The sequence below is a fragment of the Camellia sinensis genome, chromosome 4, assembly GCF_055761805.1.
Source record: "Camellia sinensis isolate YWXY chromosome 4, ASM5576180v1, whole genome shotgun sequence".
Lineage (NCBI taxonomy): Eukaryota > Viridiplantae > Streptophyta > Magnoliopsida > Ericales > Theaceae > Camellia > Camellia sinensis.
Window position 1 is genome coordinate 204,912,301 of NC_138964.1, and position 144,179 is coordinate 205,056,479.

Genomic DNA, 144,179 nt, shown 5'->3' on the forward strand with positions numbered 1-144,179 from the left:
CCAGTTTATTGCTTTGACATTTCTTTTCAAGTTTTATGATATAAAAGCAACTTTGATTCAATTGAGAGAGTTGGAGAATGTACTTGTGTTGAAATCAATGGAATAAAAGTTGTGAGCACTAAAAATTTTCCTTTTGGTCTCAAAATGGTCTAAGTAGTAAATGGTAAAATTTTAAACAAAATCAACTTTTAGTAAAACTTTTCAAAACTATTTTCGAGAATAATCACTATTTGACATGCACGGAATCAATCCTCAAGATGTACAACCCCAAATCAAAAGATTATACTGCCTACAATTGCATTCATCATACCAGCCCTTCTGCCAAACTGAAGATCACACAACCAAACTAACAAATAATGAAGATGGCCTCATCAAAAATGAATGAATAGGACAGTTGAGTTGGAGATGGTTACGGCCGAACTTCAAGATGACGTTGCGTACATATCCCAAAGATGGGAATCAGGTCTTACGTAGTTCAATTCAGGTTCACTCGAGTATTAACTCTCTCCTTTTGAGCTCTAACTTTTGTCAAAGTCTCCTTTTAGGGTTTTCAGCCTTGTGAGCTCAATTTTTCTTTACTTCTAATTTTTCATGCTCTAATTTTTGCCTAGGTCGCCCTTTTGGGTTTTTAGCCTAGCGAGCCTCTCAAGGGTATTATTTCTTTAACTTGTCTATATTAATCGGCTATGAAAACTCCAAGCCATCTAGGTCCATAAGGATGATCGCCCCTCCTGACCAGATAGATTTGATGATGTAAGGACCAGTCCAATTGGGTCTGAAGTTGTCCCAAGGGTCATGGATGGGAGCATGGTTGTCCTTAAGCACCATGTCTCATTCTTTGAGATTTCTGGACTTGACCATCTTGTTAAAAGCCCTTGCAATTATACGCTGATAGCCTTGGACATGATACAATGCCCTTAGTCTTCTCTCATCAAACAACATTAACTCCTCAAATCTACTCTGCTGCTAGTCTGCCTTCGCTATTTGACACTTGGCCATAACTCGTAGCGACGTCACTTTAATTTAAATTGACAAAATAGCATCCATCCCATAAACGAGAGAATAGAGGGTTACCCCTGTAGATGTTCGGATTAAGGTTCAATAGCGCCAGAGCGTGAATGGCAGTTATCAGGCCATTCTCTATATGTTTCCACCATCTTCCACAAGATATTCTTGATATTCTTATTAGCGGCCTCAACAGCTCCATTAGTCTGTGGTCTATATGTCGATGACTTATGAAAAGTCACGTTGTATTTGTTAAGAAGATCCACCATCTCTTTCTTGAAATGTGAGCTGTTATTTGATATAATCTCATTTGGAACCCCATATCAGCAGATGATGTTGTTTCTGATAAAGTTGGCCGCATGGGACACCTTCAGCATGACATAGGATTGAGCTTCCACCCACTTCGTAAAATAGTCAATCGCCACCAGAATGAACTCATGTCCATTTGAGCCTTCTGGCGAGACTGCACCAATAACGTCAATTCTCCAAACTAAGAAAGGCCATGGCGAAGTCATATTGTAGAGCTTAGACGGTGGTATGCTCATGCGATTGGCATAGATCTGGCATTTGTGGCATTGCCGTACAAAACCAATACAAATCCTCCTCCATGTTTGACCAGTAATAACCTTGTGTAGACACCCCATTTTTGACCGTCCTCAAGACTTGGACGTCATCGTTTGAACACTCGATGATCATCCATGTTCATGTTCGTTTTGAGTTCCTGAGGTCTCGGCTGTGCGCCTTGCCTTGGAGCCTCTCAACTTGTCTGTTTTGTGCTTGGTTATGGACCAAGGGCTTGTAGCTTTGCTTCTGGGGGAAGAAGGTGACCTCTCGGCCAGCCTTAGAACCCATCGACCATCAGTGGTGGCTGGTTGACTGCACTGCTGGCCAGTCGGCCACTAATGGTGGCCGGCTGCCATTTTTCTGCTTTTTCAGATATTTTATGTACCAGTTGTGCCAGCAGTTGAACATTGAAGCCATCCCTTCATACACGTGTATGGAGGGATGGAAACAAGCTTTTAGCTTGTCAAGGAAGCTTTGGCTTGCATTTTCTATATAAGGGGAGGTCCCTCCCCCTTTAGAGGGGTTCAAAATTTTGAAAGAGCAAAATCTTACTCTCTCTCTAGAATTCTCTCTCTCTCTCTCTATATATATATATATATATTGTGCTTAAAAGTGTATTTTCTTCACATATTTGCACTAGAACACCTAGTCAAACACCATTACCTTGTTGCTGAGGTACTTGAGGGTCTTATTTGGGTTGTTGAAGGTTGATTTTTGGCTCAGAAGTTGCTGTCTTGCTGCTATTCTTCAAGGGTAAGCTTTTTCCCATTTTAAGCTTGTTTTTGTATACAAGTTTAGGCCACCTTTGCATCCTGTTTTGGCCTAGTTGCCAACTACAAAAACCTCTATTTTTAAGTGTTAAAACTGTTGGTTTGAGTCCTTGTTGGAGTTAGGGGTGGTCCACCCTCTTTCATTGCTTATTTGCTAAGTTCTTCGCCATCCTTTAAAGCCTTTAAAACAATCTTTTCTTGGCCTTAAAACCACTGAATTCTAGAGGAATTTTAGTGGTGGAAAGGTGGTTTTGAGGTCCAAAATAAGAGGGGGTGGTCCCCCATTTTCATCTCTTGTTTACATGTGTTGATGGCCTACAAAGTGAGCATGCTTTTCTACCCTTTTAAAGCTTGGTTTAAGCATGTTTTTGCCGCTAATTTTCCATGTTATAACTCTATTTTTGGCTAGTTTGGTCACCTCTCGCACGCTTCTTACACTTGTAGTGTAATCTTGTTTAAAAGCCTTGAATGCCTAAAGGGTTAGTCCATCATTCTAGCATGTATTAGCTCTATCTCAGCATGTTTTTACTAATGTTTTAGTATGCTTTAACTCTGCTTTGAGTGGCCTTGGTCCTTTGAGGCTTGCCTTGTATGGTTATAGTGTAAAGGGCCTTGACTTGCTTTGAGTTTTGAGGCCTTTAACATGTTGTGTATGTGATGAGTGCATGTTTTGGCCATTTAGCATGTAATTTCAGTGTGTATAGTGTAGTCACACTCTCACATGTTCCACTCTTTCAATGCTTTTGAGAGTTGTGTCTTATGCCATGCTCGTGAGCCAATTCGTATACATGTTTGTCTAAGCTTTTGGGCTTCAATTCCATCATATTTAGGCCATTGTTTTGGCATGATTGAGCTCTGTTCAGAGCTGGTTTGATCATTTGAGCATTGTATTGCATGTCTCTAGTGATGTGTCATTCACTAGTTTCATTGTATTTGGCCTTTAGCATGTTATACATGAAGTGTTTACATGGTGTTTGCATTGCTTGTGTTTGGAACACAAGAAATGTGAGACGTTTCATACTTGAAGTGATGAAACGTGTCATATTTCTTAGTTGTCGTCCCTGTTGATCGCACATGATAGGGTGGAGGCCTTTCGAGTCTTATGTGCGCATTTACTAAGCTTGTACAAGCTTGGTCCTTTGGCTACCATGCATAAAAAATGCTTGGTTGGTAGCTTGAGAGCCAAGTGTCACACTCCTTTGAGCTTGAGACATGATAAAGAGGGTGGCAGTACACACATTTCCTTGCAAATACACTGCCATGCCTCTGTTTGCTCTCTGTTGCAGCAGAAAGAGGAAATGCAGGGAATCAGTGGCCGACCGGCCACAAGTGCTAGCCGACCGACCACCATTCTTGGCCGATGATCACCAACCATGGCCAACTGGCCATTAGTGTGTTCTTGAGATCAAACAGAAGCAATCTGGAGGTTGACACAATTTTTAGAGGTTCAAAGATGTGCAAACATGGGCATTTAGAGGCAAAGTAGTGGATTTTCAAGGCGAAGCCAACCGAGCATGCATATCCTTCTTGCTTCCTGAGGCCATTCATCTAAATTGTTTAGCTACTTAGTTCAGTAGCTTAATTGTTTTGTAATTAATTAGTTAAGTGTGTAATTAATTAATTCGGTTTGTAATTAATTAGCTTAGTGTAGCTAGTTATTCAATTTGGTTTTGTAATAATTAATTAGCTAGAATAGTTAATTAGTTGATTTGTAGTAAGGAGCTTAGCTTATTTATTCGGACCCTTCTTCGCGAGGGCGCAATGTTGTAATAAGCATGCGTATGTGTGTGCATGTCTTCCAACCCCACTTCTTTCTCCCTTGTACTTATCATCTTTCGATGGTTAGTTTAGCGCATATTTTGATTAGCATCCTCATGCTTGCATGCGTGCATCATTCATTTGTATTGCATGCACCGGGCTTGGCGCATCATTCAAACTGCATTATATTTCAATATACTTACCTGAATACGTGTTTCAAAGCATGTTGTCAAGTGTTGCATTCATATGCCATCTTAGATACCCGAGCCTATTTAGTTGCATTATTGCATGTGTTGCATTAGGCATTGCTAGCATAGTTAGGATCATGCATTGATTTCTAACTAGTTTTCTATTTTGGCTCGGAGTACACTGTAAGTGTTTACGCTTTAGCATCCTTGCATGAGTGTAAGTGTTGCCATGATAGCATGCTTGCCATGAGGCTATTTGCTTAAATGCTTAACTGCTTGAATGCCTATGGGTGGAGGCTTGATTGCCTGAATTGGAACAACTTGACTATTGTGAGTTTTAAGCCCACTTTGCGAAGTGGCAAAATCATATTTTCAAGCCCACTTGAGGATGGCAAATCCGCCCTTTAGCCTACTTGCGAGTAGCACTTTCAAACCATTTTTGAAAACAAACATGAGTTGTTTTGTTCTAATTCTCATGATGGAGTCTATACTTGTATGCTGTGCGCATCACATAGTAAGTTAGCTAATAAACTGAATAAGAACACATGTGTTTATCAAACAACATATCATGCTTAGTAGAGGTCGATCTTTTGATCGAGCGAGCGGGGGTGCTCACTTCAGGACATTCCCCTCTCGTACCCAAGTTCCCGAGCCGAGGTAACTTTGATGATGACGAACACGTGGCCTTTGGCACGAGTCAGGGTTTCCTAAATTTCCCAAAATAAAATATTTAGGTGGTGACTCTGTAATCTGGCAAAACAGTCCATGTTTGGCGTTTTGTATTCAAAATCAATTTTTAAAAACGATTTGCCAGATTTGGACTCTTTGGTGATTTATCAGTCTCACACTGCACTTTGTGATATTAGATTCAGAATCGTGACAGGAGTTCAAACTATAGTAAGACCAAATTCGCGCCCTCTCTTAAAGGAGGGGGCGCGCAAAGAAAGTCAGGCCTACACCTTGTCTAAGAATCTTCCGAGCTAGCATCACACCGTTCATGTGTGCTCCACACTCTCCTCGGTGGATAGCCTCCATAAGGCGCTTCGATTCCTCCTTCTCCACTCACAGCTTTTGCATTCCTATATGGCCTATTTTGTCGAGCTTACCCCTGCAGATGATATATTGGACGGACTGACTTTGAGTTTTGTCAAAGAGGGGTAACTGTAGACATCCCAATTTTGACCGCTCGTAAGACTTAGCCGCTTTATTCCAAACACCCGATGAGGAAAGTTACACTGTGCAATCTGTTGAATTCTCAGCGAAGAAATTTGGATTCAAGCTCTAATCCCAAACCTTGCACCCCATTTTGGCCAAACTATTTTAAATCAAAACCCTCTTTCAAAATATTTGTCCAAATGCTTCTACGATGTTTCGATGCTCGCATTTCATTTAAAACTGCACTTGTTGGTAAACCTAGCAAGGACAAAGTGGAAATAAATGAAAAGGAGGTGAACTCTTTGAAAACAAAAAAACCTTTAAAACATCTTGGTTAAAGGTTTGGAGTTAAAAAAAATTGGAGGAAAGGGAAGAAAACTAGTTGGGGAGAAGTTGGGTATAAAGCCGTTAAGAGAAAATTGAGTTGCCTTCATTAAATCAGGCTTATCTCTTTCTACACTTAGACTTTAGCTGTGAACCACCACCATTGGAAAGAGGACTTCTGGGGCCTCATTTTAGACTCAAGAATCTCCTAAAACCGAGTCTAGATGAGGGAGATATGGCTGTTTGAAATTAGGCATAAATTCGATAAGGTCAAAATTGAGAAACTTTCACTAAAATAGGAATATCTCTTAGAACACTTAGAATTTAGATGTGAGGCTACTCCATTAGAAAGAGGACTTCTGGGGCTTCATTTAGAATCAAGAATCACCTGAAATGGAGTCCAGATAATGGAGATATGCCTGTTTGAAGTCAGGCCTGAATGCAGATTCTGAAGTCCAATCAGACCTCACCGAGGTCATGCTGCCCCTTTTGACTTTTCAAAGCTGTCCAAATGTGCTAATATTTTGAGGAGCAGCAGCTCAAGGCCTATAAATACAAGGCTCAAAGTGATGTTTTAGAAGAGACCAAAAAACATTATCAAGAGTTAAGAAAACAATATCAAATTAGAATTATCATATATCAAAGAGAAATATCAAGTTAGAAATATCAACAAAGAGAAATATCAAGGTGTTAGGCAATATCCAAGAGTTGAAACCATCTTTGTTGTTCCTTGTTCTTCCATCCATCCATACCACACAAGAGCTTGAACTTGGATCTTGATTTGAGAATTGAAATCATACTCAAACTTGAGGGTGCTTTGGAATCAAGTTTGATTTACAACAAGAACACTTCTCCACAAGAGGTCAAGCCTCCTTACTTTCATTTCAATCTTTGTTCATCTTTTTCTTGTGTTTTCATATTACTTTGGTACTATTTTGGGACTGTTTTAAGGGTTGAAACTTGTGATTAAAAGCTATCCAAAGGTGGAGGGGTTAATGACCCTTCTCTGAACCTTATTCCAAGCTTGAATCCTTGTGTTCCCACTTGTTTTCGCTAATTTTTCCCACTGTTTTGGGGCTGATTTGGGACTGTTTTGGGGCTGTTTTTTTAACATCTAAACTATGTGATTTGAAGTTGTAAAAGTGGATGGGTTAGCTACCCTTCCTTCAACTTGTTTACTAACTTGATCCTATTCAATTTTGCTCGCTTTCTATAGCTTAATTTCAACACTATTGTATGCTATTAGGGGGCTGTTTAATTTATTTCAATAATTTATGTTTTAAATATCAAGTTTGTTTGTACTAACCAATTAATCAACTTCGCATAATCATCTCTGCAACCTCCCTCCATTCTTTGCTTATTTCGATTAAAAAGTTGTGAAAAATTAAGATTGTGGTTCAAGTATAAGAAAGGAACTCTTCCATGCTTAATGGTTTAATCTCTTTGGAGGTTCATTACCAAAGGTATAAAACGCTCTATGCTTAATGGTTTAATCTCTTTGGAGATTCACTACCAAAGGCATAAAACGTTTTATGCTTAGGAGGTTCATTACCAAAGGTATAAAACGTTCTATGCTTAATGGTTTAATCTCTTTGGAGATTCACTACCAAAGGCATAAAACGTTTCATGCTTAGGAGGTTCATTACCAAAGGTATAAAACGTTCTATTCTTAATGGTTTAATCTCTTTGGAGATTCACTATCAAAGGCATAAAACGTTTCATGCTTAGGAGGTTCATTACCAAAAGTATACAACGTTCTATGCTTACTGATTTAATCTCTAAGGGGATTTACTACCAAAGGCATAAAACGCTCTATACTCAACGGTTTAAATTCGTTGGAGGTTCACTACCCCAAATTTATACATGTTCTTATACTAAAGCACACTCTTTTATTTTTCATTTCTCTTTATTCATTAGTGTGTTTACTTTTAAGGGACTAATTGACCCTTGGAAATCACCAAGGAAAGTGTCATTATCACTTATTATCAAGTTTGGATTTCAAGTCATTATCACTCAAGTTTGGGTTTTTCTAAGTCATTATCACTCTTTTGAGTTTGACTAGTCCCTGTTGCACATCTTTAGTTTGACTTGAAATCCCTTATCGCTTGTAAATAAGTGTGACTCTTCCTTTGTAATTTCCCTCGAAGAAAATAAGATTTGTTTCTCAGGTTAAGTTGATGCTTGTTTCTCTTTATTGCATTTTGGACTTAGTGGACGTAAATATCACTTTTGCACAAACAAGAGAAAAGATAAAGAAATGGAAAGGTAATAAAAAAGACTGATAAAATTGGTTAAAATTGGATTACAACCAACATAAAGAACCAATATGATTAATTGAATTCGGTCGGACGTTATACCAAGTTTATTGTGTCAAGGCTTGTTTTACATCAATTCATGATTTTGATGAACCTTGAAGTGTCTCTACTTCCCTTCTTGAATTCACTTCATGATAGGAGGGAGGGGTGGTTGTTTATTCATTGCATTTATTGATCATTGTCCAAATTGTGTTCGAGATCATCAAGCAATCAACTTGCTAATTGATGGTTTTGGAGATGATTTCAACCCTCTCTTGAGTATTTTTATGATAGAGAAGCGTAAAAAAAAAAAAAGACAAACATGGCTAGGAATACCCTGTCTGCACTGTTTCACCTTAGGTACAAAAAAAAAAAAAAAAAAAAAGATTTCCACAAGAAAACAAAGTATTGGATTTATTTGGGGCTTGATTGAGTCACGTTTTAGGGTCGGCAAGGCTCCAATAAATTGCAAAACAATACACTTTTGGTCAAAAGCAGTAACTAGGGGTGAAATAGAACAAATCCTAGCAAGGCAGACAGAATAATTCCTGAGGAACATGGAGCAATTATTGCATATTATTATTGTAATAAATTAGACAGCCCATTTCATTTATTATTCATTCGGATTTGTAACAATTATTTATTCAGACATTTGGACATTCAGACCCTCCTTCGCGAGGACAAATATGTAATAAGTTGTATGTCTTCCAACCCCCATTCTTTCTCCCTTTTATTTTCACAGCTTACGATGGTTAGATTAGGGACATCATGTTTAATTAGCATTTTCCATGATTTGCACCCATTCGTTTACATGCATAAAAGTTCGGCTCATCATATTATTCAAATGTCAAATTCAAACTCCTTACTTGCCTACATGCACTATCACATGCCATACTAGTAGCCGAACCTTAATTGCACGTTGCATGTGTTGCATTAGTCATTAAATTAGGATCATGCATTTTTTTTTTCTTCTAACTATTTGCTTTCTTTTTGGACTCGCCTTCGGACATTAAGGTAAGCACTTTTGCTTTAGCATATTGCATAAGTGTGAATGCTGTCATATCAAACATACCACCATGAGGCTAACTGCCTATTTGATATACCTGTTTGAATGCCTGTGGATGAAGGCTAACCACTTGAATTGGGATAGTTTGATTCATGTATATATGAGATCACCACTTTCAGTGATACATATTCAAAACATTTTTTTTTAAAACAAACATGAAATCAAACGTTCCAACTTTTCATGAAATTAGTCTATACTTGTATGTTACATGTAGAACAAGAGCATATACTGTACATAAAAATCACATCATGATTAGTAGAGGCCGATCTTTGATCGGGTGAGTGGGGTGTTCAATTATTGACCTTCCCTTCTCATACCTAAGTTCCCGAACCAAGACACTTTGGTAACGACGGACTAATGGCCTTTGGAACGAGTCATGGGTTTCCTAAATTTCACAAAAATAAATATTTAGGTGGCGACTTTGAAATCTGGCAAAGTAGTCCATTTTTGTCATTTGATTTAAACATCGATTTTTCAAAAGAAATTGCCGGATTTGGACTCTTTTTGTGTTTCCACTGTTTCACATTACACTTGTAAAATCAGAATCAGAACCAACACAAGTGGAGTCCGAACTGTAAAGGCTATTCATTCTTCCGAAAGGAAGCGCAAAAAGTCGAGCAGATTTTCTAAAAGAGACGAGCAGACATGTTGCAGAGAATGATAGTGGCAAGATAGAGGGCAAAGGAAGGTTAGTGGTCCAAAACCCTTCACTGTCTTTGTGGCAAGATGGAGGGCAAAGGCAGCCATAATGACGAGTAGACCTTCTGAAAGAGAACAAGTTAGGTTAATGGTCCAAAACCTTGAGCCAGACATGTTACAGAGAATGATAATGGCACCGTTGTCCACATTTTGTTCCTTACATGAGTTAGGGGTTCAAATTGAGAGCGCTTTCAAAAAGGGCATCATCCACAGAACAAGTGAACCTGCAAAAAAGCCATTCACTTGGAGTACCAATGCTAGTACTAGCGCTATTCCATGGCCCACAGATGTCAATACCACTGCTACCTCATTGGCCAAGATGGTCAATCCCTTTACTGCTGCCACAAACTCACAAACCACACAAAATAGTCAACCTTGGAACCAAAGACCTTTTAACCCCCCTCCATATGAGTCCAACCCATGCCCTCAAGGTGTTGATGGACAAGGGGCATCTCATGCCTCTTGATCCTCGCCCGCTCCTAGACCCACTGCCAGCTAGACACGACCCAACCCAATATTATACTTTCCACCAACAACATGGCCATTTTACAGATTTACACTATCGTCTACATCATGAGATTCAGAATCTCATTGACAACAAAGTCATCGCCCCTCCTAAACCAAATGTGACAACTAGCCCACTTCTTACACATAACCAAGTTCCTCCCCTCGAAAATATTAACCACATCCAAACACTACCACCTACCTTCAACCTAAGCACATATATTACCTCGTCCCACCTACCGAAACCGGAGGTGGTTATTCCAGAAGGCACGGATATGTGCATGTCGGATCTAACCCTACAAATTCAACCCAAAAAGGTTATGGTAGGAACAGAGAAAGAGGAGAGTGCGCTAAAGACAAGGTTATCTGATGCTTGTGTCACAGAAAAGGTGTTTCGCTTACAGAGGAGTATGACCCCAGTTTATACATTGTGGCCATTGATCAACTAAAACCAGTGGTCTTATTGCCGAATGTTCTCAGTGTCAATGCTATCGGGGAAGGCTAGTTAGGGCAACATCAGAACGATTGGCCTGAACAAAGCCTAAATGACTTGGCTGAACTGGAAGAGGATCTAGTTCAGATAGAAGAAGACCTAGCCAACCTCTACTTCTTTGAAGAAGAGGAAACAAGCAGTGTCCAGATAGTCTGGTTGGATTCAAGTCAGCCGGAAACAAACAACAGTTGGTTTGGTGACGAAGAGCTGAATGAGGTGGAACAAACAAAAGGGGTCAGCGAGGAAAAAGACGAGACCACGTCTAGTACAGAACAAGTGCTGGAACAATTCCAACAGGAGACAAAGAAAGAAATTCAAAGGAAGAGGGCCTTGCCAGAAACCAAAACCATAGTTGGAAAGGAAAGGTATGTTGCTGAGGGGCGTGATGTGAACATGCTACAAGTAGAGTCTGATAAAAGCCTGGCCATGACTGTCGGAGAGTGGTGGGAGGATAATGATCTGAGTCATGCATACACGGACAAAGGGTGGAAATCTAATAACCCCGACGATACGTGGTATACTGACGAAATCAATCACATGACCCAGAGTGGTCGGTACTTCAAACCTGCGGCTTTAGATCAACCAGAATCCTCTAACAAAGAGGTTGATAACACCAGAGAGAAGGACTGTGAAGATAACCTGGTTTTGAAACATCTCAAGAAGATTCAGGCAGATATCTCAATTTGGGGATTGATAATGGCTTCCCGGGAGCATAGGCAAGCATTGCTAGAGGCAATGAATCACACCAAACTGCCTATCGACACTATTACTGATCAACTGGTGTCGTTCGTCACATTCGCAATGTTACGCCAGTGATATCTTTCACGGATAAAGAACTGCCACCTGAGGGTGGCAACCACAACCGGCCCTTTTATGTAACTCTGGAGAGCCGAAAGAAGTGGATTCTAGTAGTGTTAGTAGATACTGGATCGACGATCAATGTGTGTCCGGCATGGACTGCTTATGCCATAGGTTTGAGGCCTGTTGACTTCACACCCACAACTTAAGCCGTCCGAGCTTATGACAATACAAGCCGGGATGTCATGGGAACATTCAAGAGCCATATCTTGATTAGCCCGTCCGAACATGAGGTAGAATTCCATGCAATGGATGTTCCGACTACCTTCAATCTAATGTTGGGAAGGCCTTGGCTGTATCAGATAAAAGTTGTGTCATCAATAGTCCATTAGTTGGTGAAATACCCCTTCAAAGGTGGGATTGCTACGGTGTACGGTAATTCGTCGATCCACCCTCCCCAGGGAACTGCCACACTAGTGTTGGAAATCATACACGGGGAAGAAGATGTATTCCTCTCTGGCTTGTCACTAATAGAAGCCCGGGTAGTCCAATCTATCATGGCAGAAGCTGACGGAATCTATGTGAGTGCTCAGTCCATCTACATGATGAACAAACAGGGGCATATGCCTGGATCAGGACTAGGCAAGAGCGGCAGGCAAGGAGGCGCTGTTACCAAGGAGCTAATTCACAACCCCCACGCTTTTGGGCTAGGATACAAACTTACTATTGAGGATTGGCAAAGGAAGTGGGCTGAGTTGAGAGGAAGAATTAAAGCAAAGAAGGATGGAAAACAATATGAGTTAGTTCACAAACCAATACGGGGAACCTTGAATGGACGCTTTGTTCGCCAAGGGGAAGATTTCCTCTTTTATGGACTTCCAGAGCCTTGGTTTGACCAGGAGATGAAGATAATCTATCTTGAGTTTGAGATCTTCTTCGGGCACCAGTTATCTGAAGAGGAAGATGAGCAGATGGACCTGAGTACTAATACAGGTCAAGGCAGGACTGTAACTGTAAACATTGAAGAAGAAGAGCTGTTGGGAAAAACATTTACTGACCTACTAGCAAATTTTACTGTCGGAACAGAGTCTGACAACTTAGGGGATAGTTTTATTATCTCAATGATCAGGGATAAACTAGAAATGGATTTGTCTAAACTTATTATGGATGCATCTCAAGCTCCATACCTAATCTGGAAATTTGGAAAGGGCATCATCAGCAGTTCTGAGTCGGATAATAAGTTCGAATCTGATTCCATCGAGTCTGTAGAGTCGGAGTCAGATTCGAGTTCTTATGAGTCCGGTACTTCCGAGAGTGGTAACCCGGATGCCAAAGTTCTATCAAAGTTTTCTTTTAGTTTTTCTTTTGAGTCAACTGTAACTGAGGACCTAGACTTTACTAATGGGAATGTCGTAGAGTTTGCTTACTCCTCTGTGCCTTTAGTTTGTTGCACTGATCTTGATTTTCAAAATTTTGACTTAAACAAAGAGGAAGAAATTCATTAGGCATTGAAAAATTTGGTTGAGGAAGAGGAGGAGAGACGTGTTAAGCCCTGCACAGATGAAATCACTGCAATTAATGTGGGTACTGAGGAAGATCCCCATTTGGTCCAGATCGGATCCACATTGTCTTCGGAGGAACGTGAGCGTTTAATCGCTTTATTCAAAGATTTCAAAGATGTTTTCGTGTGGTCCTACGAAGACATGCCTGGAATAGATCCAGAGATTGTACAGTACCGGATCCCTCTTAATTCTGAGGCCCGACCAGTCAAACAGAAACTGCGTAGAGTTCGCCCAGATTGGGCATTAAAGATAAAAGAGGAGGTCAGCAAACAGATTGACACAGGTTTTTTAATGGTATCTGAATACTCGACTTGGTTGGTGTAGACACCCCATTTTTGACCGCCCTTAAGACTTGGGCACTACTGATTGCTTATTTGATGGTGTAGGCTATGCTATGCAAAGGTTCGATTTCTTTGGCAAGGAGAGTGTCAAATCCAAACCTCACACCCCATTTTTGGACCAAAAAGGCTTTAGACCTTAAAACCCTCTCTTTCAAAACATTTTTTGAAAAAAAGTTTCTATGATGTTCCTAGGCTTGCGTTTTGTTAAATGTTGTGCTTTTTAGTAAACTGAGCAAGGACAAAGTGACAATGAATGAAAGAGAAGTGAGCTCATTGAAAAAATCTTTAAAACATCTTGTTTAGAGGTTTGGAGCTGAAGAAAATTGGAGGAGAGAGAAGAAACCAAGTTAAGGAAGAAGATAGGCATGAACTGTTAAGAGAGAGTCGAGCTGCCCTCTCTAAATTAGGCTTATCCTTTTGTACACTTGAATTTCAGCTATGAGGCCACCATTGTTGGAAAGTGGACTTTCGGGGCTTCATTTTTCACTCAAGAATCTCCTAAAACCAAGTCCAGACAAGGGAGATATGGCTGGTTGAAGTTAGGCATCAATCCGGTTGGACTGAAACTGAGCAGTCTTCACTAAAAGAGGGATATCTCTTAGAACACATGGAATTTTGATGTGAGGCTTCCACCATTGGAAATATTACTTCTAGGGATTCAAATCAGACAAAAGAATGACCTGAAAAGGAGTCCATATGAAAGAGATATGCCCATTTGAGGTTTGACCTGCAGAGCAGATTTTTGCTGTCGGCCAGAAAAGTAGCCGGTCGGGCACTTGAGGTGGCTGGCCGGCCAGGAAAGGTAGCCGACCGGCCACTTATGTCCAAAACTCAGATATTTTGCATATTTTTTTCCCTCCAGCTGTTCTACATAACCTCCAGTTGTCCCAATTCAAATATTTCGACCAAGGCTTGCATTTTTGCTATATATGGAGCCATATCTCTCATTTTGGATGGTTAGCAATTTTGGGAGCCTCTCTCTCTAAAAAATCCTCTCTCTCTAGAAAATTTGTGAGCAAAATCCTCCCTCTCTTTCTAGATTTCTCTCTCTCTCTTGCCCTTTTGTGCATAGAAGTAGAGATACACAACTAGTTTGCCAAGGCATCCTTAACCAAAATTGCTTGTCTTTGGGCTGAGATTCTATGGGACTTTGTTTGAGCTCCAAAAGGTGGTTTTAGCTTTATTTGGTGCATCATTTGTTCCTAGAGTGCTCTTTGCTTCAAAGGTATAATACTTTCCTTCTTTAAGCTTGCTTTGAAAACTTGTTTTGCCATATTTTCAAACTGTTTTTGAACTGGTTTTCAACTGAAAAAACTCTATTTTTCAGTCCTTAAAATGGTGGTTTAAAGCCATTTTGTGCTAAGGGGTTGTATCCCCCTTCTTGTTGCCTAATTGTTAAGCTTTTTGCATCATCTCTTAGCATGTAAAAGTCAAACCTTTTGGGCCATTAAACCACTGAAATTCAGAGTTATTTTAGTGGTAAAAAGTGTGTTGTGAAGTCCAAAAATAGAGGGGATGGCCTCCCCTCCTTGTCTCCCTATGCCATGCCTAGTTAGCATTACAAAGCAGCATGTTTTTGTGGCTTGTGTTGACTTAATTCAAGCATGTTTTAGGCTCTAATTTAACATGTTTTAACTCTATTTTGGCTAGTTGGGTCACTTGTTGCTTGCATCTTGCACTTGTAGTGTAATTTTGCTTACTAGCCTAGCATGCCTAATGAGTTAGCCCATCATTCTAGCATGTTTTAGCTTGACTCCAGCACATTTTTGCTAATGTTTTAACATGCTTTACCTCTGTTTTGAGTGGTCTTGGGCATATGTGCTTTGCTTTGTATAGCTATAATGTGAATGGCCTTTACTAGCTTTGTGATTTAAGACTTATAGCATGCTTTGCATGGGTTGTTTGCATGCCATAGAATCATTTAGCATGTAATTTCAGAGCATATATCAATGTTACACTCTCATATATTCCACTCTTTCATTGCTTTTGAGAGTTGTGCTTTATGCCTTTCTTACGAGCCAACATGCGAACATGTTTTTCTTGCCACTTGTGCTTCAATTTCAACATGTTTTAGCTACTGATTTGGCATGCTTTAGCTCTGTTTTGAGTTGGTTTGATCATATGAGGCTTTCTTTGTATGCTTGTAGTGCAATTGTGCTAAATTGCCTAGCATGTGCTATGGTTTTGGCCTCTTAATATAGCTATTCTTAGCTTCTTTCAGGCATGTTTTAGAACTCTATTTAGGGTGTTTTAGGACTGTTGGTCCCTTCTGAGCTTTGTATTGCATGCCTCTAGTGTTGTGTCCTTCACTAGTTTCAATGCTTTGGCCCCTAATATGTTGTGCATGTGTTGCTTGCATGTTGTAGCACTACTTGTCATGCCATTTCAGCACTGAAATTTCTGCCACCTCCCTCATTTCTTCATTTTTGATTTGCTTTGAGGGTTTGTTTGGCCTTAAGTTTGTGTTTAAGCATGAGGTAGGGTTTGTGCTCAAATGGCTTTAACCTTCTTTTGAGGGTTCCTCCTAGTCAAAGGCATAATCCCTCTCATGTCCTAAACCACCCTTTTGGTTGACCCCTCTCATTAGATGACTTTCACATTGGACAAATCAATTAATGAATGGCTTGGTAATGTAAAATGTGTAAACAAGAAATGGACCAAGTAAAACATGAACAAGATAAGCATTCGTGTTGCATTGCATGTGTTTGGATCGAACGATAATCCAAACACAAGAGATGTGGCATGTTTCATACTCAAAGTGATGAATCATGTCACATTTCTTGGTCGCCGTCACCCTTGATCATGCATGATAGGGTGGAGGCACTTTGAGTCTTATGGGCGCATTCACTAAGCTTGTACAAGCTTGGCGTTTGGGCTATCATGCATTGAGGTACTTGGTTGGTGGCTTGAAAGACGGGCACCACACTCCTTTAATCTTGAGAAATGATGAGGAGTGCGGTAGTACACACATTTCCTTGCAGATACAATGTTGTGCCTCCGTTGTTCTCTATTGCAGCAAAAACAACATTTTGGAAAAGTAGGTGGCCGACCGGCCACTTGAGGTAGCCGACCGACCACTCTCACTAACCGGCCGGCCAGTTGAGGTGGCCGGCAACCACTTTTTGTGGCTGACCGGCCACCAGTCCATTTTTGTGTAGAAATGATCATATTTTGGAGCAAAAATAGTGTGGAGGTTGGTTCAATGTTCAGGAACCATGCAAGTGCAAACAGAGGCAATTGATGGCAAAGAAATGGATTTCCGAGCGGACGCCAACCGAGCATGCATATTTCCTTCGCCCACAAGGCCATTTTATCGTTTTAATAATTAGTTGTAGCTAATTATTTGATTCAAGTGTTGTAATATTTTAATTAGCGTAGCTACTTATTCAATTTCATGTGTTGTAATAATTAATTAGCTAAGTTAGTTAATTAGTTAGTTTGATTAGCTTAGCTTGTTCATTCGGACCCTCCTTCGCGAGGGCGTATTGTTGTAATAAGCGTGCGTGTGTGTGTGCATGTCTTCCAACCTCTCCCTTTTACTTAACCGCTTTTGATGGTTAGTTTTAGGGCATTTTTCAATTAGCATACCTTATGCTTTGCATGTTTGCATCATTCATTTGTATTGCAGGCACCAAGCTCGGCGCATCATTCAAACTGCATCATATTTCAATACTTCTTTGAATACATGTATCAAGTTGTTGCATTCATATGCCAGCTTAGATAGCCGAGCCTATTTAGTTGCATTGTTGCATGTGTTGCATTAGGCATCTTGTATAGTTAGGATCATGCATTATTTCTAACTAACTTTTGTTTTGGCTTGGAGTACACTGTAAGTGTTACGCTTTAGCATACTTGCATGAGTGTGAGTGTTACCATGATAACATGCTTGCTATGAGGCTATTTGCTTAAGTGCTTAACTACATGAATGCCTGTGGGTGAAGGCTTTGTTGCTTGAATTGGAACAATTCGATATATGTGAGTTTTAAGCCCACTTTGCGAAGTGGCAAAATCATATTTTCAAGCCCTCTTGAGGGTGCCAAATCCACGCTTTAGCCTACTTGCGAGTAGCACTTTCAAACCATTTTTGAAAACAAACATGAGTTGTTTTGTTCCAATTCTCGTGATCAAGTCTATACTTGTATGCTGTGCGCGTCACATAGTAAGATTAGCTAATAACCGGAATAAGAACACATGTGTCTATAAAACAACATATCATGTTAGTAGAGGCCGATCCTTTGATCGGGCGAGCGGGGGTGCTCATTTTAGGACCTTCCCCTCTCGTACCCAAGTTCCCGAGCCGAGGCAACTTTGGTGATGATGGACACGTGGCCTTTGGCACGAGTCAGGGTTTCCTAAATTTCTCGAAAATAAAATATTTAGGTGGCCGCTTTGTAATCTGGCAAAGCAGTCCATGTTTGGCGCTTTTTGATTCAAAATCAATTTTCCAAAATGATTTGTTGGATTGGACTCTTTGGTGTTTATCAGTCTCACATTGCACTTTGTGAGATTAGATTTAGAACCGTGACAGAAGTCCGAACTATAGTAAGACCAATTCGCGCCCTCTCCGAAAGGGGGGGCGCGCGAAGAAAGTCGGGTCTACAATTGGCTAATATCGTTCCGGTTCCAAAGAAGGACGGCAGAATTAGGGTCTGTGTCGACTTCCGGGATCTAAATAGAGCAAGTTCGAAAGATGATTTTCCATTGCCACACATCGATGAACTGGTAGACTTCATAGCTGGCCATGCTTTGCTTTCATTCATGGATGTGTTTTCCGGGTATAATCAGATTTCGATGGCATCGGAGGACAGAGAGAAAACTACTTTCACCACGCCGTGGGGTATCTACTGTTATAGAGTTATGCCTTTTGGACTGAAAAATGTTGGGGCTATATATTAGCAGGCCGCAACCACCATTTTGCACGACATGATCCACAAGGAGGTTGAGGTGTATGTGGACGATATGATTGTTAAGTCTAAAGAGTGAGGAGGTCACTACACTGCACTGGAAAAATTCTTTGAGCAGATCAAGGAGTATAGACTGAGGTTAAACCCATATGTAGACACCCCATTTTTGACCGCCCTTAAAACTTGGACGCCACTGATGGTTTACTTGGTGGTGAAAGTTGTGCAGTGCAAGGGTTCGATTTCTTCAACAAAGAGAGAGTCAAATTCCAACTTCATACCCTTTTTGGACTAAAATGATCTTGATCAAAAGATTTTGAGACCTTGAAACCCTCTCTTTCAAAATATTTTTGAAAATTCTTCTGCGATGTTTCGACGCTCGCATTTTGTTAAATGTCGCGCTTTTCGGTAAACCGAGCAAGGACAAAGTGGAAATGAATGAAGGAGAGATGAAATCTTTTGAAAAATCTTTCAAAACACCTTATTTAGGGGTTTGGAGTTGAAGAAAAGAGGAGAGGAGAGAAGAAAACAAGTTGGAGAAGCAGTGTGGCATGAATCCAGGTAGGATCGAAACTGAGCAGTCTTCACTCAAATGAGCATAACTTGCTGCACCGTTGGAATTTTGAGGTGAGGTTTTCACCATTGGAAAGAAGACTTCCAGGGCTATAATTTAGGCTCAATAATGACCTGAAAAGATGTCCAGTGAAGGAGATATCTCCGGTTGAAATCGGGCCCAAAAAATAGATTTTTCTGTCCAACCAGAGGTGGGAGTTTATGACCATGAATGGGATTTTTGGGCCATGTGCCGGCCAGGAATGGCCAATGCCGCCGCCCCCCTTCCATCCAAGGGAGTGTGCTACCGGCCAACAATGGTAAAGTGCCGGCCAATAGTGGTACAGTGTTGGCCACAGATGGCAGAAAGTAATTTTGGACCGATATTTTGCTCCAGCTGTCTCTCTTGAGATATTTTCGACCAAATGCTCCATTTTTGCTATATAATGAAGCCAAATATCTCATATTCAAGGGTTAGAACATTTTGAGAACAATTGAAGAAGAAGTTTGAGAGCCTCTCTCTCTTCAATATTCTCTCTAGATTTCACTCTCTCTTGGGCATTTATGCTTGAAGGCTTGCATACAATCATCTTTAACCTATCAACCCTTAACAAGAGTTGTTGATCATTGGGCTGGGGTTGCTAGAAGGTCTTCTTGGAGCTCATCAAGGAGGTTTTGACTTGGTTTTGTGCGTCAAAGTGTGCTTCCCTCAAAGAGGTAAAAATTTCACCTTTTAAGCTTGTCTTTCACACTTGCTTCACCATCCTTTTTCCATTGTTTTGGACTATTTGGGGCTAGTTTTGAACCATAAAAAACTCTGATTTTTGAGGTTCTAAAATGATGGTTTAAGCCTTGTTTGGCTAGGGGGTTGTCTCTCCCTTTTGCTCCTTGGCTTGTAAAGCCTTTTGAGCTATCTTTTAAAGCTTTTGAAACCATATCGTTTTGGCCATTTAACAACTAAATTCCAGAGGAATTTCAGTGGTGGAAAGGTGGTTTTGAGGTCCCAAATAGGAGGGGGTGGTCGCTTCTCCTTGTGTCTTGTTTGCTTGTCTTGATGGCCTACCAAATGAGCATGTGTTTCTACTTCTTTATGGCTTTGTTCAAGCATATTTTTGTGACTTTTTAGACCTTCCATAACTCTATTTTTGGCTTGTTTGATCATTGGTTGCTTGCTCTTTACACTTGTAGTGTAATCTTGCTCCCTAGCTTTGCATGCTTGTTGTTTTAGCCCATCATTCTAGCTTATTTTGGCTATACTCCAGCATGATTTTTCTCATGATTTTGAATGCTTTAACTCTTTTAGATGTGGTCTTGGCCATGTAAGGCTTGCTTAGTATGGTTGTAGTGTAAAGGCCCTTGACTAGCCTTGTGTTTTGAGTCCCATAGCATGCCTTGCTTGGGTTGTTTGCATGATATGGCATCATTTAATATGTAATTTCAGAGCATATTACTCTGTCACATACCCACACATATCACTCTTTAAGTGCTTTTGAGAGTTGAGCCTTTTTGCCTTGTTGGTGAGCCAATACACGAGCATATCTTTCTTACCATCTATGCTACGAGTCTAGCATATTTTTGCTACTATTTCAACCTACCTTAGGTCTATTTTGAATGGTCAAGGTCATTTGAGCATTGCTTAATATGGTTGTAGTGTAAAGGGCCTTGACTAGCTTTGAGTTTTGAGGCCTTTAACATGTTATGCATGTGATGTTTGCATGGCATGGCATGGCACTATTTAGCATGTAATTTCAATGCATATAGTGTAGTTACACTCTCATATACTTCACCTCTTCATAGATTTTGAGGGTTGCGTATTATGCCTTGCTTATGACCAACATGTGTGCATGTTCCTCTAGCATTTTGAGCTTCATTTCCAGCATGTTTGGGCCATTGTTTTGGCATGATTAAGCCCTGTCCAGAGCTGGTTTGGTTGTTTATGCTTGATATTACATGCCTTTAGTGTAATGCTTGTCACTAGTTTCAATGTCTTTGGCCCTTAACATGTTGTGCATGCGTTGCTTGCATGGTTTAGTGTCTTTAGCATCTTATTTCAGCAATGAAATGTTTGCCATATCGCTCCATTCTTCACTTGTTGCTTTTCTTTGAAAGTGGTCTTAGGCCGCTTGTTGGCTTGAGCATGGAATTGAGGCTCTCATGCCTAATGGTTTTAACTTTCTCTTGAGGGCTTCTACTAGCCAAAAGCATGAGGCTTCTTTCATGCTCAAGGTGCTTGTGACTGAGGCCATCTTTCCCATTAGAGGACTTTCACATTTGGACTTAACCGATTAAAGAATGGTTGGTAATGTTAAAATGTGTAAACAAAATCAATCAAGTAAAACATGTCAAGATAAGCATGTTGCATGTGTGCATTGCATTGTGTTTAGCTGGACGTTATGTTGAACACAAGGTGGATTGGTCCACTTCATACTCGAAGTGATGAAAGTGAGCCAATCTCCTTTGTCTCCGTTGCCTTTGATCATCCATGATGAGGTAGTGGATTTAGAGTCCTTTTTGCATTGCATTTATCGAATTTGTACAAATTGGACCCTTGGTCATCATGCATTAAGATGCTTGATTGATGGTTTTGGATCCAATAGTGCCTCTCCCTTGATGTTTTGAAATGATATGGAGTGGCACAATACACACATGCCCTAGGGAGACCCTCTCTTTCCTCTGTTTTGTGCTCTGTTGCAGAATGGTATCACAGCACACCAGTGGCCGGCAGTGCCACATTGATGGCCGGCACCCTTACATCCTTGGCCGGTAGTAGCTCCTCATGGCCGGGCAAGCCACTGGTGCACTCCCCAGCATGGATTTGGTAAGTCTCAGCAGAGAGTTCTTGAAGACACCCTACAAACAGAGCCTCTAAAGAGCAAACCAGAGAGCTTTTCGGGCGAAAACCGAGCATGCATCTTCTGCTTCTTCAAACAGAGTCGAGGCAACATAGTTTTAAAGCTTGCAAAGTTCTGTAGCTTGCTTTTCGTGCACCTTTCGAATACTACTAGCCCTACAATTCGAAATGATGTGGTTTTGAATCTGATTTCACAAAGTGCAATGTGAAACAGCGAAAACTCAAAAGAGTCCAAATCCGACAATTCTTTTTGGAAAATCGATGTTTGAATCAATGCCAAAAATAAATTGCTTTGCTAGATTACAGAGTCGTCACCTAAATATTTTTGAAAAATTTAGGAAACCCGAGACTCGTGCCAACGGCCACTTATCAGTCATCCCTAAAGTGTCTTGGCTCGGGAACTTAGGTACGAGAGGGGAAGGTCATGAATTGAGCACCTCACTTGCCCGATCAAAGATCGACATCTACTAATCATGATGTGTTTTTTATTTACATTATATGCTCTTGCTCTGGTTTTATTAGACTAACATTTACTATGTGGCACACATAAGTATAGACTAATTTGTGAAGATTAGAACACTTTGATTTCATGTTTATTTGAAAATTGTTTTTTGATATTCATCACTTGAAAATATGAGTTTGTACATTAATCAATTTGTCCTAATTTTGGCAATTAGCCTCCATCTATAAGCATTCAAATAGGTATATCGTCTAAGCATTTAGCCTCATGGAAAACATGCTCGACATGGCAACAATCAGAAGCAATGCAAGATGCTAAAACTAAAAATTGCTCACCTAGTACTCCGAGCCAAAACAAAGAAAAATAATTAGAAAATATGCATGCTCCTAACTAATGCAATATGACTAATGCGACACATACAAGTATGCAATTAATAGGCTTGGCTATGAACATGACATATGATTCCATTCAAGACATGTGATGAATCGCGTATTCAAGTAATGAATTTGAACATTGACATTGGGTTAGCATGCAAGACAATGGAACACCTTTTAGACCGCTCTTTTGAACAACAAGCAAACTAATCAAAGCTTGAATTAATTAAACAACCTAGGACAGCCGTAAAACAACCTTTAATAGGCAAAAAATAGTAGCTCAAAGTGCATGAAAAGAGCCTAAAAAGCTAAACAACAAGCAAAGACAAAAAGGCTAGTAAGCAAGAACAAGGAGGGGTGGTTAACCCCTTCACTTTTGAAACCTCAAAGCATGATTTTTAGCCTCTTTTAAACTCTGAAAATTAATTTGGAAAGAAAGAAATAAAAGGTGTAAACAAGGGTTTGAGCTATAGGTGAAGGTGTAAGAAAGAGTGTTAACTCTCTCTACCCTTTGGTAACTATCCAAACCCAGGCTTAGACACTTGAAAGAGAATCAAAACAATACAAAAATACAAGAACTTGATAGTAAATGATAGAAATGAAAGCAAGAGAGAAAATAGTAAGCTTATACCTCTTGAAAAAGGTAAGCTCTTTGTTTGTGAATCAAACAAAGTCTAAACACACTCTCAAGCTTGAATTGTGATGCTCAAGGCTCAACCAAGGTTCCAAGGCTAAGGTGTGAAGGTGTATATGGTGTATGGATATAGGTTCATGGTGGTAAGCTTGCTCAAAGGTTGCTTGTACAAGAAGAAGGAGCTCTCAAGAAGGTGTATAAGCTTTTTAGAAATTCTTCAACCCTCAAAGCAGAGATACAACTTCGTTTTTATAGAATTTGAGCAAGAGGAGTCATAAATATCTTCAAAAATAGACAGCTGGCGAGCTCCCGCCTAGAATAGTGTTTCTCACTACTAAGGCACGGCCAACCATCAATAGCCACGGCCGGCTCCTAATGAGACATGGCCAAGCCTCAAAGTGATCCCATGCCTCTTTACTTCAGACTCAGCACAGGGTGACACAATGTGTAAAAATGGATTTCTGGGGTACAAACTAGTGGAAATATGGCATATTTGGGATTGTTTCAGAGCTTAAACATAGCCCCTTCGTTGAGACCTCAAACAACGCACAACACCATTTTTATTATTAATTGTACTGGGCAAAGCGCTTGAGCCTTGCGGGCGGTCAAAAATGGGTTGTCTACAAGTTCTCATTCAAAAGGTCCAGATCTTCGGTTACAGACTCTAAAGAAAAGTTGAATTAAGACCTAGACAGGACTTTGGTATCCGGGTTGTCACCCCCGAAAATACCAGACTCAGACCTCCTGGACTGACTTAAATCTGATTCCAACTCTACAGACTCAGTGGAATCAGATTCTGGCTCATCACCCTATTCAGAACTAGAAAGAAAGCTTTCCGCCAATTGCCAAGTAAGACGTGGTGCCCTCGATACGTCCAAAATTCTAGAGGTTAGGTCCATACCCGGTTCTTCCCTGATCATGGAGACAGTAAAGTTATCCCCCAAGTTCTCTAGGTTGGCCGCAGGATCTGTTAGGAGATTAGCCAATGCCGCTATATCAACCTCGTTGTTGTCTAAGTCATCTTTTATGCTCTGGCTAACTTTGATGCTTGGTTCAGCCCTTTCCTCATCACTGTCCTATAACTGATGGTCAAAGAAGATCTCAAACCCAAGGACACGCTCGTTTGAGGAATTTACCTAAGGCTAAGGAAAAATCGTAAAAAGGGAAATCCTCACCCTCTCGAACAAAACGGCCATTCAATATCCCCCGAATTGGCCTGTGGACAAGCTCATATTGCTTTTCAGCTCTCTTGGCCTTAGCTCTGCCTCTTATTTCTTTCCCCTTTCTAATCCAGTCCTCTCTGGTGGGCACATAGCCCAGTCCAAAGGCATGTGGGTTGTGTACCACCTCCGCTAATGCTGCAACACCTTTTGGACCGCTCTTTCCAAGCCCCATTCCTGAAACGTGCCGCAGTTTGTTCATAAAGTATATGGATTGGGCACTGACATACATGCCTTCATCTGCGGCCAGAGTGGTCTACACTACTCGGGGCTTCCGCCAAAGTGAATCCCAAGAGGAATACATCTTCATTGCCATGGTTGATCTCTAGCACTGGCATAGTCACCTCCGAAGGTGGATGGATGGATGAGTTCCCAAAAACAATTGCTACCCCTCCCTCACGAGGATACTTCAACATCTGATGGAGGGTGGATGAGACAGCCTTCATGTGACGTAACTAAGGCCTCCCTAATAGCATATTAAAGGTAGCTGGCACATCCAGGACGTGAAATTTGATCTCTTGCTCTGATGGGCCTACTTGAACCTGCACTTTCACTATACCTATGACCTCTCTACTTGTATTGTCATATGCCCGTATCACCTGGGTTATCGGAACAAAGTCCACCAGTTTAAGGCCAATCGCATAAGCAGCACGGGAAGGACAAACATTAATGGCAGAACCGGTATCTACCAACACCACTGGTACCCATTTCTCCCTGCATTCCATAGAAATGTATAATGGTTGTCGTGAGCCGATCCTTCTGGCAGCAACTCTTTGTCAAAGAAAGTGAGCATTGGCTTGGCACCACCTGGAAAGACCAGGCCCAAAAGTTGCTTGGCATAGTATCAATGGACAATTTAACCCTATCCATTGCCTACAATACTGCCTGCCGGTGCACCCGTGAAGCCATAAGGAGTCCCCAAATAGAGATATCAGCTTGGATTTTCTTGAGCTGCTTTAGCACTGACTCCTCTTCTAGTTGCTTCTCTTTTTATTTCTCGGCCTCCTTGTCCTTTCCAGATGCCTCTGCTTGATTCAGGTGTGGCGGTTTAAAATACTGTCCACTGCGGGTAAGCTGGTCTATCTCCCTCGCATACCATGTATTATCCGGAATGCAGTCTCCCTAATCTTCGTCGATATGGTCCAAACACAAATCATTGTCATCCCACCACTCCCTGTTAGCTGCCGACAAGCAGTTGTCAGGCTCCACTTGAATCATTTTCACATCATAAGTGTCCCCCATAGGATGCCACGCAATTATGGTTTTCTTATTGTCTTCATTTCTTTCTCTTACAAACTGCCTCAGTGCAACTTCCTGTTCAGTCTCTGTAGTGTTCATAACACCCATTTCTTGGGTTGGGTTTCCCACACATGCGCCTTCCGGCATTTTTCCTTTCTCATTAGCCTTTCCGGCCACTATAGCTACCTCTGCTTCTTTTCCCTCTGGTTTTATCCTAATTTCTTATTCCTTGTCTGGCTCATCACTTAGCCATTCGGTGTTATTAGTTGATCCGTTCAGGTCAAACCACCCAATCTGTATATCTCCCGAATCATGCTCATCAAAGAACTGCAAGTTGTCCAAATCCTCTTCGAGGTCTGCCAAATCATCCAACCCTTGGCTCGGGCCATCCTCCTTGACCACATTGATGTCTGTCGAGATCGGTAGCACCAATTCAGGCTTTGTTTGACTAGTTGGCACGACATAAGACCTTGGGTCATACACCCTCTTCAATAAGTCCCCAGGACACTACCATAACAGACTAGTACCTTCCTTCGAGGTCGTCCTTCCTCCCATTGCAGGTATCATCACCACAAGCTTGGGTTGAGGTTTGGACATGTCCATCATGCGAAGATCTGTGCCCTCAGGAATGAACAACATTGGTTTCGGTAGGTGAAAGGGGGTAATATATACGCTGGGGCCATAAGAGGTGGCCATTTTATAGATAAGGTTAAGGTTTCAAGGAGACTTGATTATAGGCTGGGAGTGGATTTGTGGTTACATTTGGTTTTTGGGGTGGAGTGATCACCTTGTTGTCAATGAGATCCTGAATCTCATGATGCAAACAGAAGCACTGGTCGGTATCATGACCGTGCTATTGGTGAAACGCACAGTATTTTGCGGGGTTATGTTTATGTGGAAGATGGTCAGGAAGAGGGTGAGGTTCTAAGGGTTTTAGGTGCCCTTTTTTGACTAGCACCTGGATGGCTTTGGATAGGGTCATGTATAGTTGGCTAAAAGTCCTACACTGAGTTCGGGTTGGGTTGGATGATGTTTGTGGGCCTACATTGGCAAAGGGGTCAGCAGTTTTTGTGGTGGTGACAATTCTTACATCCGATGGCCTTGCACCTATTTTCCCACTAGCAACATTAGTACTGCGAACAAACGGCCTTTTGGCCAGCTCCTTATCCTTAGTAATAAGTCCCTGTTTCATGGCATCTTCGATTTGCATTGCCATTTCATGAAGTTCTGTAAACGTAAATAATGGGAGCACAATCATTTTCTGTAATAGCTTGTCATGTAGATTCCGAACGACCATTCTGATCTGGTCCTTCTCGGAAGGCCTCGTGGTCATCATTGAGGCTTTAGTTCTCCATCTTATCACAAATTCAAAGAAACCCTCCTTTGGCTCTTGACGTGTTGCCACGAGATCATGAGTTATGACCTCAATCAACGTATTGTAAGAGTACTGAGCAATGAAGGCTTCGGCCATCTCCTCCCAATTTTGTTTGACGAAATCTTCCAACTTAGCATACCAAATGGCCTCTATACCCGACATGGTGTGACCAAAGAGAGACAACTTATGTAGTCTAGTTAAGCCCATCAACCGCAAGATATTTGAAAATAGCCGCAAGTGAACCATCGGATCCGCAGAACCGTCAAAACGATCAATGTACGACATTTTAAAGCGATCCGACAATGTAACTACAGAATCAGTGTATCCATCCTCTATGTCTGGGATGGAGTTAACCCCTTGCACTCTTTTGAACAATTTCTTCAGTTTGTTGTTCTTCAGTGCAGTTGGGTCAACCTCGAACTCAAACGGAGTCTTGGTCTGATAAATGGAGGCTTTGGAAGCTTGTGCTGGGATTGGCTCTGTTTGGACTGGAAAAATCAGATTACCCTGGTTTTGTGAATCTTGAGCATTGGCAATATTAGCAGTGGCACTGGGCACAGGAATAACCGTGGTGGGTGCATGGGATGTGGATGCCACAATCGGCTGTGGTTGCTATTGTTGTAATCTAGTTATCACCTTGGCTTAACGAGCCGCAACTTTGGCCTAGTGAGCCGCATCATGCTGTAGTGCTTCCACTATTTGCTACAGTTGGAGTATTAATTCCTCCATATTGGCTGGGGGATACTGTGCCATTAGAATAGGTGACTGGTTTTGAATCAGACCGAAAATGGATGATTGCTCTTGAACCGGATTGACCATAGGTGAGCTGAGAGGTGATTGCGGTAAGAATTAGATGGCGAACTCTATTTGGTTCTCCTCCATCTTGTAATCGGTGAGAGTGAGGTAAACACATGTTGTCCCTGAACAAGATCCGCAGCCTTGCAAAGTCTTTCGACTTAGATCCAGAGTACTTGAGGGATATCCGAACTTTCTGAAGCTATGGTTTAATCTACCTAGCAAAAGAAATAAAGTAAAAGAGCAGCAATCAGAAACTGCATATCACCTCAGCTACGAGTTTTATCAACACAGACATGATCAAAGCTGTAGGACTATACTCTACATTGTATTCCGCCACAAAACAGATACCAACCTTGCAACTGATATGCACATTCCTGTACAGTTTTACTGTAAAGCACATACCAGCTAAGAGAGAGCCAAAACACCCATATGAGGAGGTAGGGTTACCCTGTCCTAGTTTTATCATGAACTAGGATTCACTATTTCAATCAAGCGGTTTCACGCAATCCTGCATTCAAGTGAGCATCCTGTCCTAGTTTGGAACAATCTCTATGGCTTCACTATATGCAGCTAGGCCAAATGTTCAAAGGGATACCTCAACAAGACTACCTGATTTACCTTTCACACCTAACACTAAGAAGTGAAAGGAGGATCAAACGGTACAACAGTAATCCTGATCCAAGGGTTGTGTTCCCAACATGGCAGAGCCCACGACCGGTCAGCCTTTTGGTAAGCTTTTGGGCAAGCCTCTAACAAATCGTCCAGGAATAGCAGATGGCAAACACAGTGACTTAAGCGCACCAATGGAAATGTAATGCAAAGAACATATAAAGCTAGATAAAATTTCACATCATGAAGTTCGAGTCAAGTTCTCTAAATTCCCTAGCAGAGTCACCAGAAACTGTAGCTTATTTTTCGTGCTCCTTTTTTATTCTGATTTCACAAGTGCAATGTGAAATAGATAAACACAAATGAGTCCAAATCCGACAAATCTTTTGGAAAATAGATTTTGAATCAAAAATGCCAAAAAAAGGACTACTTTTCCAGATTACAGTGTCGCCACCTAAATATTTTTTGGAAATTTAGTAGATGAGCACTCCTAACGCGTTGCACGTGAGAGGAGGAAAGATTAGTGTGAATGAGCAGGCGCACTTGTCATTTTTATCCGAGAACTCCTAACGCATCGCACATGAGAGGAGGAAAGATTGGTGTGAACGAACAGGCGCACCTGCTGTTTTTAACCAAGCATTCCTAACGCGTCGCACGCGAGAGGAGGAAAGATTGGTGCGAACGAACAAGCTCACCTGCAGTTTTTAATCGAGCACTCCTAACGCGTCGCACGCGAGAGGAGGAAAGATTGGTGTGAACGAACAGGCACACCTGCCGTTTTTAACCGAGATAAACAATCCTAATGCGCCTCACACGAGATGAGGAAATTGGATTAATGAAAGAGCAAACAAATCCAAGAAAGCCTCGGAGAATGTAATGTAGTTCATGGGGATAACTCAATACAATGCATAAACATGAATTAGTGAAGTGACAAAGTAGTAAACACGAATTCTACACAAAGAGACGTAAAATCAAAACGACCAAAGCAACGTAGTAAAGTGAAAGCCAATTTGCCCATGTGTTGAAAATGGGCTTTTGAATATGACACACCACCTTTCAATTTGATTGTAAAATGGATGATAATTTTACTGTGGTACGAATGATTTTATCTGGAACGCCTATGAATGAACCATCCATACAATATCATATGTTTACAGAATAACAGAACAAATTAAGATTCAGGCAAAACAATTTATAAACTAATGGAGCAATTTAAACAAATTAAAAGTCTTAAACAAAACAAATCACATTATGAGTTTAAACAAATTAAATCAAGAATCAAATAAATCAAATTAAGCATTCACACAATAAAACAAAATAGAATGAACAAAATCTCTCTCTTTTCCTTTCCTTCTCCTTTTTATATTTTATTTTTCTTCACTCACTTTTTTATTTTAATATTTCCCTTTGTTATTTGTTTTTTCCCTCTTTGTTTTTCTTTTTTCTGCTTGTTTTTGATATATTTTTTTCAAATTAAAACTCCATAATACAAGAAATAAAAAGAACAAAATTTGACTGACTCATACCGAGAACCAGTCGAGCCTCGATGAAGCACAGTCGAGCTTCAATACAGCCGACCGGGCCTCGATAGCGGGACAGGGGCAGATCGGTCATTCCGTGAGCCACGTTTGTTTTAAGCAAACTCAAACCTCATTTTCTCACACCCTCTCATCCGAAACTCCATCTCCCCTCTCTCTAACCTTTCTCTCTCTCTAGATTTCCCCTCTCCTTAAGTTACCCAACAATCCTGACAAAATTTTCCTTAAAAACCTTTTAATCCTTTATATTTTGAACCGAACAAAACTTGATTTGGTGGAGTTTTGAGTTTTTTTTTTATTCCTCTCACATTTTCCCATACTTTCCTTCTTTCCCCTTTTGATTTTCCACAACCTCTTTATTTTCTCTCTCCTAGGGTTTGGATTTTGGGGTTTTTACTCACTTTCACTCATCCCTTCACATTTTTTTTCACTTTTTATTCACTTTCTCTCCATGGCTAGTGATGAGGTTCCCATCCCAGACCCTGCCATTGGTATTGGGGCCATCTTAGGTGCAGATATGGAGGCCGAGGATGTTCCCCCATTGCCTTTCCTCATCGACAGGCCATTTGATGCGACCACCTACTGACCACGTACACATGATTTGGCCCCAGACGATATTTTGAGATTTGAGGGCCTCACCCCAGGGATAGATAAGGACATCTCGCTTTGAGATCCTGCGGAAGCACTTGTCCACCAATGCCTCCACAGTAAGCAACTTTTCCTTTGTTTTGTACATATATTGAATCTCATAAGTAGACCATTCATTAATGCTACATACACTCCCTATTTACAAGTGATAGCTAGGAGGATTGGTGGCTATGGATCCATATCGGACCCCTGGTGCTGGCATGAGAGGCATCCTACAGAGGTCCGCACACTGGTTGATGCTGCTAGCTTTGGGCCCTTTTGTTCAAGGCTCGTACAGATGAGAGCTGAGTCACTGCTATATGGGGCCCTAGTAGAGAGATAGTGGGACACTACGGACTCGTTCCACTTCTCATCGATCGAGGAGCTGACTCTGACCCCATATGACTTCTCGATGCTCACTAGCCTACGGGTTGAGGTTGGCCGCCTGATCCCATGTGATCCTGATCTGACGCAGTGGAAAACCGCACATCGTTAGCTCCTCAGGGTGATCCCAGACACCACCAGTCACAGAATGGTGAGGCATAGTTGGTTCTTTGATCACTTCTCTAATTTTTAGCACGCTACTCTAGATGAGGTCGCCCAATACACCTGTGGCTTCCTAATGTATCTCCACGGTACTACCTTGTTTGTGAATAGGGAAAATATCATGGGGTTATATCTTCTGGGAGCACTGGTGCACCTGCCACAGGTGACAGAGCATGACTGGGTTGGCGCCGTCCTGGCTACCTTGTACTGCTACATGAGCTTCGTATCTCGCCGAAAAGCGGATTCACTCGGCAGCTACTGGAGCGTTTGGGTGGTACACCTCATATTTACTTTTTCTATTCAGCTTTACATTCTGTTCAATTTTGCATTTCCTGCTCATCTTTGCTTTGCATTCCTTGTCTACTCATCTGCTTATCTGCTCTGTTCATAAACTACTTATCTACTTTATCTTTGTCTTTTGGCTTGTAGGTATGGGTTTACACATATTTCACCTCTCTGGCTCTGGTTCTAGTGAGGTCAATTGCGTTGTCAATACCCCGCTCTCGGTACTACAACTGCCAATTTGAGCGATGTCGCCGAGTAGACCAAGACTTCCCTTACTTTCGCCGTTTCTTCGACACCATCACTGCTGATCAGGTAACAAAGTACTAATCTTTAACTTTCAAACTACTGTTTTCATATTGTTGTTATTCTCATACTATAGTATTTCCATACTACATTATTTTCGTTGCACTGTTTCCATACTGCACTACTATTCTTATACTGTTGTTTCTATATTGTGTTTCCATACTACTTAGATCCTTGACATCTGGCATCTGCTTCCACAAGTTGACTGGCACCCCCGACGGGTATCCCTCAGGCAGCGAGAGCGACCTATGTTGCTGCATGACACGCCTCTACCATGCAGATTCTATTTGAGGGCCCCTTTGGCCGAGCTTATTACCTGGGGAAGAAGTTCATCCGCCAGATACAAGGGGTAGCGGATTCGGACATTCCACATCCTGTTCCTCCCGGTATGAGGGTAGTGGACGATCTTCATGACGGTCCTCAGATCGACTTCCTGATGTTGGGAGAGGATGGTGATTGGCATCATGAGCCCGGTGACTTAACCACTTTCTTGCAGACTCGGGTGATGGCGCCTCTTACCCATGGCATGGCCCATGCTATTCTAGAGGTTGCTGCTACTGTTGCTAGAGGTGCTCCCACCGCCACTCCCACTCCTAGGTTTCTTGTAATTCCGACAGAGGTTCTATACATGTGGCCAGACGGGATGATTGAGCAGATCCCTCTTGAGAACATTAAAAAGAGGGATTGAAGATTGGTGTTTGTTCCTGGTGTAGAGCAAGTACACACTTCTTCCTGTTTCTGCCCATTGTGTTACTTTATGTTTTCACTGTCCTTTGTTATTTCTGTCCACTGTTTTTAGATCCTCTTCGTTTTGCAAGTACCCAGGGCATATGATGATGACCTCCTCTGGACGATTGATTGACTGCTTCTGACAGTGCGAACGAGACAGACTGCTCTGACCATTCACGGGATTGAGGTTTGCTTTCCCCCTAGTTTACAGTCATTATAGTCTTGCTCATAACCTTATTGGCCTCTTTTAATATCTATACTCTCTCTCTCTCTCTCTCTCTCTCTCTCTCTCTCTCTCTCATTTTAGCTTGAGCCAGCACCAGTTGCACCTGCAGGATCTCCTCTAGCTAGGAGACGAAGATGGGACCCAGTGAGGGACAGAGGAAGAGCTGACCTGGGGAGAGGCAGAGTGTTCAATTTAGTAGCCCTAGTGATGACAGTGATGCACATCCTTCACAGCCGAGGAGGAAAAGAGCAAGGATGGGTTGCTGATGATGATGATGATTTTTTGTTTTTGTTTTTGTTTTGCTTTGTAGTTAAAGACTAGCTTCAGATAGACCCTTTTGTTTTAAGGATTTTCTTTTGTTTTGCTACTTCGTAAAACAATGATCGGGGTTGGACTTGTTAGTTTATAAAAGAAATTTTTTTGAATTATCTCCTTGCACAATATACGATGAATGGCATGTGATGAATGGTGTATCCGTTGTATGGTAACTTCGCATAAGACTTAAAATGCCGAATATTTGTTCTTGCATTCATTCTTGAGTCAGATAGCAACCCACAATTGGACAAAATGTAAAATGCAACTTGACAACAGGAAAACAAAATGAAAACAACTTGAAAATACTAAAAAATATTTTGTACAAACAAAACAAGACTTAAAACAGAATCGTGGTATACTTGGACAAAGGCCAGCCTTTTTTTAAATTGCACTGATCTGGGCCCTCATTTAGACCCGGTCGGGCCCAAATAGGCACGGCCGGGTGTAGACACCCCATTTCTGACCGTCCTCAAGACTTGGACGTCATCGTTTGAACACTCGGTGATCATCCATGCTCGTGTTCGTTTTGAGTTCCCAAAGGTCTCGGCTGCGCGCCTTGCCTTAGGACCTCTCAACTTCTTTGTTCTGTGCTTGGCTGTGGACCAATGACATGTGGTTTTGCTTCTAAGGGAAGAGAGTGGCTTGTTGGCCATCCCTTCAACCCATCGGCCAAGGCATGATGCCATCGGCCAAAAGTGATGGCCAATTGGCACTCTTTTTGGTCGATTGACCATATTTTTTAGCCGAGACCTTTCCATCTGCTTTTCGCAGATATTTTCTGCCAGCTGTGACAGCTGGTGGGCACAATTCTCATCTTCCATACACGTGTATGGAGGGATTGCATTTAAGACTCAAGCTTGTTGAACAAGCTTGAGAATTGAAATTCTATAAGAAGGGAGCCCCCCCTCCCTTTCCAGAGGTTCTGAAAATTGCATATAGAAGTTCTATATATCTCTCTATATATTTTACCTCTCTCTCTCCCTTTGCTCTTGTTTATGCCCAAAAGTGTGATTTCTTCATACTATTGCACACAAACACCTAGCAATACACCATCCTTTTGTTGTTGAGGTACTAGGGAGTTGGTTTTGGAGTTCTTGGAGTGGTTTAAGCTCAGAAAAGTTGTTGGAGTAGTGTTCTTGAAGGTGTTCTTCAAGGGTGAGCCACTAACCTTTTAATCCCCTATTCTTGCTAAAGCTTTTAGACCTACTTGCATATTGTTTTAAGCTTAACTCTAAACTGCAAAAAGTTCTAATTTTGTGTACTTGAGTTGATTGTTTAAGGTCACTTTTTGGTTGGGGGTTGTCTACCCCCTCTTAGGCCTTGTTTGGCCTAGTTTTGTGCCTTCCCTTTTAAGCTTTGGAACCATCTTATTTTGACCTTCTCACCACTGAAATCCAGAGGATTTTCGGTGGTGGAGAAGCGCTTTTGGAGTCTTGGATAGGAGGGGGACACCCCCCTCTCCTTGTGTCTTGATTGCTAGTATAAATGGCTCATATTGGTAGCATATTTGCTTAGCTTGTTTTTGCTTCATTTCAGTAAGTATTTGGTGTTATTTTTCCATGCCATACCTCTGTCCAAGGTTGGTCTGATAGCCTCTTACATGTATCATGCACTTGTCATGCAATCCTCTTATTTGTCGTAACATGCATCTTGCATTTGGACCATCATTCTTGCATATTTTGGCTCAACTCAAAGAAGCTTTTAGTCATATTTTACCATGCTCTAGCTCTGATTTGCATTTTCTTGGTCATGCATGCATTGTTTTGTATAGCCATGGTTCAATCTAGCTTGTTAGCTTTGAGTGTCCAAGTCATTAGCATGCATTACGACCACTTTCATGATTCGGCATCATTTCATATGTGATTTCAGTCCATATAGGGTGGTCATACACTTGCACTTGTCACTTCTATAATGATTTAAAGAGTTGATGTTTTATGCCTCATGAATGGATCATTGTGCATGCCTCCATGCTTAGGCCTTTGGGATGCCATCTCAATGGGTTTTTAGGCTTATTTTGACATGCCATAACTTTTTTTTTCATTGGTTAAGTCATGCCATGTTTGGTTGTAATAGGTGTAGTGTAACACTCCTTTATAGCCTTACATGCCTCTTGCCTTTCAGACTTTTGTTCTAGCTTGTGTTGGCTAGGTTGAAGCTTGTTTTTGGTCTTGTATTGACCTGCCTTGGGACTGTTTTGGGTGCCCTTGGTCCTTTGGGGCTTGCCTTGCATGGCCATGGTTTAAGTCCTTTTTGCTAGCTTCAAGTTTTGAGCCTCTTGCATGCCATACTTGTATAGTTTGGATGGTTTGGCACCATTCCATGCATGATTTCAGAGCTTATAATGCTTGTCACATGTCTACACTTTTCACTCTTTAGGTGCTCTTAAGAGTCTGTATCTTCATGCCTCGTTTGTGAACCAAAGCGTATGCATGTTTGTATATGCTATTGTCTTCATTTTCATTGCATCTTGGCCACTGATTTGGGCATGGTTGAGGTCTGCCTATTTTGGCTTAAGTCCATCTTTGCATGTTGTCGCATGCTCGCTAGTTTCCATGTTGTTGCATGTTAGTCCATCTTTGCATACCATGCATGTTTGTATGTTTAGGTTACATTTTGCATGCTTGCTAGTTTGCATTTTGTCACATGCTTGTTTAGGTTGCATTGTATTTGGCATGCTTGTTACCTTAGCCTTGTGTGCATGTTTGAGTCATATTGCATTTGGCATGCTTATGTTGTATTGCATAGCTTTTCCATGTTGCATGCATTGCATTATGTTTGGTTTAGGGTGTAAAACTTAACACGAGGATCGAGGAACGTTCTTGTACTTGAAGTGATGAAATGTGCCTCAATCCTCGGTCACTGACACTTTTGATCGAACATGATAGAGTGTGAGGCATTCATGTGTTTTTATGCATTCAGTCCATATTGATTTGTGCAGTTCGGCCTCTTTGGCCATCATACATCGAAATGCGTGATTGATGGCTCGAGAGTCGAGCACTACACTCCTTAGAGTTCCAAACATGATAAGGGGTGTAGTTGCACAACATTACCTTGCAAATGGATTGCCATGCCCTTGTTTGTCCTCTACTGCAGCAAAAGGAGCAATCTGCAGGAAAAGATGGCCAATCGGCTATCTTCATTGCTGATCGGCTAACAATATTTGGCCGATGAACTAAAAGGTGGTCGATGACCCTTTTTACTTGGCTGATGGCCTCTCAGCATGTCCATTAGGTGATTTAGAAGCATCACAGAGATTTTCACAGTTTTCAGAGGTGCAAAATAGGGCAAACAGAGGCAATATGAAGCATGGCAACGGATTTTCGAGCGAAACCCACCGAGCATGCATGTGTCCCTCTTCTTGAGGCCGTTTTAACTGTTTTGTAACTTAATTAATTTGTTTAATTAGTTAAGAGTTTTGTAATAATTAATTAGCTAGGGTAGTTGATTAATTAGTTGGTTTGTATTATTTATTCAGACCCTCCGTCGAGAGGGTGAATTTTGTAATAAGTGTGCGTGCGTGTGTGAATGTCTTCCAACCCCACGTCTTTCTCCCTTTTACTTACCTGCTTTCAATGGTTAGTTTTAGGTCATGTTTCAATTAACAATCTTATGCTCGCATGTTTGCATCCATTCATTTGTATTGCATGCACCGGGCTCGGCGCATCATAATAACTGCATTGTATTTCAATTCCTACTTGAATACATGAATATCAAGTTGCATTTCATATGCTATTTTAGAATAGCCGAGCCTATTTCTAGTTACATTTTGCATATGATGCATTAGCCATCTTAACATAGCTAGGATCATGCATTGATTACTAACTAGCTATTGTTTTGGCTCGGAGTACTAGGAAAGCTTTTATGCTTTAGCATCTTGCATGAGTGAGTGTTAACATGATAGCATGCTTGCCATGAGGCTAACTGCTTAACATGATAGCATGCTTGCCATGAGGCTAACTGCTTATGTGTTAAACTGCCTGAATGCTTGTGGGTGAAGGTTGGATTACTTGAATTGGAACAATTCGTCGAAATGTGAGTTTTAAGCCCACTTGAGAGTGGCAAAATCATGTTTTCTAAGCCCACTCGAGGGTGGCAAATCCACGTCTTAGCCTACTTGCGAGTTGCACCTTTAAACCATTTTCAAACAAATAAACATGAGATGTTTTGTTCCAACTTAGGCGATCTAGTCTATACTTGTGTGTTGTACGCATCACATAGTAATTCTAGCTAATAATCAGAATAAGAACGCATGTGTTTTCAAAAATAAGATATCATGTTAGTAAAGGCTGATCTTTGATCGGGCGAGCGGGGGTACTCATTGCATGACCTTCCCCTCTCGTACCCAATTTCCGGAGCCGAGGCAACTTTGGTGATGACGGACACGTGGCCTTAGGCACGAGTCAGGGTTTCCTAAATTTTCCAAAACAAAAACATTTAGGTGGCGACTCTGTATCTGGCAAAGCAGTCCATGTTTGGCACTTATTTGTAAAAATCAATTTTCCAAAATGATTTACCGGATTTGGACTCTTTGGTGATTTATCGGTCTTGCATTGCACTTTGTAAGATTAGATTCAAAACCATGACATTTGAGTCCGAATTGTAGTATGCTAATGAACAAAACAGATTTCGTGCCATTCTCCGCGTAGAGAAGGGATGTTCGGGCACGTCTACAGTTTCTGGCGACTCTGCTGGGGATTTAGAGAACTTGACTCAAACTCATAATATCTTATTTTGATTACACTTATGTGTTTCTTTGTATTGCATGTGCATTGGTGCACCTAGGACACCGTGTTTGCCGTATGTTATTCCTGAACAGTTTGCCGGAGGCTTGCTTCGAGAAACGTGCCATAAGGCTGACCGGTTACGGGCTTTGCCATGACGGTTACACAAACCTCAGTTTTTACCGGTGCACCCTTTTTGACCATTCAACCTAGCGCATATCGAAAACTGTAGTGACTATTCCAAGCTAGGACAGGTTGCTTACTCGATTGTAGGTTGTTTGAAACCACTATGTGCGTAGTGAAACCCTAGCTCCTGACAATAGGACAGGGAAACCCTACCCCAACATAGGGGTGTTTTGGCTCTCACTTGCTTGTTATGTGCTTTTAGAGTGCGTCTCTACAGGAATGCATGTATCAGTTTGCAAGTCTGGGTATCAGGCCTGCGGGCATCAGATTCGAAGAATCAGTATTTGGGAATTAGTTTTACCTACGGGTATCAGATTCAGATTTGGGGTAGTGATTCGGGAACAGTGATACGTGGTTAAGAACAGTTCATTCAGCTTGTGTTTACCAACTGTGTGTTGTCTTTATTTAAGCTGTTATGCTGTCCATTTTTCTGTTCATTGTTTCCTTGTTATGCTTTATTTATCATTTTGCAAGGTAGTTTAGCATCATTGCATCCAACCATGAAGATATTCCCCGAGCACTCTGGGTTAGAGGCCGTAGACTTAATCGATCTAGGGATCTGATAGACAAACAAGCAGTATTCCTTTCTTTACCCCCGGTTACCAGACGGAGGTCAAAAAGGCGCAGTGTATCGGTACAGCGGTCGCCAGATTAGTGGTCTACCCTACCAGTGAACAGTCAGGCTGAGGTTTCAGTTTCTACTACATGGATAGATATACCGGTTATTCAGCTAGATCAGCACAATATGGCAGGTATAGAGGAGATGATGCGTCAGCTCTAAGAGAGTATGAATACCATGCATCAGGATGCTGCCCGTCAAGCAGAATTTGACGCACGCCAGGCCGAGGTTATGGCACAACAAGCAGAGTTGATTGCTAGACTGCAGCAAGCCGGAGCATCTGCTTCGCACCCAGCTCCTCCCCCACCAAGAGTTCCAATACTCGGGGAGTCTGCTAACGTCCAGGACAATACGGATGATCCAACGGGGCCGGCTCTGCCCCCGATCCTACCCTAGCTATCCAAAGCACCTACCAACCTACTAGATTATCCCTTTGAGTTTGAGGTGGACCCCACGACACTAAAAGTGAGCAAGCTTGAAAAGCTGTTCAAGAAGTCCCGGGGTGTGAAATCCATTCCGAAGATTGAGGATGGGTATACTGACTCGGTCGTGACTTTGCCAGATCGGTTTAAAATGCCGCACATAGATCGTTTCAACGGGTCTGGAGATCCTATGGTGCATTTGCGATTGTTTTCGGATATACTAAGGCCGATGGGCCTCTCCAGATTACAGAACCTTTCCTTGTTTGGGCGGACCCTGTCGGGTGTAGCAGCTATTTGGTAGGCAAAACTAGAAGACTCTGTTAAGAGGAATTGGGAGGAGATGGCTGAGGCCTTTGTAGCTCAAAACTCGTACAATACACAGATCGAGGTCACAACTCATGATCTCGAGACAACTAGGTAAGAGCCGAAGGAGAGCTTCTCCGATTTTGTGACCTAGTGGAGGGCCAAGGCCTCGATGATGACCATCAGGCTTGTTGACAAGGATCAGATATGGATGGTTGTGCGCAACCTCCAGCCCAAGCTTATGCAGAAGATGATCGTTCTCCCCCTCCTTACCTTTGCAAATCTACATGAGATAGGGGTGCAGATCGTGGACGCTATAAAACAGGGGCTCATTGATCATGAGAGAGAGCAGCCCAAGAGGGCATTCAACTGCAGTACGAATGCAGGCACAAGCAGTGCTGCAGTTTCCAGAGCTTCAGATGTGAGTATGGTCGCCACCACTACCACCCCAAGAACCCTTTCAGCTACACCATTCACCGGTGCGTCCAGAAGTGGCTCGCAAACAACCAAATTCGCACCCCGAGGCCAGAGAGCCTTTACCCTATTGTATATGTTTTCATCCAAAGCTTTGGGGTTTTTGATCAGGAAAGGGCACTTGAAGCCCCTAGAGCCGCAGACCTTACTAAGTAATCTCCCACCAACCCATAACCCGGCGAAGTATCGCGCCTTTCACAAACAGCATGGTCATGACACCGACCAATGCTTTAGATTGCGACATGAGATTCAGTATCTCATTGACAATAAGGTGATCGTGCCTCCAGAGAAACCGAATGTCACAACCAACCCTCTCCTACCACATAACCAATCTCCACCTCCCAAACGCATCAATCTAATCCAAACCGGGGTTGTGTCATACGACCCTAGCATATATATCACCCCTTCTCACTTACCCAAGCTGGAGGTGTTCATTCCTAACAGCACTGACTTGTGCATGTTGGACATCTCCCAAACCCAACCTGAAATAGTGGTGGTTGCTATCGAAGATAGAAGTGGGTCGGCTGTGGAGGCAGATGAGAATGATTATACAGAGCCTGAGGGGTCTACGAGCTTCATGTACAACCCGAGCGGTTACATTACATCAGCGGGCCAGGCTAAGCCGAATGTGGAATTGCTAGTGGGGGCAGAAATTTGTGTAGTACGGGAGGATGGACCTAATCGGAGGATGGACCTAATCAGGGGCTGGATGACTAGCGGATCTGGAAGAAGACATTGCAAACCTTCGGTTTTTCAATGAACAAGACTCACGTGACTGTCAACTGGTTTGGTCTGGAAGGGTCAGCGGAGTCTACAGGGTGGCTTGACGACTAGCCGGATGTTGTTGAACAACCTCAGCTAGAGTAGGGTCCATTAGAGACGGGGACATCAGCTGTGGCCGGAATGGCCGGTAATCAGGATGCATCGCGGGAGAGCGCCGGTGTTAAGAATTTCGCTCGGGATTCGGGCATTTTGAATACAAGAGATGTTGAACAGCAAGCTGCGCTGAAGCAGTCTGAGCGGAAAAGGATCAAAGATTCTGAGAGAGCCAGAAAGGCAAAAGCCCCTGTGGGGACAGAACGTGCTGTGTGCATAAGAATGGAACGTGCTGCGAGCACAGGAACACAAGGTGTTGTGGGCACAGGAATAGTTGTAACGGAGCCTGACAGGTGTCTGTCGGTTGCCGATGGCATGTGATGGGAAGATGAAGACCTATGTCTTGGCCACATAGATGAAGACTAGGGGAATAACCGGCCGGATGATACCTGGTATATTGTCGAAGTAGACCACATGACTAGGAGTGGGCGTTATTTCAAGCCCCCACATTTAGTTCAACCAGAGGCATCCGGAAAGGACAAGGAGGTAGAGAAGCAAAAAGACAAGTTACTCGAAAAGGAGGCTGTGTGGAGACAGTTGAAGAAGATACAAGCAGACATCTCCATCTGGGGATTGCTTATGGCCTCAAGAGTGCATAGACAAGCTGTCCTTTCTGCAATGGACAAGGCCAAACTTTCAATAGACACCACGCCTGAGCACCTGGTAGGACTAGTCTTTCCGGGAGGAGCTTCACCGATGTTGACCTTTTCTGACAAGGAACTGCTGCCTTCGGGTGCAAACCATGACAAACCTCTTTACATCTCTGTCGAGTGTAGAGAAAAATGGATACCGGTAGTTCTTGTCGACACGGGATCCGCCTTCAATGTGTGTCCGTCGAGGACGGCATATGCAATCGGGTTGAAGCCCGCAGATTTTTTGCCAACTGCCCAGGTGATAAGGGCCTACGACAATACAAGCAGAGAAGTGATGGGGACCGTGAAGATTCAGACACAGGTTGGTCCAGGACAACATGAAATTGACTTTCATGTCTTGGACGTTCCCGCAACCTTTAATCTACTCCTAGGGCGGTCGTGGCAGCACCAGGTGAAGGCGGTCTCTTCCACCCTGCACCAAATGTTGAAATACCCCCATGGGAAAGGAGTGGCTATTGTTTTTAGGAATTCGTCAATCTATCCGCTGCTAGAGGTGTCTACACCAGTTTTGGAAATTGAGCATGGCACGGAGGATGTGTTCCTGTGAGGATTTACCCTAGTTGAGGCCCGAGTTGTACAGAACATTTTGGCTGTTGATGAGGGGTTGTATGTCAACGCACAGTCTTTGTGCCTCATGAACAAGCTTCAGCATATCCCTGGGATGGGACTAGGAAAAAGTGGCCGGAAAGGCATTACAACATCGGCCGAAGTGCCGCACAACCCACATACCTTTAGCTTAGGCTATCTGCCTACCAAAGAGGACTGGGTGAGGAAGGGAAAAGAAATGGCCGGGAGGGCCAGAGCAAAGCAGGCCGGGAGGCATTTTGATTTGATGCATCGGCCTATTCAGGGCACCCTGAACGGACGGTTCGTCCGGGAAGGGGAAGACTTTCCATTTTACGGCTTTCCATAGCCATGGCTAAATGCAGAGAAGCGGCGCCTGTCGGGTTTTGAGATCTTCTTCGACTTACAGTTGTCCAGGGATGATATTGCCAAAGAGCAGACAGACCCATCAGTTGAGGTTGAGTAGTGTAAGGAAGTGGATTCCAAGAGCACCGAGATTGAAATGCGGGTAGCACTAGCTTGTCTACTTTCAGATCCTCCGATCGTACATGAGTGCTTGGGGGATGACCTCTCAGTGTCTATGATTGGGAATGAAACGGCTGCGAGCCCATCTGCAAACATTCTGGACGCGTCCATTGTACCCTCCCTCGTCTAGCAGTACAAGGAGGGATTCTTATCGAGCAGCACCGGGTCAGGTAGTGAGCCAAAATCTGATTCCACCGAGTCTGTAGAGTCAGAATTAGGTTCCAACTCATCTAAGTCTGAGTCCGGTATTCTTGGGGGTGACAACCCGGATGCCACAGTCCTGCCTAGGTCATCTTTTTCTTTTTCCTTTGAGTCTGTTGTAATAGAGAAATCAGGCAACATGGAAGTGATTAATGAGAATGGAATGGCTGTGGCCTTTGAATATTTTTCTGTGCCCTTGATTTATTGCATTAATTCAGACTTTCAAAATTTTGATGAAAACGACAAGGAAGAAACTCCTTCGATTTTGAAATAATTGCTAGATCAAGAGCAGGAGAGGTTTGTAAAACCACTGGTTGATGAAATCACCTAAATTGATGTTGGTACTGAGAAGGACCTGCGGCTGGTCCAGATCGGGTCCACGTTGTCTTCAGAGGAGCGCGAGCGCTTAGTCGATTTATTAAAAGATTTCAAAGATGTTCTCACGTGGTCCTACGAAGACATGCCAGGAATCGATCCTAAGATTGTACAGCACCGGATCCCTCTTGACCCAGAGGCCTGACCTGCTAAGCAGAAGCTCAGAAGGATCCGCCCGGACTGGGCTCTCAACATCAAAGAAGAGGTCACCAAGCTAATTGACGCAGGGTTCCTGCTGGTATCTAAATACCCAACTTGGTTGGCCAACATAGTTCCAGTACCGAAAAAGGACTGCAGAATTTGGGTATGTGTGGACTTCAGGGATTTCAACAAAGCCAGTCCGAAGGACGCCTTTCCTCTGCCGCATATCGACGAATTAGTGGATTTTATTGCTGGGCACGCATTGCTCTCATTCATGGATGGCTTTTTAGGCTACAATCAGATATTGATGGCACCCAAAGACTGGGAGAAGACTATTTTTACCACCACGTGGGGAACCTATTGTTATAGGGTGATGTCGTTTGGGATGAAGAATGCTGGGGCTACATATCAACCGGTTGCGACCACAATTTTACATGATATGATCCATAAGGAGGTTGAGGTGTACGCGGACGGCATGATTGTCAAGTCCAAGGAAAGAGAGGGCCACTACACTGCCTTGCAGAAATTCTTTCAACGGATTAGGGAATATCGGTTGTGGCTGAATCCTCAGAAGTGTACGTTTGGTGTTACGGCAGGGAAAATGTTGGGGTTCTTAATTACACAGAGAGGTATCGAGGTCGACCCTTCCAAAATCAAGGCCATCTTAGAAATGCCATCACCGAGGACTAAAAAGGAGGTGCGAGGCTTTCTGGGTAAAGTGCAATTCATAAAACGATTTATTGCGAAATTAATCTTTACTTGTGAACCACTCTTTGGCCTCCTGAAGAAAGGAAAGAAATTCCAATGGGACGGCCGATGTCAAGTTACTTTTGAACAGATCAAGCAATATTTATAGAACCTACCCGTGTTGTCACCATCTGAGCCTTTTTTGGTTCCCACTTCAAGAAGGAAGTGATCAACTTGTTGGAGAAATACAATGTGGCTTTTCACAAGTCATCTACATATCGGCCACAAACCAACGGAGCTGTTGAGGCCGCCAACAAGAACATCAAGCATATTCTACAGAAGATGGTCGAAACCTACCGGGACTGGCCAAATAAGCTGTCGTTTGCTCTGTGGGGCTACCAGACTTCAATTCAAACTTCTACTGGGGCGACCCCATATTCCTTGGTCTGTGGGATGAAGGCCATTCTACCTATCAAAATTGAGGTTCCGTCATTACGAGTACTGGCTGAGTGTCAGATAGTTGAGGTAGATTGGTAGCAAAGCAGGTTCGAAGAACTCATGCTCTTTGATGAAAGAAGGCTGAAAGCACTGTACCATGTTTAGGGTTATCAACGACTAATTGCTAGGGCTTTCAACAAGATGGTTAAGTCTAGGAACTTGAAAGAAGGAGATTTGGTGCTCAAAGACATCTGAGCTCCCATCCACAACCCTAGGGGCAAGTTCAAACCCAATTGGACTGGCCCTTACATCATCAAGTCTGTCTGGTTGGGTGGAGCTATCGTTCTGATGGACCTATATGGCCTAGAGTTCTCCTAACCGATCAACATGGACAAGTTGAAGAAATATTTTCCCTGAGTGGCTCACTAGGCCGAAAACCCAAAAGGGCGACTTAGGCAAAAGTTAGAGCATAAAAAAAATTAAAATGATAAAAACTGAGCTCGCAAGGTTGAAAACCCAGAAAGGGCGACCTTGGCAAAAGTTAGAGCGCAAAAGGAGAGTGTTAATACACGAGTGAATCCAAGCCGAACTACGTAAGGCTTGATTCCCATCTTTGGGATACGTAGGCAACTTCATCCTAAAATCCAGCCATAAACACTTCCCCGATCAACTTTGTCCGTGTGATCATTGTTGGTCATCTTTGTCTATTCTGCATTCAAGAGCTCGGTTGTGATCTCCAGATGCAGTGCTACTCAGACTAGGGGCAACTTTTCAATGATAGATCTCGGGCGTGTCCAGTTGTGATCCGTATCAAAAATGGCTTTGAAAAGTTATAATAAAAGTTGATTTTGCTCAAATTAATCTTTTTACGACTTAGACCATTTTTGGACCAAACGGAAAATTTTCAGTACCCACAACCTTCAATTACTTTGATTTTAATACAGAGTTCTCCTACTCTTGAATACAAATTGAAGTTGCTTTTATTACATTGATAAATAAAACTTGAAAGTTCTGATTAAAGCAAATAAATCTGGGGCATAGTCAGGTGTTCCTGCATCCTCTCCCCGAGCTTGTGGAAGCCTCTGATGCCAAAGTGGGCCCGATCTGCTCCTCCTCATCAAGCCAAGCTGTGCACTCATCAGAGAGGGTGCAACTAAAAATGGGAGCAGGGGCCAGAAGCTCTCTCATCCTCTATGTTGTGGCATACCGAGCTAGCTATGCGCCTCGGACCGAAAATACAACGGGGTACTTAATCCCCTCTTCTGGGCAAGTCTGATCATATCTGAATTGGCGTCGGAATCGGAATGGAAAGTAAAAGAGACAGTGTGTCAGGCCAATCAACTGAATCTCGGGCTGGCGGGTCATGCTGCAGGTCATTGTCGATAAATTGAGCCAGGGGCTGTGCCAAGTAATGTCGAGAGCAGACAAATTGCACATCTAGTTGCATCACCATCCCTCATCAGGGGCATCGACTAGACGTCGTCGAAAGAAATATCTGCGAGCTGAATATGCTGTGCATGAGTCCACCACTCTCAACTTGTCCGTCAACCATATCTGGGGGGGATGAAAACGAGAGATTAAAGAATAGAGAGGTGTATGTTGAGAGAAAAAGGTTTTGAGAGAAAAATTGAGCCTGAAGGTCGAGTGATGTGAGAAATATATATGAGATAGGGTCGGAAACATTACCTGCAGCAGTAGTGGACTCCCCGCGAATCTAGTCGTCTCTCGGCGATGAAAAGCATCCAAACCCATCAATGTCTTGGCTAGTGTCATGGCGATGCAGTTTTTGCTCTCTTTTAAGCCCTCGGTGACTTCAATCAAACGAGTGCTAAACCCACCGGAGCCTGGGGCAAACAAGAAATGAGACAGCATGCACAAGCAAAGCGAATGTGGCCGATAGCCCTACCAATGATGATCACTGCGATCACCGGCATCAGAAAATCGACAAACCAAGCTCGGAATGTCCAGCTCTCTGTCATGAATCAGTGACCAAGCATCGTATAAGGTAAGGCCACACATCCATCCTAAGTCTTGGACGTGGCCGAACTGGAACTGAGGCAAAATTTCTTCATCGCACTCGAATTTCATTAAGCGGGACACATCTCTTGTTCGCCAAAGCTAAAGACGCATGTCACCAAATTCCAAAACCTTGCCGTGGTATGAAGGAACAAAAAACGTAGCGGGGTGCGACTCAACGTGAATACTGCATTTATGCCGAAGCCCCGGAAATTCAACTTTTCCGAGCCATCCAAGTTTGCAATCCAATTTGTGAGATTTTGGACAAGAAACTCTTCCATTTGGTGCAAAAACTGAGCTGAAGTGGAGAAAACTACGAAGCTGAAGCTTTTGTAGAAGATAAGGTGTTGAGTGGAAGACAGGTGTCAGCATTCTGGAGGTGCTTGCCATTTTTGGCCGATTGCCCAAAAAGAGTGCCAACCGACCATCTTTTTTGACCGATCAGCTAGCAAAATGTTGGCCGATGGCCATTTATTGTGGCCGATGGCCTCTTAATTCGGCCGATGGCCTTTCCTCTTGTTCTCTAAGCTGTATATATGTTGAATATGCTGAGAACTTGTGATTGGTACCACTTCCAATGCCTTCTGGTGATGATTTTGCGAAGGCACACCTTTGTTACTGCAATTTGTTTATCAAGTTGTTGTACTTTTGCTTATCGAGTTGTATTTTGCATTCTTTAAGTCATTGTTTCTCTTATCGAGTTGTATTTACATTTGGTTAGTTTGTCAAGTCCTTTGTTTTGCTTATCGAGTTGTTTTTGTTGTTAGCTGGTTCACTACCTGATTAATGCAATTTGAGTGTTTAGTTTTCAAAAAAAAAGTTCAATCTCAATTACATTGATTATGTAAATTGATGCGATGTGATACGATGCATAGAATGTACAAATGCAACACTTTTTGAACAAAACAGCTGTTTCATTTCATCATATCATCTTTTGCAAAAGTACATAGTTTTGAACAAAATAAAACCTGCCTGAGGCAGTACAATATGCAAAACTACCAGTAAAAAGAAAAATAAAGCAAAAAAGAAAAGAAAAAGTAGCAAAATGTCTGGATCAGTGTTGGTCCCCTCAAGCACGGGAGTCTGTCCTCGTCTTCTTCCTAGACGAAGGTCCAGGATCGTCACCGCCAGCTCTGCCCTTTGAACCCGCGTCCGAGCCATCTCCAGTCTCGTCTTGAGACGACTTCGCCTCTGCATCGGACTCGTCATCGTCTGGGATAGGTGTTCGCGAACTACTCCCAGAGTGAGTGCGTCCGGCTCTGCTACAGTGGCGTACTGTAATCCCTCGCCTTGCTCTCCCCACTCCTCAAGCAGGTGCAGCTGGTCCGGCTGGAGCACCTCCTGCAGTCGGTATCTGGAATGGGGCCTGAAAAAAACAGTTGGCAAATGCATCAGTTATACTACGCGAAGTCGAGTATGAATATTGAATGCGGTGTATGAATGCTGTGAGCAGCATATGAGTATAGTGTATGAAGGCCGTGGCCAGTGTGTGATTACAGTGTATCAGTGTCGTGAATACTGTGTGTCAAGTACCGTATTGACAATGTGGTATATCAGGTCAGTATGGAACAGATGTGCAGGGTTTTGAAACTGAGGTTGAAAGAACTCACCGGGATACCGTAGATGGTTAATAGGTCAATACTCCTCTGAAGCATTCCCATCACTGAAGCTGTCAGCTCCAAAGACTGTCCAGTGTACTCCATCGAAGCATGCAAAAGTGTTGAAGTCATTACTATTCTGTGGAATATCAAATGAAATGAAATGACTGTACAGAATGAAAAGTATGGTACATACCAGGTTCGAGCCGCGAACTCCGATGAGCTCATGATCAGCCGGAGGAGGAGCAACGGGTATTTGATAGGTCTCCCCACCCTATCCTCGGCATGTCATGGTAGTGGGCAGCTCGGGCCACTCCACTCCACTCCACGTCCCCTCCGGGACCCACTCCGGTCACGGGCCTGAGTCGCCCTTCGTGCTCCTGCTCCCCCTACTGGCACTGTAGGCCTCTCCCTCTCATCTCGGTGAATACTGGCTAGAGGCCGCATGAGATGTGTCTAAATAAAGTCAGTGTAGTCACCCACCTCTCTGAAGAAGTCAGAATCCCAACCGATCGTGTAATCAATCATCTCCTACGGGGTGTATCTCACGGTGTGCCTCATATGCGAAGGAGGTGGCGTCGGGACTACCTATTCTGGTAAGCTGAGGGTCTGCCGCAAGAAGCGCTCCCCCAGGTACCAAGCCCGACAGACTGGTCGCTCTAGCAGGACCCTGAACCGGGTAGTCTCTTGAGCACCCGCATACTGCTCCCGAACTGTGTTAGGCAACGAAGCCCAGGGCTGCCAAGTGATCTGCAAATGATATACAGTTGGTTATCTGTTATTAAAACTACAATACAAAGCGAAGCTCAAATAAACTATGATGTTTGACATACCTCAGCTACAGTGATGGTATCGAAGTATCTGCGGAAGAACAAGAAGGACTCCCACGACCTTCGCTCGCAGCTCACATTGAATCGGTGCGAAAATGGAACGGCTAGAGGCATCTCCACCTCTGGCTCTGGAGCAAGCCTAGGAAAGTAGGCATACACCCACAACTACAGAATGTAACAGGGTAAGAATGAGTATGGTTATCAGTAACGCAGTACATAAATAAAGCAGAAATCGAAATCATGTGCAGTGTGGACAGAATATTGTACAGTATGTGCAATGTATTGTGCAGTATGTGCAGTGTACAGCCAGTGTAAAGCAGATTACGTGTGTGCAGTGTGTGTGGTGTACAGATAGTGTAAAGCAGAACTCTGAAACAGAAAGAGAAAATATACCTCCCAGGGTCACCAGTAGCCTCCGAGCAAATGTCTGTTGCGGCGAGACGATGAGCTCATGTATCTGTAAAGTGTGGCCAAGCCTGCGCCACCCCAGTCATAGCGGCGGATCTACGTCACGTCTACCAATGCACTCAGTAGATAAAGGGCAACAGTGTTCACCCGGTCGGCGAAAAGGATGGTCCCCAGCAAAAACATAATGAAGCCTCGAGCATACTGCTCCACCTCCTCACGGGTCATGGGCGCCTGCACTCTAAAATGGTTCTCGAACCAAGAATACCTCACAAACCCTGGCCAGGAGAGAGGTGGCCGAGCGCCGAGCAAGAACATCTGGGCAGTGTCCTACTCATCCATATCAACGTTAAAGGGAATAGGATCACTCCCCACTCCGATGCTGGTGAGCATGGAGAAGTCAAAGGGAGTCATCATCATCTCCCCCACTGCAGAAAGGTGGAAGGAATCGGTGGTTTCCCACCACCTCTCCACCAGCGCGCCAAGAAGGGGTCTATTCGTAGTGAGGCGCGAGAGTCCCATGCAGAAGACGCCGAAGCCAGCCTGATCAACGATATGGTGGACCGCATCGGGCAGCTCCATATACCAACCTCGGGCAATGGTGTTCCCATACCCCCTGAAGGCATGGGAATCTCCATGTGTTCAAAGATAAACAAGTGCGAAGCAGTGTTAGAAATATAGTTTTTGAATGCGTTCAGAATTGATGAAAATGCAGTGTGTGTGCATGTGTTCAAGTTTAAACAGATATCTTGTGTGGGTGTGCTTACGGTGAACTAAGCATATGATGTATCAATGTGTTTATGGTGACCAGTTAAAGAACAGTGTCGGCTATCGAAGGCATTTGATCTACATTGCAGAAAGTAAAAGAGGGGAAGAGTATACCTCAGCGACGTCGAAGGATAGATGCGACTCCTGCTCGCGCAGCAGGAGGTCCTCTGGAGCGCCTCGCGCGAAGCTCCTGAACTGGCAGATGCTATGAGGAGGCAGTATGTGTATCACCGGCCGGTATGTCGCCGGGTTGAATGGTCAAACACTCTGCGGTAAGAGCTCGACCTCAGGGTCCGTGTCCATCCCTGAGGGAGTCCCACTCTTTGGAATGTCATCTGCCATCTCGAAAAGGGTGCAAAAATGACTTAGGGTATGGAAAATGGGTGAAAATGCAAAAAGTGAACCCAAAAGTCAACCCCGAGGGGTGAAAAATGGGAGAAAAGGTCAGAGTGTGGGAAAAGGCACAAAGATTGAGGTAAACTCGGGGGAAACAAACCCCAAGTAGTGGAAATCGAGAAAGGGACACCGAAATCGCGTTTCGTTCAGTTCAAAGTGTTTGAAACGAAGAGGGTTTCGCAAATCGAACGATGCGGGAGGCTCGAAAACAAAGGAAAGACAAGGATCGAAGCGAGGAAAATGACCTAGAGAGGTAGGGAAATGATTTTCGAGCTTGAGGAAGTGAGGAAATAGGGTTTGAGGCCCTATATTTAAAGACCCGAGGTGAATGGACAAAACTACACCGAAATTGCCATTTTTGGCCGATCGGCCAAATTGTTAGCCGATCGGCTAAATTTTTGGCCGATGAGCTCATTTTGTGGCCGATGGATGGCCGATGACTTCCCCTTGTGGTCGATGCACCTCCAATGCCCTTATTTGGGTCAGTTTTTTTGATTGGTACCTTTATCTCCCAAGAGAATACAAGAAAGTACACTTTTGAAGCTTGACCGGCCTTCGTGTTGACCTCGAACTGTGTCTTCCGTGTGCGGCACTCGATATGTACAAGGTGTATCCTTTTTCGTATCCTTTTGTATATTGCAAGATTTAAGAATTGCCCTAGAATCGTTTTGAATATGTTGCATTACAAAGTTTTGTCGTGTTTATAATAAGTGCGCTTGTTATACATCTTCTCGTTCTTACATTGAGCATGCCTCGTCTTACTTTGAAGTTGCATCTCAATATTATGGATAAAATGTCTTTACCATGCTTACATTGAATATGGCAACTCTATGTCGTTGCGTGGAACATGCGTGTTGCATTGTTGCTTAGAATAATCAACCATCACGTTCGCCTAACATGTGCATGTTATGTCGGATATGTATCCACAATTACATCGCATAGGGTATACATGTTGCATTGAGCATACATCTTTGTTGTTGTTTTGCATAGAATGTGTATTTCTCCCTCTCACATAGAATGTACACCATAATATTACATGGAATATACATCACTACTCATTGCATTGTTATGCACTTTTCACTCGCGTTGCTACACATCTTTTCGCTTGCATTGCATATACACGCGCTTATTTCATATTGGAATTGTATCTTAACGTGATGTTGGATACGTGTTGTTACTATATTTTACCTATTGAGTTTCTTTCTTATGCTGGGCACGATATTGTATGTACGGTTCATTTGAGGCTGATGCAACCAGACGTCACTGTATGTGCGGTTCATTCAGAGGAATTCCAGGTAAGACCTTTCCTGTCCTTTGGGTTGGTTTTGTTTCAGTTAAAAATACCCCAGCGCGCTCGGTGTGATACGTTGAGTGTTGCTCCTTCCCTTCTCTTGCGTGTGATACGCTGAGAATTGCTTCCCTTCTCTTGCGCATGATACGCTGAGAATTGCTTCCCTTCTCTTGTGTGCGATACGCTGAGAATTATTTCCTTTCTCTTGTGTGTGATACGCTGAGAATTGCTTCCCTTCTCGTGCGTGTGATATGCTGAGAATTGTTACTCTTTCCTCTCTTGCGTGTGCTACGTTGAGGGGTATTGTGTTTGAGACTCCGAGTGTCCTCGGTAGTCGCTTTTAGACTTCTCCGCGTGAGACGCAGTGAGAATTGCATTTTTTTGTTTCTTACGACCTTTCTGCATGAAATGTAGTTTGATTCTTATTCAATTGCTTAAACTGTTGCATGTTATGCTTCATTATAGCTTTCTTTGCATGATCATAAGTTATGCTCGGCTTCATGCATGTCCTTTGCATCTTGCCCTCGCCTGCGGGCGCATATCTTCGTTATCTTGTATGCTTGTCTGAGTCTTCGACCTTGTAAAAAATGGGTCGTCTCTGGGCTTTGACATTCACTCCCGTCATCTTATGACTTTCGAGTTCTGTCAAAGAGAGGCAACTGTAGACATCTCATTTTTGACCGTCCTCAAGACTTGGACGTCATCGTTTGAACACACGGTGATCATCCATGCTCGTGTTCGTTTTGAGTTCCCGAAGGTATCGGCTGTGCGCCTTGCCTTAGGACCTCTCAACTTGTTTGTTTTGTGCTTGGTTGTGGACCAAGGACTTGTGATTTTGTTTCTAAGGGAAAAGAGTGGCTTGTTGGCCATCCCCTCAACCCATCGGCCAAGGCATGATGCCATTGGCCATGTTTTCTTGCCATCGACCAAAAGTGTTGGCCGATTGGCACTCTTTTTGGTCGATCGACCATATTTTTTAGCCGAGACCTTTCCATCTACTTTTTGGGATGCCTCACAAGGCATTCCCTGCCCCTCCAAGGCAAAACACAAGTGTTTGGTGCAAAACCAGACACAAAACAGTTGAGTTCGGAGATCCTGAGGCAAAGCGCGTAGCCGAGGCCTCCGGGAACTCCAAACGAACACAAACATGGATGATCACCGGGTGTTCAAACGGTGACGTCCAAGTCTTGAGGACGGTCAAAAATGGGGTGTCTACAGTTGCCCCTCTTTGACAGAACTCGAAAGTCATAACAATGACGGGAGTGAATGTCAAAGCCTAGAGACGACCCATTTTTGACAAGGCCGAAGACTCAGACAAACATGCAAGGCAATCAAGATATGCACCCGAAGGCAAGGGAAAAATGCAAGACAATGCACAGAGCCGGACATAACTTATGATCATGCAAAGAAAGCTGTAACGAAGCATAACATGCGACAGTTTTAAGCTAGCATACACCAAACAACACTAAAATGCAGAAAGGATGTAAGAGAATTATGTAATTCTCAATACGTCTCACTCGGAGGATACAATACCTGTGTGGCTCGTCTGGTTGCACCAGCCTCAAATGAACCGTACATACAATATCGTGCCTGAAAGGAAAGCAAACTTAACAGGTACGATGTTATTAGCAACATGCATGACAATGCAAAAATTGATGCAAAATGATATGCAATATATACAAAACAATGTATAAACAATGCAAATGAAGATGCAATGTGATTGAAACAATGCAAACTATATGCAAAGCAATTGAATCATGATCCAATCATGAGCGGTTCGGAACCACACCCATGTCAAATAGATTGATGGAGGTAACAAGTCCGTCTACCATAGAACGGTCCACTGAACTATGAGTAATGTAGACGGACGCAAGAACAAGTATTTGGGGGGGATGACATAAGTGGGGAAACGACCCGCTGGGGAAAGGACTACGATTCTAATACTGGATACTAAAATTACACTACAATGCAATATATGTATGGATATGCTGGGGAGATGGCAATGGACATGGCGCGCGGGCCAAACCAAATCTTGCCTAGGCAAGGCATGTACGCATACAAGCCACGTCTAACATAGAACGGTCCACTGAACTATGCTTTGACACGAGAAGTATGGGCACATACCAGACCAAGCTCAACATGGAAAGGCGCAAGCCATAGATGGAAGGTAATGCAATGAATGCATGCGACCTACAATGCAATATCTACAAATATGCAATGGAATGGAAATGCAATATAATGGATATGGCCTGCGGGACAAACCAAATCTTGCCTAGGAAAGGCATGTACACGAACAAGCCGCGGCTAACATAGAACGGTCTACTAAACTATGCTTTGACACGAGAAGTATGGGCACATACCAGACCAAGCTCAACATGGAAAGGCGCGAGCCATAGGCGGAGGTGATGCAATGAATGCATGCAAGCTAAAATGCAATGGAAATGGATACAATGGATATGGCACGCGGGCCAAACCAAATCTTGCCTAGGAAAGGCATGTACGCATACGAGCCATGTCTAACACAGAAAAGGTGCCGCAACCCTCAAACCAACATACCAGCGTGGAATAGGCGCGTACACATGCAGAACTGTGCTTTAACGTGAAAAGTAAGGGCACATGCCAGACCAAGCTCAACCTGGAAAGGCGCAAGCCATAGATGGAAGGTGATGCAATAAATGCATGCAAACTACAATGCAGTTTCTACAAATATGCAATGAAATGGATATTTACAAACATGCATGACAATGCAGTATGATGCGATCTACTGTGGAAAATGCAATGGAATGGAAATGCAATATAATGGATATGGCCTGCGGGCCAAACCAAATCTTGCCTAGGAAAGGCATGTACACACAAGCCGTGTCTAACATAGAACGGTCCACTGAACTATGCTTCGACACGAGAAGTATGGGCACATACCAGACCAAGCTCAATCATGGAAAGGTGCAAGCCATAGATGGAAGGTGATGCAATGAATGCATGCAAATTACAATGCAATATCTACTATGTTCTAATGATGCATGACAATGCATGTTTTTTTTTGTTTTTGAAATGCAAATGATGTATAGGATGCATGTTGCATGGAATGCGCGACAATACGCGGCTTTTAAGATGCACGACAATGCAAACGAACTGTGCACATCAATGCGCCAAAGGTCTTGCACCTTCCAACGATTTAAGGTCTCCTAGACCGTTCCGTTGCCGGGATGGTGTGATGCGCAAAATAGAGCGATGGAGTGCATGTAAAATGCAATGAGATGCGCAAAACAGCACGATGCGTTAGACAACGCGAGCGCACAAGACAGTGCAATGCGCAAGATAGCGCCATGGAATGCATGTAAAATGCAATGGGATGCGCAAAACAGCGCGATGCGTTAGACAACGCGAGTGCACAAGACAGTGCAATGTGCAAGTTAGCACGATGGAATGCATGTAAAATGCAATGAGATGCGCAAAACAGCGCGATGCGTTAGACAACGCGAGTGCACAAGACAGTGCAATGCGCAAGATAGCGCGATGGAATGCATGTAAAATGCAATGAGATGCGCAAAATAGCACGATGCGTTAGACAACGCAAGTGCACAAGATAGTGCAATGCGCAAGATAGCGCGATGGAATGCATGTAAAATGCAATGAGATGCGCAAAACAGTGCGATGCGTTAGACAACGCGAGTACACAAGACAGTGGAATGCGCAAGATAGCCCGATGGAATGCATGTAAAATGCAATGAGATGCGCAAAACAGCGCGATGCGTTAGACAACGCGAGTGCACAAGACAGTGCAATGCGCAAGATAGCGCGATGGAATGCATGTAAAATGCAATGAGATGCACAAAACAGCGCGGTGCGTTAGACAACGCGAGTGCACAAGACAGTGCAATGCGCAAGATAGCGCGATGGAATGCATGTAAAATGCAATGAGATGCGCAAAACAGCGCGATGCGTTAGACAACGCGAGTGCACAAGACAGTGCAATTGATTTGAAATGCACAAGACAGTGCGATTGATTTGAAATGCACAAGACAGTGCGATTGATTTGAAATGCACAAGGGGCAACTTTTGAGTTTCGTAAAAGCCAAAAGGATATGGAAAGGATACACCTTGCACGAACTCGAGTGCCACGTACAGAAGACATGACCCGAGGTCAAAACGTAGGCCGGTTGAGCGTCGGGAGCGCACTATTTTGCACTGTTTTGAGCACTAAAGGCCCTGGACCCCACACATAACTCAAACAAGGGTGCAGAAGGCTCCAAAATCACTTTAGGAGACCACTGGATGTCCACCGGCCATCAGAATGCATCACCGGCCGTCCATCGGCCATCATACCATTTCCATCGGCACATTATTTTGCCGACCGGCAAAGAGTGTGGCCGACCGGCAAAGAGCTCCTATATCGGGGCAGTTCTATCATTTCGCTACGGGTCTTTAAATATAGGGCCTCTAGCCCTATATTTTTCACATTCTCTTGTTCGAAAATTCCCTCTCTCTCTCTCTAGAGTGTTTTCCTCCTTCGATTCTCTCATTTTCGTGCGTTCTAGCTCCCATTTCGTTATTTGATTCGCGATCTCCTTCGCGTTTCGGACATTTTCAACCGAACGAAACTTCGTTTCGGTGTTTGTTTCTTGATTTTCGCCACTCGGGGCTTGTTTCCCTCGAGTTTTTCTCGCTACCCGTGCCTTTTCCGTACTCCGGCTTTTTCGGCCTTTTTCGACCCTCTCGAGGTTTGACTTTTTGTTGACTTTTCGCCTTCTCGCCCGATTTTTCACCTTCCGGCCATTTTCACACCCCTTTCGAGATGGCGGACGATCTTCCACAGGGCGGGGCTCCTCCAGAGCTCGAGATGGACCCCAAGGCCGACCCCTTGCCACTCCGTATCCGGCCGTTCGATCCGGAGACCTACAGGCCCGCGGTTCACGTGATGCTTCCTAATGGACTACGCCAGTTCCGGAGCTTCGAGAGGGGCGTGGCACGCGAGCTCCTCCTGTGTGAGCCTACTTCCCATCTATCCTTCGGTGCTTCCAAGGTAACTTTCCTTCTCTGCTTTACTTTCTGCAATGTAGGATGCAAAACTGCCGTAGCTGGTTATGCTCTTTAACTGCTTAATTCTGATATGCTGTATACTGTAGTTGATTGTAAACATACGTGCAACTGATATCTGTTTGAGACTGACACATGCACACACACTACACTGGCTTTGAATCACCCAAACACACGGCGCACACTGTATTTAACTGCATACACACTGGTACCTGGTATTGGCTTGAGTCTGAAAATATGCACGCATGCTATACTGTACTGAACTACCCAAATACGCTGACACATCACACGCTGTAGTTCACTGTATGCTTCTTAGAACTGCATTTTGAATATTGCCTTGCAATTGTTGTTTTTTATTACAGGGGGATTCCCATACCATCCGCGGGTATGGGAACACCGTTGCTCGGGACTGGTACATCGAGCTGCCAGATGCGGTTCGTGACATCGTCGACGAGGCCGGCTTTGGTATCTTCTGTAGGGGGCTCTCTCGACTGACTACCTGCAGGCCCTTGCTCGCTGCTCTAGCGGAGAGGTGGTGGGATATCACCAACTCCTTCCACTTCTCCGTCGCAGGGGACATGACAATGACCCCTTACGACTTCTCGATGCTTACTGGCATTGGGGTAGGGGGTGATCCGATCCCCTTTGACACAGATATAGATGAGTGGGACACTGCCCAGCTATACCTGCTTGGTACGCAGCCTCCCCTCGCTCAAGCGCGGTTCGTCAAGTATTCGTGGTTTGAGAGCCACTTTCGGGTCCAGCCGGCCTTGGCAGAGGAGGCGCAGATGTCCCCAGAGGAGGTGGACCAGTATGCGCGGGGCTTCATCATGTTCCTCTTCGGGACGACTCTCTTCGCCGATCGGGCGAACACCGTGCCCTTATGCCTGTTGAGCGCGCTGGTGGACGTCAGGCAGATCTGCCATTATGATTGGGGTGGCGCCACTCTGGCCACTTTGTACGGTTATATGAGCTCTTCTTCCCGCCTCAGCAGACAGCTCCTTGGTGGCTACTGGCGAGCCTGGGAGGTACGTTCTCTTCCCATTTTACATTTCTGCCTTCTGCCTTCTATATTCTGTACACTGCACATACACTGTACACTACCCCATACTGACTGTATACTGCACACCCGACACACATATACTCTGCTTTCCACTGTCTGCACACTGCTCACACTGTACACTCTGCACAATACACTGCACAACACACGGTTCTGTCATTTCTGCTTTATTCTGTATTTTGCCTTATGTGATAGTTATACTGATATTTGTTCTGCAGTTATGGGTGTATGCCTGCTTTCCTAGGCTTGCCCCAGTACCTGATGAGGAGATCCCACTTGGCGTCCCCTTCTCTCATCGCTTCGATGTGCGATGCGTGCGGAGACCACGGGAGTCTCTTATTTTCTTCTGCCGATACTTCGACACCATCACTGCCGTGGAGGTATGTTCACCTTTAGAGTTTATTTTTTTGGCTTTGCTTCGCACCGCATGTTTTCAATAACGGTAGATAATAAACTGCATTTCATTTTCAGATCACCTGGTAGCCCTGGGCTCCGTTACCGGCTGTGGTGAAGGATCATTATGAGGGCGCAGAGGAGACTGCCCGTTGCCGGATTCTGTTGGAGGGCCCGGTCTGTCGGGCTTGGTACCTGGGCGAGCGTTTCTTACGTCAGACCCTGGGTTTACCAGAGCAGATAGTTCCGGGTCCGCATCCTACGCATATGAGGCATACAGAGGGGTTCTCTCTTGAGCAGATGAGGGACTACACCATCGGCTGGGGTACAGAGCATCACAGAGGCGAGGGCGACTACGCAGAGTACGTCCGGATCTACATTATGCGACCCTTGAGCGGTGGTCGCCGAGCTGAATGGGAGAGGCCAGCAGTGCCGGCAGCTGGAGCGGGAGCTGGGGCTGGAGCGGGCACATCGAGGAGGGCTCGAGTGCATGGCAGGAGCGGAGCTTGGGAGGGACGGGGGACTGGCTGGCCCGCCTTGCCCACTGTACTGTCATATAGAGGGCAGGATGGGGCGACCTACCAGATCCCCTTTGCTCCTCCCCCGGCTGGTCATGAGTTAGCCGGTATCCCCGACTTGTCTCCGGTATGTATTACTTCATTTTGCATCTTGCATCTGCATTTCATTTCAGTTTATTTGATATTCCGCAGAATACTGATGTATCTTATACTCTCGCAGGCGTCCTCCGAGTACACCCGGCAGTCCGTGGAGTTGAATGCCTCTATGATGGGGATGCTGCAGCGGACCTTTGACCTCCTGGCCCTCTATAGCATTCCGGTATGTTCTTCTGACAATGGCCTCAAACCATTCATACACTGCTTCACATAATCTGATGCACGACACAACACCTGATACACTGGTCTCACAGCATCTGATGCACTGCATGCACTACATTTATACACTGTACTCTGCAATGATAAACTGCCCACGGCATTCACACACTGTATACTGCATTCTGCACTGATACACTGCTCACAATATTCTCACACTGTACACTGCATTCTGCACTGATACACTACATACACTGTATTCTGATGTATTTGCCCTTTGTGACTTTCAGCCTCCCTTCCAGATCCCTCCGGTGGGTGGTGCTCCGGCTGGGCCTTCTTTTCCTGCTCGATGAGGGCGTGGAGACATTACACGTCCCCGTACCAGGGGAGGGCGTACTCATGTCGGGAGTAGTTCTCGGGCGCCGACCCCTGGCGATGATGATGATGATGATGATGACGAGTCTGAGGCAGAGGCAGAGTCGGAGGCGGAGTCATCGGAGGAGGAGACCGGAGGCGGTTCTAGCTCGGGCTCTGATGACGATGCTGATGATGCTCCTGGACCTTCGTCCAGGAAGAGGACTAGGACAGACTGATAGCCCTCGGAGCCGCTTAACACAGATATAGATTTTTGTTGTTTTTCTTCTTTCTTGTACTTTTCTTTTTTGTTGGTAGTCAGGATACTTTGTACTGCCGCAGGCAGATTTTTGTCTCCAAAACTTGTGTATTTGAAAAGATGATGAAATGAAACAGGCTTTTTATCTATAAAAAAAAAAGGTGTTTATATCCGTACATCTTTACATTTCACACTTTGCATTGCATCACCCCATATTACACCTCAATGTAAATGAAATTGATTGGTTGTCTGAAAATTGAACACTTGCACTGTAATAATCAGATAACTAAACAACCAACAGAAAAATAACCCAAGCAACCCACTGCCTGATTCTGGACACACAGCCCTTACTCTACTGGGGATTAATCTGCATACAGCCCGTAACACAGCATTTGGTTCGTTTTGCACACAGTAAATCCTGAACAAACAGCCCAATCTGGCAAGACGGACTACGGAGGTGAAACCAGCTGGAGTTGAAACACAATCAAATATAGAGAATGGCACAGCATTCTGAGTATAAACGATTTTTTGAACTTAAATAAGGGTTTTTCAAATCGGGGCATCGAGCCTACGACTGAACACAGCAGAGAAAAACTCAAACAAAAGGGTATACGACCTAAACACAATGAGACACACTCGGAAGAAACCTAAAATAAAGGTTGAGGTAAACAAAACAAAAGACACGACATACAGACACGTTAACGAAGACGGGGGACCTCAAATCACAAGGAGCCAGTTTATCTGGGTATTGTTTCCCACCCTTTTCTCATCAGTGATTCTCACATCACTCTGGCACTCAAGCTCGGTTTTTCTCTCAAAACCCTTTGGCTCGCTTTTTCTCTCAACTTACACCTCTCTATTCTTTATTCTCTCATTTTCCATCCCTCCCCAAGGTGATTAATGAATGAAATGCCGTTAGCGCACAGCTATTTCTTCTAGTGGGTAGAGTGCCCTTCTGGCGAGTATGTTGACGACGGGGGAGAGACAGAACGCCTGACTCAATTGTGCCCCTAGTTCATCATTTTAACCATTCTTTGTTTTTGCTTTCTACTAAAACAGTTTTGATCAAAATGAGAGTTGGATTAACGTACTTGTTCGACTCTTGATTTGAAAACCATGCAAGTCAGGCTGTAAGCACTGAAAATTTTCCTTTTTGGGTCCAAGAAAATGGTCCAGTTTTGGAAAACGGAACAGTTTTCGAGAAAATAGTCAACTTTAGTAAAAATTTTCAAAAACTATTTTTCAAACAGTCAATGCTCAACGAGCATGGAACTTACTCTTTGAGATGCGCAACCTCGGATCGAAGGCAATGGAAAATTGCCCATGGCTTAAAAGGGGGGGTGGATGGCAATGGAAAGTTGCCCCTGGTTTGAATGGCGACTCGCGACGACTCGTGGCAACGGAAAGTTGCCCCTTGTTTGGATGGTGCCGCAGCAGTCCGTAAACAGTCTTCATTGGTGGTGGTCGAACTCTTGGACACAGAGATGACGAAGACGGTTATAACAAATATATGGACACAATCGCCTTGGAAGCGTTGGCGACTGGACTTTGGGGTGAAATCAAAACCATTGTATGGACTGAGACGCTATGAAAGCGTTGGGGGCTGGACTTCATGATGAAGTTGCCTACGTATCCCAAACATGGAAATCAAGCCTTACGTAGTTCCAGTTAAGGTACACTCGGGTATTTTAACCTTCACTTTTCAGGCTCTAACTTTTTCCAAGGCGCCCGATGCGGGTTTTCGACCTTGCGAGCTTTTTTTCATTTCTCTTTTTTCAATTTTTATATCTTTTCATTCTTTTTCCTTTTGCATTTTTTTTTTTTTTGTTCTTTTCTTTTGCATTTTTTTTTTTTTTGCTTTTTTTTTTTGTATTTTTCTCTTGCTCTAACTTTTGCCTGGGTCGCCCTTCTGGGTTTTTGGCCCAGCGAGCCTCTCAAAGGGTAAAAGTGTAACAAGTCCATGCCAAATGGTTTTTGAAGTTGAAGCCTCTCTGTGTCTAGGAGAACGGCTGTTGCAATGATTTGCAGAAGAATCCATCATGGTTGCTCCACGAGCTTCTTCTGGTGAGATCTAATCTTTTTTATTCGGCTTTGATGCCTTTTGCTCGAGGGCTACTTCTGATCTAGCCACGCGGGCCTTCTCCGACAGTTGACCGTTGAATGTTTCGGATGAGTCCGTGGTTCCAAACAAACAGGTTGAATCTTGAGGCTGAGAGCGATCCTAGGCTGCGCGATCTCAAGAGCGATTCCACAAAAGTCTTCACAGGGCCGCGCAAAACATTTGTTTTTGAAAGTTTTTAAGAAAGCGACAAATTGCTTGCGCCGAAGATAGTGTGGGACCAATCTGGATTAAGCCAGGATCCTTCTCAATACTCACGCCGACAAGCATGATTTCATTCATTAAAAGGCTTAGCATGCCTCTCTTTCTCTCAATTTGATCAAAGTTTTGCAAAACCCGAAGAATTCCTTCTTCTTCGTTTTCACCACCGCAGCGTTCAAAAGGGGTTTTTCTGAAAAACTTAGGTTAATGCAATGAATTTGGCATGCAGGAGAACAGGCGAGATGTACTGTCAGCCCAATCAAATTCTCTGGCACAACTAACTCACACTGAAAGCAAGCATGAAAATGAGATAGCCACAGCTGTTTCATTCAGATCTGTTGGTGTAACTGGCCCCTCGGCAGAAACAAACTCAAAACAAAAACGGGTAATTACAAGACAAAACGGCGTTCGAGGCAACAACCCCAGAATCACCTGGTATTCTATACAAAGGGGACTGACTCGCTACAACAAGACAGACCCTTAAGCAAAAAAGACTGACTCAAGACAAAGAGACAGACTCAAAACAAAAGACTGACTCGATACCCAAGCCAGAATTTACAAAGCTAACGTTCACAGACGCTCAAAAATGCGTGCCAGACGCCACATCCAAACTATACCAGATACCGCCCGTAGGTGGTTCACTTTCTGATTACATACTTGCAGTATCTGTGTCCTCAAAATCCAATAACTAGGTGGTAACGGACTTGGCTGAGGTGGGCGGGAGAATAACCTCGTTGTCAATCAAATCTTGCACCTCATGACAAAGGCGGAAACAATTGTCGGTTGCATGGCCTGTTTGCTGGTGGTACGCGCAGTACTGAGCAGCATCATGGGTAGCGAGGAGATTCTTCGGGAGAGGCCGAGGCTCCAAGGGTTTAAGGTGTCCCCTCTCCGCAAGGATCTGAAGTGCCTTAGATAGAGGCATGTAGAGAGCATGAAAGGTCCTGCGCCCTCGGGGCAGGTACTTTGAAGTCTGAGCATTCTTACTAGCTGCACAAGCAAAAGGGTCGGCGGGCGCCGCCTTGGCTTTCTGATCTTTCCCAAGTGCAGGGGCGGGAATAGGAGAAACTGTTCTGGCATGACGGGGCCTATCCCGATTTTCAGACTGACTTGAACTCCCCTCAGGTGGAGTGGGGAAAGCATCCTCCATAGTTTTTGCCACAACTGCAGATATCTGTTGCTTGTTCATCCCCCCGGCTTTCAAAGCCTCGACTGCCCACAGTAGTTGTTCACTAGGGTCGGCATCTGCCTTCATTTTGTCTTTTCCTCTGGCCTCAGCCTGATCAAGGATTTTGGTTGATGTTGATATGTCATTACCATAGCCGGAGGCCATCTCCGGTTGGCTAAGTTCAATCACAATTCGCCCTAACAACGGGGGCTCCTGGGGTACAAAACTCCCGGCATATGGTGCGGCTGGAGGTAAAGCTGACATTCCGTAGGCGAGATCCACCACAGACCTCTGGAGATCACCTATCATTCCCATCAGCTCGAATGTATTAGGTTCGTGAGCCTGGTATAGCTGGGGGGCCCAGATCGGGTGCGCAACAAGCGACCTGGGTGGATGTGGCATATCAGTATTGGTCTCACTTTGCAGAGTGATCCCTTGCTCTAATGCAGCTGTCATAACCACGATCTCTTCTGAATTCTACGTTATCATAAGTCCTGCCTCAGCAGGGGGGAGCACTAGCTACTCTGTACCAGATGTCTGAACTGAAAGAGACAACAAACAGCATTTCAGCCCAAATGGATCAAACACGGGTGTAGCTGAACAACTATACTCTACTGCTGATCACTGTTCCCCAGAAATCACTGTCCCCAAAACTGAACCTGATACCCACAGATAACTGATTCTCATAAACTGACACTGATGCCCTCAGGTCTAATATTCAATCTTGCAAACTGATATGTACGTTCCTGTAGAGATACACTCTAAAAGCACATAGCAAGTAAAGAGAGCCAAAACACCCCTATGTTGGGGTAAGGTTTCCCTGTCCTATTTTGTCAGGAGCTAGGGTTTCACTACGCACGCAGCAGTCTTCAAACAACCTAGCATCGGGTAAGCAGCCTGTCCTAACTTGGAATGGTCGCTATGGATTTCGATATGCACTAGGTCGAATGGTCGAAAAGGGTGCCCCAGTAAAAACCGGGGTTTGTGTTCCCATACTGTCAGAGCCATAACCGGTCAGCCTTATGGTCATGCCTTGACAAGACAAGCCTTCGGCAAACCGTTCAGGAATGGCAGATGGCAAACACTGTGTTCCTAGGCGCACCAATGCACATGCAATGCAAAGAGACACATAAATGGAATGAAAATAGGATATCACGAGTTTGAGTCAAGCTCTCTAAATCCCCAGCAGAGTCGCCAGAAACTGTAGATGCGCCCGCGTGGGGCCCTTGCTACAGTTCGGACTCGATTTGTGTCACGGTTCTCAATCTGAACCAAAGAGTCCAAATCCGGCAAATCGTTTTGAGAAAAATAGATTTTTAGAAAAGAAGTGCCAAACATGGACTGCTTTGCCAGATACAGAGTCGCCACCTAAATATTTTTAAAAAATGGGAATTTAGGAAACCCTGACTTAGTGCCAAAGGCCACGTGTCCGTCATCACCAAAGTTGCCTCGGCTCGGGAGCTAGGGTACGATTGGGGAAGGTCAGCTATGAGCACCCCCTCTCGCCCGATTCGAAGATCGGCCTTTACTAACCGTGATATCCGTTTTTGAAAACATTATGTGTTCTTACTCTATTTATTAGCCTAGAATTACTATGTTATGCGCGCAGCAAACAAGTATAGACTAGATTGCCTAATTTGGAAATAAGCATTGCATATCCGTTTGTCTTGAAAAATACTTTGGAATTTGCTACTCGCAAGTAGGCTAAAATACGGATTTCAACGAGTTTTTCCAACTCAAACAATCCAACCTTCACCCACAAGCATTCAAACAGTTTATCAAATAAGCATCTAGCCACATGGTAAGCATGCTATTATGGTAGCATTCACACGCATGCGATATGCTAAAGCATGAAAATACTTACATCGTACTCCATGCCAAAACAATAAACTAGTTAGCCAACATGCATGGTCCTAGGTCATGTCAAATTGACTAATGCAACACATACAAGATGCAATTAGAGTAGGCTCGGCTAACCTAAACATGGCATGTGAAATGCAATCAATTGATGCACGTATTCAATTTGGAATTGAAGTACAAATGCAGTTAGCATGATGTACCGAGCCCGGTGCGTGCGAGACAAATGCATGGATGCATGCATGCATTGCATAAGGTATGCTAATTTAAACATGACCTATTACTCACCATCAAAGCAGGTACGTAAAAGGGAGAAAGAAGTGGGGATTGGAAGACATGCACACACTCACCCACACTTATTACAAATTCGCCCTCGCTCGGAGGGACCAAATAAATATTACAGATAATTAACCTTCGAGCTAATTATTACAAATCACCTAATTAGTTAACAAACTAACTAAGCTAGGAAAAATAGTAAACCGCCTCGGGAAGAGAGCTCAATGCAATGCATGCTCGGTCCTGCTCGGAAGTGTACTGCCATGCGCAATCTGCCTCTGTTTTCCCTGCTCTGCTCCTCTGAGGGCTGCCAAAGTCTCAGGATTGCTTCCCTGGACATTGGGAGACACCACCGGCTGAGTAGAATGGCCATCGGCAGTGGTATGGTGGTCATCGGCCAAGAATTCATCCATCGGCCATCAATGGGTTGCCGGTCGGCACTTCATGAAGTCGATCGGCAGAAAGCGCCTGCAGAACCTGTTTGACAGCAGCAGAGGACAGGACTTTGCATGGCAATGCAATTCAAGCCATATATGCACCTACCAAGCCCCTTTTCATGTGTAGGACTCAAAGGGACATGGTCCTTGGCTCTAGGACCATCAATCGCGCATTTCCATGCGTGATGGCCCAAGGGACCAAGCGTGCACATTTTGATGTTAAGTGCAATGCAAACCAACAAACCAAAGCCCAATTCCTATCACTAGATCAAGGAACAAGACATGTATGCTAGATGCAATGCAACCTAGGCATGCAAGCTAAGGATGCAACATGGGAATGCAAGATGTTCATGCAAGCATGCAAACAAACATGCAAGGTAAGCGTGCAAGCAAGCAAATGATGGACCTAAGCATGATTTAGGCAGCTCTAATTAGGCCCAAAACAGTGGCCAAAGTGCCCAAAATGAAGGACTAATGACATGTAAACATACATGTGTACAAGGACCAACAATTAGGCATAAAGGGACAAACCTCACACTTAAAAGAGGCTAAGCATGGACTAATGACATGCAATGTAAGCATTGAAAATCATGCAAGAACATGGTGTCGAACCAAGCAAACAAGATAGGCTAAACATTAGCATGCAAATGGCCCAAGTACTTGAAGCAAGTCAAGGGGACTTAAATCATGGCTAACCCAACCAAGCCTCACAAGGCCAAGAGGGCTTAAAACAAGTCCAAGGCAGACCTAGACCATGCAAAGGGGAACCCTAGATGGCATCTAAGTGGCTCAAATTCAAAGGCATGTACAATGGCCAAAACATGGAGCATATAACACAAGCTCATAAGGCATTAAAGAGACATCCAAGGCAAGCATACAAGCATGCTAAGGGGACTGAAATAACATGACAAATGGTCCCAACCCACTAAATTAAGGCAAGGATGCATGCTATACATTCACACACTTAAGGCCAACAAACCAAAAATGCAAAGGGGCTATACTAAGCATGCCAAAGTCGACCCAACCAACTATGGACAGACCTTAAACATGGCAAAATAAGCATGAAAGATTCACAAGGCTAAGCCTAAAACATGCTAGAACAAGGGTTTACAACCTAAGGCATGTTAAGGCAACAAAGTGGCATTACAAGGTAGGTATGCTAAGCATGCATGGTGTACCAAAACCAACTAAAAACAGAGGCATATTATGACATAATAAGCACAAAAAACAGCCAAGGCATGGTCAACATGAAGCTTAGCTAGGTGCTCCCTCAAGAGGCCAAAAATGGTCCATTTCAAGGACAACAAGGAGAGGGGGCGGCCCTCTCCTTCTGGGGACCTCAAGGCACCATCCTCACCTCTGAAATCCCTCAAGATTTCAGTGGTGAGGAGGCCCAAACACCAAGGTCTCAGAGCTTACACAAAATAGCACAAAATGGAGCCTTATAAGGCTTAGGAGGGGTCAAACAACCTCAAACAACAAAACACCCTAAAAAACTATTTAGAGGGCCTAAAAACAGAACTTTTTTATATTATACACTAAGCTCAAAAACAGTTCTAAGATAGGCAAAAATAGAATGCAAAAATGGGGAATAAAGGAGTAAGATTGTTAACCTTGAAGACCCTCTTCACAAATGAAGCTCCAGCAGCTTCTTTGAGCTCAAAACAGCCCAAGAACCTCAAGAACAACCTCTGGTCCTTCAAGAAACCAAGGAAAGGTGGAACACTATGTGTTTGTGTGCAATAGTAAGACACAAACACACTTATACACACACAAAGGCCAAATGAGAGAGAGGTATAGAGATAGAATATGTATGGAACCCTAAACCTAAAACCAGAGCTCTCACACAACTTTTCTCTCTAAAAATGTCTAACCTAAAGCCAAGAGAGGAGGGCTCCTCTTATAGAGGAGCCAATCTTGTAAAGCTTACAAGGTAAGCTAACAAGAAGTCCATCCCTCCATACAAGTGTATGGAGGGGAACAAAATGCCATACAGCTGTATTAAAATATCTGCAAAAGCAGATGAACAGTAGTCGGCTGCTCAAAATTGCCATTTTGACAAAATTGACTGCCGACCGGTAATAAAGAATGCCGACCGGCAATATACATTGCCGATGGCATCAAAACACCAGCCGGTGGCTTCTGTCCATGGCCGGTGATGTGTGGGGATGCCTCACAAGGCATTCCCTGCCCCTCCAAGGAAAAACACAAGTGTTTGGTGCAAAACCAGACACTAAACAGTCGAGTTCGGAGATCCTGAGGCAAAGCGCGTAACCGAGGCCTCCGGGAACTCCAAACGAACACAAACATGGATGATCTCCGGGTGTTCAAACGGTGACGTCCAAGTCTTGAGGACGGTCAAAAATGGGGTGTCTACATAGATTAAGCCATCAAGCATAGATCCCTAGCTCATGTTTTGAACAACCATCAACTGGTTGACACAACTCTCAAATAAAAGAAATGGATGATGGATTGCTTTAAGATGAAGCATCTTAACATGGAAATTACTTAAAGAAAAGCTAGAACAACATGCAACAAGCTATGTATGTTAACATATGAGACAACATGCAACAAGCTATGTATGCGAACATATGAGACAACAAGCAAACTAATCAAAGCATGAATTAATTAAACAACCTAGGACAGCCCTAAAACAGCCTCTAATAGGTAAAAAATAGTGGCTCAAAGTGCACGAAAAAAGCCCAAAAAGCTAAACAACAAGGCTAGTAAGTAAGCACAAGGAGGGGTGGCTAACCCCTCCACTTTTGAAACCTCAAAGCGTGATTTTTAAACTCTGAAAATCAAGTTGGAAAGCAAATAAAAAGATTGTAAAACAAGGGTTTGAGCTATAGGTGAAGGTGTAAGAAAGAGTGTTAACTCTCTCAGCCCATTGGTAGCTATCCAAACCCAAGCTTAGACACTTGAAAAAGAATCAAAACAATACAAAAATACAAGAACTTGATAGTAAATGATAGAAATGAAAGCAGGAGAGAAAATAATAGGCTTATACCTCTTGAAAAAGGTGAACTCTTTGTTTGTGAATCAAACAAAGTCCAAACACACTCTCAAGCTTGAATTGCAATGCTCAAGGCTCAACCAAGGTTCCAAGGCTAAGATGTGAAGGTGTATATGGTGTATGGATATAGGTTCAAGGTGGTAAGCTTGCTCAAAGGTTGCTTGTACAAGAAGAAGGAGCTCTCAAGAAGGTGTATAAGCTTTTTACAAATTCTTCAACCCTCAAAACAGAGATACAACTTCATTTTTATAGAATTTGAGCAAAAAGGATCATAAATATCCTCAAAAATAGACAGCTGGCGGGCTCCTGCCTAGAACAGTGTCGCTCACTACTAAGGCACGGCCGGCTCCCAATGAGGCACGGCTGGGCCTCAATGTGATCCTTTGTCTCTCTACTTCAGACTCAGCACAGGGTGACACAATGTGTAAAAATGGATATCTGGGGTACAAACTGTAGGAATATGGCATATTTGGGATTGTTTCAGAGCCTAACATAGCCCCTTCGTTAAGACCTTGAACCATGCACAACACCACTTTCATCATCGAGTGTATTGGGAAAAGCGCTCGAGCCTTGCATGCAGTCAAAAATAGGGTGTCTACAAGTTCTCATTCAAAATGTCCAAATCTTCGGTTACAGACTCAAAAGAAAAGCTGAATAAAGACCTAGATAGGACTTTGGTATTCGAGTTACCACCCCCAAAAATACTAGACTCAGACCTCCCAGACTGACTTGAATCTGATTCTGACTCCACAGACTCAGTGGAATTAGATTCTGGGTCATCACCCGATTCAAAATTGGAAAGAAAGCCATCCTCCAGCTGCCAAGTAAGACGTGGTGCCCCCGATTCAAAATTCTAGAGGTTGGGTCCACACCCGGTTCTTCCCCGATCATGGAGACAATAAAGTTATCCCCCAAGTTCTCTAGGTTGGCCACAGGATCTATTAGGAGATTAGCCAGTGTTGCCCCTACTTCAACCTCGCTATTGTCTGAGTCATCTTCCGTGCTCTAGCTAACTTTGATGCTTGGTTCAGCCCTTTTCTCATCACTGTCCTGCAGTTGATGGTCAAAGAAGATCTCGAACCCAGGGACACGTTTGTTCGAGGAATTTACCCAAGACTAAGGAAAATCGCAAAAATGGAAATCCTCTCCCTCTCAAACCAAACGGCCATTCAACGTCCCTTGGATTGGCCTGTGGACAAGCTCATATTGCTTTCCAACTCTCTTGGCCATAGCTCTGCCTCTCATTTCTTCCCCTTTTCGGATCCAGTCCTCTCTGGTGGGCACATAGCCCAGTCCAAAGGCATGTGGGTTGTGTGGCACCTCCGCCAGTGCTGCAACACCTTTTCGACCGCTCTTTTCAAGCCGTATTCCCAGAACGTACCGTAGTTTGTTCATAAAGTATACGGATTGGGCACTGACATACATGCCTTCATCCACGGCCAGAGTGGTCTACACTACAGCAAATGGAGGGTGGAGGAGACAACCTTCACGCCATGGTTGATCTCTAGCATTGGCGTTGTCACCTCCGAAGGTGGATGGACGGATGAGTTCCCAAAAACAATTGTTACCCCTCTCTCATGAGGATACTTCAACATCTGATGAAGGGTGGAGGAGAAAACCTTCACGTGATGTAACCAAGGCCTCCCTAACAGCAGATTAAAGGTAGCTGGCACATCTAAGATATGAAATTCGATCTCTTGCTCTGATGGGCCTACTTGAACCAGCACTTTCACTGTACCCATGACCTCTTTTCTTGTATTGTCATACGCCCGTATCACCTGGTCTGTGGGAACAAAGTCCATCGGTTTAAGGCCAACCACATAAGCAGTACAGGAAGGACAAACATTAATGGCAGAACCAGTATCTACCAACACCACTGGCACCCACTTCTTCCTGCATTCCATAGAAATGTATAACAGTTTGTTGTGAGCCGATCCTTCCGACGGCAACTCTTTGTCAAAGAAAGTGAGCATTGGCTTGGCACCACCTGGAAAGACCAGGCCCACAAGTTGCTCGAGCGTAGTATCAATGGACAATTTAACCCTATCCATTGCCGACAATACTGCCTGCCAGTGCACCTGTGAAACTATAAGGAGTTCCCAAATAGAGATATCAACTTGGATTTTCTTGAGCTACTTCAACACTGACTCCTCTTCTAGTTGCTTCTCTTTTTGTTTCTCGGCCTCCTTGTCCTTTCGAGACACCTCTGCTTGATCTAGGTGCGACAGTTTAAAAAACCATCCACTGCGGGTACGATGGCCTATCTCCTCCGCATACCATGTATTATTCAGAATGCAGTCTCCTTACTCTTCGTCAGTGTGGGCCAGACACAAATCATTGTCATCCCACCACTCGCCATCAGCTACAAGCAAGCAGTTGTCAGGCTCCACTTGAATCATTTTCACATCAAAAGTGTCCCCCACAAGGTGCCACGCAATTACGATTTTCCAACTGTCTTCATTTCTTTCTCTTTCAAACTGCCTTAGTGCAGCTTCCTCTTCAGTCTCTATAGTGTTCACAACACCAACTTCCTGGGTTGGGTTTCCCACAAATGCGTCTTCCGGCACTTTTTCTTTCTCATTAGCCTTCCTGACCGCTGTAGCTACCTCTGCTTCCTATCCCTCTTGTTTTATCCCAGTTTCTTCTTCTTTGTCTGGCTCATCACTCAGCCATCCGGTGTTATCAGTCGATCCGTTTAGGTCGAACCACCCAATCTGTACATCTCCCTAATCATGCTCATCAAAGAACTGCAGGTTGTCCAAATCCTCTTCGAGGTCTACCAAATCATCCAACCCTTGGCTCGAGCCATCCTCCCTGACCACATTGATGTCTGCTGAGATCAGTAACACCAATTTAGGCTTGGTTTGACTAGTTGGCACAATATAACAACTCGGGTCATACACCCTCTCAGATAAGTCCCCAGGACACTCCAATAATAGACTAGTACCTTCCTTCAAGGTCAACCTTCCTCCTATTGTAGGTATCATCACCACAAGCTTGGGTTGAGGTTTGGACATGTCCATCATGCACAGATATGTGCCCTCAGGAATGAACAGCATTGGTTTCGATAGGTGGGAGGGGGTAATAGATACGCCGAGGTCATAAGAGGTGGCCAGTGTATGGATAAGGTTAAGGTTTCGAGGTGAGAAGACTTGATTATAGGCTGGGAGTGGATTTGTGGTTATATTTGGTTTCTAGGGTGGAGCGATCACCTTGTTGTCAATGAGATCGTGAATCTCATGACACAAATGGAAGCACTAGTCGGTATCATGACTGTGCTACTAGTAAAACGCATAGTATTTTGTGAGGTTATGCTTAGGTGGAAAAGGGTCAGGAAAAGAACGAGGTTCTAAGGGTTTTAGGTGCCCTTTTTTGACTAGCACCTTTATGGCTTTGGATAGGGTCATGTATAGTTGGTTAAAAGTCCTACCCTGAGTTCGGGTAGGGTTGGATGATGTTTGTGGGCCTACATTGGCAAAGGGATCGACAGTTTTAGTGGTGGTGACAACACTTACATCCGATGGCCTCGCAGTTATGCTCCCACTGGCAGCATTGGAACTGCGAACAAACGGCCTTTTAGCCGACTCCTTATCTGCAATAATAAGTCCCTGTTTCATGGCATCTTCGATTTGCGCTCCCATCTCATGAAGTTCTATAAACGTAAATAACGGGAGCACAATCATTTTCTACAATAGCTTGCCATGTAGATTCTGGACGACCATTTTGATCTGGTCCTTCTCAGAAGGCCTCGTGATCATCATCGAGGCTTTAGCTCTCCATCTTTGTCACAAATTCAAAGAAACCCTCCTTCAGCTCTTGATGTGTTGCCTCGAGATCACGAGTTATGACCTCAATCTGCGTATTGTAAGAGTACTGAGCAAATGAAGGCTTCAGCCATCTCCTCCCAATTCTGTTTGACAGAATCTTCTAACTTAACATACCAAATTGCCTCTATACCTGACATGGTGTGACCAAAGAGAAACAAATTTTGTAGTCTAATTAAGCCCATTAGCCGCAAGATATCTAAAAACAGTCGCAAGTGAACCATCGGATCCCTGAAACTATCAAAATGATTAATGTGCGGCATCTTAAATCGATCCGACAATGTAACCGCAGAATCAGTGTATCTATCCTCTATGTCTGGGATAAAATTAACCCATTGCGCTCTTTTGAACAATTTCTCCAATTTGTTGACCTTGAGTGCAGTTGGGTCAACCTCGAACTTGAACGAAGCCTCGGTCTAATAAATGGGGGCTTTGGAAGCTTGTACTGGGATTGGCTCTATTTGGACTGGAAAATCGAATTACCCTGGTTTTGTGGATCTTGAGCATTGGCAATATTAGCAGTGGCACTGGGCACAAGAATAGTCATGGTGGGTGCATGGGATGCAGAGGCCGTAGCCAGTTGTGGTTGCTATTATTGTAACCTAATTATCACCTCGACCTAACGGGCCGCAACTTCAACCTGGTGAGCCGCATCATGTTGTTGTGCTTCAACTGTTTGCTGTAACTGGAGTATTAAGACTGAACACAAGTGAGTTGAGAGGTGATTGCTGTAAGAATTGGATTGTCGAACTCTATCTGGTTCTCCTCCGTCTTCTAACCGATGAGAGTGAGGTAAACACGGGTTGTCCCCGAACAAGATCCGCGGCCTTGCAAAGTCTTCCGACTCGGATCCAGAGTATTTGGGGGATATCCGAACTTTCTGAAGCCATGGTTTAATCTACCTAGCAAAAGAAATAAAGTAAAAGAGCAGCAATCAGAAACCTCACAGCACCTCAGCTAAGAGTTTTATCAACGCAGACATGATCAAAACTGTAAGACTATACTCTACACTGAATTCCGTCCCAAAACAGATACCAATCTTGCAACTAATATGCACATTCCTGTACAGTTTCGCTGTAAAGCACATACCAGCTAAGAGAGAGCCAAAACACCCCTATGAGGGGGTAGGGTTACCCTGTCCTTGTTTTATCATGAACTAGGATTCACTATTTCAATCAAGCGATTTCACGCAATCCTGCATGCAAGTGAGCATCTTGTCCTAGTTTGGAATAGTCTCTATGGCTTCACTATATACAGCTAGGCCAAATGGTCAAAAGGGTACCTCAGCAAGACTACCTAATATACCTCTCACACCTAACACCGAGAAGTGAAAGGAGGATCAAACGGTACAACGGTAGTCCAGATCCAAGGGTTGTGTTCCCAACATGGCAGAGCCCATGACCGGTCAGCCTTTTGGCAAACTTTTGGGCAAGCCCCCGACAAACCGTCTAGGAATAGCAGATGGCAAACACAGTGACTTAAGCGCACCAATGCAAATGCAATGTAAAGAACATATAAGTGTCGATAAAATTTCACATCATGAAGTTCGAGTCAAATTCTCTATATCTCCAGCAAAGTCGCCAGAAACTGTAGATTACTTTTCGTGCTCCTTTCTAAATCTAATTTCACAAGTGCAATGTGAAATAGATAAACACAAATGAGTCCAATCCGGCAAATCATTTTTGGAAAATTAGATTTTAAATCAAATAATGCCAAAACTGGACTGCTTTGTCAGATTACAGAGTCGCCAGCTAAATGTTTTGTTTTTGGAAAATTTAGGAAACCCTGACTCGCGCCAAAGGCCACGTGTCCGTCATCACCAAAGTTGCCTCGGCTCGGGAACTTGGGTACGAGAGGGGAAGGTCATGACATGAGCACCCCCTGCTCGCCCGATCAAAGATCGGCCTCTACTACCATGATATGTTGTTTTATAAACCTCATGTGTTCTTTTTCTGATTATTAGCTAACTTTACTATGTAGCACACACATACAAGTATAGACTAAGTCGCGAGATTTGGAACGAATCGACTCATGTTTGTTTCCGAAAATGGATTGAAAGTGCCACTCACAAGTGGGCTAAAGCGCGGATTTGCCACTCTCAAGTGGGCTTCAAAACATGATTTGCCACTTCGCAAAGTGGGCTTAAAACTTACAATCATCTATTTGTTCTAATTCAGGCAACAATGCCTTCACCCACAGGCATTCATACAATTAATCACTCATGCAAATAGCCTCATGGCAAGCATGCTATCATGGCAACACTCACACTCATGCAAGTATGCTAAAGCGTAACACTTACAGTGTACTCCGAGCCAAAACAAAAGCTAGTTAGAAATATGCATGATCCTAACGATACAGAATGCCTAATGCAATATGCAATTATTAGGCTCGGCTATCTAAGATGGCATATGAATGCAACGATTTGATACACGTATTCAAAGAAGTATTGAAAGACGATGCAGTTTGAATGATGCGCCGAGCCCGGTGCATGCAATACAAAATGATGCAAACATGCAAGCATAAGGTATACTAATCAAAACGTGCACTAAAACTAACCATCGAAAGCAGTTAAGTAAAAGGGAGAAAGAAGTGGGGTTGGAAGACATACACACACACACGCACCCTTATTACAACATTGTGACCTCTCGAAGGAGGGTCCGAATAAATAAGCTAAGCTATACTAAGCTAAACTAATTATTACAAACCAATTAACTAACTATTCTAGCTAATTAATTACAACACAAATTGAAACTAGTTATGCTAAGCTAATTAAAATATTACAATACAAATTAAACTAATTAATTACAACATATATATTAATTAGTTACAACTAGCTAATGAAGCGATAAAGTGGCCCCGCGGGAGAGGGAAATATGCATGCTCGATTGCTTTCTCCCGAAAATCCATCACCTAGCCACAAGCTGCCTCTGTTTGCACTTTTTCTATTTTCTGAATATCAAACCAACTTCCAGACTGCCACAGCTCCAAAATAGGAACACTTTTGCACAAAAATTCACTGGTGGCCGATCGGCCACAAAAGGTGGTTGTCGGCCACAAACACTAGCCAGTCGGCTAGTTTAATGGCCGGTCAGCTACCTCAAGTGGCCGGTCGGCCACCTCTTTTTTCAAAATTTTGTTTTTGCTGCAACAGAGAACAACAGAGGCAAAGCAATGTATTTGCAAGGATAATGTGTGTACTGCCACCCTCCTCATCATTTCTCAAGCTCAAAGGAAGTGTGGCATTTGGCTCTCAAGCCATCAACCAAGCATTTTCATGCATTATAGCCAAAGGACCAAACTTGTACAAGCTTAATGAATGCACACATAATACTCAAATGGCCACCACCCTATCATGCATGATCAAGGGTGACGGCGACCAAGAAATGTGACACGTTTCATCACTTTGAGTACGAAACATCCCACATTGCTTGTGTTTGGATTAACATCCGATCCAAACACATGCAATGCAACACACATGCTTATCTTGCTCAAGTTTTACTTGATTCAATTTTGTTTACACGTTTCACATTACCGATTAAGCCTTTAACCGATTAAGTCCAATGTGAAAGTCCTCTAATGAGAGAGGGGCCAACCAAAGGATGGTTTAAGACATGAGAGAGATCATGCCTTTGACTAGTAGAAACCCTGAAAAAAGAGTTAAAGCCATTGAGCATAAGCTCTATCTCACGCTTAAACACAATCATAAGTTTAACCAATCCTCAAAACAAATGCAAAAATGAAGAAATGAGGGAGGTTACATATTTTTCAGTACTGAAATGGCATGAAAAATAGTGCTAAAACATGCAAGCAACACATGCACAACATGTTAAAGGCCAAAAGCATTGAAGCTAGTGAAGAGCACTACACTAGAGACATGCAATATCAAGCCCAAATGGTCGAACCAGCTCTGGAAAGAGCTTAAACATGCCAAATTAGTGGCTAAAACATGCTGAGATAGAAGTACAAAAACCAAGAAAAACATGCTCATGTATTGGCTCACAAACAAGGCTCAAAGCACAACTCTCAAAATCAATGAAAGAGTGGAATATGTGAGAGTGTAATAGAGATATATGCACTAAAATCACATGCTAAATGATGCTATATCAAGCAATCATCACAAGCAAAGCATGTTAGAGGCCTTAAAACACAAAGCTAGTGAAGGCACATTACACTATAGCTATACAAATCAAACCTCATATGACCAAGGAGGCTCAAAACAGAGCTAAAGCATGCTAAATCAGTAGCAAAAACAAGCTGAGACCAAGGCACAAAAGAGTAGAAAATCATGCTCACATGCTAGGCCATCTACACATGCAAACAAGACACAAGGAGGGGAGGCCATCCCCTCCTATTTTGGACCTCAAAACTAACTTTTTACCACTGAAATTTCCTTCGAATTCAGTGGTTAAAAGGGTAAGAAAAGGGGGTTTCAAAAGCTTTGAAAGATGGGTCAAAAGGCTTTACAAGCCAAAGAGCAAAGGGAGGAAACCACCCCCTAAATAAACAAGACTCAAACCATCATTTTGAAGCCTTAAAAATAGAGTTTTTTAGAGGTTAAAACCAGCATCAAAGTAGCATGCAAAGGTGGTCAAACAAGTAACTAAAGCAAAGCTTAAAAAGGACAAGTCCTTACCCTTGAAGCACAGCAACAAAACAGCAAATATTCTAAGCCAAAACCAAGCTTAAGACCTTAAACCAAGCTTTAAGGAACCTCAGCTCCAAGGTCAAGGTGTTTGGCTAAGGGTGCTAGTGCAAATATGTAGAAAAAACTCACTTTCAAGCACTAAATAGGAAGAGAGAGAGGATTCTAGAGAGAGTGTGTGAAATTTTGCTCACAAATTTTCTGAACCCCCAAAATAGGGGAGAGACCTTCCCTTATATAGAAATACAAGCAAAATGCTTGTTTCCATCCCTCCATACATGTGTGGAGGATACACTCAGTGATCAACAGCTGGCACAGCTGACGCATAAAATATCTAAAAAAGGAGAAAAATGGCCGTCGGCCGTCAGTAGTGGTCGACCGGCCACACATGTAGCCGATCGGCCGCCACTGATGGCCGGCAGGCACAAGCCATGGTCAATGGACATTGGGGATGGTCAACAAGCCACCCTCTCCTCCAGATTCAAAGCAACAAGTTCTTGGTCCACAACCAAGCACAAAACAAACAAGTTAAGAGACTCTGAGGCAAGGCGCTCAACCGAGACCTTTAGAGACTCAAAACGAACACTAGCATGCACAATCATCGGGTGTTCAAACGATGACGTCCAAGTCTTGAGGACGGTCAAAAATGGGGTGTCTACAGTTGCTCCTCTTTGACAAAACTCGGAAGTCATGAAATGATAAGAGTGAATGTCAAAGTCCAGAGACGACCCATTTTTGATAAGGCCGGAGACATAGACAAACAAATAAGATAGCAATATGGATGCACCCGCAGGCTGGGGTAAAATGCAAATGACATGCACAATGCAAAACATAACTTATGATCATGCAATGAGGGTTGTAATGAAACATCTAGATGCGAACGTTGTGCAAAGAAATGCTACAGCAAACTCGTACATAAGCAAGTTAACATGAACCAAAACACATCTCATGCGGAAAGGATGTAAGAAAATTATGCAATCTTAACTACGCCTCACGCAGAAAGGGCAAAGAAACACAACCGTCGGGCGCACCTGGGGGGGCAAACAAGATCCCAACGCATGGCACATGCAAGGAGAGAAGTGGTGCGAACCTAAGGACACACCCTAAGGTTCCGAGCCACAGAAAATAATAATAGGTGAAACACATCCAACTATTATGCAATCGAAACAAAGAGCGATATAAGCATCGGGATCTGTCTAGATGCATTTAACCAAAGCATTCTAACGCGCCACGCACGAGAGGGAAAAGGGAGCGGTGCAAACACCGGAGGGTGGTATAAACATCAGAGCACTCTCCAATGTTTCTAACCAAAACAGAGAGGTATAAGCGTCGAAACATATTCAAAATACTTCTAACCATAAGGGTGGTATAAATATCGGGCACGTAACCCAATACTTTTAACCAGAGGGGTGGTATAAGCGTCGGACACACGTCCCAAACACTTCTAACCAAAGGAGTGGTATAAACATTAGGCACACAACCCAATGCTTCGAACCAACGAGGTGGTATAAGCGTCGGACACACGTCCCAACGCTTCTAACCGAAGGAGTGGTATAAACATCGGGCACACAACCCAAGTGTTTCTAACCAAAACAGAGAGGTATAAACACCGGGCGTACCCAAGTGTTTCTAACCAAAGCAAGGTATAAGCATCGGGCACACAGTCCAAACGCTTCTAACCAAAGGAGTGGTATAAACATCGGGCATACAACCCAAGTGTTTCTACTCAAAACAAAGAGGTATAAACACTGGGCATACCCGAGTGTTTCTAACCAAAGCAAGGTATAAGCGTCGGGCACACAGTCCAAACGCTTCTACCAAAAGAGAGGAGGTATAAACACCTGGCGTACCCGAGTGTTTCTAACCAAAGCAAGGTATAAACGTCGGGCACACAGTCCAAACGCTTCTAACCAAAAAAAAAGGAGGTATAAGCGTCGAACGCACATCCCAAATGTTTCTAACCGAGGAGGTGGTATAAACATCAGGTGTACTCGAATGTTTCTAACCAACAAGGAGTGGTGCAAACACCGGGAGTACCCCAGTGTTTCTAACCAAAACGAGGAGTGGTGTAAACACCGGGTGTACCCGAGTGTTTCTAACCAAAACGAGGTGTGGTGTAAGCATCAGGCGTACCCGAATGCTTCTAACCAAAACAAGGTATTCAAAGGACAGGAATGATCTTACCTAGAATTTCGCTGAATGAACCATACATACAATATCGTGCCTGCACAAAAAGAAAGCTTAACAAGTACAATGCAATACAAATGCATATTCCATGCGAGATGAATAACTGTAACACAACGTTAAAGGCATGCTACATGCACATCATGCGAGGAACGAAACAAAAACATAGTCTACGCAACAAAACAAAAACATGGAGCATGTTCTATGCAAGACTGAGTGCATGGGCAATGCAACAAACATGAACACTTCTATGCGAATGTAAAGGCATGCACAATGCAATGAAACGCGACATGCATATTCTATGTAAACATGAGAACGCGTGTAGTGCAATGCAATGCAGCATACACATTTTGTGCACAATAATCAATGCATATTCAATGCAACATCAATAACATGTTTGATGCAAAGCACCGAGTAAAGGGATGCGCATTTTAACCAGATCGTTTCAGTTGTAACCTCTGATTTACCTCTCGGAGGAGTTGCAACAAGTTAAAAGGATACACCTCGTACGTGCTGAGCATCACATGCTGAAAACACAGTCCGAAGATTCCGCGAAGGCCACTTGAGCTTAAAAAAAGTACTTCCCTTGCATTTTCTTAAGAGATCCAGGCACAAAACAGCAAAACAATAACAAAGGAGAGCATCAGAGGCCTGTCGGCCACTCTAGGAAGCCACCGGCCACCAAAGGTGGCCCGGTCGGCCACCGATGGCAGATTCGGGGTAAATTGGAGATTTCACCTCAGGCCTTTAAATATACACGTCTACACTTCATTTCCACACAACCCTAAGGCCGAAAATCATCCTCCAAGCTCTCTAGACCTTCTTCCTCTTTAGATCCGAGCTATACACGTGTTTTCCAACCCCCCACAAACGTCCGATTCGATAAACCCTCATAGTTCAAAACACTTTGAACTGATTGAAAGTCGCGGTAGGTGTTTCCCTCTTGACTTCCATCACCCGGGGTTTGTTTCGCTCTAGTTACCCTTGATTTCCATACCCTCTTCCGAGCCTTGACATTTTCTTCCATTTTTCCTCCCTTGGAGTTGACTTTTTATTGACTTTTGGCATTCTCGCCCGCTTTTCACATTTTCGACCATTCTCATATCCTTCCTCGAGATGGTAGACGACATCCCACACGGCAGAGCTCCTCCGGGGATGGAGATGGATCCCGAGTTTGAGCCATTGCCGCTAAGCATTTGATCGTTCGACCCAGCGACGTACCATCCCGAGGTACACGTGCTACTTCCCGATGGCATCTGCCAGTTCAAGGGGTTTGCGCGAGGTGCACCGGAAGACCTCCTACTACGCGAGCCGGAGTCACACTTATCCCACGGCGCCTCTGTGGTGTACACTTCTTCTTTATTTTCTGCAATGTAGGTTACAATTCTTGTATAGTTCACATTGTTTTTCACCTGTTCATCCCGAACACACTTGTGCACTGTATTTCTTACACTTCCTTGCATCTGTTTATCCTGCTCACAAGGGGATTCGCATGCCTTTCGCGAATACGGGACCATCTCTGCGAGAGAGTGGTGGTACATGGAGCTGCCTGACGTCATCCATCACATCGTCGACGAGGCTGGCTTTGGCGCATTTTGCATGGGGCTCACACATCTCATCACGAGCCGGCCTTTACTGGGTGCTTTAGTAGAGAGATGGTGGGATACCACCGATTCCCTCCATTTCTCTACAACAGGGGAGATGGCGATGACTCCCTTTGACTTCTCTATGCTCACCGGCATAGCAGTAGGGGGTCATCCGATTCCTTACGACACCGACATGGGCGAGTAGGAGGCCACTCAGATCTATCTGCTGGGGATTCGCCCACCCATCTCTCGATCAGGGATGGTACGATATACACAATTCGCCGACCATTTTAGAGGGACGATGCCGACGACCCGTGAGAAGACCAAGTACTATGCTCAAGGGTTCCTCATGTTCTTGTTTGGTACTACTATGTTTGTCGATCGGGCAAACACCGTCGGGCTCTACCTCATGAGCACTTTGGTGGACCTGTCTCGCGTTCGATTCTACGACTGGGGTGGCGCAGGCTTGGCCACATTATATGGATACATGAGCTCCTCCTCTCACCGAAGCGGGCATCGATTAGGAGGCTATTGGAGAGCTTGGGAGGTACACCCTACTCTTCTGCTTTATATTTCTGCTTCATATTTTCTGTACACCACACACACTGTACATTGCATTGCAAACCCTCTACTTTCTGCTTTATCATTATCTGTACACTACACACGCTGTACACTGCACTACACACAATCTGCTTTCTGTTTTATCTTATCTGTACACTACACACGCTGTACACTGCACTGCACACAATCTGCTTTCTGCTTTATCTTATCTGTACTCATTTGATATACACTCACTGTTATCCGGCCACTCTGCAGCTATGGGTGTATGCCTATTTCCCGAGGCTCGCCCCAAAGCCAGAGGTAGAGATACCTACTATTGTGTCGTACTCGCACAGATACGACGGGAGATGCCAGCGGAGGCCTTGAGAGTCATTCTCCTTCTTCTGCAGATTTTTCGATACCGTGACCGCAGTAGAGGTAACTCAAACCTTTCAGTCATTTTAGTTTTACTTCATATTGCATCTCTGATGGCAGCTAATAACCTGTATATTCACTATTTGCAGATCACCTGGCAGCCGTGGGCAGTGATGCCTGCCGAGGTCAGAGATCAGTTTGCCGGTGCTCAAAAGACGTCCGATTTCATATTTTACTTGAGGGCCCAGTTTGTCAAGCATGGTTCCTAGGTGAGTGATTCCTGCGATAGAGCCTCGGCTTGCCTGAGCCAGTGGTTCTGATGCCCGCCTTCCACGTACATGAGGGTCACAGAGAGATACACCACACAAGAGATGATTGACTTCATGAGAGGTTAGGACGCCAACTTCTTCAAGCTTTAGGGCGATTACACTGCCATTATCCAGACGTACCTCATGCCGCCTCTGACTAGGGCCTGTGGAGGTGAGAGAGCCAGAACTCCAGCTGCAGGAGCGAGAGCCAGGGGATCCAGGGCGACTCAGGCCCATGACAGGAGAGGCTCCCAGACGAGACAAAGGGCCGGGTGGCCAGAGTTGCCTACCACACTGACCTGCTGGAGATCCAGAGGGGAGACTTATCAGGCTCCCATCGAGCCTGCACCAACTAGTCATGAGCTCGTCGGAGTTCGAGGCCCAACTCCGGTATGTACTATACTTTTCGTTTCACACAGTCAATTCATTTCAGTTATGCTTTGTAGACCACTGATCATCTCAATACATTTACAGGCCTCCATAGAGTACACCAGACAGGCTCTCAAGCTGGCAACTTTTCTGATGGGGATGGTTCAGACTAGTCTGAACCTACTCAGTCTGTACAGGATTCCGGTATGTTTCCTTTAGTTTGCATTTCATGCCATGAAATTTTATGCTCATTCATTAACACTTCAATCGTTCCACATTACACTGATCTACACTGATCCGATACATTGCACTAAAACACTGCATTGATACATTGCTCCCATATACTGCTCGCGGCATTATACTCATCTTTGCATACCATAACTGATGCATTTGATAAACTGTCCTTTTCAGGTCCCTTTTCAAATGCCAGTTCCTCTGGGCGCCCTAGTAGGAGCTACAACAGGACCTTCAGTGCCTCCCCCGGTAGCAGGGAGAGGGAGACAAGAGACTCCAGCACACAGCCGAGGCAGAGCTAAATGTACTCATGCCGCAAGTGGTCCACCAGAGCCTATCCCAGAGGATGATGAGACAGACGAGGATGAGGAGCCAGCAAGCCCGCAGTCAGAGTTATCTGAGGATGGAGACGACGGCACCGACTCGGGTTCAGAGGGCAGTGGCGTTGCTGAGGAGGGCTCCGATGAGGGGAGCGGAGGCAGCTCTGGATCGGGCTCCGACTCAGATTCAGATAGTGGCGCTGATGGTGACAGCTCAGAGTCTGCTCAGCCAAGCAAAAGGACGAAGTGAGCCTCTCAATCCTGAGATGGGTGGCACTGATTCAGATGTTTTTGCTTTGTTTCTCTTTTTGCTAGTAGTGTTAGCACATTGTACAACCTTAGGCAGTTTTATTTTCTTTAAAACTTGTACTCTTTCTAAAAAGAAACCATGATTGGAATGAAAATAGCTTTTTGATTAAAAAGTGTTGCATTTTATATTCTGAGCATTGTATTGCACCATTTTACACAAAAACGGGATTTGATGGAATTTGAATTTTGTACATTGTCTTGGCAATTGCTTAGTCAGGTAGTGAACCAACTAAAACATAACAAACAAAATAAGACAATTCAAAGAACAACTAATGCAACTTGATAAACAAAAATAACTCGATAAGCAAATTGCAATAAACTTGAAAACAACTCAACAAAACTACTAAACAAAAGAGCAGGACGCATCCAGAGTAGAACAAAACATAGGTTTTCAGCATTCCCAACATACAGAGAGACCAAGGAAAATCTCTTGGGGATAAATAGTGGCTGTCGGCCACTTAGTGATGATTGTTGGCCACTAAAGTGGCCAGTCGGCCAGAAAAGGTGGCCGGTCGGCTACTTAAACAGACCGGACAGCCAGTAATTTTGAGAGTCTCCAGATTGCTGCCACCTGTCTTCCACTCAACACCTTATCTTCTACAAAAGCTCCAACTTCGTGGTTTCTTCATTTCTGCTCCATTTTTGCTCCAAATGGAACCATTCTTCACCGAAAAGCTCTCCGATTAGATTGTAACTTTATGGTACGGAAAAGCTAAATTTTGGGGGTTTTGGGATAAATGCATTATTCCCGCTGAGCCGTACTCCACTGTGTTTTTCGGTCCTCCATGCCGCGGCTAGATGTTGGAGCCCCGTTACACATGTTTTTAGCTTTGGGGGACAAGAGATATGCCCCACATTCGAAGAATTCCAAGCTTTGATGGAATCCCAATGCGACAAAGAAATCTTGCCCCCAGTCCCGTTTTGGCTACATCCAAGCTTTAGGACGGATGTGTGGGCTCACTTTGCTTGTGTATGTTGGCTTATTTTCTGCTTGCCCCTGGCTTCGGAGGGTCTAGCGTTCGCTTAATAGAAGTTACCCAAGGCTTGAAGGAAGGCAAGAGGTGCATTGGCTTGACATTAGCTGAGACTTTGATGGGCTTGGATGCTTTCCATCGCCGGGAGACAACTAGGTTCGCAGGAAGTCCACTACTCTTGCAGGTAATGTTTTCCACCTTTCTCATATGTATTTCTCACATCACTCGGCCCTCAGGCTCTGTTTTTCTCTCAAAACCCTTTCTCACTTTTTCTCTCCACGTACGCCTCTCTATTCTTTAATCTCTCTTATTTTTCATCCCTCTCCAGGTTTGGCTCATGGAGAAGTTAAAAGTAATGGACGCTTGCCCTACATATTCAGCGCATGGCTATTTTTTTCGCCCAAGGCTAGTTGATTTCCCGAACGAGGGATGGTGGTGCCAATGGATGTGCACCAGGTCCGCCCTTGACATTGCTTGGCATTGCCCCTGGTTTGATCTGCCTGAGATGAGCTACAGCATGTCTCGGCAGCCTAGCATTCAGTTCATTGGCTTGACACACTGTGTCTTCTATTTTCCATTTCAGTTCCGGCATCAGTTCGGCCACGACCAGACTTGCCCGGAAGAGGGGATAAAGTACCCAACTTTATTTCCAATCTGAGGCTCACAGCTAGCTCGATGATCCACAGTATGGAGGACAAGAGAACTTCTGGGCCCCACTCCCACTTTCAATTGCACCCTTTCTGGCGAATGCATAGCTTGGCTTGAAGATGAGGTGCAAACCGAGCCTACTTTAGCATCCGAAGCTTCTCTGGGAGGGGGTGCAGGAACACCTGACTTATCAATGCCCCAAGTTTATTGCTTTAATCTGTACTTTCAAGTTTTCCTTTTAAATGTAATAAAAAGCAACTTCAATTTGTATCAAGAGTCAAAGAACTCTGTATTGAAATCAATAAAATTGAAGGTTGTGGGTACTGAAAAGTTTCCTTTTGGTCCGAAAATGGTCTAAGTTGTAAAAAGATTAATTTGAACAAAATCAACTTTTATTAAAACTTTTCAAAACCATTTTCGATAAGGATCACAACTGGACACACCCGGAATCTATCACTAAGATGTACAACCCCAAATCCTATAACTGGAAAGTTGCCCCTTGTCTGAATAGCACTGCACTGGAGATCACAACCGAACTCTTGGACGTAGAAAAGACAAAGATGCCCAAAACAATCTCATGGACACCGCTGATTTGGAAGTGTTTATGGCTGGACTTCAGAATGAAGTTGCCTACGTTTCCCAAAGATGGGAATCAAGCCTTACGTAGTTTGGTTAGGGTTCACTCGGGTTTTAACACTCTCCTTTTGTGCTGTAAGTTTTGCTAAGGCTGCCCTTTCTGGGTTTTCAACCTTACGAGCTCAGGTTTTCTTATTTCAAATTTTCTGTGCTCTAACTTTTGCCTAGATCGCCCTTTTGGGTTTTCGGCTTAGCGAGCCTCTCAAGGATAGTATTTCTTCAACTTCTCCATGTTGATTGGTTGGGAGAATTCGAGGCCATCTAGGTTCATAAGAATGACAGCTCCACCCGACCAAATTGATTTGATTATGTAAGGACCAGTCCAATTAGGTCTGAACTTGCCCCTAGGGTCATGGATGGGAGCTCGGTTGTCTTTGAGCACCAAATCCCCTTCTTTTAGATTCCTAGACTTAACTTTCTTGTTGAAAGCCCTGGCGATCCTTCGTTGATAACCTTGGACATGGTACAGTGCTTTCAGCTTTCTCTCGTCGAACAGCATAAGTTCATCAAACCTACTCTGTTGCCAATCTACTTCTGCTATCTGGCACTCAGCCATAACCCGCAGTGATGGAACCTCAACCTCAATCGGCAGAACAGCCTCCATCCCATAAACCAGAGAATACGGAGTTGCCCCAGTAGAAGTCTGAATTGATGTCCTATAGCCCTAAAGAGTAAATGGTAGCTTATCTGGCCAATCCCTGTAGGTTTCCACCATCTTTTGTAGAATGTGCTTGATGTTCTTGCTGGCGGCCTTAATAACTTCGTTGGTTTGCAGCCGATATGTGGATGACTTATGAAAAGTCACGTTGTACTTCTCCAACAAGTCGATCACTTCCTTCTTGAAGTGGGAACCATTGTCCAAGATAATCTCATTCGAGACCCCATAGCAACAGATAATATTATTTCTGATGAACTTGGCTACATGCGACGCTTTCAACACTGCGTAGGATTAGCCCTCAACCAACTTTGTAAAGTAGTCTATCGCCACCAAGATATATTCACGCCCGTTTGACCCCTTCAGAGTAACTTCCCTAATAACATCAATTCCCCAGACTTAAAATGGCCACGGTGAAGTCATGTTGTACAGCTTCAACGGCGGGATGTTCATGCGATTGGCATGGATCTGGCATTTATGGCATCGCCGAACAAAGCCAATACAATCCTCCTCCATGGTTGACCAGTAGTAACCCTGTCTGAGAATCTTCTGAGCCAGCATCACTCCACTCATGGGCGCTCCGTACTCTCCTCCATGGATGGCCTCCATTAGGCGTTTTGACTCTTCTTCATCAACACACAATTTATGCATTCCCAGATGGCCTCGATTGTATAATTTACCCCCACAAATGATAAACTAAGCAGCCATTTGCCGTATTGCCCTTTTATCTTTGGCATTTGCCCCTAGTGGATAAGCCTCCTTTTCCAAGAAGTTCCAGACGTCATGATACCAGGGGTTTTGATCTTGTACTTTATCTATTGCGGCAATCAGCTCGTAGGCCGGCACATACCTCTGTTCAATAATGATTGGACGCATCTGAACTCTCAAAGGGATGTCTATCATGGAAAATAGAGTTGATAAAGTGTCAACGAACCTGTTGCTCTCTCTTAACAAATGCGTGAAGGTTAGCTTCTCAAACCTGGGAATTAGAACGTCCAGGGTTTGGTGATAGATTTCCATCCTTTCATCTTTAACCTTCCAGTCTCCTTTCGCTTGAGACACAACCAGGTTCGAGTCCCCAATGACGTCCAACTATTTTGCCCCAGTTCCAAGGCGGCTTCCAAGCCAGCGATACATGCCTTGTACTCTGTTTCGTTGTTTGATACCTTGAATCGGAGTTTGAAAGCTAAAGGTATGTGGGAATTGTCGGGCACTATCAGCAACACCCCTATCCCATACCCGTACTGGTTAGACGTTCCGTTAAAGTACATAGTCCAAATCTCTTCTTCGACCTACAGAATGGCCTCATCTCGGAACAAATAATCTACTTCTTCGTCTTCCTCCACTGGGTGATCGGCTAGGAACTCCGCTACCGCTCTCCCTTTCACAGACTTGCGAGTCATATACTTCAGGTCAAATTCAGAGAGAAAAAACAACCAACGGGCTAGCCTACCCGTAAGTGCTGGTTTCTCGAAGAGATATTTGATGGGATCCAATCTCGAAACCAGAATTACGGAGTGAGCTAACAGGTATTGCCTCAACTTCCTGGTAGCCCATACTAAGGCCAAACAAGCCTTCTCCAACGGAGTGTAACGGGTCTCATATTCCAGCATCTTCTTGCTCAGGTAATAGATAGCCTTCTCCACTTTATCCTCAGATTCCTGTGCAAGCATGCAATCCATAGTCATGTCGGTTACTGACAGATACAAAATCAACGGCTTCGCCGGCTTTGGCAGTGACAACACAGTTGGGTTCTGTAGATACTGCTTGATCCGTTCAAAAGCAACTTAGCATCGATCATCCCATTGGAATTTCTTTCCTTTCTTCAGGAGACCAAATAGTGGTTCACAAGTCAAGGTTAATTTTGTAATAAACCATCTTATGAATTGCACTTTACCCAGAAAGCCTCGCACCTCCTTTTGAGTCCTTGGTGGTAGCATTTCTAAGATGGCCTTGATCTTGGAAGGATCGACGTCAATGCCCCTTTGTGTAATCAAGAACCCCAGCATTTTCCCTGCTGTGACACCAAAAGTACATTTCTGAGGATTCAGTCGCAACCGATATTCAATGATCCATTCGAAAAATTTCTTCAAGGCGGTGTATTGGCCTTCTCTTTCTTTGGACTTGACAATCATGTCATCTACGTACACCTCAACCTCTTTGTGGATCATATCGTGCAGGATCATGGTTGCAGCCCGTTGATAAGTAGCCCTAGCATTCTTCAAACCAAACGGCATCACCCTGTAGTAGTAGGTTCCCCACGGCGTGGTGAAGGCAGTCTTTTCCCTATCCTCAGGTGCCATCAAGATCTGGTGGTACCTGGAAAACCCATCCATAAATGAGAGTAGCGTATGCCCCGCAGTAAAGTCCACCAATTCGTCGATGTGCGGTAGAGAAAAGTCGTTCTTCGGACTAGGTTTGTTCAGATCTCTGAAATCTACACACACCTGAATTCTGCCATCTTTCTTCGGCACCGGAACAATGTTGGCCAACCAAGTAGGATACTTTGATACCAACAAAAACCCTACATCTAACTGTTTGGTGACCTCTTCCTTGATTTTTAGAGCCCAATCCGGGCGTATTCTCCAAAGCTTCTACTTGACGGGCTGGGCCTCAGGGTCAAAAAGGATCTGGTGCTGTACAATCTCAAGATTGATTCCGAGCATATCTTCGTAGGACCACGCAAAAACATCTTTGAAATCTTTTAATAAAGCGACTAAGCGCTCGCGTTCCTCTGAAGACAATGTGAACCCGATCTGGACCAGACGCGGATCCTTCTCAGTCCCAACATTAACTAAAGTGATTTCATCAACCAAGGGTTTTACAAACCTCTCCTACTCTCAATCAATCAAATGTTTCAAAACCAGAGAAATTTCTTCCTTGTCATTTTCATCAAAATTTTGAAAGTTCTGATTAATGCAATATACTAAAGGCACAGAAAAGTACTCAAAAGCAGCAGCGGTACTATTCTCATTAACAATTTCCAGTTCGTCTGATTCTTTGGTTATAACCGACTTAAAAGAAAATGAAAAAATGACCTGGACAAAACAACAGCATCTCGATTATCAACCCCAGGAATACCGGACTCTGACTCAGAAGAACTAGAATCTGATTCTGACTCCACAGACTCTGTGGAATCAGATTTTGGTTCACTACCTGACTTAGAACTGCTAGACAAAAAGCCTTCCTCGTGCTGCCAAATGAAAGAGGGTGCGATAGATGCATCTAGAATGCCGAAAGAAGGGCCCACAGCCGATTGTTCTCCAATCATGGAAACAGATAAGTCATCCCCCGAGCACTCTAGTGTGATCTAAGGATCCGAGAGGAGACAAGCCAGTGCTGCTCCCATTTCAAGTTTTGTGCCATCGGACTCATCCTCTTTGCACTGCTTAGCCACAGCTGGTGGGTCAGTCTACTCTTCTGCAACTTCATCCCCTGGCAACTATAAATCAAAAAAGATCTCAAAGCCGGGAAAACGCCGCTTCTCTGAATTTTTCCATGGCTTCAGAAAGCCGCAAAATGGGAACTCTTCCCCCTCCCGGACAAAGCAGCCATTCAAGGTTCCTTGGATAGGTCTATGTACTAACTAATAGTGCTTCCCAGCTTGTTTAGACTTCGCTCTTCCAGCCATCTCCTTTCCTTTTCTTACCCAATCCTCTTTGGTAGGCGTGTAACCTAGACCAAAGGTATGAGGGTTGTGTGGCACTTCGGCCAATGCAGCGACGCCCTTCCGGCCACTCCTTCCTAATCCCATCCCGGGTACATGTTGAAGCTTATTCATAAGGTAAATAGATTGCGCACTGACATATAGTCCCTCATCAACAGCTAGAATATCTTGTACTACCCGAGCCTCGGCCAAGGTGAACCCAGACAGGAAGACATCCTCCTCACCATGCACAATTTTCCAAGATCGGCGTGGTAACTTCTGGTGGTGGATGTATGCAAGAGTTCCCAAAAACAATTGCTACCCCCTTCCCATGGGGGTACTTCAGCATCTGGTGTAAAGTGAAAGAGACAGCTCTTACTTGGTGCAGCCACGGTCGTCCAAGAAGTAAGTTGGAACATCCAGAACATGAAACTCGATGTCCTGTTGTGCCGGGCCAACCTGAGTTCTGATCCGCACTGTCCCCATTACTTCCCGACTAGTATTGTCATAAGCCCAAATCACCTGGGTTATTGGTACGAAATCTACGGGCTTCAACCTGATAGCATAAGCCATACGTGACGGACACACATTTATTGCAGATCCCGTATTAACTAAGACAATTGGTATCCACTTCTCTTTACACTCCACAGAGATGTATAACAGCTTGTTGTGCTCGGAGCCCTCAGGCGGTAATTCTTTATCTGTGAAAGTCAAAGTTGGTGAAGCGCCACCCAGGAACACCAATCCCACCAACTACTCGGGGGTTGTATCAATAGAAAGCTTAGCCTTATCCATTGCTGATAGGACGGCTTGTCGATGCACCCGCGAGGTCATGAGCAGTCCCCAGATGGAGATGTCTGCTTGAATCCTTTTCAACTGTTTTAGTACAGCTTCATCCTCCAACAGTTTGTCCTTCTGTTTCTCAGTTTCCTTATCTTTCCCTGATGCCTCTGGTTGATCCAGGTGTGGGGGCTTAAAGTACCTCCTACTCTAAGTCATGTGGTCGACTTATTCGGTATACCACGTATCATCCGAGAGATTCTGTCCCCAGTCCTCATCAATATGGACCAGACATAAATCATCGTCTTCACACTACATTCCCTCGGTAACCGACAAATAACTGTCCGGTTCTGCTATAGTTGTTCCTATGTTCACAACACATTCTGTCCCCGCAGGGGCTTTGGCTTTTCTAGCCCTCTGATCAGTCTCGATCCTTTCTTGTTTGAGCCGCTTCATCGTGGCCTCTTGTTCTGTATCTGCTATACAAATGTTGCTTAATTCTTGAGCAAAATTCTTCGTACCTGTGCCCTCCAGTAACTCCCATTTGTTATCAACCGTTCCGGCCATTGCAGACGTTGCTGTTTCTGATTGTCCCTGTTTCGGTTGAGACCCCTCATCAATATCGCCCTCATCACTAAGCCACCGTGCATTATCTATTGATCCATTCAGGTCAAACCAGTTGATGCGCACATCCCCCAGATCTTGCTTATCAAAGAACTACAGATTAGCAATGTCCTCCTCAAGCTCTGCTAAATCATCCAGCCCCTGACTTGGCCCGTCTTCCTGGACTACATTCACCTTAGTTTCCTTCGGCAATTCCACCATCAGCTTGGCCTGATCAACTGGCGCAATAAAGTGGCAAGGGTTGTATGCTTCCTCAACTAACCTCGCAGAACCCTCAGGCATGCCCTCTTCTATCACAGCCACCACCACAGGTTCAGGTTGGGATAGGGACGTACTCATCATGCACAAGTCTGTGCTCTCTAGGATGAACAGTGTTGGCTTAGGCAGGTGGGAGGGAGTGATGTATATGCTGGGGTCGTATGGGACGACCATTGTTTGGATCAGGTTTACTTGCCTGGGTAAAGGAGGGGGTTGGTTATGTGGTGGGAGGGGATTTGTAGTAACATTTGGCTTCTCAGGAGGCGCTATCACTTTATTGTCAATGAGATCTTGAATCTCATGACAAAGTCTAAAGCAGAGGTCAGTATCATGCCCATGCTGCTGATGCAAGGCACAATACTTGGCTGGGTTGTATGTAAAAGGGAGGGAATTTGGCAATAGGCGTGGTTCCAAGGGCTTCAGATGCCCTTTTCTAATCAGGACCCTCAAGGCCGCAGACAGAGACATGTAAAATAGGGTAAAAACCCTCTGGCCCCAGGGTGGTTACTTTGCTGGTTGTGAGGTGGCTCCAGATGTGCCGGTAAAGGGTGTGGCTGTTTTTGGTGTGGTTGCGACCATACCAACGTCAGAGGCCCTCGCAGCTGCATTGCTACTCGTAGCTGCATTCGAACTGCAAGTAAAGGCCCTCTTGGGTTGCTCTTTCCCTTGGTCAATCAGACACTATTTCATTGTGTCTTCTATCTGTACCCTAATCTCATGAAGATCAGCAAAGATAGGAAGGGGTAAGACAATCATCTTTTGCAACAGCTTCGATTGCAGATTCCGCACAACCATTCTTATTTGGTCTTTCTCAGCTGGCCTGGTTGTCATCATGGAGGCCTTGGCCCTCCACCGGGTGACGAAGTGAGAGAAGCCGTCCTTTGGCTCTTTCCTAGTTGCCGCCTAGTTGCCGCCTAGTTGCCTTGAGATCATGAGTTATAACCTTGATTTGAGTATTGTAAGAATATTGGGTGACGAAGGCCTCAGCCATCTCTTCCCAACTCCTCTTCACTGAATCTTCCAATTTAGCATACTAGATGGCCGCAATACCTGACAGGGTCCGACCAAAAAGGGATAGCTTTTGCAGTCTAGTCAGGCCCATCGGTCGCAGAATATCTGAAAACAGCCTTAAGTGGATCATAGGATTGCCCGAGCCGTCGAAGAGGTCTATGTGATGCATTTTAAATCTATCTGGCAATGCCACTACCGAATCTATGTAGTCGTCCTCTATGTCTAGGATCGAGTTAACTCCCTGAGCTCGCTTGAACAGCTTCTCAAGCTTGCTCATTTTCAGAGCGGTAGGATCGACCTCAAACTCAAATAGTGTATCCGTTGGGTAGGCCGGTGCTTTGGACGTCTGAGGTGGGACTGGCCCTGCTGGAATGTCCGTGTTCTCCTAAACATTAGCTACTTCCCCGGGTATCGGAACCCTAGGTGGGGGCGGGTGCGAAGCAGATGCTGCTGCTTGTTGTGGTTGTTGTTGTTGAAGCCTGGAAATCAGCTCAGCCTGTTGGGCTACAACCTCTGTTTGACGAGCGGTAACTTCCGCTTGACGAGCAGCATCCCGCTACATGGCCTTGATAGTCAGTTGGAGTTGACACATCATTTCCTCCATATTGACTAAAAGGTACTGATCTGACAGAACTAGTATATATTCCCTCTTTGAGGTAGAAGTAGAAAACTGGACTTCGCTGAGCACAGATAACTGACGAACTGGTGAATTATGCCAAACTCTCCTCCATCTTGTAACCGGGGGTAGCGAAGCAAACACCGGTTGTCCTCTCACAAGGTCCCCAGATCAATAAAGCCTCCTTACTCTGGTCCAGAGTGCTTGGGGGGTAACTGCCTCGTCAAAGAAATGGTGAAACACTACCTTGCAAAAAGAAAAAATAAGGCAAAAAGGAAACAACAATCAGCAAACACACAGCACCTCGACTTAGATAAAGACAACACACAATTGAAATCATAAGCTGGACAATCTGCACTCAAACACTGATTTCTACCCCTAAATTTTCTACCTTGAAATTGCTATTCTCAAACACTGATGTCCTCAGACTGATACCCAAACTTGCAACTGATACATACATTCTTGTAGAGACACACCCTAACAGCACATATCAAGCAAGTAAGAGCCAAAACACCCCTATGATGGGATAGGGTTTTCTTGTCCTAATTTCGTCAGGAACTAGGGATTCACTACGCACGCATGCGGTTTCATATAATCTTGCATTCGGGTGAGCAACATGTCCTAGTTTGGAACAATCTCTATGGCTTCCGATATGCAACTAGGTCAATTGGTCAAAAAAGGGTGCCTCAGCAAGACCACCTAATATACCTCTCGCCCCTAACATCGAGAAATGAAAGGGGGATCAAATGGTACAGCGGTAGTCCAAATCCAAGGTTTGTGTTCCCAGCGTGGCAGAGCCCGTAACGGGTCAACCTTATGCCACGTTTTTCCAAGCAAGCCTCCGGCAAACCATTCAGGAATAGCAGATGGCAAACACTGTGACTTAGGCGCACCTATGCAAATGCAACGCAAGAAGACACATACATGTAGATAAAACAACATATCATGAGTTCGAGTCAAGTTCTCTAAATCCCCAGCAGAGTCGCCAGAAACTGTAGATCCGACTTTCTTCCCATGCCCCCCTTTCAAAGAGAGGCGTGAATTGGTCTTACTACAGTTCGGACTCCTGTCACGGTTCTGAATCTAATCTCACAAAGTGCAATGTGAGACTGATAAATACCAAAGAGTCCAATCCGGCAAATCATTTTTGGAAAATCAAATTTTAAATCAAATAATGCCAAAACTAGACTGCTTTGCCAGATTACAAAGTCGCCACCTAAATGTTTTGTTTTTGGGAAATTTAGGAAACCCTGACTCACACCAAAGGCCACGTGTCTGTCATCACCAAAGTTGCCTCGGCTAGGGAACTTGGGTACGAGAAGGGAAGGTCATGACATGAGCACCCCCTGCTCGCCCGATCAAAGATCGGCCTCTACTACCATGATATGTTGTTTTATAAACCTCATGTGTTCTTTTTCTGATTATTAGCTAACTTTACTATGTAGCGCACACATACAAGTATAGACTAAGTCGCGAGATTTGGAACGAATCGACTCATGTTTGTTTCCGAAAATGGATTGAAAGTGCCACTCACAAGTGGGCTAAAGCGCGGATTTGCCACCCTCAAGTGGGCTTTAAAATATGATTTTGCCACTTCGCAAAGTGGGTTTAAAACTTACAATCATCTATTTGTTCTAATTCAGGCAACAAAGCCTTCCTCCACAGGCATTCATGTAGTTAATCACTTAAGCAAATAGCCTCATGGCAAGCATGCTATCATGGCAACACTCACACTCATGCAAGTATGCTAAAGCGTAACACTTACAGTGTACTCCGAGCCAAAACAAAAGCTAGTTAGAAATATGCATGATTCTAACTATACAGAATGCCTAATGCAACACATGCAATATGCAATTATTAGGCTCGGCTATCTAAGATGGCATATGAATACAACGATTTGATACACGTATTCAAAGAAGTATTGAAATACCATGTAGTTTGAATGATGAGCCAAGCCCAGTGCATGCAATACAAAATGATGCAAACATGCAAGCATAAGGTATACTAATCAAAACGTGCCCTAAAACTAACTATCAAAAACAGTTAAGTAAAAGGGGAAAAGAAGTGGGGTTGGAAGACATGCACACACACACGCACCCTTATTACAACATTGTGCCCTCTCGAAGGAGGGTCCGAATAAATCCGCTAAGCTATACTAAGCTAAACTAATTATTACAAACCAATTAATTAACTATTCTAGCTAATTAATTACAACACAAATTGAAACTAGCTATGCTGAGCGAATTAAAATATTACAAAACAGATTAAACTAATTAATTACAACACATGTATTAATTAGTTACAACTAGCTAATGAAGCGATAAAGTGGCCCCGCAGGTGAGGGAGACATGCATGCTCGATTGCTTTCTTCCGAAAATCCATCGCCTTGCCATAAGCTACCTCTGTTTGCACCTTTTTTGTTTTCTGAATATCGAACCAACTTCCAAACTGTCACAGCTCCAAAACAGGAACACTTTTGCACAAAAATTCACTGGTGGCCGATCCGCCACAAAAGGTGGCTGTCAGCCACAAACACTGGCCGGTCAGTTAATTTAATGGCCGATCAGCCACCTCAAGTAGCCGGTCGGCCACCCCTTTTTCCAAAATTTTATTTTTGCTACAACAGAGAGCAACAGAGGCAAAGCAATGTATTTGCAAGGAAATGTGTATATTGCCACCCTCCTCATCATTTCTCAAGCTCAAAGAAAGTGTGGCACTTGGCTCTCAAGCCATCAACCAAGCATTTTCATGCATGATGGCCAAAGGACCAAACTTGTACAGGCCTAATGAATGCACACATAATATTCAAATGGCCACCACCCTATCATGCATGATCAAGGGTGACGGCGACCAAGAAATGTGACACGTTTCATCACTTTGAGTATGAAACGTCCCACATTTCTTATGTTTGGATTAACGTCCAATCCAAACACATGCAATGCAACACACATGCTTATCTTGCTCAAGTTTTACTTGATTCAATTTTGTTTACACATTTTACATTATCGATTAAGCCTTTAACCGATTAAGTCCAATGTGAAAGTCCTCTAATGAGAGAGGGGCCAACCAAAGGATGGTTTAAGACATGAGAGAGATCATGCCTTTGACTAGTAGAAACCCTGAAAAAAAAGTTAAAGCCATTGAGCATAAGCTCTATCTCACGCTTAAACACAATCATAAGTTTAACCAATCCTCAAAACAAATGCAAAAATGAAGAAATGAGGGAGGTTACATATTTTTCAGTGCTGAAATGGCATGAAAAATAGTGCTAAAACATGCAAGCAACACATGCACAACATGTTAAAGGCCAAAAGCATTGAAACTAGTGAAGAGCACTACAGAAGAGACATGCAATATCAAGCCCAAATGATCAAACCAGCTCTGGATAGAGCTTACACATGCCAAATCAGTGGCTAAAACATGTTGAGATAGAAGCACAAAATGCAAGAAAAACATGCTCATGTATTGGCTCACAAACAAGGCTCAAAGCACAACTCTCAAAATCAATGAAAGAGTGGAATATATGAGAGTGTAACAGAGATATATGCACTGAAATCACATGCTAAATGATGCTATATCATGCAATCATCACAAACAAAGCATGTTAGAGGCCTTAAAACACAAAGCTATTGAAGGCACATTACACTATAGCTATACAAAGCAAACCTCATATGACCAAGGAGGCTTAAAATAGAGCTAAAGCATGCTAAATCAGTAGCCAAAACAAGCTGCGACCAAGGCATAAAAGAGTAGAAAATCATGCTCACATGCTAGGCCATCTACACATGCAAACAAGACACAGGGAGGGGAGGCCACCCCCTCCTATTTTGGACCTCAAAACCAACTTTTTACTACTAAAATTCCCCTGGAATTCAGTGGTTAAAAGGGTAAGAAAAAGGGGGTTTCAAAAGCTTTGAAAGATGGGTCAAAAGGCTTTACAAGCCAAAGAGCAAAGGAAGGAAACCACCCCCTAACTAAACAAGACTCATACCATCATTTTGAAGTCTTAAAAATAGAGTTTTCTAGAGGTTAAAACCAGCCTCAAAGTAGCATGTAAAGGTGGTCAAACAAGTAACTAAAGCAAAGCTTAAAAGGGACAAGTCCTTACCCTTGAAGCACAGCAACAAAACAGCAAAGATTCTGAGGCAAAACCAAGCTTAAGACCTCAAACCAAGCTTTAAGGAACCTCAGCTCCAAGGTCAAGGTGTTTGGCTAAGGGTGCTAGTGCAAATATGTAGAAAAAACTCATTTTCAAGCACTAAATAGGAAGAGGGAGAGGATTATAGAGAGAGAGAGTGAAATTTTGCTCACAAATTTTCTGAACCCCCAAAATGGGGGAGAGACCTCCCCTTATATAGAAATACAAGCAAAAAGCTTGTTTCCATCCCTCCATACGTATGGAGGATACACTCAGTGATCAATAACTGACACATAAAATATCTAAAAAATGAGAAAAATAGTCGTCGGCCATCAGTAGTCACCGATGGGCCACACATGTAGCCGATCGGCCACCACTGATGGCCGGCAGGCACAGCCATGGCCGATGGACACTGGAGATGGCCGACAAGCCACCCTCTTCTCCAAATTCAAAGCAACAAGTTCTTGGTCCACAACCAAGCACAAAACAGACAAGTTGAGAGGCTCCAAGGCAAGGCGCTCAGCCGAGACCTTCAGAGACTCAAAACAAACACTAGCATGCACAATCATCTGGTGTTCAAATGATGACGTCCAAGTCTTGAGGATGGTCAAAAATGGGGTGTCTACACCACTTGAAAAAGTGATCTCATATGTACATTCATCAATATATCACAATTTAAGCAATTAGCCTTCATACACAGGTATTTAAATAGGTGTATCACTTAAGCACTTAACCTCATGGTATATATGCTAGACATGGCAACAATCACACACATGCGATATGCTAAAACAGTAAATGCTCGCCTAGTACTCCAAGGCAAGCCAAAGGAAAAGAGTTAGAAAAATGCATGCTCTAACTATGTAAATGAATAATGTAACACATGCAATATGCAATTAATAGGCTCGGCTACTAATTATGACATGTGAATCAACTTGATAGCATGCGTTTTGAGCACGTTTTCAAAAAAGTAAATAACGACAATGCTTGTTAGAATGATGTGCCAAGCCTAATGCATGCAAGACAAATGAATGCTAATCATGGAAAATGCTAAAAGAAACATGATGCTCTATGCTATCCATCATAAGCGGGAAAATAAAAAGAAGAAAGACGTGGGGTTGAAAAACATACACTCATTATTACAATTTGCCCTCGCACAGGAGGGTCTGAATAAAGGCCCTAACTAATTACTAAGAATTAATTAACTATTACAAACCAAATGAAATAAATTAATTATACTAGCTAATTAGTACAAATTGGCCCTCGCACAAGAGGATCCAAATAAATGAATTAGCTAAGTTACTTAACTAACTATTACAATGTCGAATTAACTAACTATTCGATCTAATTAGACAATTACAACACAAAATTAATTACTATAACTAATTAATTACAACACAAATATACTATTACAAAGGACTAACTAAGTAGTTACACTAGAGAATTAATTAAGCCAAGTAATTAAGTACTCTAACTAATCAGCCCCGAGAAGTAAGGAATATTCATGCATGAAGGCGGTTTCCATCCGAAAATGCCTCTGTTTTGCTACCAAAAGGATTCTGTTTTGCAGTTAGAAAATTATACTGTTTTCACCTCAGCCTCTGCTCTATTCTGTAGGAAAAAAGGATAGTGCTTGGCTGAAAAAGGTGGCCGGCCGGCCAGAAGTGGTGGACGACCATACAGAAAAAGTGGCCGGCCAGCCATTAATTTATGGTGCTGCCTTGCTGTAACAGATAACAAACAGAGCACAAATAGAGCATTTTCAGGGGATGTCTGTCCACCCTGCCTCTCCTTGTCATCAAACAAATCAAAGGAGGAGTAGGCTCGATTCGCAAGCCATTAATCGGCGCAAATTCATTGCGTGATGACTTATGAACCAAGGGAAACAATTTCAATAAATGCACAATGAAAGACCCATGAACCTCTTCCCTATCATGATATTGATCAAGGGAAATGGTTGACATTGATTCTTGAACCGTTTTCATCACTAACGCTTATGAAATGACTCAAAACTCAATGGGTTCAATTAACGTCCGATTGAATCCATACCATTTTATTATCTTGCTCCATTTTATTTCAATTTTAATACCTCTTTTAATTACCTTTGCATCCTTAAGCTTTTTAGTCCAATAATGAAGATTAAGTCCACTAATGGAAAGAAGTGTCAAACAAAGGGTTGTTTTGGGCATGAAAGAGATGTCATGTTGTTGGTAATGAACCTCCGAAGAGATTAAACCATTAAGCACAACAAACACTATCTCAAGCTTAAACAAACAATCGGTTTGAAACGACTCTCAAAGCAAGAAGAAGCCAAGAAATGAGAGAAGTACAAAGATGATTAGAGATGAACACAAGTATGGAAAGCTTGAAATAAATGCTATCAACTCAAATAAGTTGATGTCTAATGCCTAAAACACCAAACCTATGAGGACCATTACATTAGAAGCATGCAATACAAAGCATAAATGATATGAACAACTTAAAAAAGTCCTAAAATAGGCTAAAACAGCACTGAAATTAAGGTAAAAACATCTACAAAAGCAAGCTAAAATAATGGAGCAATTAAGTTAGTAAACAAACCAAATGAGAGGAGGCTAACTCCTCCATTTTTGGGACTTCAAAAACCACATTTTAGCCTCTGAAAACCTCTAAAAATCAGTGGTAAAAAGGTAAAAAAAAATAATAAAAAGGTGGGAAACAAAGGTAAAGGCCTAGGAAGCAAGGTTCAAAGAAGGGTGGTCAACCCCTCTACCTTTAATGGCCTTAAGCCACAAGTTTCAGCCCATAAACACATGTGAAAAATGGCCTCAAAACAGTAAGAAAAGATAGTGAACAAATAGAGGAAAGAAGATAGGAATTATACCTCTTGAAGAGGAGTAACCCTTTGAATTACAAACCACCAATTTTACACCCTCAAGAGCTAAAATGCAAGCTCAAACAACTCAACAAAGAACCCTCAAGGTTTGGTTTAGACTGTCTAGGCAAAGGGTATAGAAGTTGCAAGAGAGAGAGAGAAATGTAGATAGAGAAATATTTTTCAAAACTTTGCTCTACAAAATTTTTCTAACCCTAATTTTTGAAAGGGAGTCATTTCTATATAGAAATATATGAGACTATCTCGAAAATATCCATACAGACACAGTTGGTGCAGCTGTAGACACCCCATTTTTGACCGACCTTAAGACTGAGACGTCACTGATTGAGCGCTTGGTGATGTTGCATAATGTGCTCGTTCAGAAGTTTCAGAGTTGCGGCCGTGAGCCCTGCCTCCGGACTTCCGAACCCTCTTTTGTACTTTGCCTCGGTTTGCAAACCAGGCTCGGTTTTCTTTGTTTCTTTTCCTGAGGGGAGGGAGAGGTCCCGTAGACCATCTCTCAATGTCCGTAGGCTACATTTCGTGGTCGTAGGCCATTTTGCCCATTTCGGAGTCCGGTTTCCGGTTTTTCGGGATCGTTGGTCGTGTGCCTCGGTTCGGGACCACCTAACCATCTCCGTTTGTTCTGATTTTTGGCATACTTCCTTTATACTCCCTTTTGAGGGACACTGGGGTCCGAGAAACCCACTTCGTGGCCGAATGCCACTTTCGGTGCTTAACAGCCCATTTTCGGGACCTCGAACTGCGCGTTTTGGCCCCCGAACATTTGTTTTGCAACGGTTTTCGTTCATTTTTGGCAGGTACCTCTGTTTTATCACTAGGAAGGTCACTGAAGGGTGGGAAGCCAGTAATTGTTGCAGCAACCAGTTAAACATCCTCCGACGCCCTCCGGCGCCCGTTTTTCACACTTCCGGGCTAATGTTGAACACCTTGGGGCCACATTCTTGAACTTTCAACCACATATTTGTGATGTACACACTTGGGAGGACCCTAAAAGTTGGTGGCCGGCCAGTAATTCCACCTGACCCTTTTGAACCCCTCCTTCCGAGCTGCTGTTGAACACCTTGGGGTCACTTTCTTGAACTTTGAACCACATATTTGTGATGTACACACTTGGGAGGATCCTAAAAAAAGGTGGCCGGCCAGTAATTCCACCTGACCCTTTTGAACCCCTCTTTCCGAGCTAATGTTGAACACCTTGGACCCACTTTCTTGAACTCCAAACCACATATTTGTGATGTACACACATGGGAGGACACCATCATGTGGTGGCCGGCCACTAAATCTGCTTGACCCTTTTGACCCCTAGCCGGCCGGCTAGGGGGTGTGGCCGGCCGGCCACCTGCAACCAAAATACTTGGCCGGCCGAGATCCTTGCACTGTTCACTTTACAGCTGTATAGCTTTATCCCCCAGAAAATATCAATATCCGGGGGATATTTTGTGGGGGAAAGTTTGCCTCCTTTTCCCCCACCTTTACACCCCCTTTTTGGCCATTATAACCAGCAAGCTATATCACATTTAGGGGTTAGAAAATTTTTTCTTCAAGCCTCAAGATCCATATCTCCCTCCATCCTTCTCATTTTCCTAAAAAACCTTAAGTCCTACACCTTGTTTTCTTCATCACCACCAAGCTCTACCACCACCACTTCATTTCCAGCAACAAGGAGGGCTTCTCAAAGGCTAAAGGAGCTGCAAATTGGTCCAAGAAGCAACAAAAGCTTTGGTCTTCAAGGGTGAGTAACATTTCTCCTCTTTTGACCCTTTTTCTTGATCCATTTGTAAGCCCTATATGCTTTTTGTTTCAAGCTCCGACAAAAACTGAAAGTACCTTTTTTTTTAGCTCATTTTCACTTTTCATTAAGGACTCAACCCTGTTTGAGCCCTCCATGATGCACTTGTTTCATTAATCCTCTTATATGTCATAATCTTGCATGCTATTTTTGGCCCATGAGTAATCTGTTTTTGAGCATGATGTAATCTGTAAATGTGCTTATTTTGGGCCCTTCTTCAACATTTTTGAAGGGCCCCTCACCATTTGATACCTCCATGTGCCACTTGTAGTTATATCCCTTATTTGGCCCCCATTTTTGCATAAATTGGCAGCCCCTCTTGCTTCTGTTTTTGGCTTTTTCACAGAACTGAAAGTGGCCTTATTTTGGCCTATACTTCATGTTTCATTAACATTTTTTTTCTTTTTGGTGATTATTTTGTATACTTCATGTTATAGCACCTTTTGAGCCTCAATCTTGTGCCCTTTTTTTAGCATGTTTGTATATTGATTTGAGGTTTTCCATATACTGTAAACATTCATATTTTTTGTCCCTCTTCAATGTTGTAGAAGGAAATTTTTCAGTTTGGATTTTTCTTATATCACTTGCTTCATTACCCCTCTCTTGGCCCCTATTCTTGCATGCCATTTTTGCCCTACCTATGCTTGCTGTTTGGCCATGTTTATAACTGTGAAAGTGCCTTTTTTGGGACTGCCTAGCTTCTGTCTTTGCATTACATGTCCATGTCGTGCATGTTTGGCATAGCTATAGGCCATTTCGGGTGCCTAAATTCGCATTTCGGGACTATTCCATGCATTTGGTGTCATTTCGCCTCATTTCGGGACTGTTTTACCCCATATTTCATTGCTAAAATTCTATTAGAATGATTTCTTTCCATTTCTATGTCATTGCATCGCATTCTATCATTGTCTCGGTTTGCGTGCCCGTGTGCACGCATTTCGAGGCACTTCGTTTTCATCTACCGGCATCCTATGTGAGTGTGGCTGAGGCTCTCTCATGTTGGTATAAGCCCATATCATGTTTTCATGTCATTTGCATTGCATATATCATTGCCTCGGTTTGCGTACCGGTGTGCACGCATTTCGAGGCACTTCGTTTTCATCTACCGGCATCCTATGTGAATGTGGATGAGGCTCTCTCATGTTGGTATAAGCCCATATCATGTTTTCATGTCATTTGCATTGCATATGTCATTGCCTCGGTTTGCGTGCCCGTGTGCACGCATTTCGAGGCACTTCATTTTTATCTACCGGCATCCTATGTGAGTGTGGCTGAGGCTCTCTCATGTTGGTATAAGCCCATATCATGTTTTCATGTCATTTGCATTGCATATATCATTGCCTCGGTTTGCGTGCCCGTGTGGACGCATTTCGAGGCACTTCGTTTTCATCCATCGGCTTCTTATGTGAGTGTGGCTGAGGCTCTCTCATGTTAGTATAAGTCCATGTTACATTTTCTATGCCATTTTAGCCATATTGCATTGCGTATGCCATCGCCTCGGTTTGCATGCCTGTGTGCACGCATTTCGAGGCATCTCATTTTTATAGCATAGTGCATGCTAGGTTGTATCTTAGATCGCATTCTGTCATTTTCTCGGTTTGCGTGCCCGTGTACACGCATTTCGAGGCATCTCATTTTTACAGCATAGTGCATGCTAGGTTGTATCTTAGATCGCATTCTGTCATTTTCTCGATTTGCGTGCCCGTGTGCACGCATTTCGAGGCATCTCATTTTCATAGCATTGTGCATGTTAGGATTGTATCTTAGTCGCATTTCATGCATGTCATGCATATTGCATCGTGTTCGGGATAGGAGTTAGCCCGGGCACGGGAAACGAGGTGCGTTTCGTACTCCGAGTGACGAAACGTGTCTCAATTCCCTAGTCACCGACACTCCGGATTATCCATGATGGAGTTAGGTTTTGTTGAGTTTTCATGTGCATTCATTCTATATTGAGTTGTGCAATTCGACTCCTCAGCCATCATGCCTCGGTATGCGTGATTGGTGGCACGAGGATCGAGGCATGCATATATTTGTGAAAATACATTGCTATGCCCTTTTCCTGCTCTCTGTTGCAGCAAAATGAAGAATCAGCAGTCTTCCAGGGCTCGGCGCGCTTTCCAAGAATAAACTGCTAAACAGAGGCTAATTGGGGCATCTCGGTGGATTTCCGCGCAAGACAACCCGGACATGCATCATCCATCAGAAGCAAGGCAGTCCCTGGCTTGCATGCCAGTTTTATTTACTTTCTTAGTTAATTTGTTAATTAATTAGGAATTTGTATATTATTCGGACTGTAATATTTGGGCTGTAATATTCTTTTATTCGGGACTGTATATTTATTCGGACCCTCTGCGCGAGGGCACAACTGTAATAAGTGTGCGTGTGTGTGTTGTATGTCTTCCAACCCCACGTCTTTCTCCCTTTTATTTATCCGCTTATGATGGTTAGATTAGGGCATGTTTAAATTAGCATACAGTATGACAGCATGTTTGCATCATTCATCTGTATTGCATGCACCGGGCTCGGCGCATCATACTAACTGCATTTGTATTTCAATTCCAAATTGAATACATGATAGTTGTAGCATTTCATATGCCATCTTAGAATAGCCGAGCCTGCTATAGTTTGCATTTTGCATGTGTTGCATTAGGCATTTCTGTATATTTAGGATCATACATGATTTCTAATGTAGTTTTTTTTGTTTTGGCTTGGAGTACCCGGTGAGCTTTATGCTTTACCATCCTTGCATGCGTGTGAGTGACTGCCATAAATAGCATGCTTACCATGAGACTATGTGCTTATATGATATAACTGCCTGAATGCCTATGGGTGAAGGTTGGGTTACTTAAATTGGAATAAATCATCAAATGTTTCAAGCCTACCTGCGAGTAGCAAACCCTCTTTCAAAAACAAACATGAAATGTTTCGTTCCAATTCAGGCGACCCGGTCTATACTTGTATGCTGTGTGCATCACATAGTAACCTAGGCTAATAACCGGATTAAGGACATACAAAGTTTTCAAAAATAGATATCATGGTTAGTAGAGGCCGGTCTATGACCGGGCGAGCGGGGGTGCTCACGAAGTGACATTCCCCAATCGTACCCAAGTTCCCGAGCCGAGGCAACTTTGGTGATGACGGACACATGGCCTTTTGGCACCGAGTCAGGGTTTCCTAAATTTCCTAAAATAAAATATTTAGGTGGCGACTCTGTATCTGGCAAAGCAGTCCATGTTTGGCACTTCTTTCAAAAAATCTGTTTTCTCAAAACGATTTGCCGGATTTGGACTCTTTGGTTCAGATTTAGAACCGTGACTACAAAGTCGAGTCTGAGCTGTAGCGAGGTCCCCCGTGGGCTTGTTACAGCAGCGCATGCATCTGGGGAGACAGCTGGCAAAAAGATCTGGTTTTTTACACAAGTGGCCGACAGGCCACTAATACGGGGCGGCCGTCCACTAATAGTGGCCAGCAGGCCACTAGTGGGTCTATAGGTCCCTGGATGATCAGGCTTAAAAAACTACTGTTTTAGTCTAAAAACAAGGCACAAGGTTTGTAGGTTTCTGAGGCTCAAAACTGAGGTTTCCTGCTGAGGAAATCTGGCATTTGGACAAGCGTGTAAATTCATCATTCGGTGATCAATCAGTGGCGCCCAAGTCTTAGGACGATCAAAAATGGGGTGTCTACACCTACCATTTCCAAAGAGAGATGCATAGGTTTCAGTACCAGGTATGACATACTGGTGTGTTTGAGTGTGTTACTTATCTCCACAACAAAAAAGATAGATTAAAATACACTAATATAAATTTTTAAACTACAACAACAAATACTAGTGATCCAAGGCAGACCTGCTAAGATCCCACACCATAAGCCTCCTCCCAAGACAACAAGAAGTTGATATGGTCTCATTCTTTGGATTCCACCCAACTTGAAAAACCTTCTTCCTGTCGTAAAAAAATAAAAATCGAGTTCCAGATGATATATATTAATGGATGCTTTCACGGACGCACAAACAGTTAAAGAAACCTAATATAGTCTTAATAACAAAGACAAAGAAATTGTCGGAGCCAGAAAATAATACATATCAACTTATTGGGCTAACCCAAACGAGGCCTGCCAAGGGGCCAACTATTGGGCTTATTCGGCCCACCCTCGTCTATAAAAGGAAGGGACCTCATAACATACAGGTATGATCTTTTCTCTGCACTCTAGAGGCAACATTCATTACTATCTATACTTTTCATTTATGGATTCAAACTTCATCATTAGAGTGTCCCCGACCAGAAACCCCGGTTGGGTGGCATCAACAATGTTTATCTCTTGCAGGTTCAAGAAACTATCTTTGTTGAATCTCACCAACAACATCCATGTGAGAGGATATTTCATGGTCTCACAATTGGCACCATCTGTGGGAACGAATGAATGAGATCAACGAAGAACATAACAAACATATTGCTATAAGTAAACATATATTGGTTGCATTGAGGTTAGTGCACTTTCTACAAAAGCAAAATCAATCCCAAGTAATATGGCCCACGGTTGGGTCTCTTTAATTCTGCTTCAACTTGATTATGTATCTATAGTATTCTTGATCAATTTTGTGGTGGGTTGTTGTTGGAATATCATTAGCAAAAACAACAAAGTATTCTTATCAATTGTTGCCCCAATTATAGCTTTTTTATACATTTAAATGCAGTGCTCCTAAATTTACTTGAGCATTTTCACTTTCTCTCTCTAAAATTGGGTTTCCCATTTTTGTGTATGGAAGTTTCTTTTCGGCATTATACAAATGGTTGCTCGGCCAAACTCACTTCTAGAAATTTTTTATTTATTTCTTCACAAGAGTTTATTTAAAATTGATTCTTGCTAATATACATGTTATTGAATTAAGGAATTATGTTTTGCGGCTCCCCAACTAAGAAACAAATGGCTCACGTCTTTCCTTAATAAATTTTTGTATCTATGTTGTTTCGGCAACCATAACCACTGTTGGAATTATTCGGCACATTATTGGCCACCAAAATTTCTGAACCCAAGCAACCATTATTTGGCACATTATTGGCAACCAAAATCTAAGCCAAAATAATCATTATTCGGCATAGTATTGGCGCATATTGGGCACATTATTGCACCTTATTCGGCAACTTTTATTCGGCATATTATCGACAAGGAGTTCAGCAACTTATTGGTTTATTCGGCAATTTTTATTTACATGTTATCTACATTAATTATACATGTTATCAACTCGGCTTCGACAACTTATTCAGCTTGTTCAGCAACTTGCTCAGCATATTAGCAACTCTGCAAATCATTACCGTTGCAATTCGGCGTATCATTCTACATTATCAACTCGGCTTCGAAATATTATTCGGCTTCAGCATTGCTTATCAACTTTGAATTATACATTAAATATCATCACATTGCTATCCTCTGCAATTCGGCGTGTCATATTATCAACTTGGCTTCGGAAATATTATTTGGATTCAGCAATTTATTCGGCAAAATTACTCCGCAACATTTCTTATTCGGCACATTCTTTGACTACAGTTTACAATATTCTTCCGCAACAATATTCGACAACGTTGTAACTTAGTCGACACTAATATCTCGACATAGAATTAACATCTCGGCTTGCCAAAATCCACATTTGAACATACCACAGGACTCGTATCGGCTCAAAGAGTCCAAACCCACCAACCCGAGGAGCCAAGAAACAACCCAAGTCTGCCGAAAGTTGTGAAACGGATCACACGTGCGGAGAATTGAAATTTCAAATGCTGTCAAACTCAAGTTTTTACCATAACAATGTGAAGTACTCATTGAGACGAGTCCAACGCAACAAACCGCATCAAAATCGGAGCTAAAACAAAGCCTTACGAGCCAATTGAAATTTGCCCAGAAAATCACATATTCTGCCGAAGAAGACGACTAGAGTCTGCATGGAAAACAAAAGAAATTATTCGGTGCATCGTGGCTAAGCTACATCCCGTTGTTTTGATATAAAGACGGTAGCTGAACAAAAATTAGTTCAAATATATAATTTGCGCAAACTAAACACAAGGCTTTGTTGTGGCACAGTGGTTTGAGCATTGTTTATTCCTTGTTAGGGCACGCGTTCAACTCTCACAGGCAACGATTTCACTTATATTTTTTGCATATGGCATCACATTGAGGAAAATTATCCAGTGATTCGCAGAGCAAAAGTCCCAATCAATCTAAGCCGTTAGATCATTTTGGCTACAATTACGCCATCACGAGTCTGATCACAGCGATCCAACAGTCCTTTTCTATCTGACGCATTCTAGATCCATCCATAAGGTCAGAATTTGCAAATTCAGCTCAAAAAAAATAAAAAAATAATAATAATTGCAAATTTTATTCAAAAATTGAGCGTCATGGCTCACTTCGCATATCACCAAGCACCCTACTTTGTCTCGGCTTCATTCCGATATCGCCACAGCACCAGATAGGGGCACAGAATCCGTTTCAAATTGTTATCGGCCTACTCAGCAATTTTGGCCCAAGTCAATTTTATTCCTTCCGAATAACAAATCTTATTCAAAAGCAATGGGGCAAATATACGTTGGACAAGAAACTCAACTTCAAAAAATTGGAAATATACGTTGAACAAGAAACTCAACTTCAATAAATTGGCAACCATTGCGAACCAAGTTCTTAGCAAATCCAACTCTGAACGGATGCCGACACACCACGAAGCTATGAAAAATCGCCAACTAAAAGATCAGCACAATCACCGACCCAAGTGTAGCCGACAAACTTTTTGGAAAAATCACATTATATATGAAACGGGCACCGATGTTTTGACACTAGTTACTTGGCAGTGCATCAATTTTACTTAGCAAGATTATTCGGCACCATTATTAATTCAACATTATGTATGATCATTATTCGGCTGTGTATCAACTTTCTTCGGCTAAACAACATTATTGGTCAACTTTATGCATTATCAAACTTTATGCAGCAACATTGGCCACAGTATTCGGCAACTTTATTCGTCTAACAACATTATTTGGCAAAACAATTGCCCACTGAGACATCCATCAATTTTTCGCTTTCCAATTGGGGCACATCAGCCGATCACCATCTCGGCACCTTTGATATGCTTGCATACTCGGCCAACTTGGTACAAACATTACAACGACATTTACTTGAGTTACACACTCTCACTCCTTTTCACACCGCTCCAAGCAAGCACCAGTTTTGAGGCAATACATTACACACTTGGTAGTCGGCTGCTAGCACTTGGCAGTCAGCAATTCACATTTGGCAGTCGGCAGTTCGCATATTTTTGTGCTCTATCATTTTACCAAAACCGAATCTTCCCTGCAACATAGGGCAATGGGAATCTGCATTCCTTCCAACTAACACCTGTCATTCGAAAGCAATAGGGCAAGTCTACCTTGGACTAAACGTAAACTGAGCAAAACACAAACCAAGCAACTCGGCAATTAAATAGTTGGCCCAATATCTACTTGGCAATTCCTTACAAGCAGAGCAATATTATTTGTGATTAACACAAAATGCAAACCGAGCAACTCGACAATTAAATAGTCGGCCCAATATCTACTTCGCAATTCCTTACAAGCAGAGCAATATTATTTGTGATTAACACATCTACCTCATTCGGTATAGACCATCACTTACACAGGATGCATTATTCAAAATCCTTGCAATATTAGCACTTGATCTCCACTTAAAATTAACATAAGTCTTCGAGTACAGCGTAATCTTCACACTCGGCATGGAGCGCCATCAGCAAAGGCCTACACCCATGCCCGGGGGTAATAATACCGCAGGTCTACACCTTCGCCCGAGGGTAATAATATCGCAGGCCTACACCCATGCCCGGGGGTTAGAATACCGCAGCCTACACCCTCACCCAGGGGTTATAATACCACAGGTCTACACCCTTACCCAGGGGTAATAATACCGTGGTCCATCTTTTGGCTGATAAATCTACCTTATTTAATCTGCCTTCTTGGGTTCAGGTAATCATTTCCGTGCTCGGCATATAGAAATATTTTTAGCTGGGCACAAAAGTCCATATTTGGAAGCAATCTTTGCACTCGGCAATATACCACACCCTTGCCCAGGGTTATAATACCGTGGCCCACCATTATAGAGATAGTATTACTCATTGGGCTTTAGCTCACTTCTCTCCTTTATATAAATATATTTGTACATACATTCATACATACATGCATTCATCTAGCCACTCATTCATTTATGTTATTTATTTATCAAATGTATTCTTTGTCAAAGGACCTAACATCTATTTGAATAGCATAACTCGGCAATAAAAACTCTCATTCCTTCTACCGAAGATAATGAAAGTTTTGGGGCAATTGTGGAAGCCAGAAAATAATATATATCAACTTATTGGGCTAACCCAAACGAGACCTGCCAAGGGGCTAACTATTGGGCTTATTCGGCCCACCCCCGTCTATAAAAGGAAGGGACCTCATAACATACAGGTATGATCTTTTCTCTGCACTCCAGAGGCAACATTCATTACTATCTATACTTTTTATTTATGGATTCTAACTTCATCATCGGAGTGTCCCCGCCGGAAACCCTAGTTGGGTGGCATCAACCATGTTTATCTCTTGCAGGTCCAAGAAACTATCTTTGTTAAATCTCACCAGCAGCATCCATATGAGAGGATATTTCATGGTCTCATAAAAATAATTAAATCTACAAGAGCTCCAAAGGTACATAATGCATAAAGTAAAATACCAAGGAGCGAGCTCTCACTCGTGACAGTTGAAGGTGTGGAGAGCAGTAAAGAGCTTGCGCAGATCAAATAACTTTGCAGTCTTATCTGCAGACCCCGTTGCCACACCCAATTCATTAAAGGGATTGAAAGCTAAGCAATTAACCTAAAATCAACAAGTGAAAAGTAATTTAAGTCCTATCCAAAATGTAGCAACCTCCTAGGGCAACCATTTAATATTAAGAGCAACCACAATAATACATAGCAAAAAAAAAAAAACTATTAGAAGGTAATATAAGCAGCAGTTTACATTTTAGAGATTCACTCAAAGTTGAGAAAAGTATCTACAAGCCAATCTAGCCCAAGCAAATTATGATAGATATCTAAAAATGATAGAATTGGTATCTATTTGTGATTTGAAAAGAACACTCTCCTCCCAACATATTTGTGTCAGCAATCGAGAGCACAAAGAGAACCAAAAAAGGTCTGGGCCCCAGTAAATAAGCAATGGCAAAGAAAACTAGAAAATAGCAAGTCAAGCCTCTGGTCTTCATTTGATGTGTTTAAGCCCTTCCATATTGGCAACTCTTGAATTTTCATATTTTTAATTTATGAAATTAAAACAAGCATCTATTCATGCAATAAATTAATCTACTAATTGACAACCATTTGATGGTGGATCACAATCATTTTCTAGATGTGGCCCCCAGCATAGCAGATTGTGTAGAACCCTAAACCAATCCCTCAAACATGTCAGGCTTGCAAATTCTGAAATTCTAGACTCAAAATCCAAAACAAAGGCATGTATTTCCTTTTTGATAAATGGGAGAAACCATGGACAAGAAAATGCGACTAAGTTACTTGTTTTTAATTCACACCTGACCATGGCCTAAAACACATCCCAAATATGATCAAGTTACAAAACTGATGTAAAGAATCATATCTCTATCTTTATACTTGACAACGTATTGTTGTTGTACATCAAAATTACCACCAACCATCAACAAAAACCTTACCAATTTCAACTTTGATTTACAAAACACGTATCATTATCACCCGAAGACCCTCATTCACAATGAAAACCTATATCTATAAAATTCCACTAATAATAATCATAATCATAAATATATACACACAAAAGGGGCATAAAAAAATAAAGAACTCACCAGAAATTTCAAGAGGGTTTTGATTTTACTCAATGGTGGTTCAGAGTTGTGATGAAGAAAATGAAGCAAGGCTTCGTTTCAGAATCAGAAGGCAAGGAGAAAAGACTCTTCGTTTCAGAAACAGAAGGTAAGGAGAAGACTTGTGCTGTTTGTGAAATTCAATCTAGGAATGGAAAGAGTTGTGCTCTCAATCGTAGTAGAATAGGGAAGAATTTGGAAATAGTATTTTATATAAAAATCAAATTGAAATATTTTATACAATCACACCTATTTAGGGAGTGTGATTAAAAAAGATATATATAATCACACTTATTTAAAAAGTGTGATTAAAAATAAATATTATTAAATATTATTGTAGTAGTATATATATAATCACACTTTAATTAGAATGTGTGATTAAAATATCAATCTAATTTTTTTTATCACACTTCCAATAAAAGTGAGATATTTTCATATGTCAAAGTGTGATCTTTAACTATTTTTGTAGTAGTGCTTACAGCCTTTTAAACCAAATGATTTTTTTCTAAAGTTACTTTATAAAATTTATTTAAAGGTATAGGCTGATTTTTCACTCTAATAAATGAATGAAATGGAATCATATAACTCTGCAAAGCATAATTTGGATTGGTTGTTAAATTATTATCTAAATTCATAATTCAAACAGAATGTATTAATTTTTCTGAATATATGATGATGCTAACCCGATTGTAGCCTTCTTCTTTGTTCAACTTCCTATCATATGTTGCCCAAATAGAATGACGCTAACCCAAGTGTAGCCTTCTTCTTTCTTCAACTTCCTATCATATGTTGCCCAAATAGAATGATCCCTTGACATTAGGCTAAAGTTTTCAACAACTTTTTGGCCATATTACTTTAGGCAGACATCACTTTCAAATTAAATAAAAAAAAATTAAAATATATAATTTGATATTTAGTTAAGAAAATTATGATATAGATGTAGTACCCCTATATAAGGGACTATTGAATTTCAAAATGGAGTAAAAAATAAATGGAAGGCTAAGGAGAAATTTGGACTAATTAGTTGTATTGTAAAATTGATAGGATTTTATCAATTTGTACTCATAATTTCATGTCAATCCAGACATAAAATAAGATATATAATCTAAAAAAATTAATAATTTTAAAACTTACTATTCTAAATATGTTAATCCCATCTAATTTAATCCGTAAAAACACATGAGCTATGAGTGTACCTCATCAATCAGGCTATATGGCCCTAGTCTTTGATTTTTGTAGACTGCACAATATATCTTGTCCATGCAACTTTATTGTGATAACCCTACTCTATGTTATGCTAATTAATCTTAATTATGCTTATGATTATGAGCTTGATATGATTTTGAGTGCTAATTATATGATTATATGTGATTTTGAATTTCTATATGTTCAACGTAGGAAAATCTATTTGATTTTTTGCAATAAAATTTAAATTGAAGACCATAGAAGTGTCAGAAATCTAAATTGACTACATTATTGCGATTAGCCTAATTTTTAGAACCTACAGTGAGATTTAATTAAAAATTGATTCGGATCAAAATAATTAGATTCACTATGATTGAATTAAAGCACAATTACTTAGCCTTAATCAACTTGATTAGGCAAGCCTATATGTAGGCCTATATACACTTAAGTTATGTCCTTGAGCTCATTTTCTTTCAATTTGGCTAAGATTACACTCCAGAGAGAGAGAGTGTGTGCAGAATTTAGAGAGAGAAGGGGGTCATCCTTGAAGATTTTGCTAGAGAATTCAAGAATTATGAGAGTTAGCTCAAGAACTAGCTAAAGTTTGAAAGGTTAAAGCCTCTAGGTGAGTAATTGAACTCACATTCATGAGTTTAAATTCATAGCCAAGTAAATTCAAAGAGGATATGAAGTTAAGAACAAGATTTGAGTTGGAAATGATGAAATTGAGATTAATATGTACATAAATGTAACAAATTGCTATGAATCTCCATGTTTGTGTATAAGACATGTTAAACAAGTTGAATTGGTAGTCATTTGAGACATGCATCCATGAATAATAAGATTATGAGGCTTAATTACATGTTTTGAAGATAATGAATTCATGTAAGGTCATACATGCATGAGTCTCAAAGTTATGAACATGGAATTGAATGATTTGAACTTGATTTTGGAAATTGGTCCATGATTTCGAATAATTGGTTTTAAAATTTGAAGTATTTCCATGTCATATAATGTTTTCCATGTTTTTGTACCAAAAATGTGAGTTTTGAGATTTGGAATCAAGTTTGAACTTCAAACACAATTCTGGAAATTCCAGAATTCAGCATGTCCGCTCAAGCGAGAAAAGCGTCGCTCGAGCGTAAAATCCTAGCTCCCAGAAGTTTTGCAGACATTGGTGTCCGCTCGAGCGAGAAAAGTTACGCTCGAGCGCCCATACACACGTTTTGACTCTTGGCTCGAGCGATTAAAGTCACGCTCAAGCGCAAAAATGAGGCAACCAGTACTTTTGCAGGCCAAAAGGGTCCGCTCAAGCGAGAAAATCTGCGCTCGAGCAAAGCATCCTGTTTCAAAAATTTTGAAAAGTTGCTTTATGTTTCGTTTTCCGTTCTCTTTCATTTCTAAGAACTCTTAGACATGCATTGAACATTGTAAATGACTTAAAGGACATGAAAGAAGTCTAAGAATGTTAAGCAAACTAAAGAACAAATTAAATGGTATTATGACCTAACGTGTTGTGAATCATGTAGGATCAAGTACAAGGATGAATCAAGCACCGGAACACTGTGAGTAATATCTTAGCAAAGATATTTTTGTATACGCATTATTTTCTAAACGATGCCTATGTGGTAAGGTTCTAAACCTTTAAATTGATAATATGAACGAGCATTCTAATCACTCATTTTGGAATGAGATATACAAAGCTATCAATGTATGAGTACGAAATGGGCCTAAGGCCGTTCAATATATTCAATGAGGACGTGGATTGGGCCTAAGGCCGTTCTGTATGATTTTTAAATGGGCCGAAGGCCATTCGGGATAAGAAAAAGATATGGACCTAAGGTCGTTCTAGATACAAGAATGGATATGATCATAGATTTGAATGTGCGCACACAATAAATGTGTATATGAATTGGACCTAAGGTCATTCTGTAAGTATTTGACCCAAAGTCGTTCTGTAAGTATTGGACCTAAGGTCATTCAGTGTGTAATGGACCCAAGGTCTGTGACGCTCCGAATCTACACTATTGGTTGCAATCAAGGGAAAGTCACTAATGAGTCCTATGGTCAATAACCAAGTAAGATCCCAGATCGCCGGAGGAGTCAAATTAGCCTCCCTTCTAAGTCCAGCTTTCTTAGGCAGCGCATTACCTTTTTGACAAATCTTAAGAGGCATTGACACAAGATCTCACAAGCAACGTTAGGGGTTATATTGGTGTTAGAACATATTTACATAATAACCACGAATATCCTTAATTACAAAAGCTCGTTCCATTACATTACATCCCAAAAGAAAATTTAAATCTTCATATGAGCCTTACAAAATATCAAAAGAGAAATTTCTAACTTTTCTAAGATAGCCAAAAGTCTTCGAAGGTTTCTGGCTCTTCGTCCCCAGCTATAAGCTCCTCTTCGGCACCTAGCATAATACGCTGTGTGCTTTGAATGCTCAATAAACGCACACACACACCATCTCTTTTTCCCAGTCCAATACACAATCACAATATGACAACAAGTAATGAAGCATGATATTCAACTAAACAACAAAGGGTTATAAAGTTAGACGTTAGTAAACTAGAAATCTCCCAAAGAGATTTCGTCCTCCCAACCACAAGAATCGAACGCGGATTATTCGGTATGCCCCCTCTTTTGCTGCTTTGTTGCAGACCTTACCTCGGATGCCTACCAACGGTTATGTACCACGTAGCGCCAACCGCAGGGCCTCTAAAGAGACGGTAATAATGGGCCTTGCCCAAATCCCTCCTCACACCAAATACCTAGGGTCCGAATACAACTTCTCTGTTCAAGAGTTCCGAAAACCACTTGCACAAGACTTTAACTTCCAAATAGGGAACGCATCCCAACAATCCATACATAACACATTATCATCTCTTCATTATTCAAGTGATCGAAAACCCAATACCATCCCAATTAAGTTTTCCGTTGAGTTAAATGTTTTAAATTAAGGTTAGACCAACTTAAGAAGATAGTAATATTCACGTAAGCATGCATCATAAAAATGAAGAAGATAAGGAACATAACCATAACACATGCAATATCATACCAAGACATGATCATAAACTAATAAGCATATTCATGAACACAAGAGTATAAAACACCAATGCAAAACTAAATTTCCAAATTCAGTACCATTTAAAGATTAAAATAAAAAAGGCTATTTTAGATTTTTACCGAACCCGGCCTTCCTATGGTTCGTAGAGAATTTAATCTAGTTTCCAGAACATATTTCGGAAATGGGATAGCTTTTCTAGATTTTTAGTTATTTAAGAAACACTCCAGCGCTGTCCAGATTCGTCGACCGTTACGAAAATTTGATTTTCTTACAAATCGCTCACTTTTTTTCCATGAAACCAATTTTTCTTGAAAACTAACTTCTTAAGGAATATTTTGGTATAAAAATGAGGTCCAGAATATTTGTCTACATTTTTCTAGAATTTTTGAAAGTTAGCTGTAAAAACATATTTTTAATGCATAATACTCAAAAACAAGAGGATTTGTGAGAAGAGAGATCCACTAAGGGAAAATTTTCTTCATTTATTTTGTATGATGAAAACATTCTAAATAATAGATATTAGACTCAGAAATTTATCTTGAAGGTGTGCCTTTGGAAAGTTTGAGAAATTGATATGAAAAAGATAGTTTTGTACCGATTAAGGGAAACTAGAAGAATAGTAGAATCATGGCTCAACTCTTTTCATTTTTAACACAAGGAAATCATTAATACATCTGAAAACAATGTTTAGAACCCTTAAGAGCATGTATTTGAAAAAGGAAAATGAAAAAGAGAGTTGTGTTGTGGCTTACTTGCTAGACTAGGCCAAGTTGAACAAGATTGCTCTCATCTTTCTTCCTCTCCCACTCAAGATTTTTCTCTTGCTCTCCTTTCTCTCCTGTAGGCTGAATGTGGGTGTGTGTGTGTGTGTGTGTGTGTGTGTGTTGTTTGTGTATGCTATTCTAAATGGGTGGTTGTATATATAGGCAAATTTGGTGTGAAAAGACACGAAGGCCCATTAGTTGGAATTGGATTGAAAAGTTTGGATTTACTTGGATTCTAATGGAATAGGGAGTGATTAGGGGACTTAATGATGTGATTAGACATGATTTAGTTAGTCTCTAGTTGGAATGGAACTAGGTTGGGGACACAATCCCTAGATTTAGGGGTACTTGGTACTTTTGCTTCTAGATTGCTATGATTACAAGCTTTGAAAATTGATCTCTCACACTCTCCTAGGTTGGCCGGCCATGGGGAAGGGAAATGGGGTATATTTTATTCAATATATGAGTACTATGAATATATTCCCAATGTATATATATATATCTACAAATTGATTTGGTGGTACTATAGTATAAAAAGTACATGTACTAGTTTGGGGCAAATCTTGAAATTAATAAAAAAAAGTGAGGGTTTGGAATTAAACTCATGTATTGGAACCTTATTTATGTAGAATTAAATTAAATTAGGCTAAGGAATCTAATTCGGCTAGGATATTCCTTTTCCGATAAAAATTAAAAATGCTAACCGGCAAGATTCAAAATAATTTAAGAAACTGAAGGGCTTTTAAGGAAATAATTCAAACATAAGGGTTTTTAAAGAAAATATATTTTTCAGGGGCTTCACAAGGTCATTTAATATGTAAGTTGGACCCGAGGTCGTTTTGCCTATGATGGACCCGAGGTCGTTCAGTATGTTATATGGACCCAAGGTCATTTTGTACTTGAGATATGATGTAAAGGACCTGAGGTCGCTTTGCTTTAACATCGAGCACTAAGCGTAATGATGAATTGTGATTATAAGAATCTTGTTCATGAACTCCTTTGTTTTTGGTATTATTTACAGGGCGTTAGTTCACTGTTTATATTTATGTATGTAGGTGAGCAGCAGGATGTCCAACCCCAGTCCCAGTTTGCAATGAGAAACCAAGTTTTGAGAGATCAACCAAGATTGCCTCCCATAAGGGGCCTTACTTTTGATTTACTCGTCATTTGATCTTTTACTTTTGGTCTTTTGTGATCATGTATGACCAGCCCCGTGTATAACCTTGGTTTTTGTTAATACTGGCTTTGAATGATCCTAGACGTAAGTATTACATACTTGATATGAATATTCATATGGTGTAAGTTATTACATGAATATGAGAATGTTTTGGTTAAGTTATGTATGCACAGCTCATTGAACAATCTTTGTAAATTTTGCTTCCGCAATTTTGGCCCCCTATTATTAAATATGACTCAATTTCTGACTGGAGCCGCTAGTAATCTCGTGAATACTGCCCGGTTATGATTCTAATCCATATGGGCGGGTTTGGGTCATGACATTTATGATTGTTGAAATTGATCTTAGTGCATACGTGTCTCATGCTCAAAATTTCACCTCCCACATAATGTTAAAAAAAGAAAAAGAAAAAAAGTAATTAATTAAATTAAATTAAATAGAAAAATTGAAAGGTTTTGAAACAGTGGAAGGAAACCAAACAATTTGGTACAACATACAGCCCAAGCACGTCATCTGATCCATCTAAGCATGATTGGGTTCGGCCGATGAGCAACCCAGATCGAACTCATCATTGGGCCCAAAACCATTGTCCCAATATAGCCCAACCCAGACAAGTATTAGATTGGAATGGGCCGTTTTCAAGTTGGACTGGTTTCTGAAAACCGTAACCAAATTGTGGATGTTATCTGCATCAACTTGACCGAATATATTAGTATTTTCCAATTCAGCTGTGATTGGAATAATAAATAAATGAGTTCATTACTCACATCTCGTGTTATAATATGTTTATAAAAATTAATAATCAGTGACAATTTTTAAAATTTGCCATCAAAGAATCACAATTAGTGCCATTTTTTTATAACAATTTTCTAAATCTATCGCTAAAAAATAATTAGTGTCTTTGGTTTGAGTTTTTTAGATTAAGTTTTTTGAAAATTGACTTTTTTGGTTTTCGTGTTTTTTTGTTTTTAGTGAATATTTTTTAAATTTTAAATTTTTTTTTTACTTTTTAGATGCACATTACTTAGATATATCTAAAAAGTAAAAAATTTGTGAAAAATATTTTAAAAAATTAATAAATACATAAAAATATAAAAAATATACTGAATTCTTATATTTTTTATATTTTTGGTATTTTGTGAATTTTTAAAAGATTTTTTTTACAATTTTTTTACTTTTTAGGTGTATTTATGTTAGGTGTATCTAAAAAGTAAAAAAATTACTTAAAATATTAAAAAAATTCAGTAAAAACAAAAAAACACAAAAAATAAGAAAGTAAAATTTTCTGAAAAATATTTTTTAAAAAGTGAAAACAAGGAATATTTTTTTTTATAAAAACACTCCCAAGAAATGAAAAAAAAAATTAGAATTTTATGGTAACGATTAGAAAGTAAATAAAACTTTTCAGTGCATCAAAAAGTGAAAAAGACTTATTGATGCACGTATCTTCTTAAATGTACTTTTCAGTCATTCTCCCCCCAAAATTCACAAATAAGATGTGAATGAGAGGGAAAGGTGACAGATTCATGTAGGGGAGTTTACATGTGGGGCTCACTTTTTTATTTCACATACATGTGAAAATCTTCTCTTGACTTAGGCTTTTTCTTCCTAGATTGAATAAAAATAAAAAAATTCATACAAATATTTGTATAAAATAATGTGGCTCAAACAAAACACAGTGAAGATACTTTCTATCTGCAAAATTATTGTCATATTGTTCTTGTGTTATTTTTGTATGAGCAGAGCTTCCCTCTTGTCCACTTTTTTGTGGATTGGACTATCCGATTTGCTTTATAGGCCCACCACAATCCCATTTCAATAATTCAATTCATTTTAAATTGTAGGTTTCTATGTATAAAATACATTCATACGAAAAATCATATTGATCTGATTGTTGTAACTATTTTTTTTTTTCATAGTTCCTTTAGGAAAAATAAATGATAAGAACAATTTTAAAAATAAACTGTCTATATTATTTTTAAAAACAAATGCAATGAAGTAATATGGTTTTAATTATCGAATAACTTAATTTTTTTTATAGACAATCTATGGGGACAAAATTATCGTCATAAGGCCTATGATTTGCTCATTTGCCCAACTGAATAATGTAGCCTGCGAACGCGGACTAGATAGAAGGCCTACTCTATAATTTTATGTAGAGTATTGTTAGGAATCATAAAAAAAATATATCATAAAAGAATATCTACATTTAGATTATACATACAATAAAACACCACACACTAATCAAATGATGAAAAATCTTCGTGATATATTTTATAATATTTTTTTCATAATCTCTAATATTATTCATTTATGTAAGAATGGAGAGTTTCCCTTCTCAGATCAATCTAAACTTACTGAAACAGACTAGGAATGGGACTTCCAAAACTCAACAAAACACTTACCCTATATATATACCGAGTGTTTCTTACTAATTCCCTCACCAAAACTCAGGTCACTTTCTCATATTTGTAGGGTTTCTCTTCTTCAAACAAATTCACCGCGCCATGGACAATCACGACTCGTACGAGCAACATTACTTCTGCCACCACACCGACATGCCAAACTTAGACAACGGAGACAAGATTATAATGCCTCTTTCCTCTCTCGACCGGCTCACGAGCCTCAAGATCGATTACCCTATGTTGTTGGAAACCCTAAACCCTAAAACCGGACGAGTTTCTCACTGTGGAGTTTTAGAGTTCACCGCCGAGGAAGGCAACATCTACACGCCACGGTGGATGATGAAAAACATGGGACTCGAGGAAGGAGATGTCGTTCTGATCAAGAGTGCGAGCCTTCCAAAAGGGACTTACATAAAGTTGCAGCCTCATAAGAAGGAGTTTATCGAGCTTTCAAACCCTAAAGCTTTATTGGAAGCGAAGCTTCGCAACTTTTCTTGTTTGAGCACCAGCGATACTATCATGCTAATGCACAACAATAAGAAATTTTACATTGATGTGGTTCAAACTAAGCCTGGTTTTGTAATAAGCGTGATTGAAACAGACTGTGAGGTCGATTTTGCGATTCCTTTAGATTGTACTGAACCCGAAAATCAGTTCGATCGGAGATTGTAAACGAGGAAAAAGAAACTGAGTTTAGACCGTTTACTGGCACGGCGAGGCACATAGATGGCAGTTCTACAACCGTTCTACAGCCATTCTGAATTCAAAGAAGGTAAGAATGGAGGATGGAGCGAAAGTTGGGGCTCGAAAGCGAATGGGAAAGCTTGTGTTTGGATCCAATGAAGTCCAGAATTTGGAGAAACCAGCAACGGTGTCAAAGAATGATGAAAGTTCAGAGAATGAAAAGAAGTTTGAACCGTTCAAGGGCAAGAAGCATACATTAGCAGAGTGATCTTGTGGATTTTTCTTTTTTTCCCTGCGATATGGAAATTCTTGTGATTTTGTAGTTATATTGTCTGATTTTTATTTGCTTTTTGTTCTATGTGGAAAACCATAGAGGAAGTTGTTGAATTTGCATACCATATTAGTTTTTGGTTTTCTTTACTTTTTTTTTTTTTTTTGTTCTTTTAAATTATTTGTGGTTGATAGGGATGAAGCAATATGTCATTAATATGTTTTGGATCCTGATTTGCTTTTCAAAAAAACTTCATATAATAATAAAATATTTGTTTTCTTTTAACAAAACAATAAAAATAAAGAAAAAAAAATTCTTGTGGAAAAAAAAAATGTAGACAAAAAGATGATGATTATATATATATATATATATTTTTTATTACATTTTATTTATCACAACGTGTAATCACAAATTTGGACACTTTTAGAACAAAATATATGGACACTGTGAAATTATTGAAAAAAATAATCTAAAAGTAATAATATACGAGAATCTTACCTTATTAAATGTTGATTTGAAACCAATTTGCAATTCTTTTACGTTTTGTTTTTCAAGTTGAGGTTTGAGACTCTTCTAAAGAATTTTTTTTTATTTATTCCAACACTCATTCATTAAATTAATTTGTAAATAATTTTTTAATATTTCGTTTAATATAAGTTAAATAACTCTCATGTCATCACGATTAATGTAACAAATTCATATTCTCACTTTTGTTAACGAGATGGACTACATTGACCGACTTATGAAGGGTTTTTGGTATATATATATATATATATATATTTTTTTTATCAGCAAAAGAGAACTTTCATTGATGCAAAAACCATACAAAAGCAGAGATTACATCAAAAAATGAGGGGAAGAGCAGCAAGCTAGCTCACCCCAGGAGTTTGGTGAGGAACCAAACCCAAAAAGAAAAGAAACAAAGTAGCGAACAACAAAGAAATCCAACAGTCCAATAACAGACCAACCTCATACCAGCAACAGAACTGAACCTGGCTCAAAACCAGAAACAAACCTGGCTAGTGACCTTGGAAAAGTAAACAAACAATAGCAACCAAGCAGTCCTTCAATGCAGCCAAAAAACAACCACTAGAGCCACATCATATCTGAGATTAAAACTAGAGCCACAGTACAACACACCAAATTTGAGATTGAACCTAGAGCCACATCATATCTGAGATTGATCCTATCTGAGCAGGGACCAACACACCAACAACATAACAAACCATACCAAGGACCATAACCAACTCACCAAAATGAACTTTAGAGCCAATCCAGATCCAATGAAATGCAACCCATCAGAAACCAGGACTGGTGGACTGGTTTAGCAGCCACAACAGCATAGCAGCCACAAAACAAAATTTGGACTTGGCAACTGAAATTTGAACATAACAGCATAACTCCTATCATCCCACTGAACCTATCATGGCAATTAAATTTCATCTACTCTGCAGCAACATGATGGACTGGTAAAATTACCACAACAAAACATGATTAATGCACCCACCACCAATCTGCTGGTGCAGACCCACTGAGTAAGGCAGTCCAGCAAAATAAAGCTTAATATACAGCAGTCCACAACAGCCACCGTAAGCCATTCATACACCAGAAAATAGTAGCCATCCACCTGCAGATCCTCTCACAAGCAAAGCAGCATCTGACTCAAGATCTCAAAAGCATAACATAAGGGGCATTAACATTACCACTCCCCAGCCTCAGACCTTATAGCCACAACAAAGCAACATACCAATTGTAGGCCAAACCACTCCACCATCTGCAAAACACAGCAGTCATCTAACATATCAGCAGCATAAACCTTAGCAAACAGAGCACCACAATTGCAGACCAGATTCTAGCAACATATCGCATTGCTAGCCCCTCAACCCAACCTCTGAAGACTAAGAGCACCTCAAATTAACTGCCCAGACCATAGCAATCTCAGACATCAGCAAAACCAACCAAGTCTCTAGGCCCAACACAGACCAGTAACCTGCATCCAAAACTGAATCCACACAGCAAAATTCCAAACTGGATCCACCTCAGCTGCATTGCTTAATCTGATCCAAATTATTAATTAATTCCATGGTAGAGTACATGAATCCCTTAGAAGATGCTTTAACCCACATAGCAAATCTGAACTTAATTGTCTTACATAACTCAAACCCACATGGCTGTGCTCCATTAAACATACAATCATTTCTTAACTTCCAAATGGACCATAGAGCAATAAATGGTAAGGCTCTCCACAATCTCCTAACCAATTTCTTATAATCCCAACCTATCCACCAATGAATAGACAATTAATTGTCCTTGGCACCACCCAAACACACCCCCACCATAGCATTAGGTTAGACCAAACTTGCCAAGAAAATGGACAGTGTAATAGAACGTGAGAAGCAGATTCATTTTCATTTTTGCAAAAGGCACATAAGATAGATGCATTACTATTAAGGACACCGATATGTTGTAAAAAAATCCCCGATTTTAACTCTATTCCTCCAAACCAACCACCCGAAAAATTGGACTTTGGGGGGAATACCATTATTCCACACAAACTTACAAATTTTGAGTTGAGGGCCCATACTAGCATCACTGAATCGATAAAGATCAGAAACCTTGAAACTACCACCAAGAGAACCATTCCAAATAGGATAATCTTCTACATCAACCCTCAAAGATGGAGCCACCCCTAAAATTGCTGCCATACTAGCTACCTCCTCCTTCTCCCAATCGTATAAATCCCTTCGGAAAGATAAATCCCACTCCTCCTCACTGGATTTTCTTACTGAATAACAGGATAGTGTACCATCCTTATCATTTGACAGACTAAAAAGTCTAGGAAACTTGTCTTTAAAACATCTATCACCGACCCACTTATCATACCAAAACTTGATTATGCACCCATTACCAACCTTTATCTGATACTTCCCCAAAAAGAACTCCACAAGAGGTGGATTACGACCAACAGTTGCAAGAACATCATTCCAGATTCTAGAGTGAATAGATGATGAGAGCACTGGTGGCATCCAATTAGTCTCCTCAATCATATACTTGCTGCACAACACTCTTCTCCAAAGGGCATTTACCTCACTACCAAATTTCCACCACCATTTAAGAATCAAACTGTCATTGACATCCTTGATTCTCCTAATCCCCAACCCACCTTGATTTCTATTTTTTGATACTTCAGCCCACTTCACCAAATGAACTTTCCTCTTTAAACCAATCGCTCCCCAGAGGAAAGAAGCTTCCAACCTTTCAATCTCTCTAACCACTCCAAGAGGCATTTTAAACAAAGATAGATAGTAGATAGGAAGGCTAGATAACACGGACTTAATCAAAGTTAATCTACCTCCAAAGGAAAGGAACCTTCGCTTCCACCCAGACAACCTAGATCTTATTTTATCCAAAACTGGCTTCCAAGTAGACTTCCTACCTAGATTAGCACCTAATGGCAGCCCCAAAAATTTAAGTGGCAGGCCATGTACCTTGCAATTCAAAATATCTACGAAAGATGCCAGAGTATCCTCCTCCACTCTAACTCCACACACCACACTCTTGTGAAAATTAATTCTCATGCCAGACAGGATTTCAAAACATCTTAAGATCCTCTTTGTGAGTACAATTTGATCCATATCTGCTTCACAAAATATTATGAAATCATCAGCAAATTGAAGATGAGATATCATAACCTCATTTACACCAACTTTTACCCCTTTGAGAATGCCTTTTTCATTTGCCCTATTCAGTAAAATATTCAGACCTTCAGCCACTATGTTGAATAAGAAAGGAGACAAAGAATTACCTTGTCTGAGACCTCTCTGTGGTAAAAATTCCTCAGTTGGAGAGCTATTCACTAAAACAGACATCCTTGCTGTAGATATACACTCCTTGATCCATGATACCCACTTTGACCCAAAACCAAAATTAGATAACATAGAGAATAAGAATGCCCAATTAACTGAACCATAAGCTTTCTCGAAGTCTAGTTTGATAATAACACCTCTTTTTTTGGATATTTTCCATCCATCAACAATTTCATTAGCAATAAAAACACCATCCAATATACTTCGCCCTCCCAAGAAAGCAGATTGTGTTTCACCAATAACAGCAGGAAGAACTCTCTTAAGTCTATTAGCCAGAACCTTGGAGAGAATCTTGTACATACTACTACCCACCAAACCAATAGGCCGATAATCTGACAGTCCAATGGGGTTATCAGAATTAGGTATAAGAGTGATAAATGAGCTGTTAAAACCATAGGAAAGCTTGCTATAAGCATGAGAATCCTGCAAGAAATGCATAACCTCAGAATGAACTATCTTCCAAAATTTCTAAAAAAACAACAAATTAAACCCATCAGGGCCTGGAGCCTTATCACCACTACACTCCATAACAGCTGCCTTAACTTCATCTACAGAAAAACTAGCTTCTAGAGCATGGAACGCAGCACTTTCTGAAACTGATTTAAAGGCACCACCCAAAACTGGTCTTCTTTCCCACCTTTCAGTGTACTGCCTCTTAAAATGTTGTATAACCTCATACCTTACCTTCTCTGGCTCCTCAAACACTTCTCCTTCTACTGTGATGGTAGAAATAGAATTTCTACTCCTTCTGCTGCTAGCCATAAGATGAAAATACTTAGTATTTTTGTCCCCATTAATGGTCCAATTTACTCTAGATTTTTGTTGCCATAACCATTCCATCATTCGATTAAGCTTCCAAACTTCATCTCTCACTTCTCTTCTTCTAATCCTCTCAGCCTCTACCAGAGGTCTATCTTCAGCCACAATGTCCAGCTCAACCAACTCCTCCTCTGCCTTCTTGAGTTTTGTAACAAGATTCCCAAAAACTTCAAAATTCCATTTTTTCAGCTCCACCTTTAGAATTTTCAGTTTCTGAAACAAAACATACCCAGCCCTCCCAATAATGCTAGATTCATGCCAAACCTTAGCCACTAAAGAGGGAAAACTAGATGACTAGTCTAAGCATTAATGAACCTAAAAGGCTTAGGCCCCCAATCCCTCATGTCATCCATTAACAAAATAGGGCAATGATCAGAAAAAAGCCTAGGAAGACCCCAAACTTTGAAATTATACCTCAGCAGCCACTCCGAATTAAGCAGAATTCTATCGATCCTACTTCATTTCTCCTCATCTTGAGCATTGCACCATGTGAACTTCCTGCCTAACAAAGGTAGATCATGCAACTCACAACTCTCTATGAAAGAATTTAGATCCCTCACTCCTTTATCTCTTCTGGAACAGCCCACCCTTTCACCAATATTCCTAATCTCATTCAAATCTCCCCCCAAACACCATGGTTTTGGGAACTCAGATTTTAACTTGAGTAAGGAATCCCAAAATTTACATCTACTACCCACCTCATTGGGGGCATACACATTCACAATAGTACACTCAAAAGTATTTAACAAAATACCTGATAAGAGAACAAATCTTCTATTACTGCAACAATCCACCAGCTGAAAAAAATCTGGGTCCCAGATACAAAGAAGACCCCCAGCAGTCCCTTCAAAACCCACAGCCATAAACTCCATGTTTCTCTTTCCCTACAAAGCTCTAACAACATTCTCCGTAATAAAAGCTTGTTTTGTCTCCTGAAGAAGCACAATATCAACATTTCTTTCATAGATGAGCTTCCTAATCCTTCCCCTCTTTTCTAGCTTCCCCAATCCTCTAACATTCCAAGACATCAACTTCATTAGAAAACAATTTTAATACCAAACAGACCCCGTGGAGAGACTCAATGCTCCTATTTTTTCCTCTTTGCCTTCCTCCTTTCTCTGTCAACAACTTCTAGGTCCACCATTTTTTCCAGAAGTTCAGCCTCTTTGCCTTTATAGTTAATGCCCAGAATTTTCCCCAACAAAATGTTTGCTTGTGCCTCACTAAGGATATGACTTCTATTGCCAGAGTGACTCTCATTAGAAGCAGATAGTGACAAAGCTGCAGCAGCAGCCCTAAAAACAGCACATTTAGGGGAGGACTTGCTTAATGATGCACCTTTATGACCATACAATCGAGCAAGGTATGCATACCCACTGACCTCATTAGCTGATTTTGATGCTCCAGCAAAACTTACCTTTCTTTTACCTTTCCTTTTTGACTTCTGATCATTAGTTCTGCTGCTTATAACTCCGGGTGGACTTGTTTGCACCGTAGGCATGCTGGGTCTTTTAGGAGCCCAAATAGAATTAGTTATACCATTAGGTTGTATATTTGGACCCCTCACTACAATATCAAATCTATTGTACTCCACTGGACCATATAAATGGCCCAAATTTACTTCAAGGCTAATACCAGGCCCATGAACATCAGCCCCATTTAAACTCGTAAGAAAGCCAGGTGTAAATAGCTGCTCCTCAGTCCTTAGATTGTCATCATTAGCCTCAAGGCTACTCTCTGCCACCGCCAACTCCATACACTCCTCAACCACCAAGTTGTTCCCCACGCCACTTGCAGTCTCTTCAACTATGGTATATATTTTTTTTTTATTTCTTTATTCTTGAAAAACAAAAACAAAATTTGATTTATAAAACTTGTTTAACAAATTTTTTTTAAACACTTATTTTTAAGAAATACTTTTAAATAATTTTAAAAACTGCTTTCACTACAAAAAATTTTACTTTTGGCGACTAAAATTTTAGTAGCCAAAAACCTTATTTTAGTCGCCAATCACTTTTGCCGACTAATATATTTGGTCGCCGGTTTGGTCACCAATAGATCCGTTGGGAAAACAATCGACAACTAAAATTTTTTTGGTAGCCAAAAGTGACCTATTGGTGACTAAAACTTTAGTCGCTATATATTTTTTAAAAATAATTAAATATATATATATTTTTACTTTTAGCGACTAAATTATTTAGTAGCCAATTGAGCGTGTATGTTTGGCGACTAAATTTTTGGTAGTCAAAAGTTTCACTTTTTGAGAATTGGTGACTAAACATTTAGTAGTCAAAAGTTTCTTTTTATAATTGGCGATTAAAAGTTTAGTAGCCAAAAGTTTCACTTTTTCACAATGGGCGACTAAAATTTTAATAGCCAAAAGTCAACTTGTGATATTTGTTTAGTCGTCAAAAGGTCTAATTTAGTTTTTATAATTTGTTCTGTAATATTTTTTGCGCCACCTAAAACCTGTGTATATACAAAATTATTCATACATTCATCCATTCATTCATTCATTCAATTCTCAACCATTCAATAAAAATATTTTCTCCACAACCTGTAGCATTCAATTTCCAACTATATACAAAATTTAACTATTAAAAGCCATTCGAATGCCTTATTTCAACAAAATGTAATAAGCAATGAAGAACAGAGACATTTTGATCTCTTAGTTGCTCAAGCTCTTCAATCAACACCGTCAAATTTCTCTGAGATGATCCAACTTTTTTAATAGCTTTCAATGCCATCTCTCCCAGCACTTTAGCCTTCTTTGTCATCATCACCGCCGTCCATCACCCTCCTCACAACGGCCTCTATATTCTCTCTCCTCACCACATTCTTTCCAGCATCAATCCACAAGTTCCAATCCTTCTTCTTAATTATTGAATTGGAACTGTCAAAAGAAACATTATAAACATTGCAGAATGAATTTACAAGACTATGATTCATAAAAAAAAAATTATTAGAGGCCAACAATTTCAAAAAACATTCATAAAAATTCATAAAAATTTCAAACAAGCCCAACAATTTCTAACAAGTGAAAAACATTCATAAAATTTCAAAATATGTGTATATATATAATAGGAATAACCCGTGCCTGAAGGCACGCCCAATAAAACTTAAGAATATATTTTAATTTTATTATAGATATTTCGTTTTTATTAACAAACACCAAAGTGTAAGCTTCGCATCAACACCAAAGTATAAACATCACGTCAACACAAAAATAAAAAATAAAAACACACCTGCTAAGAAAGTCAAGAAAAAATTGTAAAACTAAACAAAGCACACAAACCAAAGCTATTGTACACATGTTAACGCTTTATTATCCAAAAAGATATTCACAACCCCAAACAGAGATTGTTCTACAAAATGCTTCACTTGTTTTCTTCTCCTCCTTTGCTTTCACTTTCTTATTTTCTTAAAGTGTCATTGCATTTACAGAGCTGCTTGCCAGATTTGATTTTAAAACGTTAAACTCACTATTTAGCAAAATCCATGTCCCAATCATCTATAAGACAAATCTAAAATTAAACCTTAATTTGGTGATAAAAATAAATGATCCTACATCACAAAGCATCCAAATTACTATTGTTGTAGTTTTATTTACAACCCCGAACAAAGATATTCAGTCCTCAAAACCCTAGCCCATTAATATCCAAGAAAAATCTACCTCATAGCCCATTAAACTACTAATGTATTTGAAAGAGTAAAACTCATTTTAGAATTGTACTAACAAGAGAAACCATTCCTTTTGGACTACTACATAAAAAATCCCAACCTAATCCATTAAACCCTCACTTCCCATTAAGTAAATGTGGAAGAACTTGCTGTCCAAATAAGGTTCTGTAGACACCCCATTTTTGACCGACCTTAAGACTCAGACGTCATCGATTGAGCGCTCGGTGATGGTGCATGTTGTGCTCGTTCTGAGGTTACGGAGTCTTGGCTGAGAGCTTTGCCTCCGGACTTCGGGACTCTTTTGTGCTTTGCCTCGGTTTGCAAACCAGGTTCTGTTTTCTCTTTCCGAAGGGAGGGAGAGGTCTCGTAGACCATCTATCGGTGGCCGTAGGCTACTTCTCATGGTCGTGGACCACTGTTCCCGTTTGGAGACCAGTTTTCAGTTTTCGAAGCCGTCGGTCGTGCGCCTCGGTTCGGGACCGCTTAACTTTCTCCGTTTGCTCCGATTTTTGGCACACACCTTGTTTCCTCTCTCTAGAGGGACACTGTGGCCCGGGAGACCACCTTCGTGGTCGCACGCCACTTTCGATGCTTAACAGTCAATTTTTGGGGCACCCGGCTGCGCGTTTTGGCCCCCAAATCCTCGTTTTGCATCCGTCTTGGTTCATTTTTGGCATGGACCCTATTTTCATTGTTTGGAAGGTGGTATAAGGGTGGGAGACCACCTTTTCTCCTTGGAGACCACCTTTCCCGGGTCAGCCAATTTTCTTGTCAGGTAGCTGGTCTCCCTGACTTTTGAGCCACAATTGCTGGTCTCCCACCACACCACTTGCTTGCTTTGAGTGTAGAGACCACCCCTAGAGGCTGCCAACCAGTCTTTGCTCACTTGAACCTTTTTGAACTGGTCGGCCAACTTTCTCCTTTTCTGCCTCACTGAGTTGGTGCCAGCTGTGCCAGCTGGAAGCCACCGACTGCATCCTCCATACACGTGTATGGAGGATTGACAACCTTATTTTGGCTTCATAAAGAAGCTTGGCCCTTTGCTCTATGCTTCTAAGAGAAGCTTGACCCTTTTTTAGCTTCTTGAAGAAGCTTGACCCATTGGCTCTAGCTTCTTCAAGAAGCTTGACCCTTTTTGCTATAGCTTCCTCAAGAAGCTTGGACCTTTAGACAAGCTTCTTGAAGAAGCTTGGACTTTTGTTCCTCTATAAGAGAGACCCTCTTCCTCATGTGCAAAGGTTCAGATTTTTTGGCTTAAGGCAAGATACATACATCCCTCTATATCTCTACATTTGAGCTCCAAAAGTCCCTTATTCTTGGCCTATTGCATACCACCTCCCCTCCACCATCACTCTAAACATCTTGGAGGCCATTTTCAGAAGTGGAAGGCATGCTGTTTTGGTCCAGAAGCTGCTGGTCCCTTTGGCTACAAGGGTAACACTCTATTTCCCTCTTTTTGGCATTGTTTTGTTCCATCTCTTAGCCTAGTTTGTAAGCATATTTGGGATTTTTCATAAACTAAAAAAAGTCTTATTTTGAGGTCCTTAACATGTTTGTTTAGACCATTTTTCTGTTGGGGGTCATCTACCCCCTTGCATGCTTCATTTCATCTTGCTTTAAGCCATGCATTAGGGTCTTTGTGTTGAGCTTTGTTGGTCCTTTTGACCACTAAAATTCAGCGGATTTTCAGTGGTTATTATGTGTTTTTGAGAGCCAAAATCAGAGAGGGGTGACCCTCTCTCTCCTTGTCTTGTTTATTGGCATTCTTGGCCTTACAAAGGGGCCTATATTTGCACACTTCTTGAGCATGTTTCAGGCCATTTTTAGTGAGTTTTAGGACCTGCATAGGCTCTGTCCAGAGCTGATTTTTCCATATTGGAAGTCCATCTTGCATGTGTAGAATAACCCTCTTTATGGCCTATTAAAGGAGCCTATCATTCTTGCATGCATGGACTATATTTCAATGGGTTTTGGGGCTTCATTTGACATGCCATGATTCTGTTTTTGACTGGTTTGGTGGCCTCTGTAGATGTCCCCGAACGTCCCTGGAGGATGAGTCCCGTTCTGTTCATTTGGGCTCACCACAGTTTAGGACTCAAAGTCATGGTCCTGTATCTAATCTTGCAGAGTACAATGCAAGACCGATGAATCATCAAAGAGTCCAAATCCGGCAAATCGTTTTTGAAAACAGATTTTTTTGAAAGAAGTGCCAATCATGGACTACTTTGCCAGATACAGAGTCGCCACCTAAATATTTTATTTTGGAAAATTTAGGAAACCCTGACTCGTTGCCTAAGGCCACGTGTCCGTTATCACCAAAGTTGTCTCGGCTCGGGAACTTGGGTACGATTGGGGAAGGTTACTTCGTGAGCACCCCCGCTCGCCCGATCAAAAATCGGCCTCTACTAACCATGATATCAAGTTTTGAAAACATTATGTATTCTTATTCTGGTTATTAGCCTAGATTTACTATGTGATGCGCACAGCATACAAATATAAACCGGATCGCTTGAATTGGAACAACACATCTCAAGTTTGTTTTGAAAATGGTTTGCTACTCGCAAGTAGGCTTAAAATGCAGGTTTTGCCACCCTCGGATAAGCTTAGAAAACAAGATGATTTGTCACTCTCAAGTGGGCTTAAAAACTCACAGCCGATGAATTGTTCCAATCCAAATAACCCAACCTTCACCCACATGCATTCAAGCAGGTATATCACATAAGCAAATAGCCTCATGGTAAGCGTGCTATCATGGCAGTCACTCACACGCATGCAAGGATGCTAAAGCATAAAACTTACCGAGTATTCCAAGCCAAAATAGAAGCTGATTAGAAATCATGCATGATCCTAAATATACAGAAATGCTTAATGCAACACATGCAAAATGCAACTATAGTAGGCTCGGCTATTCTAAGGATGGCATGTGAAATGCTACAACTAACAAGTATTCAATTAGGAATTGAAAAACAATGCAGTTAGTATAATGCGCCGAGCTCGGTGCATGCAATACAGATGAATGATGCAAACATGCAAGTATAAGTATGCTAATTGAAACATGCCCTAATCTAACCATCATAAGCGGGTAAATAAAAGGGAGAAAGACATGGGGTTGGAAGACATACATCACACGCACGCACACTTATTACAATTGTGCCCTCGCTCGGAGGGTCCGAATAAATAATACAGTCCGAATAAGTATAAAACCCTAATTAATTAACAATTTAACTAGGAAAGCAAGTAAATTAGCATGCAAGCTTATGGACCGCCTCAGCTCTGTTCCGAATGATGAAAGATGCATGCTTGAGTTGCCTGGCGCGGAAATCCATTGCGATGCCCCGATTTGCCTCTGTTTGCAATTAATCTCGGAATGCTATGCCAGGCTCTAGAAGGCTGTTGATTTCTAATTTGCTGCAACAGAGAGCAAGAAAGGGGCACAGCAAAGTATTTTCACATATGTATGCAGGACTACTCTTCAGGGAGTGTAGTCCTCGATTCTCGTCTCACCAATCACGCATCTCGATGCATGATGGCTGAGGAGTAGAATTGCATGACTCGATGTGATATGAATGCACATGAAAACACAGCAAGACCTAAACTCCATCATGGGTAATCCGAAGTGTCGACGACTGGGAATTGAGACACGTTCCGTCACTTGGAGTACGAAATGTCTCTCGTTTCTCGTGCTTGGGCTAACTCCTATCCCAAACACAATGCAAATGAGAGGACATACACAATGCGACTAACATACAAACTAGCATACGCAATGCTATGAAATCGCATACACAATGCTCGATGTAACATGGCATACACAATGCTCTAACATGCAACATAGCATACGCAATGCTATGGACCGAAATGGTATACACAATGCATGATGGACTTATACCAAAATGAGTGGACCTCAGCCACACTCACATCAGTGGCCATTAGATGAAAATGAGACACCCGAAATACGTGCACACATGCACGAATACCAAGGACCGAACCTAAGGCATGGAATGCCACTCTACCAAAGCATGGTAAGGATGAAACATGACATGGAATAGCATAAATTACAGCTCTAAAACAGCATGAAATATGGTCCCGAAACATGCAAATATGGCACACAATGCAAGCTAGGGGCCCAGGTACCGAAACTAGTGAAATGCGTTACACTAGAGGTACCCAAAGCAATGCACCAAAGGCAAAACCAACCTTGAACAGATCCTAGGCAGGTCTGAAACAGTGGGAAAATGGCCTAAAATGATGGCTCAGAATGCAACGGAATGAAGCTCATTCAATGGTCGATAAATGAGGCATACAAGCCCGACTCTCAAACGCATTTAAAGAGATGAAAACATGGCAACATGGCATTCATGTAAGCTCTGAAATTTTATGAAAAATGACCCCAAGGCATGAAAATACCTCAGTATATGCATGGAATGGATCTCAAAACTCAAAGGTAAGAATGGACCTTGAACTACAAGCATGAAAAACTAACATCATTCAACCACAAGACCCAAAAATAGAGCTAGGGCAGTCCAAAATAAGCACATTATCAGTTTAAGGCATAGCCAAAATATGCTAACATGAAGGGCTAAAACAACACGCAACCTAGACTAGTAAGCATGGTTTACATGGCATGTACATGAAGTATAAGAGAGGTCACCAAACCAGCCAAAAATAGGAACATGATATGTCAAATAAACCTCAAATAACCACTGAAATGCATCCAATGTATCCAAAAATAATGAGCTCCTTTGGAGGGCCATGCAAGGGGTTACTCAACACACACAACAAGAACACTTAGCATGGCAAAACCAACTCTAGAAATCAATTATTATAGCCCTAAAACTCACCAAATTGGTCCTGAAATGGGTCAAGGAAACGCGCAATGAAAGGCCCCTTTGAGAGGCCTTGAATGGAATTGTTCTACACATGCATTATAGACATAAAATATGGTCAAAGAGGCTCTGGACAGAGCTAAGGAAGACCTTGAAACTCACCAAATTAGGCCTAAAAAGTGACTTCACAACATGCAAGTAAGGGGCCCTTTGGAAGGCCAACAATGCTAGTAAAGAGAACAAGGGGTGAGAGGGTCACCCCTCTCTGATTTTGAAGCTCAAAAACACATAGTGGCTAAAAGTCCAAACCAAGGCCAATGCAAGGCTCAAAACATGAGGAAATGAAGCATGAAAGGGGGGAGATGACCCCAAACAGAAAAGTAACCATAAGTAAACATGTTTATAAGCTCATAAGGAAAAAATTTTCAGTTTATGAAAAATCTCGAAAATGCTCACAAGTAGGACTTAGATATGAAGCAAGATAAGCCTACAAAGAGGGATAGAGCATACAAGGAGGGATATGACCTCAAATAGAAAAGTGTCCTTAATAAAACTTCAAGAGGAGCTCAAAATAAGACACTTTTAAGTTTATGACAAAGTCCAAAAAAGCTTTCAAACAAGGCTAATCAATGGAGCAAAATAATGCAAGAAAAGGGGAAATAGAGACTCACCCTTGAAGAGCAGATTTCCAGCAACTTCTGGACCAAGAAAGGAGTTCTTCAACCTCTAAAAATTAGCTCCAAGATGCTTGAATGGATGGTGGAGGTGGTAGGCTATGAGGTGTAGTGCAAATGGTGTGAGAATATTAGGGTTTGGAGCTTGAAGAAGAGAGCTATGGAGGGTGGAGTGTATATGCCTTAGCAAAAATTGTTGAACCCTTGCAAATGAAGACAAAGCTTCTCTAAGAAGCCTCAAATATCCTCCATACACGTGTATGGAGGATGGTCCAAATGACTCCCAGCTGGCACAGCTGGATTGCATTCAAAGAGAGCAAAAAACAAGAAGCATGGTGGCCACTTCCCCTGGTTGGCCGACCAGTGATCAAAAGGTTCAAGGAGAAATGCTGGCCAGCCACCCCAGAAAGGTGGCCTCCCAGATGAGTGCAACACAGCTGTATGGTGGAAAACCAGAAAATGTGACCTAAGAGAGAGAAAAACCAGCTTTTTAGCAAGGTTCAAAAGGGTCAAGAAGAATTACTGGTCAGCTTACCCATATTGGTGGCCTCCCGGATGAGCACAACACAATGGTGGTATGAAAAGCTAGAAATTGTGGCTCAAAAGTGAGAAAAACCAGCTTTCTGTCAGAAAAATCGGCTTTAGGAGAGAGAAAAAGAGAAAGTTGGTTTTCAAGGGAAAAAGGTGGCCTCCCACCATACTACCACCTCCCTAGCAATGAAAATAGGGTCCCTACCAAAAATGGACCAAGACAGATGCAAAACAAAGGTTCGGGGGCCAAAACGCGCAGTCTGGGGCCCCGAAAACAGGCTGTTAGGCATCGGAAGTGGCGTATGATCACGATGGTGGTCTCCCGGGCCACAATGTTCCTCTAAAGGGAGGAAACAAGGTGTGTGCCAAAAATCGGAGCAAACAGAGGTAGTTAAGCGGTCTCGAACCGAGGCACACGGCCGACGACTCCAAAAACCGAAAATTGGTCTCCAAACAGGAAAAAAGGCCTACGACCACGAAACGTAGCCTACGGCCACTGAGAGATGGTCTACAAGACCTCTCCCTTCCTTCGGGAATAAAAAACAGAGAAAACAGGACCTGGTTCGCAAACCGAGACAAAGCACAAAAGAGCCCCGAAGTTCGAGGGCAAGGCTCGTAGCCGAGACTCCGCAACCTCAAAACGAGCACAATATGCAACATCACCGAGCACTCAGTTGGTGACGTCTGAGTCTTAAGGTCGGTCAAAAATGGGATGTCTACAGTTGCCCCTCTTTGACAGAACTCGAAAGTCGTAATTGACGGGAGTGAATGTCAAAACCCAGAGACGAGACATTTTTGACAAGGCCGAAGATTTAGACAAACAGGCAAGATAACGAAGATGTGCCCGCAGGCAGGGGGCAAGATGCAAAATGATATGCGCAAAGCCAAATGTAACTCATGACCATGAAAAGCAGCAAGCTGTAATGAAGCGCACACGCAACAGTTTTAAGCAAGAATGCAAAGCAACAACTACATTTCATGCAGTTTAAGAATGCGGAGAATTATTCAATTCTCGCCATGTCTCACACGGAGAAGATACAATACCTGCGCGATTCGTCTGGTTGCACCAGCTTCAAATGAACCGTACATACAATATCGGGCCTGCAAAAGAGAGAAACTTAACAAGCATAACATAGTTAGCAACACATGTTCAACACTATATCGAACGTAGACAAACAGGGTGCCGATGGGAAAGTGCATCGCAATGCGAGAGACACGGGCGCGTGTCAACGCAAGTTAAGCGTGAGGGTATGACAATACCCATGAAACATGCAAAACAATGCAAGTGGTATGCATGAGAATGCAAGTGACGTGCATAACAATGCAGGATAAGTGCAAACTCGAATGCATGTTTGACACGAAACAACAAGCAAAGAAATGCAAGTTTTGACGAGTGCGACTCAATCGCGACCTCCAGTTTACCTCCCGGAAGGGTCACAACATGCTCAAAAAGGATACATTTTGCTCTTGACAAGTGACGATGAAACGCGCATCGAAAGTTGGAGTTGAAGCTCCCACAGAGGGATTTCGCGACGATAAGTGCACTTTTCTTGTACTTTCTCGGGTGCCGGGGACTCCAATCACTACCAAAATTTGCAAAGACCTTGGAGACCATCTTGGGAACACCACCGACCAGGTTTGGAGTTCACTGGAGGCCACCGACCAGGTTTAAGTGCAGGGGGTGGTTGGCCTACCAGAAAAGGTGGCCGGCCGACCACCTAGCCCAAATCCGGGGCAGTTTGGTACTTTCACCCTCATTTCTTTAAATACATTCGGCCAAAGCTTTATTCCTCACAACTTCAGATCCGAAATCACCTTCTCCTCCTTCCTAGAGCATTTTCCCTCTCAGATATGCGCTCTATACGCGTTTTCCAACGCCCCACGCAAAGTTATTTTGCGAAAACTTTCAGTTCTCTTCACTTTGAACCGATTAAATTTTGATTTCAGAGCTTCTTTTCTCATTTTCACCACTTGAGGTAAGTTTGTCTCAACATTTGGAAGATTTTCTTGGGAGTTGACTTTTGTTGACTTTTTCATTTCCCGAGAGTTGACTTTTGTTGACTTTTACCAATTTTGGCTTATTTTGCTCATTTTTGCTCCTTTTTGCAGATTTCTTGAGATGGCGGGTCATTTTCCCAATGACGGAGGTTCTCCAGGTGCCGAAGGCGATCCGGATATCATGTCTCTGCCGCCGAGGATTCGCCCCTTTATTCCCGAGAGGTACGACCCCTCGACGCACATCCTCCCACGGGTAGTTTTCTATCATTTTACGGACTTCGACGATCGAGCCCCCCGTGGATTTGCTATTGCGGGAGTCGGAGTCCCATCTCTCCTATCAGGCACGGGAGGTATGTACTTCACTTTTTTTACATTTCCTGCCTTAATTCTGCATTTTCTATGCATTTTATGCTACACATGCTTATTTGCTCGCTCTGAACACATTCGCATGCCATACTTCTGCTCATTCTAGCACACAGCTTGTTCTGAATGCTTAGTCTACAACACAGTACTCTGTTTGCATCTTGAACATACAGCTCAATCACTTGAATTTCTGAACACACAGCTCATATTTGATGGTGAAAACGCAGCACACACTATCTCTGAAATCTGAACACACAGCTCATATTTGTTTGTGAACACGCAGCACACATTTCAATTCTGAACACACAGCCCATATTTGATTGTGAACACGCAGCACACATTTGTTGAAAGTTGAACACGTAGCCCAAACTTTGAATTTCTGAACACGCAGCCCATATCTTGATTGTGAACACGCAGCACACACTTGTTGAGAGTTGAACACACAGCCCAAACTTTGAATTTCTGAACACGCAGCCCATATTTGTTGAAAGTTGAACACTCAGCCCAAACTTTGAATTTCTGAACACGCAGCCCGTATTTGTTGAAAGTTGAACACTCAGCCCAAACTTTGAATTTCTGAACACGCAGCCCATATTTGTTGAAAGTTGAACATTCAGCCCAAACTTTGTTTGTGAACACGCAGCACACATTTGTTGAAAGTTGAACACGCAGTCCAAACTTTGAATTTCTGAACACGCAGCTCATATTTGATGAAAGTTGAACACACAGCCCAAACTTTGAATTTCTGAACACGCAGCTCATATTTGATGGTGAACACGCAGCACACACTATTTCTGAAATCTGAACACACAGCCCAAATTTGTTTGTGAACACGTAGCACACATTTGTTCTGAACACACAGCCCATATTTGATTGTGAACACGCAGCACACACTTGTTGAGAGTTGAACACGCAACCCAAACTTTGAATTTCTGAACACGCAGCCCATATTTGTTGAAAGTTGAACACGCAACCCAAACTTTGAATTTCTGAACACGCAGCCCATATTTGCTGAAAGTTGAACACTCAGCTCAAACTTTGAATTTCTGAACACGCAGCTCATATTTGATGGTGAACACGCAGCACACATTATTTCTGAAATCTGAACACACAGCTCATATTTGATTGTGAACACGCAGCACACATTCGTTAAAAGTTGAACACGCAACCCAAACTTTGAATTTCTGAACACGCAGCCCATATTTGTTTGTGAACATGCAGCACACATTATTTCTGAAATCTGAACACACAGCCCAAATTTGTTTGTGAACACACAGCACATACTTCAATTCTGAACGCACAGCTCATACTGAACACGCAATTCACAGCATTGTATTTGATTTGATTTGCACACAACTCATACATTTCATTTGCACACAACTTATTCATTTCATTCTGAAACTAAATACATGTGCTCATCGTGAATGCAGGTGTCCTCCCGTGTTACACGGGGATATGGCTCCATTGCTGTGAGGGAGTGGTATGCAGAGCTCCCAGAGGCCGTCCGTGATTGGGTTGATCAGGCAGGGTTCGGGCCCTTCTGTACTGGGATATCTCGCTATCTCGCTAGCAGGACGTTGATGGGCGCCCTTGTGGAGAGGTGGTGGGACACCACCGATTTCTTTCATTTCTCAGCTACCGGGGACATGACTATGACCCTATTCGACTTTGCTGTGTTGACAGGCCTCGACGTGGGAGGCTGGGCGATCCCTTATGATAAGGACATGGGCGAGTGGGAGGCTGCCTGGATTTATCTATTGGGAGCTCGCCCACCAGTCGACCGATCCTCGGGCCGAGTCCGGTACACCTAGTTTTCTTCACATTTCAGACAGAGGGAGCCCGAGACTCCTAAGGAGATAGCACAGTACACCCAAGGGTTTTTGATGTTCCTCTTCGAGACCACTCTGTTCACCGATAGGGGGAACACCGTTGGGCTATATCTGCTGAGTGCCCTGGTAGACCTCTCGCAGGTCAGTTAGTATGACTGGGGTGGCGCCGGCTTGGCTACCCTCTATTGCTACATGAGCGCGACCTCCCGCGGACGGGGGAACATAGTTGGCGGCTACTAGAGAGCCTGGGAGGTACCTTCTGCCCTCTTGGTTTACATTTCTGCTTTTCATTATCTGTACATTGCACGCACGGCGCACTTTACATTCTGTACTCACATTCTGCATTCAGCATTCTGTATTCGGATTCTGCACTCAGCATTCTGTATTCTGATGGCTTTTGCCCTGTTTTCCACAGTTATGGATTTTTGCATACTTCCCGACGCTAGCCCCAGAGCTCGAGGTGGAGGCGCCCCTCATGACCCCCTACTCGCTCGTTTTCGAGGGCCAGTACCAGCCGCGGGCCCTTGAGACTCTCCCCTACCTACGGTAGTTTTTCGACACAGTACGGCCGATAGAGGTAATTCAGAACTCTTCGTCCTCCATGTTTTCATCTTTGATTTATTTTGCACATCTACGATTTCTGATCGGCTTATGCATTGGTTATCTGCAGATCACCTGGCAGCCCTGGGTGCCTTTGGGTGGGGACCTCCGATTTCAGCTTACCGAAAGATGAGCCGCCTCTCGGTACAGGATCCTGTTTGAGGGGCCGGTTGGTAGGGCCTGGTTCCTGGGGGAACGCTTCATGTGCCAGACGATGGGCTACCCTCATCAGGATATCCCCTCAGCACCTCTGGTCGATATGCAGACTACCGGGAGGCTCACTCCCCAGGAGGTTACTAGTGCCATGCTGGGTACTGATGTATTGCTACATTTGGAGGAGGGGGAGTACGCGACCTACTGTCACACATACTTGATGCCCCCGTTGACAGGCGTTCGTACTCCCACGAGGAGGTCCGCTGACATACCATCTTTGAGTCGAGCTCGGGCTGCAGGTGCTCCTTCTACTAGCAGAGCCGGTACGTCGAGAGGTGGGGCTGGACTGGTCCCCCTGATTCCTCCGACTTATCATAACGCTGGATGGCCAGATATCCCGACCGAGGTAACGGGATGGCGATACGGGACTTCCTACCCGATTCCGATAGAGCCTCCTATGCCTGATCACCGATACGTCAGTGACCCTGACTCACCACCAGTATGCTCCACTGCTTTTCATTTATCACCCAGATACTTAGGCATTCATTCAGTCACTGATGGTCTGAGCTTGTATTTGCAGCCACCCAGAGAGTACATGGACGGGATGCTCGAATTGGTGGCCTCGCTCGAAGGCATGGCCTTGCGGAGAAAGGCGCAGCTGTCCATCCTCGGTTTCCAGGTACTCTTTAATTTTCTCACATTTATCATACTTCTGATGACATGTTGAACTTGAACATCTTACTGCATTGATTAATTGTATGTGTAGAGCACATCTAACACACACCACATTCATGTACTGTATCTGCCTGCACCCACTTCATGTAGTTTTCTTGTATCTGCATCTGATATACATACTTTGGCTGATGTATTGCATTCTTTCTTTTTAGATGCCTCCGCTACATACCAGACCACAGGCCAGGCCATCTAGGCCTTCCCGAGGAGCTAGGAGGGGTGAGTCGTCTCGCAGACGAGCTGGATGCAGAGCGCATGTCATAAAAGAGGGGTCCAGCGAGGAGGAGGAGCCTACGCATCCCCAGTCAGAGACATCTGTTGACAGAGAGGGTGGTTCCAGTTCCGGTAGTGGAGATGAGGGCAAGGAGGATCCCAAGGATGAAAACTCTAACTCAGATGACGATGATGGTGCTGAGACTGTTCCGCAGAAGAGGACGAAGAGGGCCTCTTACTCCTGTGCTTGATAGCATTGATGCAGCTGTTCCCTGCTTTATTTGCCTTTTTTAGTAGTAGTTGTAGCACATTGTACATTTATTAGGTAGTTTTATTTTCTGTAAAACTTATACCCTTGTTGTAAAATGTTGTAACAAAGGAAGGATGATGGAATGAAACAGCTTTTGTTCAAAAGTGTTGCATTTTATGTTCTTGCATCGCATCGCATCATTTTGCACAAAATGAGATTGAATGGAATTGTGCATTTGAAAATTGCCAAGTCAGGTAGTGAACCAACGCAACAAACAAAGTGACTTAACTTACTAAGAAAGAAAAGAACCTTAGCAAGTTTACAACTTGATAAGCAAGACACAACAATGTCGATTAAACAAAGAGTAACAACTCGATATACACAACTCGTCAACTAGACAAAACTTAATAACTCGATAAACAAAACAACAACTCAATAAACAAAATAACAACTCGATAAGCAGGATTTAACAACAACTCGATAAACAAATGCATTTCGGACGATCTGGGTGACGGAATGCATCCGAAATAGAGGAAAACTCGCACCTTCAACACCTGTAATGCATGGAAATGCTAGGAACTTTCTTCTAGAAGCTAGAACAAGACCAAAGCCACCTTCCTCTCTATGGCCGACCATCTAAGGGAGCTGGCCGACCAGCTTTTTGCATTGAAGGGGAAAGGGGTGGTCGGCCTGCCAGAAAAGGTGGCCGGCCGACCACCTAGCTTGGCAGCCACCAAATTTTCGACACGTGTCCCCTGAACAGTGCCTTATCCTCTTTAAAAGCTCCAGCCTCGTGGCTCTTTCATTTCATCTTAGTTTTGCATCAAAATGGAGGCGTTCCTCACCCAAAATCTCACAGCTTGGATTGCTTCTCTAGGTGGCTCGGAAAAGTTGAACTTCCGGGGCTTCGGCTTGAACGCACTATTCACGCTGGGCTGTACTCCGCTACATCTTCCTTTCCTCTATGCCGCGGCAAGGTTTTGGAATCTGGTAACACACATCTTTAGCTTTAGCGGGCAAGAGATGTGTCCTACTTTCGAGGATTTCCAAGTTTTAATGGAGTCCGAGCGCAATGAGGAAATCTTGCCTCAACTCCGATTCGGCCACGTCCAAGCCTTAGGACAAATGTGCGGCCTCACTTTGCATGATGCTCGATCATTGATTCATGATGGGGAGCTGGACATCCCAAGCTTGGTTTGCCCGTTTTCTGATGCTGGTGACCGCAGTGACCATCATTGGCAGGGCTATCGGCAACACGCGTTTTGCCTATGCTTGCTATCTCATTTCTTACTTGCCTCAGGTTCTGGAGGATCCAGTGTCCGGTTGATCGAGGTTGCCCAAGGTTTGAAGGAGGGCAAGAGCTGCATTGCTATGACATTGGCTGAGACATTGATAGGCTTAGACGCTTTTCATCGCCGGGAGACGGCTAGGCTTGCAGGGAGCCCACTACTATTGCAGGTAATGTTTCCCACCCAATCTCACATATGTATTGCTCACATCACTCGGCCCTCAGGCTCGGTTTTTCTCGCAAAGCCCTTTTCTTACTATTCTCTCATCGTACATCTCTCTATTCTTTATTCCCTTATTTTTCAATCCCTCCCCAGGTGTGGTTGATGGACAAGTTACAAATTGTGGAGTCTTGCCCCGCATACTCAGCTCGTGGCTACTTTTTTTTGACAACGCCTGGTCGATGCCCTTTATGAGGGGTGGTGGTACAACTACATGTGCAATTTGTCTGCAAATCGCATCACTTGGCGCTGCCCTTAGCTCAATCTGCCGACGATGAGTTACAACATGACCCGTCAACCTGGGATTCAATTAATTGGCAAGACACACTGTGTCTTCTATTTTTCGTTTCAATTTCAGCGCTAATTCGGACATGATCAGACTTGCCCGCCAGAGGGGATAGAGTATCCTGCTGCATTCCCGGTTCGAGGCGCACAGCTTGCCCAGTATGCCACAGCATGGAGGACTAGAGAGCTCCTGGCCCCTGCTCCCACTTTCAGTTGCGCTTTGTCTGATGAGTGCTTGGATTGGCTCAATGAAGAGGCCCAGGAAGGGCCCACTTTGGTATCAGAGGCTTCGACCAGCTCTGGGAAGGGGCGCAGGAACACCTGACTTAGCTATGTCTCAGATTTATTGCTTTATTCGTACTTTCAAGTTTTCTTTATGATTGTAATAAAAAGCAACTTTAATTTGTATGCAAGAGCAGGAGAACTCTGTATTGAAA

The 144,179-nt window shown here is 42.5% G+C and overlaps 1 pseudogene; it reads left to right on the forward strand.

Annotated features, from left to right (window-relative positions):
- The first annotated feature begins 120,585 nt into the window (after positions 1 to 120,585).
- Positions 120,586 to 121,223, forward strand: LOC114271606 (ubiquitin fusion degradation protein 1 B pseudogene; annotated as a pseudogene).
- Positions 121,224 to 144,179: the final 22,956 nt, after the last annotated feature.